The sequence below is a fragment of the Notechis scutatus genome, chromosome 5 (genome assembly GCF_049901735.1).
Source record: "Notechis scutatus isolate UNSWTSFEM ecotype Mainland chromosome 5, rNotScu1.2, whole genome shotgun sequence".
Taxonomy (NCBI): domain Eukaryota; kingdom Metazoa; phylum Chordata; class Lepidosauria; order Squamata; family Elapidae; genus Notechis; species Notechis scutatus.
Window position 1 is genome coordinate 34,401,389 of NC_142013.1, and position 144,179 is coordinate 34,545,567.

A 144,179-nucleotide genomic window follows, 5' to 3' on the forward strand; every position below is an offset into this window, starting at 1 on the left:
ATAAAGTGTCTTGCTGTAATGAAATGTCGTCTGAATAACCATCACTGTTTTTTTCCAGCAGTGATTTAAAGGTTAGATTTGGCACCTCAAGTATATTTTAAATCTGAACCGTGGAGCTTTTCATCACTTTGCTGTTCTAATACTGAACGAGAAGCTTTTGACAGTAAAGTATTACTTCAGTTTTTTCTTCTTTCATTCCTGAGGAGGGGTGCTACTTCTAAGTAGGAAAGTATCCGTCTGCCCGGCAGCGCCTCCAAAAGAGGCATTTTGGGCGTTATGAACTTCTCTTTTCGGGATTCTTGGCCTCTGTGGGAGCAGTACAGCTTGGAGTAATTTCTGCAACCGCCACTAAAATTCAGTCCCGCGGCAATTGTTTACCAGCTCCCCTTGAAAGTCATCACACAAAGCCCTGCTTTTCCGTGGGTCATCGCATGCCGGTGACCAAGAAACACACTTCTAGGTCCAAGGGACTTGGGGAGTTTATGACCCCAAGACACCCTCCCACGTCAGTTAATGGACATTTGTATGCGCGTGTACGAGCGCTCGTTTCTTCTCAAGAGCCGAGTTCCCCCTTTCTCTTTTCTACCTGCGTCCCCGGCACCAAACTGCCCACAGGTCTAGAAAAGACCGATTTCTAGGTACGTGACCGCATTTGCGTGTATCTGCTCATGCACGCGCCGCGCGCGGGAGACCGTGTACGGGGCCGTATGTGTGCGCCTCCGTGCGAGTATAGTTGCGTGCGTTTTTCTCTTTGGGTGTAACAGGCGAGCTGTATGGCTGGCTAATCTGTCCTTCAGTCCGCGAGCCAATGGCAGGCTCTCTTCTATAAAAATGAATGTTTTCGGTCTCTGGCTTACATGTACTGTATGTGAAACCAGTGTGCGGTGGGCTCTGCTCAGAGCTTCTCTCTTCACTTTCACATAAAGAAACACTGAGTGATCGCTGCTGTTTAGCGCTCTCCCTCTCTTTCAGTCTTTTTTTTTCTCTCTCTCTCTTTCTCATACACTCACAAGTGGGAGGTAAGTGCCCCAGTCTCCCCCTTTTTTTCCCTGAGCGACTCTGGAGAAAAGGCTCCTCTTCCCAACACTTCCCTTTCTATTATTACTCACTTAAAAGCTTTGGGGCAACCCCCCAAGACTCCGTCAAGCAGCTCCGCCGCCGCCGCCAGCAGCGATAGCCGCCACAACCGGCGGGCTGGACTCTTGCGAGGAAGGCGCAGACCTTTTGACGTCCTTTACCTCTTGCTTCAATTCCCGTTCACTTTCCGCCTCAACGCTCGCCTGTCCCCTGAAACTTTGGATGGGGGAACCCGAGAGAAGGTCAGCGGATGGTGGGTTGGGGTTCCGTGGTGTGTGTCTGTGTGTCTGTGCGCGCGCGCCCGCCGGGATTGTGTGTTGGGGGGTGGGGGAGGTGGGAGAGGCGGAGGAAAGAGGTGAGTTGTAATGCAATGCATTAGGAGGAAAGGCGGCGCGGGAGGGGGGACAAGGGTAGGCCAGCCAGTGCCAGGCGGCGTTGGAAAAGCAGCACCTCTTTCACCGCGCAGAGACAGGAGCAGCCGCGGAGGGAGCGGAGGAAAATAAAATAAAAGCTGGCGCCCCACCGGAGGAATGAAAACAACCTTCCCTTTCTCCGGGTGTGTGTGTGTGTGTCTTGTCAGGGGCAGCAAGAAATGAAACTTAATTGTAAGAGTGGAGGCACGGAGCTGGTGGGGGCATGTTGGTGCGTTGATTTATTTGCGTTGCGTGGCTCGTGTTTTGTGTCAGAGTGGGCGGCCAGGGGGAAAGAGAGAAGCTGGGTGCAGGGCGGAAAGCCATCTAGCGGGGCTCAGTTTAGATTTATGAGTTAGAAATCGGCATTTTCCGGTACAGAATCATATCTTGCCATTACTTTCACTCCCTCTGTTCTGCCATACAAACAACAAAATGTGCAATTATTAGGCGATTCTTTTTTTAAAAAAGGGAGATAGTGCGACCCGAGAGGAAGAATAAAAGAGATTGTTGGGGGGTGGGGGAGGAAAGGACGTAGGAGGAGAGAGGCTGTGTCAGGATTTTGCATGAATGTGGGATTATGTTGTGTCAATAAGTTTAAGGTGGAGAGCGAGCGAGGCGGGGGGAGAGGAAGGCCTTGGCAGTTTAAAGTCCTATTTCTAAAGGTAAGTTGTAACGCCGAATGGTCGCGATGACAGAAAACTTGCAGATTATTTGCCCAGGAAGAAGAATATGTGTCTTGGAGGCGTTATTGAGGTTTCAACCAGCAGACGGGGTGGTAAACTGTTATTTGCTGCTGCGAGATCGGGTCGATGGTAAATTACAGAAATCAGACTTGCATCCTGCTCTCTTCTTCCTCCCTCTTCTCTCCTTCCTCCCGGGTGTTTTATGTGAAACTTGCATAGCTGGATCCAGCATCGGGGCTTTTTTCGGGAGGGGTGGGGAAACAAAACAAAACAGTTGAGCAAAAGGAGATGGAGACGGTCTCCTTAATCCCGGGATCTAGAAAGCGGTAGGTTTGTGTTAGGAATATCTCTGTAACAATCCGCTGCCGTTGAATGAGGAAGGTGAAATGAAACGGTGCAAAAAGAAGCTGAGGCAACATGTACGACCGAGGGGAGTGTGTATGTGTGTGTGTGTGTGTAGAAGGGGCTGGAGACAGAAAGGACAGAAACGCTGCCGTCCGTTTTCTTTTTTCTGCCGCGGGGGGGGGAATTGAGGGGGGGCGGGGAGAGCAATTACCCGGGTTGCGGTCATTCATGTCACGATCAGCGTTTGGTTCTTAATTGGTTCATTTATTTTTCATTTTCTGTTTTCCTTAAAAAAAGTGTAAGGGGAAAATTAGCGACTACTTGCCGGTAGATGTCGGAAAGTTTGTCAGAGACATGCGGGGCGGGTGAGTGTGGAAAGGAAAGATGCAGGCTTAGGACGATCACTTGGCCTGGGTTTTTGAAACCATTGCCTGCCCTACTCTTGACATGTTTAGATCCCTGCTCTCATCCCATGCACGGATGAGATAGGGACAGTTTATCACCCATCCAGACGCTTACTTATGTTTGGGGGATGTCTATGTGCGCGCACGTTTATATATCCCCTCCCCCTTTCCAATCCATCGGTCCCCAAACGTGTTAGAAGATGGAGCTAACACGGGATTCTGAGTTTCCATGTGGCTTCAGCAGCGGCACCTTTCTCCTCCTCCCCGGTGGCAGCAGCCGCGGGATCATAGCTTGGGCCTGCGCGGGGGGGGGAGGAGGAGCAGCAGGGAAGTAAGAGCAGCGGCAGAAGGGAGGTGTTTTCTGCCAGTGTGATTCACCAAATATCGCTGGGGAGGCAAAGGGTGTGGAGGAGGAAGATCGGGGCAGATCCTGTCTCTCTGCCTTCTCTCTTCTGCTTCACGCTCTCCTGCAAGGTGTTGTGTAGACTTCCCCAAGAAAGGTTGAGATTTATATATTGCATGACTGCCTTTCATTAAGCACCCCCCACCCCAGCAAGATGGACTCTTTTTCCTCACTCTCTTTCTCTGTGTCTTGTCAGCCTTTAAGATCGACATTTTGTAACTAAGATGCAAACTTGATGGTGACCAGAAGGGGAAAAAAAAAGAGAAAAGCCCTAGGTTTCTTCTTAGCTTCTCTCCATATTTAATAACCTTCTTGGTCACCCTCAGACCCCTCTGGCCCTGCCTACACTTTGCATGGTGGGGTAGGTGGCTAGTTGGGTGGGGGTGGTTTGCAAGCAAAAACTCTTTTCCTTTTCTGTGGGCTGGTGGGAGTCAAATCTTTGTTATTTTTTTCCTCTTTGGATTTTCTTGGTGAGAAAAAGGGAACAGGGATTTTAATCAGGAAGTATGCTACAATGTTTCTGCTTCTCCTCTGTAGATCTCTAATCTACAGTTTGGATTCCAGACTAGATTTTATTTGGTCTATGATGGTGATGTAGTTTAAATATATATACATCCCTGATTGAACAATTACATGTGCACATCAAGGGGATTTCCTTCCTGTTTGGATTCTTATTTCAATGTGAGTTCAACTTTCTTGGTATTTGCCATCTTGGATATATTAAATATAGTGGCCCAAGAGAGAGTGAAGGAAAAACAAAAATAAGTCATCCTTCTGATTGCTTAGTCCCAGTGTCCTTTTATAAGCATGATGCTTTTTTTGTTAGTTGTTTAGCTTTCCACTTTTTATTTTCTCAAGGCACACAGTGATTCACTTTTTAATATCAACTTCATGTTTGTGGGGGGAGTTAAAAGATGAAGCAAAATAAGTTGTAAGTTTGGGGTTCCATCATTTTTGCTACAGTATTGATATTTCTCTTATTTAATATTTTCTAGGTCATTATCACATGTCAAAGGTTTGGCGGCAGTTTAATTTTCCTGCCCTTGTAATTTTCATTTACCATCCCAGGTAAGTATGTAAACTGAATATACAAATTACTGATAATAATAAGATAAAATCTGTCATTTGGGGTCAGAGCTGCCTTATCACATTGTAGTTCTTCATAAAACATGTCTCCTGTTAGCACTGGCAGCAAATGTAAGAATATGCACTTTATGTACAATATGTGTGAGGTGAATTTCCTTGTTACTATGGAGTGTTAATACAGAAATTAGATTTTGTTGAAAACTTGTTTCCAATAAATATTTTAAACATAGAAATTTAGAAAATAATAATCACAGAAAATTCTAAACACTTAAAATTTTTAAGAGATAAAGCTCTCTTCCCAAAGAATTTTTGTTTGTTTATGTGATTAATATTTTGTAACAAATGCCATAGATTATTAAAATAAGCAAAAGAGTTATACAATAAAGTGTTTCACAAGTATAACTAGTTGAAATGGTAATAATAATTTAAAAGTTATGGATTAAAAAAAATGTGTTTTAGAACTGGGGAATAAGTTCATCTGATTTTAAAATTCAGATATTCTATACAACACTGATGCTTACTGAAATTTAATTTGTCTTTTTAATATTAATTTTAATTAGTTATTTTTGTTGTACACATAAAAGCTGAGTATTTCTCCCATAGTACTAATACCTAAGTATCCCTACGATGATATATATAATAGATGCCATTCTTATAAATAGGTTAGTGTAATAACTTAGTTGTGACTTCATTCACTCAATATTAGGATGTATGTCTTTTTGGAACTTGGGAAAATTTCATCTCTAAGTCCAATTTACTTTTTTCCCCTATAGTTTAATTTTCCAGATTTTAAATATCTTTATATCTCTAAAGCTCTGTCTCATTGGTAGTGACACTGGGCAGCATACAACAAAAATGGGAATAAAATGTAAAAAACCCTCATTCATTATTAAAAAGTTTTAAAAGTATAAGGCATACATTAGATTAGCTGGATTAGCTAGTCAACTCAAAATCCCACTGGTCCCCTAAGATGACAGAGCCAGGTTTTGAGGAACTTACTGGAAAGTAAGTAGCTATGGAACTGAGCAATGTTCCATAAGGAGGACATGGCAAAGAAGGCATGCCTCCTCGGGCCCACCAAGTGTAATTCCTTAACAAATGGGATCCATAGCACATTTTTTTTCTGCTGGATTTGAAGGGCAGATGTAATTGAGGTGAGCAGTAACTCAGATAACCTGGCCCCATGTCATGTAGGGTTTAAAAGTCAAAAATAAAACTTTGAATTGAACCTTGAAGCAGACTAGCAACCAATGCAGTTCATAGACCAGAAGTGTATGAATTGGTATCCTAGGAGCACATATAACTGATCCAATGCATTTTGCACCAACTAAAGTTTCTGGATACTCTTTAAGGGCAACTCCATATAGAATACATTACAGTAATCCATATGGGAGGTGACTATGGGATGAGTGACTGAGCAGAGCCCTCTAATTCATTAATGTGCACCGTTGGTAAATAAAACAAAATTGTGCAAAAGCCATCCTACCCATGACTGCCACTAGCTTTAGCAGGAGTTGTAAGTCCAGAAGGGCTGCCAGGTTGCACACTGGGTCTGTCTAGGGTGTCCAACCCCAGCACTAAAGATGTTATAGTCCTAGAATTTGCAAGGCCCCAACCCTAAAGATTCTCTGTCTTGTTGGGTTAAGCTGAAGCCTATTTTTCCTCATGCAGACCTCCATATCCACCAGAATATTCACCACATTGCTTAATTTTCCACTATTAGAAATAGTAATAATAATTATTAATAATTATTAGAACATGGCATCTATAGGAATACTAGTTGTATTTTAGGTCCTACAGTTTTTTTAATGTTTATTTATGTACCTGTATTTATAGCCTGTCCCAATCTTGAGAGACTCAGGATATATAAAAAAAGGTCTGAACAACAAAAGTGAAAAGAAGTTCACAAAATTAAGGCATCATCAAAAGATCATCAATAAACATGGGTGTTTCTGAGATTAGATATTCTAAACTAAGGCCAAACCCACATTGAATAAAATTGATTTGATCTGCTTACAAAATATCAACCAAGTTGGGCCTTTTAAACTTCTCTAGTAGGTACTTCATAAAGTGGACAGCCCTGGGAAATCCTATTACTTGGTCCATGCCCCACGAACTTTGTACAGAGGTGAGAATTGTGGCAGACCCTCTCTTTTTATTGTTAGATCAGACTTGCAGTCTTTATTCTGCATCACGTTGCTTGATATATTATTGATATGCCTTATTAGGGACTATGTGAATTTGGCTCCATACCTAAATGTTTTTAAAAGGTCTTAGTAGTTCACTCTTACATGAATGGATGCTCATATTTATTTTGCCATTTTAAATAGGTTATGCAGTTGTTTTGGGTAATGAATAGTTCCACTTTTTCTTTTTTCTTTTTCTTAATTTTTTTATTTTATTCAGAACAAAGTTAAACTACATAATCCAAGAAGACCTAAAAGAAAAAAAAACACAAAGCAATCCGAACATTAAAAAAGATGCATCAGAACTTATACATATTATCCCCTATAGTTGCATACTGATTAATATATTATTACAACATCAGTTCCCACCCCTTGCGAAACGGGCCACCCTAAATTTTTAAATTATTAAATCTATTAACAACTTGATGACTTATCTTCTATATGTTATAGTAGTGACAAAGTAGTTAAGGAAAAACAATAATAGTAAAAAAGAACAAAATTAAAGTTTCAAAACTCTCTGTTAACAAACTATTATTTTAATCTACTTGTAGAAAATTTACCATGGCACCTTAACAATCCTGAATCATCCCAAAAGTCATAAATAGATTGTCCTGGGTCAAAAATCTATATTTGTTTCTTAATATCTTGTCAATTGTAGTATTATTAAATTTAATAAATTCAGTCTCCAGAATAGGTCTATCTTCAAGAGCAAGCAGAAGTAGTTACTAGTTAACTAATAAATCCATCCAGTCTCCCTTTATCTGCATCCCTCTTCCAAAAACTTATGATACACAATATGATGTGGTTTAATGATTATGTATTAGAAATATCTCATCTCTGTTATAGAAATTTGTTCAGATTCCCTACTACAATATTCTGGCATAAAAAAATCCTTCTACCTCATAGCAGTAGTAAGATAATGGATGTTCAAATCCCTTAATATACAATTACATTAAAATTCTATGCCTCATATGAAGTATGATGATGTAGGAAGGCAAATTGCTTTGTCTTCTTTTACATTGTTGTATTACTGCAGTTTTAAGAAAGTGATGAATACAGAAAACTATACTGTAAGTAATATTTATTGTCCTGACTACCATGGTATACACACACACACACACACACACACACACACACGTATATCTTCATTTATTATGCATTATAAATATGCAATTGTATCAAAGCCTTATAGGTTTAAAACTTCTTTGAACAAACTATCATAGGTTAGTTTTTAGAGGCAACTTAGGGTTTAGTAAAAATAAATGTAATTTTTAAAGACAGTGCTGAAGTAATTTATTGTAAATTTGCATTCTAAGTTGTAAATGTCCAGAATCTCAAATATATACAACTAGTCCTCAACTTATAACCATTCATTTAGTGATTGTTTGAAGTTACAACGGCACTGAAAAAAGTGGCATAACCATTTTTCACACTACTATTGCAGCACCCCATGGTCACATGATTAAAATTCAGACTCTTACCAACCGCTGAATATTTATAACAGTTGCAGTGTCCCAAGTTCATGTGATCACATTTTGCAACCTTCTGACAAGCAAAGTCAGTGGGGAAACTTGATTCACTTAACAACTGTTTTACTAACTTAATAACTGCAATGTTTCACTTAACAACTTGTCAAGAAAGGTTAGAAAATGGGTTAAAATTAACTTAATAACTGTCCTACTTAGCAACAGAAATTTGGGGCTCAATTATGGTTGTAAGTCGAGGACTTCCTGTATATCATCACATCTTTGAGTACACGTTTTCAAGTCAAGATACTGAATTGTTATTAGTAGTTTTAATAAGTTTGGATTTAGGTAAACATTATTTATTTATTTATATCCCATCTTTATAACTTTTACAAATAACTCAAGGTAGCATACATATCCAATATGCCTTCCTCCTCCTATTTTCTCCACAGCAACCCTGTGAGGTGAATTAATAGCAGAACTATCAACTAAATTCCAGTATTGACTTGATCTTTACATCTTTTATACTATGTTTGACTTGAATACATAAGGTTCATCTTTCAATTAAACTTAACCATGTGGAAAGCATGGTTAAGTTTGACTCAAATTCAAAGCTATTTGAGACTACAATTAATGAATGCAGATTGACTTTATTCTACATATGTTCATTTGGCAGAATATACTAAATTAGTATCCTTAGGGTATTTAAATAAAATCCAGATAAATGCAGGTGTTTGTAAATAGGTAACTAGAATTGATAATTGTTTAGCTACTTTACAGCAGAGCTGCTTTTTAAAAGAGCTTTTTGATCTTGACTGTTGATGAATTCAAACATAGTGACTGGTGGAGATTGTTTTTGCACACTTGCAGCTAGTGTACAGTACCTCCTACTATTTTTCGTTAGCCAATAAGATGGTAAAGTTATCCAGGGCTTAATTAAATCCTGTCTTAATTACTGCAGGAAACAATCCTTGAAAAGGTTCTACAAGTAGTAATTAGTTGAAAAAGTGACAGCTAGGCTGCTGTCCCATACAAGGTACAAGAAACTTATTTTCATCTTTAATACCCTAAAGGTTCAACAATAGCCTAAATTAAAGGTGAAGCTTAAAGTACAACTAAACTATGTTTTTATTTATAAACTTGCCAGTAATCATAATCTGCAGGAGAGGTCTTACTGACAATTTTCCTAGTATCGGATGCTTGTTCTGTTTTTATTTATTAAATTCATATGTTTATTTTTGTTAGAAGCTCAAGGTGGCACGCAATGTTTCCTCATCTCATTTCCAATAACAATGATCCTGTGAGGTGTGTTGTGCTATCAGGCTGGGCGAAAGGGCTTTCTTCTATACTGCTTCTGGGTTCTCAGTTGGTCCGTTCTATCTTCCAGTTAAAAAAAATATCTAGAAAGATAATTCCAAAGGTCAAAATGTTAGTTATCAGTTAGTTTAGGAACTCTTTGTTTTGTTTGCTACTTTGTGGGTTCATTGGAGCCAAAATAGATTATTAATGGAATAAATTAATAATGTCAATAAAGTTACAGTTTTGAAGCACTTCAGATGTTATGTTCACATTGCACAAATGATGCTCCTTAGTTCAGTGCAACTTTCATCAGGTATAACTGACAAAGACCGGCATTCTTAGTAATGTATTAAGAATTATATTTTATCATATCTGGGGATGTTGAATTAGAAAGGCTGTGAATGCATAAGTTGTATTTGTCTGAATATTATAATCCATCATAGTTCATAGAGAAGACGTCTATACTAATCAGAGATCTGTCATCCATATTTAAAAGCAGGGACCATTATGTAATACTACTTTGATGCTCAGTAACAAATTAATGCAAAAACTCTGGAAGCTTCTTTCTTTTACAGCATGTGATTCATGTTATTTTACTTAACCGGGAGAATTGTTTTCTAAGTCTGAATGTTTGTGCCTGGAAGATTCATTCAGCCTCTTAAAAAACTATACAAGACTTCTGGGAGACATCATCTGTTGATCTGGTGTGAAGTACTATCAGTATGTTGATGATACTCAGTTATACATTGACACCCAGTCAAGCTGAAAATGCTATTAAAATCCTGAACCAATGACTGGAGATTAGTAGTGATTAAATTCTCCCAGGTCAGAGTTGCTGTTTATCAACAAATATCTGGTGGCTTTGGTACAAGTAATTATTCCTGGCAGAGTTGCAGTTCTCCCCTGAAAAGGTAATTTGTGACATGGGAGTTCTATACAGAATTCCTCTCCTTGTATTGTGCACTAGAGTAGTGGTGGCCCCAACCTATGGAATAGTGTGCCACATAAACAGTTGCAGCCCGATCCTACCTAACATTTTGCAAGATTGTGAAGACCTATTCCATGGTCCCTTTGGCCTTGATGGATGACATATTTAGGAATTATGTTTTTGTTGATACTCATTTGGTTGCTTTTATTGCACATCATCAAACTTGATTTACATAGTGATTCATGGATTGTGTGGAAAAAATACATTATCAGGTGAATTAATTCCATTCAAAATCATGAATCAGATGTCAAGAATACAATAATGTACAAACATTTATAAGTTGGGATTCTGTTTCCTATTTTTGGTTTTGCTGTCTACCACATCTAAGTTAAATGCCAGATACTTCAATCAGAGACTTTGAAAACACGATGAAGATTCTCTAAGTACAGTTACAATTTCTGGGTCATACATGAATACAACCAGTATCAGTGATCAGAATGGAACATGTTAGAAACTAATTCAGCACCTGTCAGGTAAGATGGGAAATTTCCCCTGCTTTAGAATATCCCAGACTTGATCCTGACTCTTTAGGTAGAGCAATTGGTTAATTGATTCAACACTAGCCTGCTTTCAGACTGTCCCCAGAAGCCTATTTCTTTTTCTAGTGTGCTCATCTCCCTGCACAGAGCTGGCTTTGCCTGCAAACAGTTAACCCTGACAATAGCTCTGTGTCTACTGCAGATAGAAAAGAGCAGCAGGAGTCATAGTAATTTAATGCAATAGATCCATAGAAAATAATTGATGGATATTGTTCTGTTGGTCGTGGGGAGAAAAACAATACTGTTTATTTTCAAGTTTAATTGAATATTCAAAAATACAGCATGCTTTGCTATGTGCAAGGTGGACCAGAAAGATTTTTATGGGCCTCAGCAGTGTAATTACTTTGTATTTACTGATGAAGTGAAATATACAGGCTTGCACTGTTATGTAATAATTATGGAGAAATCATTTGGGCATGTGCAGACAGTAAAGATAAAACATGGGAAGCATAAGAGCGAGTGTAATCAATCCCTGTGGAGATGACAAGGTCATCATCTGGTACAATATTCCAAGTTCTGTACATGACTCTTAGCAGAAAATGTAAGCATTCATTTTGAAACATCCCTTGGAGGAGAGCAAGGGTGGACTTAAATGGGCGGTTAGCTGCAAAATACGTACCAATTGTACTACTGGACAATACAATTAAGCATGAGTGTCAGTGGCAACAATATTCTATGAGGCTATAAATGAGGGATAGTAACTGAAAAAAATAGCATGTTGGGGACCTTATCCAGATTATCCACAAAGGATGGCTACAATTAATGATACAATTTATCCTAAATTTTAATCGTTTTTCTACTAGATTTGAAGCTGGTATTATGTCCATATAGGTTGCACACAATAAATGCAATTCAGGCACTTTGTTACATTCTAGGCTAGAATATATATTGAGCTTCAACTGGGAACAGTACCTGTCTGATCGTGTCTGTATTGGAAGCTATAGCCAATAGCAAAAGTTTGGCTATCCCCACAGTCACATGATCACAATTCAAATAATTGGCAACTGGCTCACAATTACAAAAATCACAGCATACTATGGTCATATGGTCACTGTAACCCTCATTGCTATTTTCCATTTTTTATTGATTTAGATTTTCACCCCATACGATAAAAGACACATTTAAAGAAAAAAAAGGAAAAAGAGAAAAAATACAGAACCCCCCCCCCTAAAGTTAGGGAAATATGAATTACTTCCAATCTTCTTTTCAACAGATAATTACAATCTTATTGTTCTTCCTCCCTCTTAGATGTTATACAATCTCCTTCAGCCTCTCATTTAATCTTTTTTTAAATCTTCAACTTCATAAATCCATTTCACTCCTTTCTGCTTTCAGCAAAAAGCCTATATAAGGAATCTTTCAGAAAAGTTTTTGCTGTTTTCTTTTGTCTGATCAAACAGGTCAGTTTTGCCATTTCTGCAAATTCTGAAATTGTCCTTTTTTCTAATTAATTTCTTATTTTTATTTTTTAAAAAACATCTCTTTTGGTGAACAATGTGGTTCTAGGTTTTTACATTTCAGTACAAACATGACCATAGTTACATATTCATTTTTTGTATTCAATTTCATCTCGTATTATTATTTATTCCATGTTCCTTTAAATATTCTCAAATATTTTTAAATTCATTACACTTATTTTATCCAATTCCAATTCATATCATAACATTTCATTTTTCTTTAAATATTTTCATATCTTGTTTTACAATATTATTTAAGATTCTTATTTCATTTCTTTATTCATTAAACATATTTACTCTTATCTGTCACATTTGCAATTTTATTACATACTATTATTCCATTCATTGTTCACTATGTTCCATCCTAATTCTAATAATCCAAAAGTTGTCCCCTTTAATTATCAATTCGAGTTTGCCACCCCTTTACCTTATACATTCCCCCAATTTATTATCTTTAAATCCTTATAAAGATTAACCATAATATAGTCATTTTTTAATTATCACATTCTACATTAATAACAATAATCTCCTAACTGCTAAATATCACATATGCATATATATATTTGAATCAGATTCCGCATGGTATTCTTTTACTTAATTACATTCTAAATCATCTATTTGTTTCAAAAATATTGCTCTATTCAGTTAATTTTAGAAACTGATAATCGTCTTTCCATTACAGTTCTCATAGCTCATTTTAACTTTATTCATCGCTTTATTAAATATCAATTAATATACTTAGAATAAATTCCCATTTCCATATCTATTTCAATTAAATCTATATATAACAATAATCCTTAGAAAAAAAATACCAGTTCCACTCTTTTCTATTTTTAAATCTATATTCTTGTTATATCACCACACATTACCTTGCAGAATCCCCTTTCCTGTTTTCTACCCATTGTCTCTCATCCTCCTGATTATATAATTTCTTTTCATTTTTGTTTTCTTTCTGCTTCCCATCATTTTCTGGTCCTTTCTCTTAATTCCCCTTTTATCCTTTATTATTTCCCTCCATTTCTTATTCCAATTATTTGTTTTATTCCCCTCCCTCTCTTGATTTTTTCTCTGTAATTCCCTTTTCTGTTGCTTCCTTTTCCTTTGTTTAATTTTCCAAACAATTCCCCTTTTCATTATCACATCAAACCAAGTTTTTAGCTTTAATTCTCTCCCCCCCCCCCCTTTTAATGTTAATTGTTCCACTTGTTCTTTAAGTCTGGTTTCCTCTTTTCTAACTCCTCCCCCTCTGGTTCTCTTTGTTCTTCAATCTGCGTCGCCGTTTCTAATTTTTGTAGTGTAATACTGCACATTTCCAAGCTTTCATCATCCTTCATATTTTGTGGTTCCAATTTTATTTCCACACATAATTCTCCCATTTCGTACACTTCTTCTTCTTCCCTCCCTTTCTTTAATATTTATGTCCAATCCACTTGTCCAGTAGTTTATTACAACCAGCGTCTCTTATATTTAATTTCAACAGTCAGTGTCCATAAGTCTTTGTTTACAGGTGTTTTATGTGGTCATGTTTTCTATGTGGACTGACTTTTCTAATTCATGGTCCGTATGTCCTAATGAAAAGAATTCTGGTTTCTTTGCAATATGAATCCTTAAAATCCTTTGCACCATTGTTTAAATTCATACCCATAATTTCTTAGCTTTCTCACAATTCCACCTTGATAAAATGTCCCTCATGCTTTTCACATTTCCAACACTACTTTGAAACACCTTTATATATTTTTTTATAATTTCTCTGGTTTCGTATACCAATGATGCATTATTTTATTAAAAATTATCTTAAATAATACAGTGTAAATTTAATCCCAGTTACACACATTCTCCCAAGAATAATCTTTATTATATCCAAAACCAATAGCTCATTTTGTTTTTTCAAATCTTAACAAGAGTTTATACATTTTTGCTATTATGTGTTCATCATCATGGATGTATAATTTAATTTCAAATTCCATTTTGTTTTTTTAAATTCCAATTGTCTTTTTGTCCATATTAAATCTTTTTTTTTTAATTGTACATATGAAAAATACTGAAAACTGATTTCTGCAGTCAGTTATTCTCTTGAGATCATCTTAATTTCTTCATCCCTTATGTATTAATAAGTCTTGATATGTTAGCCATTTCTCTCTATCTGCTGTTTCTCTTCAATATAATACTTCCTTTGCTGAGGTCTGTAAAGATACTTCAGGCACAATCTGGGCTTGTAATTTATTCTATATCCTCAATATGTCACTTCTCACATAGTAATTTCTAAAATCCACATTTTAACTTTATTGTACCATAAAAACCTATGCTAACCAAACCTCTTGTTATGACCCTCCAATTTCTCCACTCTGGCTTCCAACAATCAAAGTCAGCAAGCAAAGTCATTGACAGTTTATCTGTCTATCTATCTATCTATCTATCTATCTATCTATCTATCTATCTATTATCTATCTATTTATTTATTTATTTGATTTGTCAATCACTTACAAGATAACAGGTGAAAGTATAAACATAGTTATGAATACATGAGATGGATACGTATAAGAAAAATAAAAAGAAACAATAGGACAGGGATGGTAGACACGATTGGTGCGCTTATGCATTCCCCCTACAGGCCTCTTAGGAAAGGGGTGAGGTCAATAGTAGATAGTATAAGGTTAAAGATTTTGGGGAAGAAACCACAGAGTCAGGTAGAGTATTCCAGACATTGACCACTCTGTTGCTGAAGTTGTATTTTCTGCAATCAAGTTTGGTGCAGTTAACCTTGAGTTTGTATCTATTGTGTGCTCTTGTATTGTTATGGTGGAAGCTGAAATATTCATTTACTGGTAGGACATTGCAATGTATGATTTTATATATTATATTTAGATCGGACCGAAGGTGGCGTAGTTCTAGATTTTCTAGGTCTAGAGTTTCAAATCTGGTGGCATAAGGTATTCTGCAATGAGTAGAAGAGCAGAGAACTCTTGTGAAATATTTCTGGACTTTCTCAACTGTGTTAACAATCCAATGATCATCATTTGCATCCTTCTGCTAGCTGACAAGCAAAGCCGATGACTTGCGATGTGCTGACTTACAATGGCAGTTCTAGTTGCAGTTATTAGGTGAATCCTGCATGGCCATTAGGTCAATGTCACATGATCAGATGACCTTGCTTGCCAGAAACTAGCAGAAGGATGTAAATGACATTGCATCTAATGGCCATGCAGGACATGTGACATTGCATCTAATGGCCATGCAGGATTCACCTAATAACTGCAACTGGAACTGCCATCGCAAGTGCAGTCACATGTCATTGCACTTTATAACCATTCTGCTTAATGACAAGAGTTTCTGGTCCAAATTGTTGTTAAGTGAGGACTACCTGTAAGTTTCACTTACTGATTGTACAAAGAAACAAAAATGATTTATTTTTAACTTCTTCTATAGCAGAGTAAATATGGCTACTTTAGAACAGGTTTAGATTATGTAGATACAGTATTTTTTATTCCATATTTTTTATATGGAATATAAAATTTATATCTTTATAAATAACCCAAGGCAGTGAACACACCTAATACCACTTCTTCCTCTTATTTTCCCAACAACAACAATTATGTGAGCCAAGTTGTGTTGAGAGAGCATAACTGGTCTAAATCCCTCAAATGGCTTGTATCCCTAAGGCAGAACTGGAATTCATGGTCTCATGGTTTCTAGCCTAGACCGAACTGGCTTAGGTGAGAAAATAATTTTTTGATGAAGCATTGCCACTGTACAATGTATAGACAATGCTTCTATGTTGTTGTTTTTAAGGGAAAAACCTGTTTAAACCTACTTAGATTACATGGCAGGAAACCAAAATAAATGTGATGGAGTTTAAAACAATTAAAATATCTAGAATCCTATACATGCTTTCCTTAAAATCTTACAAAAGACAATTATATCTTGATTCTGCGATGGATGTATATGCAGTACAATAAGTTGCAATTAACTGGCCTTTTGTGTGGAGAAGAGATATTCCATATTTGGAAAGTTAGCCGGTTCTCTAGAGCAAAATTTTTGAGTTGGGGATTGTGCATATTTTAAAGTGGTCAAAAGGAAAAGAAACTCTGATTGCATGAGTGAAAGTATGTCTGTGCATTACTATTTATTCAGCTGTATAAAAAATATGCCTCCAATTCAAATTTTCTGAATTTTTATATGCCCTAATAGTATCAGAGCTTCAGGAATTTGATTGAAGTAGTGGCATAATTGCAGAAAAAAATGAATAATTTCTTAGTTTATTTATTAATGGGGCCAGTTGAGTAATATTAATCTAAATTATCTAAAAGCCTAATCCTGCTGTATATAAATGCCATAAACCTTGGCTCATTTTCTCATACTTTGGTTTTCATCATGCATTCTTTAGGGGCACAATTTATGAGAATGTCCTTTAAAAAAGTCATTGATACCTATTAGTTTGGAAAAAAGTTTCAAAACTATTTTTTTTTTTAAATTTTATTGGTTTTTAAAAACAAACATAAACAAACAAAACATAAAAACATCAAGCTATCTTCCATAGGTGTACATACAGTGTGCCGGTTGGTTTACAGATTGTTTTGTGCTTCCATTTCGTAGTCTTCAATTACAATTACATTACATATAATCTCATATTGTCAATCAAAAATTAAATACCTTAGTATCATTATTAATCATTTGGCTATACTTTTATTCATTCATGTTTTACAAGATAACCATAATTTACTTAGTTTATTTTATAACAGTTCATATTATCATCCCAAATCTATCCTAAAATCATTTTGTAGATATAATAAGAAAGAAGGACATCTTTATATATTTATTATTTTCTAAAAGTCTACATATTTCATTACTGTACTTTATTGTCTAACCATTGATAGAAAAGATCCCAAATTTTATAAAATTGTTTATCCTCTTGTTCTCTTAATTTCAAATGTCAATCTACTCATTTCAGCACATTCCAATATTTTCTTAATGATTTCCTCCTGCGATGGTATTTTCTCATTTTTCCAGTTTTTAGCAAATAGAATCCTAGCCACTGTTAATACATTTACAATCAGGTATTTCAAGTCTTTACTATATATTTCAGGTAAAATTCCCAATAAAAATATCTCTGGTTTCAAGTCAATATGATTTTTTGTCATTTTTTCCAACCACATGTGGATTTTAGTCCAGTATTTTTTAGCATCTGCACAAGTCCACCACATATGGTAATATGAGCCAGGTGTCTGATGACATTTCCAACATTTTTCAGATTTGTTCTTGAACATTCTTGCTATTCTTGTTGGGGGGAAATGCCACCTGTAAAACATCTTATACACATTTTCTTTATATGCTGTTGACATTGTCATTTTATAATTTTGAGACCACAATTTTTGCCATTTCTCTAAATCAATCCCATATCCAAAATTCTTCCCCCAAGCAATCATAGTTTCTTTAACTTGTTCTTCTTCTAGTTTAATTTCTAATAAATATCCATGCAATTTTTTAATCACCTTTTCATCAGTACCTGTCAAAATCTTATCTAAGTCAGTCAGTTTATCATAGAAACCTTCTGTTTTAGAATCTTTATCATACCTTGAATGTATTTGCGCATATGAGAACCAATTCATCTTTATACCTTGTTCCTCTAGTTTTTGCATAGATTTAAGTTCACCCTTTTCATTCAATATTTCACCATATCTAACTGTTCCTTTTTGTATATTATAGGATACGAAAATGCTTCAATAGTCGATAACCAGACTGGAATTTTCAAATAACATTGTCTTTTAATCTTCTCCCAGTTTAACCACAGAGACTCCCGTATATAATGTCTTCTAAAATACCCCTGTGTTTTAGTTCCTTTATACCATAAAAAAGCATGCCACCCCAACAACAAATCATGTTCTTCTAATGTCAACAATCTAGTATTTCTTAGTGTTATCCATTCCTTAACCCACATCAGATTTGTAGCTTGGCAGTACAACTCCCAATTAGGCAAACCAAATCCTCCTCTAATTCTAGCATCTTGCAAAAGTTTTAACTTTATTCTTGCTTTCTTACCTTGCCATATATATTTCAACACAATTTTATTTAAATCTTCAAAGTAGTCTTTTCCAAGCATAATTGGAATTGTTTGAAACAAATATAAAATTCTGGGTAATATATTCATCTTGATTGTTGAAATTCTCCCTATTAGTGACAGTTGTAAATTTTCCCATTTCGCCAAATCTAGCGCTATCTGCTGTTTAATATAATTATTCTCTTTTAATGAACTACATCTTGCTGTCAAATATATCCCCAAGTACTTGATCTTATTCGTGACCTGAATTTTCAATAGATCTGCCAGTTCTTCCTTTTGTCTTAATAGCTTATTCTTTGTCAAAATCTTTGTCTTAACTTTATTTACTTTCATACCAGCCACCTTTCCATATGTCTCTATCTTTTCTATCAATTTTGATGCTGTTTCTAAAGGGTCTTCTAAGATGAAAACCAGATCATCCACAAATGCTTGCAGCTTAAATTTTTCCTTTTTGATTTTCATTCCTTTTATATTCTTTTCATCTCTAATATTTCTGTTCAACACTTCCAAAGTTAACACAAACAACAGAGGTGATAGTGGGTACCCTTGTCTTGTTCCTTTTCTTATATTAATAGAGTCTGTCAGTTTTCCCTCTATCATTACCTTTGCCGTTTGCTTATAGTATATAGCTTCTATTGCTTGAATAAATTTTCTAGCAAAACCCATCTGTTCCAACAGTAAAAACATGAATTGCCAATTCACATTATCAAATGCCTTCTGTGCATCTAAAAATATCAGAGCCATTTGTTTTTCAGGATGTGCCTCGTAGTATTCCAAAGTATCCAAGATTACTCTCATATTGTCTTTAATTTGTCTCTTTGGCAGAAATCCATTTTGATCAGGATGGATAAAATTATTTAAATATTTTTTAAGTCTTTCTGCCAATATTGAAGCAAAGATTTTATAATCTGCATTTAGTAGAGAAATGGGTCTATAGTTCTTAATTTGTAATGGGTCGGCCTCCTCTTTTGGAATAAGTGTAATATAGGCTTCTGACCATGATTTGGGTATCTTCTTCTTTAACATAACTTCATTCATAACTTCTAGCAATGGAAGATTCAACTATTCTTGTAATGTTTTATAAAATTCTGCCGGAAGTCCATCTGGACCTGGTGCCTTTCCATTATTTTGCTTCTTGAGTGCTTCAGTTAGCTCCATCATTGTTATATTGCTTTATAACATTTTTTTAGTCTCTTTAGGTATCTGAGGTAAATTAGCATTCTGTAAGTACTGCTTAACTCTTTCCTCATCAATATTCTCTTGCATATATAATTTCCCATAGAAGTCTCGAATGATTTCCTTTTTCTCTTTGCTACCATGGCAAACTTGGCCTTGGTCATCTGTTAATTGCAATATTTTCCTTGATTCTTTCTCCTTTCTCAATTTGTATGCTAACCATCTACTTGGTTTGTTTGCGTCTTCAAAGTAGTTCTGTTTAGCACCTCTAATTTTCTGTGCTAATTCTTCTTTTTCTATTTGACCCATTTTGTGTTTAATTATATCCATTTTTAGCTTGATGTTCTTTTTCTGTGGCATTTTCTGTAGCTCTTTTTCAAGTCTTTTATGCTCATCCTCTAGGGCCTTAGAGGCTAGCCTTTTCATAGTATTCCTTTTCCTTGTATAATCTATTATCAAGCCTCTAACATATACCTTCATTGTATCCCAAACATTCTGAATTGATGTATCTTCTTTTTTATTTTCTCTAAAGAAAAAAGCCAATTCTTTCTCCATCCACTGTGTGAAGTCTTTTTCCTTTAAAATAGTATTATTTAACATCCATCTAGATCTTCTTTTTTGTCCTTTCCATTTAATTGTCATTGGATTGTGATCTGCCCAAGTACTTGTTTCAATATTTATTTCTTGAATGTTAGATATTAATTCTGTTGACATCCATATCATATCTATTCTGGACCATGATAAGTGTCTATTTGAATAGAAGGTGTATTGTTTAGTTTTAGCATTTCTTTCACTCCATGTATCTTTTAAGTTTATTTCATCTACCATTTTAAAAAAAGATTTAGGGAGAGTCTTTCTGTTTTGCTTTATTGTTTTCTGTGCTGTATAGTCCAATTTATTGTCTACAATTCCATTAAAATCTCCCATCATAACTATATTAGCATAGTCCAGTTCAATTATTTTCATATGTAATTTTTTGTAGAATTCTTCTTGTTTGTCATTCGGAGCATAAATTGCAATCAGGAGTGTTTTCATATTATTGTCCACTATTTCCACCATTAGTATTCTTCCATCATCATCGGTATAGATCAATTTTGCTGAGGTGGTCTCTTTAATATATAAAACCACTCCTCTTTTCTTACATTGGGTCATGGAAGTAAGTATTTTCCCTAATTGTGACTACCAACAATTGTTCATATTGTTTTTTAATATGTACTTCTTGTAGACAAATTATATCAAATTTTAATTTCTCTAATTTATGAAAGGTTTTCCTTCTTTTAACGGCTGAGTTAAGTCCATTTATATTAAGTGTAATCAATTTTTTCTCTTCCATGGTTATATTTTATAGTTAAGTTTAGCAGCTCTCGTAGCTCTTAGTTCACGTTGTTCTTTGGCTTCCACCTTTCCACCTACTGCACCTTCTTCTTTTTCAGTCGCCATTTGGCAGTCCTCTTGGAATTCAATTAGTGAGATCTCTTTTTCTGCCTCTTCCTCTTTCCTTCCAAAAAATTCTGTATAAAATAATTCCGCTTTCTCAATTGAGTCAATTCTATGTCTCTGTTCTTGCCATGTGAACATTAAGCCTTCTGGAATCAGCCATCTATAATTCACCTCTTTTTTAAGTAGCATTTTAGTCAGGAATTAGTATTCTCTTCTCATCTCTCTCACTCTTCTGGGTATTTGTTTCAAGACCACAATCTCCTTGTCTTTGTATTTCAATGTCTTCTCTTTTGCCACTTGCAATATTTGCGTTTTAATGGCTTTCTTTGTAAATCTAATGTGAACTTCTCTTGGTAAGCTATTTCTCATCACATATCTTGTGAAAACTCAATAAACCTCACCTATTCCATCCATCATCTTCTCTTGAGTTATTTCCAAAGCTTCAGCCAGTATTTCTATCATTATCTCAGCTAGGTTTTGTCCTTTTTCTTCCTCTACGTTTTGGAATCTAAGATAGAATTCTGATCTATCCATCTCCCATCTCAACACACCACTTTTATCTTGTTCAACCACCATTAATCCATTAATCTATTATCAATATCTCCAGTCATCTTGTCTCTTTGTTTATCTTCTTCAATTTTTTGGAATCTCTCATCATACTTCAACATCATTTGTTGGATGTTCTCCACTTTTTCATCGGTTTTCCCTGTTCTTTGTTCAATGTTCTCTGTTCTTTGTTCAATGTTCTCTGTTCTTTGTTCGATGTTCTCTATTCTCTTTTCAATATTCTCTGATCTTGCTTGAATATTTTGAATTCCTTGCATAATCATCTGCAGAGTCACTTTTTCTTGTTCTTTTTCTTGCTTTAACATTGTCTGTATTGAACGTTGTCCTCCAGATGGTGGAGAGGAAGAAGTAAAAGTTGAAGAACCAGGAGCTATAAATTTCCTACTCATTTTAAGCAATTCAAAATCTTCAGGTTCTTCTAAACCTGAATCCAATTGTGAAGTAACCAATTATAGTTCAAAATAAAAATAGTAGAAAAAAGAAGCCCAATAATAATAATTAAAAGAAAAAAAAGAGGAGGACAAAATTTATTCAGGTTCTTGTATACCTTAATCCAATTAATAGTTAGATAAAGAAAAAGACTTAAAAAAAAAAAAGGAAAAGGAAAAATTCTTCAGGTTCTTCAACACCTTAATCCAATTGAAAGATCTCAAATAGAAAAAAGTGCATAAAAGTAAACCAGAAAGGTAGATGAAAAAAGAAAAATACCAGGAAAGGAAAAAAAAAGGCTTTTAAAGCTTTCCCTTTAAAATAAAAAGCAAACGTAGAGATTGGACTTCCAAAAAGAAAAAAGAAAGAAAAACAAAGACAAGCTCCAACAAAGCCAAAAAACCCAAATAGTTATTACAAAAAAAAGGTAAAAAAAATACAATAAAGCTGGTGAGGAGGGATAGCACAACTTAGGAAAAGTAAAAAGGGCACACTGCACTTTGTTTGATTATCCAAGGCTCTTATTATAACTCTCTTCTCCAAAAACTTATCACCTTTTTTCCCCTACGTTTCAACACCAGACTCCAGCTGTTGATAGAAACCCAGAAGAGCACCTGCAATAATACTTTCCCATTCTCTTCCCTCTCTCTTATCAAATAGCAATGTCCTTGAAAAAGAGTCTCAGTTCTTTCTTTCTCAGCTTTGTCTGGTCACAGGGGAATAGAATATTTTCAAGCCTCTAGTTGGCAGTGTTACAAAGTTTCTTTGCTCTCACTTTCCTCCTTCTTTTCCGAGCAGGATAAGAATTAATAAAAAAAGAAAATATATTTTTTTTAAATGAAATAACTAAAGGGAGCGTCTATCCTAAAATATTACAAAATCAAAAAGGAGAAGAAAAAAATAGATATAAATGAAAAAACCAGTTTCAAAATACAAGATCATATATAGAAAATCTAGCAATGAGAAAAACAAAACAAAACATTACTTTGACATTCCTGTTTAAAATCGCTGCTTAATCACTTCTGTCAAAACTTTTACAGATTCTTTCTTTTCCTTAGGGTGTCCTTTCAGATCTTAAAATAAAATAAAAAAGTTCTCACCAAACCGGCACACTCTCTGCTCTCTTCCGTTTCGGAGCTGTCCCAACTTCAGCAGCTTTAATGGCTGCCTCTTTGCCGCTGGCAAGAAGAGCTTCTCCTGGATCTACCAGGGACTTTGCGGTATCCCTGGGATCGACAGGATGCGCTCTTCACTTTCACCGTCTCTTTGGGACAGTTTAGATCCGATAGGACTGTCCAGGAGCAAAGATATAGGCAGCGATCTCAGACCTCAAAGATCGCATGCCGTATCGTGATGCCAGCTCCGCCCTCCAAAAACTATTTCTGAAGCAATGGAATTCTATTGATGAATCATCTCCAAAATGCTGTTCAATCTGAATCATGTGTAATTTATAACTAAAAAGTAGCTGCAAAAAAAAATTTAAAATAACATTTAAGGACTTTAAAACTTATCTAGTTTATAGACATTGTTTATTAAAGTGCTGGATAAAAATGGAGTTCATAGAAGAGTAAGTTACACAGAAGAACACCAATGCTTGTTTAGTTATAAATTACCAATGCTTGTTTCAAGTTTTCCAAAAAGAAAACTGCAAACAGCTTACTCTCTTGAAATCTCCTCTTTTCCAAACTTCACCCTGCAAAGGGGATGGGAGTGATCCAGTTTTGAGGAATTCTGTCCTATGTCTGAGCCTTTTATGATTGTATTGTTCTTTATGTGTAAAAGAGTAAACAGTTTTCTCTCTTGAAATCTCTCTCTCTCTCCAATCTGTCCACTTTGTGGTGTGATAGGATGGGTCAAACAAAGAAGAGTTTGCCTACAGATACAACTTGCTTCCCCCAATCACTTGCAGAGCAGAGAGATTGGAAAGCCAGTCAACTGTTTGCAATTCTGCACATTGAAAACAATGGTTTCGTGCCATCAGTGGGAATGGGACACACAAAGGAGTAATTGCCTAAAAAAAATTATTTACTTTTGTGCTTGCTTACTGTTTTTTATACATTTAAAGCTGTGCAATTGTATTAACCCAGGGCTCAGATCCACAGGTGTGCTATGTAACAGCTTATAGTACTGTTTTGAAAAATTTTTCTTTTCATTCTCTGCTCTGTGGAGAAGACAGGAAGTAAGCGCATTCTATAGGTAATCTTCCCTTTGCACCTCTCCCTCCCCTATTCACCACAAAACAGGGAAATTGGAAAGGGAGTATAAGAGAGTATATTTTGCTCTTTTTTGCACATAAAAAGCAGTACAATAACATTGGTGGTGGGAAATAGTCAGGCAAAGGAGAGATTGCCTACAGAAATCATTTGTTTCCCTCCATCCACTTTGTTTCCCCAGAGTGGAGAATTAGAGAGAAAGAGGTTTCAAGAGAGGCTCCTATCTTGGGCTGCCAGCACAGTTGTATTGCTTTTAAAGTGTACAAGACAGTAAGCAGGTACTGGACCATTCCAAAGGTTGGGGAAGGTTTAGAAGACAAACAAAAGCAAAAGGTGTGAAACTGAGTGGTCCTTTTTCTTTTCAGCAGAAAATCACATTTCCCATTTAATAACCACTTTATTTAGTGGTGCAATTGCCAATCCCAATTAGTGTTGTTAAATGACAATTTATATAGAACTGGGCCGTTGTAGACAGGAATAAGACTTTATTCCTGACACATCTAGAATTTTGAGGAAATAAATTTTGCAATTGTTTACATAAACATGGTTAAAGTATAGTTTGGATATATATAATATGACAGTGTTGCCAATGACAAACACCCATATAATGAGAAGGCAAAGAAGTGTTGAGGAATATTAACTTCGGCTTCCCAAAATGTCTCAGTCTTTGTTTTGCTTTGTCGGTTGAGATACAAAACTATTCTTTTTTTAAAAAAAATACAAACTCTTTAATAAAAAGATTTGCATACTCCTCTCCTTTTTTTTTTTCATTTAATAAAATAAAATTAGTTTGATCAGAAAACATGACAGGTCACAACAAATACTCTTCAGGTATACTGATACTCATATTAGCATATTGTATATTGCCAATTCCTGTGGAATTCAGAAAATTCAAGCTCATGTGTTAACTATCAAGATTAATGTAGATCATACAGTTCTGAAAGTTGTCGTTTTATTCCCGGTTTAACTTTTCATTGTCATCCTGGTTGTCATCACTGTTATTCCTGGTTTAACTTTTCATTAAGCCGTGGTGGAGCAGTGGTTAGAATACAGTACTGCAGGCTACTTCTACTGACTGCCCGCTGCCAGCAATTTGGCAGTTCAATTTTCATCAGCTCAAGGTTGACTCAGCCTTCCATCCTTCTGAGGTCGATAAAATGAGGACCCAGGTTGTTGGGGGAAATAGGCTGACTCTGTAAACAGCTTAGGGAGGACTGTTAAGCACTGTGAAGCAATATATAAGTCTATATTACTATTGCTATTTTCTTAGTCATTTCAAATCAATTTTCAAGAAAATTTACCTTCCCCTTAAAGGTCTTAACATTTTAGATTAGGTTTAAACTCTGGTAGTTTCTGTGTAAATCAGTGGATTGATTTCACATTGATTTTCATGGGCAATAGTTATTCTAAATCACATATCTAGATATAATGGAGTCTGTGTATTTTCTGCATACAGCCTTCATTGGGGGGGGGGGTTATATTGCCATCAAAATATTTTAAATATGTAATTTAAATAGCAATTGGCATATTTGGGGTAGTATAAATAGTTGCAATAATTTTGGTGGATTAAAAGGCAGAAGAACACAAAATAATGGAAAAATTACAAATGGAAGATTTTTGTTATCTGAATGGTCTGTTAGATTTTATAATGGGAGTACACCAATATAAATAAAAGCCTTATTTTGAAACAACCTAATAACTTCTATTTTGTTTTAGAATGATGGCTAAAGATTAGGAAATAAACTTTCAGGCAAAAGACAATTGCTGTTAGATAGAAGATGTTCCCTTGAAGTAAATATATATTGAGGTTAATTTAAGATAATTTTCTATATGTCAAATATAGCTATTTTGTAATAAATTTCTATTGGAAAACAAAATTCTTTCTTTTTCTACCATTTAGTAAAGAAAAATAAAAAAAAAATAAGTTATAAAATATTCAGTAGTATTTTCATTTAAATAAAATTTAAAAATGTGTGAAAAGGATAGCAAAGTTGGGGCTTATGTCTCAATATAGATAAAACTTCAGTTTTCAGTTTTGATAAAATTATAAAAATAAAGATCTGAAAAAAGTTTAAATTTCTGATAGTGATTAAATGTCAGATTCAGAAAATGAATAAGTGTAACATTAAATTGCAAATCCTAGCTTGCTCTTATCCTAACTAATAATGTAGTATAGAAATAGGCAACAATTATTCATTCAGACATTTTCCCCAATGCCTACAGATTTGCTTAAACTTTTTAAAAGTAACTTTTAAAAATGTGGAAGCTTTGTAGCATACTACAAGGGAAATCAGTGTCATCAAGCATAATATCTATCTGAAGAAATGTCTTGGGGCCCACAACATTGCATTTGTAACCTGTGAGACTGTTACATCCTGGTAGATGGGTGTTTTGTTACTGGAAGTTCCCACTTTGGTAACCATTTTAGAGATTGACACATCTGCCATCGTGGTCATTTTATGAATCTATATTCAGCTTCAAAAGTTTAATACCTAATACACATATATGTTTTATTTGTCTATTTAGTCAAATTTATATGGCTACCCATCTCATACAGAGTAACTGGGCAGTACAGAATAAAACTAGGAATTGAACCACTTTACAAACCCATTTAAACATTAAAAATAAGTGAAATAAATCCCTAGAGGAAACGTTACATAAAGTACAACCAGCACACAGGGTCCAGGGGATCCCAGTCTTACTAAAAGAAACCACACATTTTATAAAGGTTAATCAATCAGACTAGAGCTGGAAGGGATGGGGGGGTCTTCTAGTCTAGCCCCCTGCTTAAGCAGCAGACCCTATACCATTTCAGAAATGTGACTATCCAGCCTCTTTTTTTAAAAAAACCTCCCGTGATGAAACACTCATAACTTCTGAAGGCAAGCTGTTCCACTGGTTAAACGTCCTCACTGTTAGGAAGTTTTTCCTTCATTCCCGTTTTTTTCTTTCCTTGATTAATTTCCATCCATTGTCTCTTGACCTGCCCTTAGATGCTTTGGAAAATCAATTGACCCCCTCCTCTTTGCAACAACCTCTCAAATACTGGCATGCTGCTATCTTATCCCCCGTAGTCAATCTGTTCTCTAGACTAGCCAAACCCAAATTCTGCAACTGTTCTTCATATGTTTTAGTCTGCAGGCCTTTAATCGTCTTATTTTCTTTGTACTTTTTCCAACATCTTTTTTGTAATATGGTGAACAAAACTGGATGCAATATTCCAGGTATAGTCTTACTAAGGATTTATAAAGTAGTACTAATATTCCATGTGATTTTGATCCTATGCCTCTGTTTATACAACCAAGCTAGTATTAGCTTTTTTGGCTGCTGCCACAAACTGCTGACTCATGTTTAAGTGATTGTCTACTAGGACTCCAAGGTCCCTTTCTCAATTACTGTTTTTGAACCAGGTTTTGCCTAATTTGTATTTGTACCTTTAACTTTTCCTGCCCAGGTGTAAAACTTTGCTTTGCTCCACATTAAATTTCATTTTGTTGGATAGGACCCATTGTTCAAATCTGTCAAGATATTTTTGGATCCTGAGCTTGTCTTCTAGAATGTTGGCTATTCCTGCCAGCTTAGTGTCATCAGCAAATTTGATGAGTTTCCCTTCTATTCTCTCATTTAAGTCATTTATGAAGATATTAAAGATACTGGGCCTAAGACGGAATCTTGTGCTACCCCAGTGCTTATTTCCCTCCTTGTAGATGTAGTCCCATTAATGACTGCTTGTTGAATACAGTTTGTCAGCCAGTAAAAAATTCATCTGATGGTGATGCTGTCTATCTCACATTTTACTAGCTTACCAAGAAGTAAGTTGTGGTCTACTTTGTCAAGTGCCTTGCTGAACTCTAATATACTGTGTCCACAGCATTGCATTGGTCTGCTAATTTAGTCACTTTGTCAAACTTTACCTCTGGAAAAACTATGTTCTAGAGGGCAGATATTAACATTAGTTCTACAGTAAGTGTGTTATTTTTCTGAATTATATTTTCTGAATATAAATTGTAATTAAATCTTGATGAATTTTTTTGTAGGAAAGGACATATTTTTGTTTTACTATGAATACACTTAGTTATTTATTCATGGCCTGTTTTTGTCAATAAATACTTCTAATATGTAGTAGGGGATGGACAGAATTATTTATTTCAAATTAATCTGACTGGCTAGAAATAAAAGCATTATCTTCAATTTAACATAAAATGTAAGTGATTCTGATGAATATTAGGATTCCTGTTCATTAATGCAGCTCAATTTCAATAACAACAATCTGTTTGGGAAAATGAAATACACATCTGAATTAATTTTAACTTTTGGTTTATATTTATGCAGACCAATGTTTTCATACTATTTTGCACATGTTCAAAAATAATTATAAAGTCCTTTTGGTTAGGATTTTCCAGTATAGCTCTGAAATATGTTCTGATTTTTATTTTATTCTAACCCAAAGAAACAAGTAAACAAACTTGTAGGTAATTTGAGCTTTTAATTCAGTGACCATGCTCCCAGAGTTATTATTTATGCTTATGCTATACACTATAGATTATGAAGCACAGAAAGCATAAGATCTTCTATTATTATTTTCTCAAAATCATGAGGTCTAGTGTTTATTTTTTTTTAATCCTACCAAAATACCCTGGTATAGGTAGTCCTCACTTAACATCCATTCCCTCAGCAACTATTCAAAGTTACGATACCACTGAAAAATGAATGTGTGACCAGTCCTCAAACTTACAATCGTTGCAGTGTCCATACAGGCATGTGATAACAATTCAAGCATACCTGTATTTGTGACTGGTCCTCCCTCCAGCTAACTTTCATTGTCATTTTTGTCTGCTTTCCCTCCACTGGGCTCGCTATCCTGGCTACATTTGGGGGAGGCACCATGGAAACATCCTGCTGGCTGGTGATATCAAGCCCAGGGCATGAGTGCCATTCTAGGAGGTGTGGGTTTTGCAAAAATGGTTTGTAGTGGCGGAGTAATGGACAAGATCAACCTAGGCGAGCAATGCAAGACACTTCTCATTCAGTAAGCAATTGATGGTGCCTGGGAAGAGATGGGCTCCTAAGCAGGCACTTCTTGCCACACTGCAGCTCATGCACTGCTTGCTATCCATGCTTCGTGCTTGCTTGGCATGCCATAGTTCAGAGCTTCCTGGCCCACTTTGGCTCAGGATCTTGTTGATGCAGTGGGGCTGCTTGACATGTTGCAGGGTTTCAGGCATAATTTCATGTTGATGGTAAATCCAATGAAGGGGAAAAGGACACAGCAATCATGTTGAAGAGGACAGGGAGAAAGGCGATGATACCAGGGGAACAGCCATCCCTTCAGGTTTTGCAGAGCAGCCAAAAGGGGAGGACGAGAGATAGGTGAGTGGGGAGATTTGAATGGGAGGCAGTCTCTTGCTTTAGAAGAACCAAGACTTCAAGCTGGTAGGGATCAAGTTACAAATGGTTTGGATCAACATGGGTCCCTGCCTAATGGCCCACAGGATTTGTTTAACAACCGCAACAGGAACTGCTAGAACTACCGTTGCTAAATGGGATGGTCATGTCACATTTCTGTTAAACAAAACCCACTTCACTTAGTGACCAAGCTAAATTAGGTTCATTAAGTGAGGATGACCTATATTTGCAAAATCCTAGTTGCATTTCCGTTTATATTTGAAAGACTACTATAATGTTTACATATCATGTTTCATCCCAATGCTTTCAAACAAATACTTGATTCTATGTTCTTGACTTTAGAAGTATTGTTTATAGCAATAATTGTTCATATTAATAGAGAAAAGGGTATTTCTTGCTTATTTTCATCACAAATCTTTTAATATTAACACTAAGATTTAGAAAGTTGAATGATTACATCCAGTTCTCTAGTTGTTTTTTTCTACAATGGAACCTTAATTTACTGACTCCTCACTTAGCAGTTTTGGATGTCATAGTCTACATTTTTGTCTGAATCTTCTCCCATAAATGATAGATATGTTGCACTAAAACTGTGATAATTAATTATCTTAAAGTCACAGCTTCAGCAGTGACTTATGAAGTGATACCATTATGTAAATACCATAAATTGCCATGATCATGTGATTTTGTATTTAATGTATGTTCAGGAATAACATGATAGGAAAGTTTTGTTCCATGCATGTCAAACAAAAAGGAACATTCAGTTGTATATTTTGCCATATTTGGATATTGTTGAATTTAGCTCCTCCCAAAATTATTTAATAGAGCCAAGAGTCAGAAACTAAGTGAAATAGACTTTTGTGGGCTACTATAATTATTAGTAGATTTCTAATTCAAACATTCATAATTCGAATAACAGAATTGGAAGGGACCTTGGAGGTCTTCTCTGCTTAGGAAGGAAACTCTATACCATTTCAGAGAAATGGTTGTCCAATCTCTTCTTAAAAACTTCCAGCATTGGATAATTCACAACTTCTGGAGGCAAGTTGTTCCACTGATTACTTGTTCTAACTGTTGGGAATTTTTTCTTATTTCTAGGTTGCTTCTCTCCTTGATTAGTTTTCATCCATTGTTTCTTGTCCTGCCCTCAGGTGCTTTGGAGAATAGCTTGACTCCCTCTTCTTTGGGGAAGCCCCTGAGATATTGGAAGACTGCTATCATGTCTCCCCTATTCCTTCTTTTCATTAAACTAAACATACTCAATTCCAGCAACAGTTCTTTGTGTGTTTTAGCCTCCAGGCTCCTAATCATCTTTGTTGCTTTTCTCTGCGCTCTTTCTAGTCTCAACATCTTTTTTTTTACATCGTGGTAACCTAAACTGGATGCAGCATTCCAAGTGTGGTCTTACCAAGGCATTATAAAATGATATTAACACTTCACACAATCTTGATTCTATTCCTCTGTTAATGAAACCTAGAACTGTGTTGGCTTTTTTTGGCAGCTGCAGCACATTGCTGACTCATATTTAAATGATTATGCACTAGGACTCCAAGATCCCTGTCACAGTTAATACTATTGAGCGAGGTACCACCTATACTATACCTGTACATTTGGTTTTTCTTGCCTAAATGTAGAACCTTACTTTTTTCACATTGAATTCCATTGAATTTGTGGAAGGTAATATCCTAAGAACAGAGGGCAAGTTCCAGAGGTGTTGTAAAATGGTACTGCAAATTTAATACTCTGCTAAATTGTCTGGATTATGTAATTAACCTTATTAATTATGTTTACTAGTAAATTGTAATGTGTTAATAATTACATCATTTCTCTGACAGTCATACCATTGTAGGAGCACAGGGACAACATTGTTAATCAAAATTTTTGTAATTGTATTTCATTATATTATACATTGTATTTTGGCCATATTCATGTAAGTATAATCATGCTATTTTAAATACTATTTGAAGGAAGTCCAAAGATTCACTATGGAGAAATCAAAATGGATCCTGCTTTTAAATGTGCAGTCTGTGAAACTAAGAAAAAAGGTCTTTAAGTTAAACAAGAGTACCATTGTTCCAACAAAACAGTTAAGAGAACATAGAACTATTTCATTTATTCATTTAATTTTGTTTATTTTATTAATTTGTTTAATTAATTTATATCTTGTCCTGCTTCCCATATGTGATTCTGGACAGTTTACAAGGATAATAGATAAAGGCTAAATAAAATACTTACTGCATAAACAAAAACCCCATAGATCTGAAATTATAAGACAGTCATTAATAGCCGGGAGATGGATTCTTATATATACCTGAAGTTTGAGAACAAAACTAAAGCTATAGCCTAAACTTCTTAATTATAGCATCCATTCATGCCAGTTTGAAAAATAAATTGTTTGGGAACTAAACTATAGGCAGAAGACACAGTGTCAAATAATAAAACTGATATTTGAGTTAGAGAGTATTGTGTCAAATATATTACCTTGGTTCATTTATATGTTGTGCAAATGAACTTTGAATCTCAAACTATTATTGAATTGTATAGCTCAAGGGAAGATAAGATGCTCCTTGTGGGCAGCCAAAGTGCATATAGATCTGTGAAACTTCCTACTAGAATTTTCTCATTATTTCTTTCGATGTACTTTTTAAAAAATTAATAAAATACACAGAAACTTGTCATGTTAAAAGATTGCCTTGTAACAAGTTACCATTGCAACTTCGAAAAGTTACTAAACAAACTGTTGCAAGTCAAGGACTATCTCTACACGAAGAAGCATTTTATTTTAGATATCTTCTCTCAACTATTAATCAGTTGCATGCATTTATTGTATGTCTTAATTATATAAGTAATACAATATTTAAATTCTTTTTCATATGCACTGTTATCAAATATTCATACGCCTTTTTTTGTTTTCCTCAATTGATCAAGAAGTTAAGTTTCTAAGTACAATAAAGGTTGCTGATTTATATTGTTTGATTGACTCTACTAATTAACTTACCCTAATTTGTGGTAAATATTCTAGAAATATTTGAGTGGGGTGGTGGCCTAGTGGTGAATATGTTCACCTCCCATTCAGAAGGTTGACAATTTAATCCTAGGTAGTGGCAGGTGTAGTTCTCTACTAGAGCGCAAAGAAAAAATATCTGCTGTGAACTGGCATCAGGAAGGGCATCCAGACAGTAAACACTCAGCTCTATCCAGTCACCTGGACTCTACCCTGAATTAAGGGATTGCAGGATCATAAAAAAGTAAATAAAATAATACCGTTACAAAAAATAAGAAATGTTAAAGCTTTAACATTTAATACATGCGTTTAAACAAAAGCAAATTTAAAATCTAATAAAGGCTAGTAAATATTAAAGAAAGAATTCCAAATGTAAATTAAACTATAACCCAAAATATAAACTAAAAAGTGACTTTATATGTACATGTTCATATGGGTGAAATTAGTGAAGTGAGTCTCTTGATTAAAACCTTTTAACTTTTACCTTTTTCAGGTAGCAAAAGCATACACTGAATGGCACAATTAAATACCTGGCATTGTATACAGGAATATCTGCACTATATATGGGTTAGACCCTCCCAAATCCAGATGAGTAATCTCAGAGTGGGTCAAGGAGAATAGGAAAGGAAAGATCTTATGGCTCTTCCAGCTCCAGAAGACATGCAGGTACTAGCCAGTCAATTAGACATCATGATATTATAAGGCAGTTAACTAATCAAGTTAATATTGTTTATTAAATTTATAAAAATCAATAAAAATGCAAATAACAATCATTCCTTTTCACTACCTTTTTGTCTGTACACTAATTATACAAGATAACAATATTTAAAGATTACCATACTGGTAATAAGTTTTATTTTTATATATATATCAAATTATTTTTCACAAATGACACAGCAAGTATACAGCAAAGAATATTATCTGCAATTGAAAAAGATAAAATAACTATCAGTACCTATCCTCATTATTTCATTGGACAAACCCTTCCACCTCAACCAAAAAAAAAATATTAACAGAAAAAGAATACAGTACAATCTGTAATGGTCTTTTTGCTTTCTCAGTAAAGTACTGCAGCATTGTTTTTCTAATATCATTTAGAATCCCAAACTCCTGCATTGTTTTAACATGATTCAACAGTTAGGATTGGCTATTCTGCTAGATGGAATGACCCAACTGCCTTGTGGCTTAAATGAATAGATAACGGATTTCTTATTTCAAAACACACCACAAAAGCTGTCTTACTATAATTCATTTTGTATCTATTTGAAATTTTGATGGTACTGAATAAAGTAACTTATGCAAAGTTCTCACACAGGGTGGGAGAAGTTCTCACAAATACATTTATAGTGACTACCACAAGTTCATTATTTTCAGTCTACCCAATCAGCTTCCAACAAGCAAAGCCAATAGGAGAAACCTGAAATTTTTAATATTCATGGGATTCACTTAACAGTCTCAATTATTTACTTAACAACCATGGGAAAAAGGCAGGGATGGGTTTCTACCGGTTCTGCCCACCTCTGTAGAACTGGTAGCTCTGAAGAGCAGCAGTCTGCTGATGTTTTTGCCCACCCACCCACCTGGGCTTTTACCTGATTTTTATTTCCTGATTTTTCAACTTCAGCTGCCAAACGAGGCACAGCTGCAGTTAGAAAAGCAAGAAAAGAGGGCTGTTTCAAAGGCTGCTTCTCTGCAGGCAACTGCTGATGATGATTTACAAGCGCGCGGCTCGCAGCCTGCAGGGAAGCTAGTAAATCCTGAACCGGTAGTTAACCCTGTCGTATCCCACCCCTGGAAAAAGGTAATGAAATTGGGCTCAAATCATTTAAAAGCACCTTATTTATTAATTAAATGTCTATGTCACCCATCTGCATTAGCTTTTTTGGCAGCTGCAGCATACTGCTCAGTGATACTTAAATGATGTTCAACTAGACCCCTCTCACAGTTAGTACTGTTGAGCTATGAACCATCTATACCTGCGCATTTGACCTTGCTTTTCTCGTTACTATCCTGTATCTTATTTGCTATGATCTAATGCGCAAGATCCTTCTGAATCTTGAATCTATCCTCCAAAGTGTTAGCAGTTCCCCCAACTTAATATTGTCTGCAAATTTAATAAGTTTCCCTTTCATTCCCTCAGCTAAATCTATATCATTTAGGAAGATATTGAAGATCACTGGCCCTAAAACAGAATTTCATAACACCCCATTGCATGCTTTCCTCCATGTAGTTGTGGTTCCATTAAAGACTACATGCTTATGCAATTGGACAGCCAATTGTGAATCCATCTGGTGATGTTATGTATATTCTCATTGGTCTTTCTTACTAAGAAGTAGGCTGTGGTCTACTGTGTCAAATGCTTTACTGAAACCTGAATATATATAACAGTGTTTCCCTTATCTGCTTATTTAGTCACTTTATCGTCTGGCATGATCTATTTTAACAAACCCATATTGGCTTCTTGGCAATCACTTCCTTCATTTTTAAATGTTTATAAATCCAATACTTGGTTATCTTTTCCAAGATTTTCCCAGATACAAATGTCAAGCTGATTGGTCTGTAGTGTCCTAGATCCACTTTTTCCCTTTTTTGTAGATTGGAACCACATCAACTATTTTCCAGTCCTTTGGCAGTTTCCCCATGTTCAGGAGCTGCGAAAGATTTGTTCAGTGGTTCTGAGGACACGTCTGCAAGCTGCTTCAGAACTCTGGGATATAAACCTCCTTGTCCTGGTAATTTGAAATTATCTAGAGTGGATGAATGTTTTCTTAGCAGTTTCTTTCCTACTTTCATCTGCATTCCTGTTCTGTTTTATACAGTGCTGCTTTTGGTAGCAAAAGTTTCATCAGTTACCTTTGCTTGATTGGGTGGCCCATATTATGTATGTATAGTAATGTTGTTTTTTCCCCTCTCGTTTTCACTCAAATGCATTTGAGAAAGCTTTCATCCATGATGTTATGTATTTCTATAAAGGTTTAGTTTACTCATAATACAGCTCCCCCTCTTCTTTTGTTGGGTCTGGTAGTTGTTTTTTTAATTTATATATTTCTAGCAGTATATTCCAGTTGTGAATTCTATCCCACCAAGTTTCAATAATGGCAATAATATTATACCTGTTCTCATGTATTAGGACTATTTCTTCCCTATACTTTGAGTATTAATGTATAGGCATCGAAGCCCTTTGATGGGCGGCCTTGCATTTGTGTTCTACTCTTGTTTTTTACCTGAGTTTCTCTTTCTTCTGATCAAGTCTCCCTAAGTTTTAAACTTGCCACTATTTCTGTTACATTAACACTCATGGAACTAGAGATTCCTTTAGATCAAGCTAATAAATTCCTATCATTCATTTTAAGTGAACAAACCATTGTATTCTTCGAAAGTGAAGACTTTTCATTTTTGCTATGAAGTCCAATATGTTAGGTGTAAAGTAGCCTTGACTGGAAATAACATTGACAATTTGGTTTTGCTGCACTGCAAAATATATTAATGGAACATGTTAAATAAAATAAGATTACACTCATATAGAAAAATAATATTCATAATTAATGGACAACATTTCATTGTTTGATTTCTGTTAGCAATCAAAGGGCTTAGCTTGTTAACACTTTACAAAATATCAAAGTGGAATTTGGGAAATAAGAATTCCAAAAGCTGTCATCTGCTTTATATATAAAATTGAAGCAAGCACCACATGTTCCAGTTCCATTCCAGTTAAGTTCTTAGAACAAATAGGCATGTTATTTTTATTATACTATTAATTATAATGTTGCAATCAGCAACATGATGGCTATATTCAAAGAATGGATATTTCTATTTTTTATCTGTAAAGCTGAATGATCAACACTGGTTTAAAGTTATCAGTAGGCAACTTTACATTTATTTTTCAAGCAATAGCTGCAGAAATGGTCAACAAATATAAATTCTACATACTTGTACCTATAGCAAACCTCATTTTATTGGGCAAATTGAGACTAAAGATAGACAATTATTCATTCATCTTTATTAATGATAATAAAAGAATTATATCCCCTTATGGTATTTTTTAAATATATTTTTATTATTTTTTAAGATATACATCCATATTGTATGTGAACAGGTAACATTCATATTAATCCAATTCACAATAACAATATTAGTGAGCTCTATCACATTATCAAATTTAAGTAATCCTCATTATACTATTCAGATATAAGCAAACAAAAATGCCTAACTCCCCATCTTAGTCTCTATCTTCATCTATATCTTTCTTGTTAGATTTAAACATTTCTCTATTATATATGAACAAATTTAACTGGGTATCATTCATATTGATCCAATTCACGCTAACATTGTTAATAATAAACTTTTCTCTATTGTGTATAGACAAAGTTAGTTCTGAGTATCATTCATATTTATCCATTTCACACTAATGATGTTAATAACTCTATCACATTTATCCACTTTAAGTGATCCTCATTGTATTATTTAAATATACACTAAAAAAAGGTGCCTGACCACTATGAACTTCTAATCTTTCTATCTATTTTTATTCATTTTATAAAAAATTATGTTCTAATATTTTCCCTGTCTAATTTTGTTTCTGCCTCCTTCAGCTTACATCAGGCTACTTTAATGTTTTAAGGCAGTTCTATCTATCAATCATCTCTTCTCTCTAGTGCTTCAATTCTTATCTATTTTTTAATTTGCCTCCCACACTCCTCATCTTTATCTCGATCTTCCTCTCTATCTTTCTTGTTCAGTCTAAACATTTCTCCCAGTACAAACTTGTGCTGCCAATTCTCCCAGATATCTGCCCATCTTTATTCCTTGTTCTTTGCAAAGTGTTTTCTATTTTCTGATCCATACCTTCAAATAAGTTCATAAAATTTTGGAACACCAAGGTTATCTCATTAAGAAATCTTCTCGTTTCCACAGATATTCCTTCAACTCCTGTCACAGTAGCGATAAAAGTGGGATGGTTAATTTTTAAGTAAAAGGGGAAACATCTCACCCAGCAACAATCTCTGTTCACTGCTCTCTTCACTCCTGCACTTTCTTAGATGTTCTGGCTGTCTCTGGTTTCGTGGCAGCCATGTTGACTGTTGCTGTTCCTTCGGATGGGGGAGATTTTCCAAGTCAGGGAGGAGCCCCTCTTTACTTCACCACCCCTACAGGGTGGCTATGGCTTCTTTTGGATATAGTCTGCAAAAACCCTTTTACAATATTGAGCCAATTTTTTATCCTTCAGCATGTTTAATAATTTTTAATTATTTTTTTCTGGAACAATTCCTACTAGAAAAAAATAGAAGTTTCTTTTTTTATATATACACACGCTTATCATAAAAAACAAACACAAATTATGAAGAGCAAAGGAAGCAAATAAAGACCTGTTGGGTTATTGTTTCAAAGATATTTCCTTATCAGATTCCACAATGCCTTAAAAAATGACAGAGCTTCTAATGTATTGCCCTTGTAATACAGGTTGTCCTCAACTTATGACCACAATTAAGCCCAAAATTTATGTTGCTAAGTGAGAACTTTGTTAAGTGCGTTTGCCCCATTTTATGACTTTTCTTGCCACATTTGATAAGTAAATCACTGCAGTTGTTAAATTAGTAACATGGTTGAGTGAATCTGGTTTCTCCATTTGTTTTGCTTGTTGTAAAAGATGATCATATGACTCAGGGACAGGGCAACCATCATAATCGTGAGTCAATGGTCAAGCATCTAAATCAGTGGTGGGATTCAACTAATTTAACAACTGGTTCTTAATGTGGCTGGGGGTGGTCATGTGACTGGGGGTGGCCAATTCGATGGCACTCATGGCAAGGTAGGGCGGCGCAGGTGGGCCAAAGCGGCAGTGGCAATGACCAGAGCCTTTGTGCAACAACAGCAATGGTGATTCTCCGACACCCAATTCTTGCTGGCCCTTGCTGCCCAACAGGGTTTTTAAAAAGAATTTTACAGCAGGAAACAGCGGGCAGCTATTTCTGGCCTTTGTTGATGCAACTGGGAACAACTTCGCCCCAAGAAACTGGCCTGCTGCCACTTCTTTGCCAGTGTGAACAGCCTACTGCCGCTGCTGCTTTACTAGTGCGAACAATCTGCAGTCGCTGCCTCTTTGCCAGCGCGAACGGCCTGCCACCTCAGTTCAGGCCGGCAAAGAGGTGACGGTTTGGGTTGGCAAAGAGGTGGAGGTGGCAGTGGTTTGCACAGAGATGGTTGTGGCAGGCTATTCATGCTGGCAAAGAGATGGCAATGGCAGTGAAAGGCCATTCGTGCTGGCAGAGGTGGCAGTTTGGGCCAGCAAAGAGGCGGCAGCAGGCCATTCACACCGGTAAACAGGCAGGCAGGGTGACGTATCTGGATCATGTAGGAGGCAGCAGAGAATGGTGCACGGCAGGGAGCTGGGCCACATGGGAGGCTGGGGCAAAGGCAGGCATGTGGGCTGGGCTGCAGGGGCAGGTGGTTGAGGCAAGTGAGGTAGCGAGCAAGGGAGCCAAAGGGCAGCAGCTGCTATGCCACGGCCAAGGCAGGCGAGGCAAGATAAGGAGTGACTGGGCAGGGTGGGGTGGGTGGGGCCAACCAGTGCCGTGCAAAAATTTAAGAACTGGTTCGCCTGAACCGGTCTAAACCAGCTGAATCCTTCCTCTGATCCAAATGTGAATCAGGTGATTATGGGCATGCTGCAACGTTCCTAAGCATTAAAAATGGTCATAAGTCACTTTTTTCAGTGTGGTTGTATCTTTGAATGGACATTAAGTAAACTGTTGTAAGTTGAGAACTAACTTTACATTCAGAAATGTATCTGCCTTAAAAATAGCCCATGTTGAACTGTGTAGCACAGTCAAATTTCAACACAAGAAATATTTATGACATTTTGTGTTATGATAAAGTTTATGTCATAAATTGTGTTATAAACATTTCCAAATTTCAATTCCATGGAAGTTCCAGATTTTTGTTTCATTTTGTAGGTTAGCCCATTTTTAAACTTGGTTCAAAAAATTTTGCCCTTCACTTAGTTAAAGATGACAGGAATCGCAATTTTAAATAGTATATAGATGAAATATATTTAATAAATGGGAAGTCAGTTTAATGCATATTTAATTGTGACATCTACCAGAGCATCATGCAAAAAAAAGATAAACAGACATCAGACAGCTTATTTTATTTATTTATTTATTTATTTATTTTTATTTATTTGATTTGCCAATTGTTTACAAGATAATAAGTATAAGTGTATACATAGTTGTGAATACATGAAATGGGTACATATAAGAAAAATAAAAGAATAAGAGAAACAATAGGACAGGGACGGTAGGCACGTTGGTGCGCTTATGCATGCCCCCTACAGACCTCTTAGGAAAGGGGTGAGGTCAATAGACAGTCTAAGGTTAAAGTTTTTGGGGTTTGGGGAAGAAACTACAGAGTCGGGTAGAGTATTCCAGACATTGACCACTCTATTGCTGAAGTCGTATTTCCTGCAATCAAGTTTGGTGCGGTTTACTTTGAGTTTGTATCTATTGTGTGCTCTTGTGTTGTTATGGTTGAAGCTGAAGTATTCATTGACAGGTAGGACATTGCAATGTATGATTTTATATACCATGCTTAAGTCAGACCGAAGATGGCGTAATTCAAGGTTTTCTAGTTCTAGAATTTCAAGTCTGGTGGCATAAGGTATTCTACAACGAGTAGAAGAGTGGAGAACTCTTCTTGTGAAATATTTCTGGACTTTCTCAATTGTGCTAATATCAGATACATAATGAGGGTTCCAGACTGATGAACTGTATTCGAGTATTGGTCTAGCAAATGTTTTGTATGCTCTGGTTAGTAGTGTGATATTACCAGAGAAAAAGCTACGTAGGATTAGGTTAACAACTCTTAATGCCTTTTTGGCTATGTAGTTGCAGTGGGCTCTAGCACTTAGATCATTAGAGGTGAGTATTCCAAGGTCCTTTACAGAGCTTGGGTCATCAACAAGATCTTGACTATTCAGCTTGTATTTTATTTTCTGATTTTTTTTGCCAATATGTAAGACAGAGCATTTATTTGTTGAGATTTGAAGTTGCCATTTGTTTGACCATTCAGATACATAGTCAAGATCTTTTTGTAGGGTAGCAGTATTGTCTGTGGTATTATTTGAAAATTCCCATGAAGTTCACAGGCTTAATACATCCAAATTATTGTAAGGTTAAATACTGATTAAATAAATTATTATTAATCATTATTGCACAGTATTGTCCAATCAGATAAAAATGTCATACTTATGAAAACATATCTGGGTAATATCTAAAGGAAGAAAGAAAGAAAGAAATGGTTTTGACAGGGAGTAGATAAGTGCAATAATATGTACGCAGATACATAATTTGATAAATTGTTGTATCCATTCTTACAGTTTTGCATAATTATATGGCATAAACAAAAGGATATGTTTTAAATTACAAACGTTAATTGATATTTCCTTCTCACATGCATGTCTGTTAATTAGTGTTTTTTCTGCTCATATGTACATATGAAATTGTCACATTGAATTCTTTCCCTTTAAGAATGCTTTGCTGGACTCACACATACAATTTATATATGAATGGTTCTTGTTACAAAACTAGTATTCAAAATTAAATATATTGCAAACTGAAGAATTTTTTAATACGTAGCATCAGCTATTTGCTAGAGACAAGTAATAAATGGTGTGAGGTGTTAAGTAGAACTTAGGAATCCAACAGAAATTAAGAAAGTAATATAATAAAGAATTAGTATACAGAGTTACACTAGTAGTTTATCCAGTTTGATATCCTGTCCAAAACAGCTGCAAGATATTGAGTGTCCTAGAGAGAGAAAAAAGGGGGTGGGGGACAAAGAGGAAATGACTCACTACCTGTTGTTCACTTTCAACTTGTAGAAATCAAATGCTTTAATATACTTTGCAAATGAACTTATGTGATGACTGGTAGCAAATTGTGTCCTCCAAGCATCTGTCAAATACACAGTTGGGTATCAGTTGTGTTCTTCCCTATCATAGTATTCAACATCAGTAATTTTACAATTTAATGTGTTCATTTAGTACAGATTAATTATTTCATAACTATGACTTTAAGAACTTTATCATGAGATCTGTCACAAGTGAAATTACAATTCTATTGTGATGTTTTTCCATGTAAAGTCCTAATTATATTAAATGCATATTATACTTTTACTACAAAGTACTAATAACAACTTACCATGCTTTGGATTTTAAGGCAGAAGGTACCCAAGAGTGTTGGCAGGGGAGGACACACAAGTAGCACCTATCTGCAGCTCCTTAAACCTACTGTGGAATTACACTGTAGGTGTAGAAGAAAGAAGAATATTATAATCAAAATTCTTGATCATTTTATCATACATTCTTAACATGCTCTTCCTGTTTCATATCTTATTCATTCATATCTATTTTATCATATTATATTTCTGGAATACTTTTATTTATATTAAATCTTTCTTTTAATTCTGCATGTGAGAACCATTGAAATCTAAATCCTTCTGTAACTATCCTCTTGATTTCATCCTAAAATCCCCATTGTTGTTTATTGATTTATTTGATTTATTTCATTTCTATCTCAACATTATTACTTTATTACTTTATAATACTCCCTCCTCTTTTTCCTCACAACCACCCTGTGAGGTGGGGTTGGACTGAGAGAGAGTGGCTGGGCCAAAGTCACCCATCTGACTTTCATGCCTAAGGTGGGACTGAGCTCATGGTCTCGTGGTTTCTAGGCCACACTTTAACCAACACCAAACAGGCTCTCTACTAGTAAATATTTATATGTTAATCATTTGTCATTGCCTGCTTCTTTTCTATAAAACACTTCTTGGACTGATGCCAGTAAAAATATTTTGGTACATAGGCTGGGGTTTTTTCTCTACTATATATGTGTACTATTTCATTCCTAATATTATTTTTCAAAATCTGCTTTAAACTTGTCATATCGTAAGTAACCATGCCAAACCTCATAGCATTACTTTCTAAAAGTTTCTTATTTCTTAACAAGCATTGTTTCATTTAAACCAAAAAGAAAACAGCAAAATACAGTTGTTATTATTACTATAATACTTTTATTCATTAAACATGAAACTCAGTCAACTGAACATTTAAAAATGTATCACAAATATTATTGACTGCACTGATGGTTGATACAGGTTGCTGCCAGCATCCTAGGTATTGACCAAGTATCTTCTTAAAATGTATGCTGTTCCAAATAGTGCAGTTTTTTTGCAATTCTGCTTGGTGTTATTGCAGGAAGCTGTAATTTCTTAATGTATTTTGTAAAATTCTTGGACATGTTGCTAAGTGCCCTGATAAAAATGGGTACCTCTGTCACCTGTTTCATCCATAATGGCGTAGTTTCGATGGCCAGGTTACAATATTTCATGATTTCTTTCTAGTTCTTTTTTTTCCGAGTCTGGTGTCTCCTGGTACAGCAATATCAATAAATTGTACGCTTCGGTTTTCGACAACTGTGATATCTGGTGTGTTGTGTTCTAAATGACTATCCATCTGTATTCAAAAGTCCCACAAGATGATTATTGTTGTTGTTTTGTTGTTGTTATTGGTGTTGTATGGCATTGTTACATTAGCCAGAAGACTACAATGCAATTACAGAGTAATAGTTTGGTTGCCAAGGTGTCAATTCTGCTTTAGAAAAAAAATCCTTCCCATAGTGCGCCACATTAGGGTGAGCCGGCTTCACACCAGAAAGAAAAAAAGCAGGTCTTCCTGCAATGTCATCCAAGGCATCCTCCCACCCCGGAGCCACCTCGCAAACAGCCATTGCAAATGAGAAAGTACAGAGGACAGGAATCTGACTGCTTGCGCAGAGCATCAGTTTGTCTGCCCCACTGAAGTGGTATCTATTTTATCTACTCACAAAGAACATGCTTTTAAACTTTCAAAGATGAGTGAGTGATGGGCGCTCCCCGTGACATGCAGTGCTAGGACTCGAACTGCCGGAACAGAAACCATTCCAGTGTCATTAAGCCACTAAGCTACCACACCTCTAAAATACAGTTTAAAATCATGGTCTCATTTGATGTCACAGCCCTGTTCACATCTATAGATCCAGAATTAGCCAAAGAATCCATGACTGCATTGTTTCACAGTACACTTGACTTAATGGAATACACAAAGATCAAAACACCAGGAACTGTGGATCTCATAAACCTCTGCTTAACTACATACTTCCAATTTGATGGCCAAATTTACCAACAAATTAAAGGGACACCTATGAGATCACTGCTTTCAGGACTTAGAGCGGAGTTGTCATGCAACATCTAGAAGCGATAGAACTTCCACAGATACAACCAAAACTATGGATCAGGTATATAGATGACACCTTCACCATAACAAAAAAGGATCAGTTAGAGAACAACCACAGAACCATTAATAACATTTTTTAAAGGAATCCAGTTTATTATAGAAGAAAACAATTTGCTACCCTTCCTGGACATCCTGATCATCAGAGACACAATGGCAAACTAGAAATACAAGTCTACCAAAAAAACCACCCATACTAACCAGCTGCTCCACTACTAAAGCAACAACCCAACCTCTCAAAAGAGAAGCTGTGCAAGGACTTTATTTAAACGAGCCCAAACACACTGCAAAAATGCACACCTGGAACAGCAGACAAAGGAAATGGAGCATCTATGCAACACATTCCAACAAAATAGATAGCCACGCAACGTCATCAAAAAGTCAATGACTGCTCAGCCCAATACAGCATAACCAACACTAACCCTAAAAAGAGTTGCACACAGTGATTCCAGTTGTAGTCTGTTGGTCATTTCCGAGATATACTTGATGAATCAGTGTAGCACACAACCAACTAAAATATTTCAAAACATCCTAAACAAACCAAAAGAACTAGCAACCCCAGAAGAAAATATAGGAGTCATCTACAACATACAGTGTAAGAACTGCAACAATCACTATGTAGGACAAGCAGGCAGAAAACTGACAGAACACATCCATGAACACCAACTGGCAGTCAAAACATAGGATGAAATTCTTTAATTTCACAACATATAGACATATTTAATCATAGTTTCAATTGAGAAAATGTGATAATCCTAGACCAGGCCAAGTCCAAAAATGCTAGGGAATTTCTAGAAGCCTGACACTCTGACAAATCAGTCATCAATAGATATTAACATCTATAAACTATGGAAAAAAGATAACCAACCCAAAAGAGAACAAAAAGACTCCAGAACCTCTCCACCAGTAATTGGCACCAGATCAGCATAGATTAACTCCAAGATAACTTCAGACCAACAATCAAGTACACAATACCCCAATCAAAAACTGCCAAAGCGCCATCAGTAAACATCTCAATCAAAGAATCTCTAAGACTGCCCCCATCTACACAGACGGGCAAGTCACCAGATGATACACTGACAGCAAACAAGCATTCCTTGCTAGCACTGATGTGTTACCGAATTAGGATAATGAAACTGCAAGACAATAAGCAAGCTCAGATATCACCAAGGACTCCTTAATTTAAAATCTAGTAGCCCACGTCTTCCTCTTTCCTTTGCATCTTGTACAATGTGTCTTCTGATCATTTTATTTATTTTCATTTACTTATTCATGTCATGCCTTTATTATTTTTACAAATAACTTAAGGCAATAATTCACATGAGTCTAGAAGAAGAAATTAAGTTGTATTACAGGTAACATTTAGTGACCACAATTAGTCCCTAAGCAAAACAGTTACTAGATAGAAAATCACATGACTGCAACTGTATTTTTGGTTGCCTCCTAACATCTCTTTGGAATGCTCATCCCATTGCTGGATAATTAACAAAACTGGTATTTACATTTATTTGAAGGGAAAGGAATAAGAAGAGAGTAATCATATTGAAAGCACAGCTCTAGCGCCAGCAGTTGCTGTTCTGATCACTTCATCTTTAATTACTCTATTAGGACTGCTGTTGGCAAATGGGAGGAGGATAGGGCAGGGAGGTGCCAAAGACAAGTATTGATTGGGGCAGAGACATAGGGTGTTTTGGTTGGAAGACTTGGATAGTGGTGGTTTGTTTGGGAGGAAAGGGGTTGGTGTGGGGAAAAAGCGGGTCTCCAGGTAAGCATATTGCAAGGAGTGCATCCCTGGTCCAATATGAGCATTGGAAATGGAAGAAGCAATGAAGGATAGGGCTTCCTCAAGGACACTCTTGCATGTAGCCCCAACTCAAGCAGAACATTTATTCCTACTTGGCAACGGGGTGATTAGATGGCCAACAGCTTCAGCATGTTTCCTCCTGGATAAGGACCCACAGTCAAGTGGCAATGGGCAGAGTAAAAGGTGGCTCTGCAGCCACTGACCAAGCGCCCTTTGTAGTGCCCTATTTTTAATCAAACTTCCTCACAGTGAAACACTAATCAATACAAGAGCTCCATCTTTTTGTTAAGGCCAATTAACTTGTTGGTCTGCTGGGTCTCTCCATATAAATGGGGCATAGTCTCATCCATTCAGCGTGACTGCTGTGTCCCACATCAAACTATATCACATCTTGACCGGCTGTATCTGAAGGGATACATTGTTGCAGTATCTGATTTTTTAAAATATAAACAATAATGTGCTTCAGTGGTTAGATGGGCTAGACATTTGTATTTGAACATAGATCTTTTTTAACATGTACATTTTATTGTGTTTTACTAATCTAGGTGAAATGTTAATATATAATGTTAGTCTACATATGATAGGCAGTACACTAAATAAATAAATAAACTTTCTCATGCAGTTCCTGCACCACCAAAATGGAAAAAGCTGGCTAGGGTCCTAAGCTGGCACAGCCTAAACTGGCTGGTCAAATGCCTATGGGTGCCTTCTCTTTGCAAGCATATAGGGACAGAGACTCAAAATGCATACAACCTGTAATATAAAACAGGCTTACCTTTGGATCCTTATACATTTGTAATAACGTTTTAAACAGTAATACAGAACCCTAACCCTATCAGTTCATACTTACTTACTGCATAATTTGAGTTTGGGTTTTTATAACATTGACATTTATCATAAATTATCCATTAGTTTCATTGTTTTTTGTCTGCATTGTCTATGGTTTTAAATCAATTTCCTTTATACTATAAATCCCCAAAATAGTGTTGTACCTGCAAATTTTAACATAATATACATTAATATTTAGTATTTTTGAAGGATTGTTAAAGTGTATTAGAAATTGCTAATTTATAATTGGATTTTAATGAAACCGCAGAAGATATTGACATAATATATTTTTGCAAATTCTAGGAGACGAAATTAAGGATGGGTAGAAAGGCTCTGCTAATCTGGTGAGGTGATGGTAAGTGTAAAGGCTGTTTGAATAGCAAGGAATTTATGTGACTTAGTTCTGTAGCAGTTGATTAGATATGTCATTAACATATTGTTGATTTAGGTATGTTATTAGCATGTCTAAATTTTGTCTATATTCATACTATTTTTTCAACCTCTCTTAGCTGTCAGGTTTTTTTTACATTATATTCTCTCCATTTGAATGAATGTAGTAAAAAAATTATCACCCCTAGCAGAACACAGTCCTGTTAAAAGTCAAACCATTTATCCTACTTTAGATCACCCCATAGATGAAAAATGAAATGTAAAATCTACCACTACAGGTAGTCTGATCCACAGTTGTTCTGTGAAGAAATGGTGTTTGGTCATGGATATGAAGAAGAAATGAATAAAACATCAATGGAGAGTTTCAGAAAAGATTATTCCATGTTGAGATTATTCCATGAGAAAAAACCGAAAATAATCCCACCTTCATTCTGTTAGGTATATGAAGGGACATGGAGAAATAATTTCAGCTGTTCCTAAAGCATATGTGCTCAGATTCCTATATCATCTTTGTTGGCATGTTCTGAAATTTCTCAAAATTGTAAATATTCATCTGGAAATATGGTGGCCCAGTACTTCAGGTATGCATGCACCAATTCTAAATGGAAAGGAATAATGACTTAATGTCATTATTCCTTTGATATAATGTTACTTCTAATGCAGCCCCAAACTGGATTAGCTCTTCTGACAGCTTTTCTCACTGCTGGCTTGTGTTCATCTTACTGTCAGTTCCTTTAATAATTTAATACTTACATATCATGATTCCCTTTGTACGTGTCTCCTACATGTTTCTCCCTAAATGTAATACCTCACATCTTTGATCCTTATTAAATGACATCTTGATCCTGTCCGTCCAGTCTGCCAATTTGTCCAGATTAAACTAGTTTAGTTTTGTCATTCTGGAAGTTGGCCAGGTCTCCCAATTTTTATCATCCTCAAATCTGATAATGAGCCCATCAGTGTAATTATCCATATCATTAATTAAATCTTAAATAATATTTACCTCAAGATATATTGATGTAAAGCAGTAACTAACTCTCAGAGCAGTTAACTAGCCAGTTGTGCTACAACTCATCAGTGAGAATGTTGCATGAATTATTTTTGTCAGAAGATTTGCTGAAATTAAGGTGAATTATATTCACGGTATTCCCTTTGCCTATTAGAACAGTTACCCTGCCAAAGTTCATTAACAATTGTTTTCAGGATATATATACTAGCCTGATTTATTACCTGCTCTAACATATATTTAGAGATCGGTACTTGATAATTAGTGGGCTTCTCTTTTCCACCTTTTTTAAAAATGGCACCTCCCCTGACAGCTCTTCAGTTAGTTCCTATATCATTTCCAGTTGTGCAATAATGATAACTCTTTGGGAAGATAAAGATATGTGGTCCACTACTCATAGATTGCACATAATTATTATAAAGTCTAAGCATAACATTCATGATCTCATAACTCAGATTAATGGGGAAAAATAGTAGCTACCAAAGCTATTCAGCCATAGGCAGAGGTTTTATCTGAAATCTTACAACAGTACTCTAAGTCTTCATGCCTAGAATAAAAAACACATAGTTTTAATAATTAACAAAACTTTCCAGAAAACAACTGTTTGTTTGTTGGCTTGTTTTGTGTTTGTTTACTATCCTGCCTTTATTGTTTTTATAAATAATTCAAGATGGAGAACATATCTAATACTACTTCCTTCTCCTACCAGGATGATTAGGGGACTGGAGGCTAAAACATACAACGAACGGTTGCAGGAACTGGGCTTGGCTAGTCTAGTAAAGAGAAGGACCAGGGGAGACATGATAGCGGTCTTCCAATATTTGAGGGGCTACCACAGGGAGGAAGGGGTCAAACTATTTTCTAAAGTGCTTGTAGGCCAGACAAGGAATAATGGATGGAAACTGAACAAGGAGAGATTTAACCTGGAAATAAGGAGAAACTTTCTGACATGAGAACAATCAACCAATGGAACAGCTTGCCCTCGGAAGTTGTGGGAGCGCCATCACTTGAGACTTTCAAGAAGAGATCGGACTACCATTTGTCAGAAATGGTGTAGGGTCTCTCGCTTGGGTGGGAGGTTGGACTAGATGACCTACAAGATCCCTTCCAACTCTGATTATCTATTATCTATCTGTTATCCTATTTTCTCCATAAAACAACTAGATGAGATGAATTGGACTTGAGAGAGAGTGATTGACCCAAAGGTCACCAAAGGAGACTTTCATGCCTAAAACTCATAATCTCTGATTTCTAGTCTGGTGCCTTAATTACTAAAGCAAACTTAATTTTTGGCTCTTTAACTTTTAAAACACATAGAATAAGGTTTTTCTATATCGCCTTAGTTTATCCTTTTTAGATATTGTGAAAACTACAAGTCATGAAATCTCATGCCTTTTAATAAAATATGTTAGTTGAAAAAGATATTAAGAGATTTTTCTTCTTCTTTTTTTTTTGCTGCTTTCTAACATGTCTTCTCTAGCTATAAGCCTAACTGTAGGGTGGGATGAAGGTTATTACAAGGGTATCTTTGGAATAAATAAGGATTTGTTCCAAGGATAAGATTGAAATTGTGAGCATTTGTCCATATAGATGCCAGAATTGGACTTACCTTGATTACACTTAACAAGTAGGTATATTATTTAATCCAGGATCAGAATTATTAGAAGGATGCATATTTTCTGTTAGTGATTTGGACAATCATTCATATCTACTAAATGGAGCGCATAGGTTGTATAAATAATAAAACCAGCTACATTACAGAGTTTTATAGATTTTCACAAATTTGCCTTGAAGTTATAAAGGCTTTCAGAGCAATGATCTGTTTTTCCACTAAGTAATCTCAGTGATATGCACTTTTCTGGATGGCATTAGCTAAACCATAAACAGATAACTGACAAAGGTAAATTTGAAAGCATGGATTCTGAAACCAAAATAAATGTGTTTTTAAAAAGAACTTGAATGATAGAAATGCGTAGAGTTTCAGTTTTATTATTGATTGCTGTTGGATTAAAACTTAACATTCCTGGAATTATCTGCAGAAAATATAAGGCAAAATTATGATATAATGAACATTTATTTTCTTAATTTGTACCAGTTAGATTTGTCAGAAAAAAGCATGCCGTCTTCAACATGGGTTCATTTTCCAGAAATTGATTTATTTTATGATTGCCAACTTTAGATTACTTGACCACACTGTGGCCTAGTAGAATAACCTCAGTTCCATACAAACTTTAGAATTATATGTCTCACTCATATTCATGTTGCTACAGTAAAAGATGTATTCTGACTTATTTAGTTCTAGGCATTCTTAATTAAGATACAATTATCTGCATAAAGGGAAAACAAGGGGAAAACAAACAGGATAAAATTGATGTATTAGTATATCAATTCTAAATTTGCTTATTTTTACTCAGCTAAAAATTGAGTTTACTAGAGTCCAATTACTCATAAATTGTATATAATTGTATAATCATTATATATATATTTAAAAATCTTTTTGAGGGAAAATTGTAAAACTCAGAAAAATGCTCTTCCCATTGTTTTATGTGGACAGTAAAGAATCTTTTTAAATGTTGATATCCATGTACATGGCAGCTAACCTTTATATTGTCATTACTCTTAACACAGCTATGGATTTATATACATACTTGTGCTTATATAATTTACTGTAATTTAACAATACCAAAAGTAGGAAATACAAAAGTAATGCAAGGATGCTCCATTGGCCTGAAGTTAAGGTACGAAATTAGAACTGTACGCATATTCACACAGAATTCTGATAAGGACTAGGTTGATTTTGTATTGCTCTGTATTTTTATGGTATTCTCATTTGCTACATGAATTAGATAAATATGTGCCTTTAGGCCCTCATTGGAAACAACTTATAAAGCAGCTGGATGAGGCTGAAAAATAAACAATCCAGGGTTGCTTTAACGATTTGAAGATGGGAACCCTGGCATAGGACTTTTCATTTCCAGGTTCTTTTTCTTTGTATCTATTTATCCGGCACTTGCTATAATAAAAATCTCTCTGCCACAGACAATGATGCAGTTTTAGTATCTTCAATTTTGTAATGATTGTTCTTCTAAGACTTCAGTTAACAAATGTACTGGAAACCTATATATCTGTAGTTCAACTTGCTTTCAGTGTAATATGAATGTCTTCAGGGATTCAGTTTGGGGGATGGGCCAATTGTCTAATAATGTATACTTTAATGGCCACTAAACATTCAGTGCTACATGAAAGAGTGACTGGGTTATTATTGTTTATGTTAGCAATGCTATTGGTATGTCAGTAATGCAGTATTCTTCAATTTAGCTGTTAAGTATAGTCTATAAGAGTCTTGTCTGTGCTTCATTCTTCCTCTGCTCATTTTTTGCTTGCTCCACCCCATTCTTCTGTGTAGTGCTGAAATCACTTTCCTGTATTTATGAAAGCTGGTCAGAAACTAATGGTCCATGTTTGAAATAATTACTTTCATAGCACTAGCAACAATTTTAAAGCCTGATTTCGCTTGTTACTGATAAACTGACACTACTCCCTGGTAAAGCTTTTATGATTAAAAATAACAAAATAAGCAATATCCTAATTATCTTGTTTGCCATAAGGCTACAATTAGAATTATAGAATTTTGCACCATTTTTAAGAAGTTGAATCTAAGACAGGCTAGATAAGTTACTGGCGGGAATCAAAGTGTACTGTGCCTAACTCTGTAACCCCATCCAGTGTTGGTGGTACTAACTTTTGCAGAGTGGAGGGTTACATACAGTGGATGGGATTGCAGACTTAATCTCGATCGGGCATGATTTGACTACAAGAAAAGGGTGGTATTTCAGGAGCAACATTCCCAATCATAGAAAGACTGTCTCTACTGATCAGCACATGCCTCAACTATAGCATCAAGAAACTGATGGACATTGTCATTTCATTTCATGAATTTGAAAGTAGGAAAATTTGTGTATATTCTTTTGTGTACTTTATTATACTGACATGAGTATTCATTTTGTCAGAATAAAAAAGATGATTACAGTTGAAATTGGTTGATTAAAAAGCATATGTGTTAAAATAAAAAATAGGATCAAGAATGAATGGCTGATGAATATATGTTGATTGTATTCAAAATGAATAACTGGTATGAAAGAAGTCAGTTGAAGTGGTTTGGTCAGATAGAGGAAATGAACAACATTAAAACTGGAAAACAAATTTGTAAAGAAAAAGAGTGCATCTATTGAAAGGGGGAGACTGAAAAAGGTTTGGATAGGTGAGGTTGATGAAATCCCAAGGAGTGAGTATAATCAGTGTTACAGAGTATAAATTTGTGTATAGACATGGTAAAATCAGGTTGGTAAAAAGATATTGAATAGTATTGGCAAATTATATTTAGTTTTTCTTTTCTATTTCCTACCTTTAATACCTTTTATTTACTACTTATTTGGGGAGCGGACTTTGTATTTATATATCGTGCCATAGTTTTAAAAACAGAAAATATTTCAAAAGAGTCGCTTTGTTAGTTTGCAGATTATAGAAAAACTATCAGCACACTAAAGTTTTGATAAGCTATGCTACATAGTTGTTTACTTAATAGATTTTTAGTCTTCCCAAATCAGGGAATATGACAAGATATCAGGGAATGTGCTTCCCAATATGAAGCACAAAATTATTTGTGCGAAATATACATCAATAGAAATGCATAAAATATCCACAGTATGCTATTTACCCATTTTTATAAAATAAGGAAATATTTGTAGACACCAATATTATGTTAGGCCACCAGAGGTCTCTTGTTCTCTTTTGCTGAAAACTTCATACAGATAAAATAACTTCACTGTACACAAAAAGAGATTATCTGCAAACTACAGTATATGTCACTGTTGGGAGAGAGAATTCTGTTATGGCAGGCAACTGATTAAATGGTTTGTTCTGTTGCCTGGAGAAATGCCTGTTTGAGGACCTCTTAGCCAGAATCCAAAATTTCCTCACATATAAAGAAACCACCTATACAACTGTCCCCAAACAATAGTTCCCTTGCGTGCTCAAATTATCCCACTATGAACATAATACAAAAACTTAGGTAGGTGGAGAAGGATCTAATGCTGGAAAAGATGGAATGAAAGAGAAAGACAACCAACAGCAAGGGTGTGTGTGTGTGTGAAATCAATTACAGTGGCAATGAATGTATTTTAGAACATCTGAAGAGTATATTGTCTCCTTGATTGATCACTCTGGAAAATCCTATGTGGTCACTGACAGTCAGCACCAACTTGATGGCACATAATCACCAGCAACTATATTGTTATTTCTGTTGTTCATTCAGTCAGTTATCCTTTTCATAAGGAAACTGTTCCTTCTTTCTAGAGTAATCCTGGAATGTATTTTATAAAATCTTCAGCCTGTATTATGTAACATTTTAAATACACATACAAGGAAATTCAGTTTAACCTAACAATTGAACTACCAAAACAGTTACCTCAGTAGACTGGAAATCTGAAAATAATAGAAAATTATGTGACTGTTTTTATTTATACATTTTAAAGTAAGATTTCTTGTTGAATTGTAAAATGCTGTTTAGTAATGTAAGAAAATCCGTTAGTAGCAAGCTAACTTCTCCTTGTTACAGGGTCAGTGGAGGCACCATTGAAAGACTAAATTAGGGACAGATTATCATGGAGAAAATTTAGTAGTCGCTAAGAGTCAACAGGTTTTCGTGGCTGGGGCTCATTTGTTGATAAGGGCTAGTTTCCAGATGTCTGACTTGATGCACATAATCAATAATTCTTTTCAAAAGGTCTTTGTAATTCAGTGATTCAGAAAACAATTTTATGGAATGGTTTTTAAATTGGAAAATGTGGTGTTTTCAAATATTCATTGTGATATTTATTGGTAATCCATCCAAATATTTGTTAACAATGTTACTAATTGAGAAAGAAAAACAACCTGTGGCAATCCAAGAGGGAATTAATTACTAAGGATTTGCAAAGCATTCAAAAGAAGCTCTTCACAATTTTTGTTCATATGAACTATGCACTACATCTTGAAGCAGTAAAGTTGTCATCAACTTCAGAAGGGTGGTAAAGCCGCTTCAGAGGCTGCTGCTGGCTACGTATTTATGTTTGTGCATGCATAACTGTTTCATTGGTAATCCCACCAGAAATATTGTCTTTGCATAATAGAAATAATCTTCAAAGCAGCCATGTAAGTGTCCCAAAGAACTTTACTGTTTTAATGCGATTGAGCCATTGTTCTACTCATAGATTGTAAAGCGCTTCTTTCAATTACATTGTATAGCCAATTGAGTTTTAAATAGTGTTATTAATTTCTCCCATATATGAGGTGACTTTATTATTCTTTTGTTCAAATTCATCATGCAAATCAACGCATTTGATTTAATGTTAATTAATATAAATCTAAATAGGTAGTGATACTAAATTTTCTCTTTTAAAAATGACTAAAGGTTAGAGACCTGGATAATTCCAGTAGCTGAAAATGTCCAAGTAGCTGAAAGTCATGTATCCGTTTCAGCATGGAATGATGTTGCTCTAATGACTGGTGTCATTCTTGATTAAAATGAAAACTAGCAGGAGGTAGAGAATGACACCCATGCAAGTCACTATTAACAGTATTAAGAGATTAACTCATTCTCTGAAACCACAGAAAGGTTTAAATTTTAGTGAAGCGCCAGCTTTGTAATCCAATCCAATTCTGTAGATACCTACTCAAGAAAACTACCCTAATTTATTTATAATAAATTATTAATAATAATGATCTGAATGTCTAGCATGGTTGAGATATCATATATATTAAAAAAGTCCCATTTTTTTCCATCTGCTTACCCATTAAACCTAAAAGAAAAAGCTCTAGTTCAGTGATACATTTACTCTAAGAATTCTCTGAATTAAAGAACCCAATAACTATTAGCCTTCTTATATAGCCACCAAAGGTGATGAAAAAGTGCCTTCAGAGAATTTACATTTCCAACATATGTTTAACATACCAATTATACTTCATGATGATATATCAGGTGTCACATATCAACATACATCATCTTGTAAAAATTATCTTTAAATTATAACTCAAAGTGAATTTCCGTTTCATCCATATAATCTCCCACTGACAGCATTATATTTTATCAAAAAAAAATACCTATTTAGTCATAAAATCTTTAACATTGATCTTATATATTCAATAACTCTTTATACATCTTGGCAACAAGATGCTCATCAATAGTATACTAATCCAGTTCAAATTAAGTTTTCTCATTTGTAAAACCAAAATTCTTATCAGAATTGTATCTTTCTAACTGTTGAACATAAACAATTAAAAATTAATATCCTCCTGTTCCAATTGTTCCCTGGTTTTTTATTTAAAGTCTCCTTCAAAAAGTCAATAAATCTGCTTAAGTTAACCAAATTTGTGTAAATTTCATTTTTCCTCTGAAAAGTTTATTGGGTGACAGTCAGCGAAATTTTGGAAGTCAATCTGTTTATTCCAAACATTCAGTACAGCATGAAAATCTTTATTAACCTTAGGTTTGTCATATCATAGATAGGCGTGCCACTCAAATCTCGAACTATATCCTTTCACATTCAGTAACCTATTTTTTCGGAGTGATCAATCTTTCATCAGTACCAAACAGCAAGCAACAAAATACAATATATGTATGTATGTATGTATGTATGTATGTATGTATGTATGTATGCATGTATGTATGTATGTATGTATGTATGTATGTATGTATGTATGTATATGTGCAGGTCTTGGCCTGTTCAGGTCTTTTCCCATATAAGATTGAGGGTATCTTGGTGGGGAGGTTGGCTGTGTTGTCATTTCTTGATTGGTTGATGGAGTTGATGTTTGCAGATTGGCTGGCTTTTTCATAAGAACATGTGTGGCTGAGGTATTGGCTGTTTGTCTATCAGCCTCCTATGTTGTAACAACCTGGGTAATGGGCTGTGTGATGACCTTCTGAGTTCTATTGTTGTGACATCCTGGGTCTTGTGCTGTAATCTCCTGGGTCGTTGGCTGTGTTGTAACATCCTGAGGTTTTGTGGTGTAGCCTCCTGAGTTCCGTGATGAGGAGTGGCTGTGATGTGACGTTCCGGGTTTTGGTTTGGCTCCGAGTTTGAGGCCTGGATATGTGTTCATGGCATGTGTCCGTTTTCTTGGTTTGGGGGTTGGGGTGTGTGGCAGCTGGTGATGCAGCCATGGTCTGGTTTCTGGACGGTGGTTGTCTTTCGTCTGTGGGGTGGGTTTGGGTTTGAGTCTGAGTCTGGTGAGAGAGATAGCTGGTGGCGTCATGTGTTGTTTTGGGTCTGGTGTTGGTTTTCGTGGCTGGGATTGGTTTGTTGATAAGGGCTAGTTTCCAGATGTCTGGTAGGTGAGAGGTATTATCCCGTTTATTCATGTTATGGGGGTGTTTCTCTATTTCGATGGCTTCCCTGATTATTCTCTTGTTGAAGTGTTCAGTATTGGAGATTAATTTGGTTCCCTCAAAATTAATTTCATGTCCTGTGGCTTTAAGGTGCTGGAAAAGGGAGGAAGTATTTTCTTCTTTTCTGACTGCGTTCTTGTGTTCCGCGATGCGTGCATTTATTCTCCTGTTGGTTTGTCCAATGTATGTGGCTGGACAATTGTTGCATGGTATTTCATAAACTCCTTGGTTTTCTAGCTGGATCTTGTCTTTGGGGTTTCTTAGGATGTTGGCTATTTTTTGGTCAATGCCGAAGGCTGTCCTGATATTGAAAGCATGAATAGAAGAGATGACTCCATCAGACTGTCAATTATCTGGAAGCCTGCACTCATAAACAAAAAAATCTCCACACCACAAGCCAAGCAAACACCTGGGCACAAACAGAACCCCCCTGATATCTCCAGCTCAAACACACCCCAAGCAGGCACACAGATGAAACCTAGCTTCCTAATAAATGATAGCCATACGTTTACCTGAAGCCGCACTAAAAGCCTCCAATACAGGAAACACAATGTTGCCAGCAAATCAAGACAAAAAAAAATGCTACAAAACAGACGGAAGATATTAGAAACACCAATCAAGCAGAACACAGCAAACTCCAAGACCAATAAACACAGACCTAGACTCCCAACCAATCAGGATGAAGAAAAAATCATTCTGGCACAGCAGTAGGCTAGCACCAAATTTAAAACAGAACCGGCTGTGAAAGCCTGATACACAGATGAACCCAATACAGAAGCCTGATGATGGCAGATGAGATTCTGCCTAAATGTTGCTACAACTTTAGAAGCACAACTATAATGACGTGGGAAAATACTCGAACAAAGCTGAATACCATACATACATACATACATACATACATACATACATACATATCAAAAATTTATGTTTAATTATGTTTATATATATATATATATATATATATATATATATATATATATATATATATATATATATATATATATAACACACACACACACACACACACACACACACACACATACATACATACATATTTGTTTTCTTAAGTTTTCGCGGGTACTTACATGTATGGTATTCAGCTTTGTTCGGATATTTTCCCACGTCATTATAGTTGTGCTTTTAAAGTTGTAGCAACGTTTCGGCAGAATCTCATCTGCCATCATCAGGCTTCTGTACTGGGTTCATCTGTGTGTCAGCACCAATAATGACATGGGAAAATACCCGAACAAAGCTGAATACCATCCATTATATATATATATATATGCATGTATGTATGTATGTATATGTATATGTATGTATATATGTATATATGTATATATGCATATATGCATGTATGTGTATGTATATGTATGTATATATGTGTATATATATGTATATATATATATGTATATGTATGTATATATGTATATGTATGTATATATGTATATATATATATTTGTTTTTTTAAGTTTTGCGGGTACTTACATGTATGGCATTCAGCTTTGTTGGGTATTTTCCCACGTCATTGTAGTTGTGCTTTTAAAGTTGTAGCAGCGTTTGGCAGAATCTCATCTGCCATCATCAGGCTTCTGTATAGTGTACAGTACACTATACAGAAGCCTGATGATGGCAGATGAGATTCTGCAAAGCTTACAACTAAAAGCACAACTACAATGACGTGGGAAAATACCCGAACAAAGCTGAATGCCATACATACATACATACATACATACAAACAAACAAACAAACAATTTATGTTTAATTTTTCCCCCTTGCTATAAAAATGTTTACGTTGTTACTGATATTGTTGACAGCAAAAAGACTTGAACCTATTGAGTAATGTCTGTTTTGAAACTTAGTAGGTGCAAGTTATGTATATGTGATATTTGATTATGTGATATTTGATTTTCTTCCCTTTGACTGTATCCAACTTTCAGAGACTGCCTGGAAAAGTCCATGCAATTTCCTTAGCAAGATTTCAGAAGTGTTTTGCCATTGCCTGATTTCTAGGGCTGAGAGAGAATGACCAGCCCACAGTCACTTGGCTTTGTGCTTAAGGTTGGATTAGAACTCCAGGTTACCCGGTTTCTAGCCTGATACTTTAATCACAATACAAAAGGTGAATTGTGAAATATAGTAGTAGTTCAAAGGGGGAGAAACTATCAAAGTTTTGATATGCATTTAAACAGGAAGCATTAATTTCCCCTTTAAACAAGCAAGGCAGTGTTCTAGAACCTTGAACTTGAAATATTCTAGATCATAATGTGCAAAGTGGTGAGGATTCCTGTATGTTTAGCTGAATAGATTTCTTTAGACAGCAATAGATAAAAGACTCATTGTGATACCTTCTTCAGTATAATATTGCTATGGTGAACTTGAGGCAGATTATGTAAGTTTCTAAATCAAGCCAAATATATATTTTTTAGAATATTAGTATAGCTTTTTGCAAATTGGTACCAACCAAGTAAATTGGATTTCTCAGAATTATCAGCCAACAGCATATCAGCCATGTTCAGCAGGAATTCTGAAATAAGTTGTCCCAGTATATCAGGCTGCAATAAACAAGCAAATTTTTTATATTCTACTTTCTGTGAGAAAAAGCAAAATTTAAAAACTATATAGTTGAATATTTATTCAAGATGTAATTTCTTATTTTTTTATCTGTTAATGTTTCAAGATAAACAGCTGTTTCTACCTATATCATTATATGAGCATTGTTATAAGATACATATACTATAATTTACCATTTTTTCAACAGTAATAAATAAAATTTCAGATGAAAGGTTATTGTTTTCTAATATATATTTACAAGCATGCATAATTACAAAGCAGACGTGTTCAACTGTTGAATGTAAGTGGCCTACATATTAGATGAAGAATTCAAGAGATTGAAGTAATATCCTATTACTTCTTACATGGGAATCAACCCATTGAATCACTAGGATTTACTTGCAAATAGATATTTATAGGAGGTTATTTTATGTAAGAGATATGCATGGTGGACCTAGAAGAAATAGTGATCTAATAATGTACATTTGCTTACTGGAGATCTCTCTTCAGTCCCTTTAGCACATGGAATCCTTCACAGATACTACTGTACATTGCTGTTCTGGATGAGTGGAAGGTAAATGTATTTGTTTTTTTATGAAGTTCTGTTACAGAAGTCAATATATTTACTTGTTACAAAGTAAGTGTATATCACCTCATATGTTTTTGCCACTTTCTAACTTCATCTATTTGTCTGTACATTGCTTACAAACTTAAGCTTTTGAAGAAAAAATGAAATAGGGTATTAGGCAGGGGGCCAACTCAGTACTAGAAAACTAAACTTCATGACAGGCAGCAATACCTTTAAGATGGTGCTTCTCAAACCTTTTCCTTCAGTACCCAAAACTGCATATCAGATTATTTTTTTTACCCAATATAGATAAAACTTTTAAAGTCAATTTAAATGTCCCTGTTGTGATTGGGTAATATGTGTGTTTTTATCCAAAGAATTTTTTTTTACCTAATTTGGGGTAATTTACCTGGGTTTAGGGAAAACTTTTTTAAGCTAACAAAGATAAAGTTAAATTTGCTTTCTACTAAGTCAAACATAACTGATAAACTCCATTTATACTAAAGAATTTTGTGAAAACATCTGTAAGATGCTCTCCAATACAAAGGAAATGCTGTAATTTTTTTCAAAACTTTTAAGTTACATAGTATTATAAAATACAAAATATAAAAGTAAAGAGAAGAACAGGGGGAGGGGGGAGGGGAAAGGTGGAAGTGAAGTGAGGAAAGATGGCGGAAAAAGAAAAAGAAGCATTGACTTCCAACCTCTGTTACAATAAAATAAGGCATTAATATCAAATCACAGCTTCTTGCTTTTCCCTAATAGTATAAATAAGTCATTTCAATAAAGATCTATCAATCTAATCTGTAAAACCCGAAGTCAGAGTTACATTCTTTTCCACATCAAGCATGAAATTCAGAAGCTATTTCCATGTGAAAACAAAAGTACTTATGTTCTTTTCTTTAATCAAAGTAGTCATTTCCGCCAACTCCATCAACTTCTGCAACCATTCTTCCATGCTAGGAATCGAAGTGTCCTTCCATTTTTCCACATATAACAGTCTTTCTGCTGTCAACATGTATAATAAGAAAGTTCCAAATTTGTTCTCCAATTCTTTTTCCATGAGACCCATGCCCAGTTTAGCAAAGAGGAAAGAAGTTGTAATATGTCATGTGATGATGTGAGTTTGACAGCCCTGCTCTCTAAGGGAACAATCATTTATTAAGTTACTAATTTTCTATGTGTTACATTTATTTAATGTATGGAGATGTTGCATTATCCAGGAAACTACAGTATTGGTACAAAGTACTTGTTTGATTGCCAACATTCAATTCACGTTTGTGTACTATCCAGAGTGCACCACAGGGAGCAGACTAGTTCCACACTCAGAAAGGTTTAATGGTGTTCTATAGCAGTCATCTGGGTCTTCTCTTTCCACTGGTATTGCCTCATACTTGGTGTTACATTGACAAAGGTCTGGCACCAGCTGGATTCATACTACCACACCATATGCTGTTATTTTCTCACGAAAGTGATACTGATTTATCTACTTGCATGTGGCATGCTTTCGAACTGCTAAGTTAGCTAGAGGCAAGTGAACGGGGCTCATTCCACAATGCAGTGCTAGGACTTGAACCTCCTAAGCAAAGACCATCTCCAGCACCTCTAAGCCATTGAGTACCTTTCATGGATTACATTGTACATAGACACAATATGTAAAAATGTGAAGTGGATAGGCTCATACATTGTGCTAAGCAATTATATACTGTAATCATAAGTTTATTAAACTAAAGACAGATGTTCACATATACTAAATCATGAACTGGGCAGACTTAGGGAAAGCTATGTTGTTTTTGACTCCAGATTCTATTAGATATGTTGTTACTCCTGCCAGTTATCTTAACTAATTGGAGACGGCAAACTACAAGAAACTATTTTTGTTCGCACAGTGCCATGCGCTTCCATCTGCTGTCTTATATGGCAAATATAAAAAATGATTGAAAAGACTCTCTGTTCCTATGGCTCAGGAGAGGTGGAGACTAATGGACACATACTCCTTCGACGCTCTTTCTATAGAGATATTTGAAAAAAACATATCCCCAATAATCAATAGGTATCCTGGTCATTCTGATTCTTTATCTCCAGTGTCTGCTTAAGGATGAATAGACTGATTATAACACAGGTGGCTGCAGAGCAGCACTGGGGTTTCATCAGAAACCTGATTAATCCACCATAGCTGTTTTACACAACTAATGAAGCAAAACCTTTTGTATTACTACTTTTTTGCATTTTAGTATTTAATGACTATGGGCCTCACAGTTTAAGGATTGATATTATAATTTAGTTGGGTCATGTGCAACTGACAGATTGGATGCCAAATTGTGATTTTAATATAGATTCTATCTGTCATTATTTTATTCTATAATTTTTTTACTGGATATTTTTTGAGTGTTTTTATTTGTTCTGCTCTTTGGTTTTTGACTGTAATGAACATGATTTGATTTTGATTTGATACTAAATCATGAACCATGGTTTATAAATCAGTCTGGATTTATGCAGACCATACTGCATTGTAGTGTACTCAGGCATTATCACTTAATTTACTGTCCATGCTTTTTAGAATACATGAAATATTTAACCTAAAGCATTAGGGTTTTTTGTTTAGATTTATTTTGATCCCTCTAAAATGTTATTATCAGACATGATATTTTTCCGATTAAAATCGGAATTCTGATTTTTTTGGGAATCGGGTGGGCGGGCGGTGCGAGCGGTGGGCGGGCGGGCGGTGTGAGCGGCGGGCGTGAGCGGCGGGCGGGCGGTGCGAGCGGCGGGCGGTGCGGGGCGGGCGGGTGGGCGATTTCTGGCACGCGGTGGGGGTCTCTTTTGGCCGGCCCGATTTTTTTTCAGAGGGGAATATCATGCCTGTATTATTTATTCTTGGTTTTGCTCCAAAATAGAATTCAAGTATTTGCCCATAAAAATGCTTTTGGGGACAATCATGTGATGTGGGTGGATATCAACTGTTACTGTCTTTCGCAGTACTCAGTCTTTCTGACCCTATTGTTACTATTATTAGGTTGTCATTTCTAGTTAACAGGGGAATTCACTTGGAGAATTTAATAGCATATTATCCCAGACTTATTATTAATATCAAACATCTGCTGTTGCAGTTGAATTGTCTGCTGTATATGCACTTTTTGCATGGATTTTTTTAAAAAAATACTGATATCATTTTAGTTCTCTTTTTGTTAAGATTTAGAGTCTCTGAAAGTAAATTGGTTGATACTATTCTCTTATATCCTGTTCTTCAACTAAATACAAGTAATTAAAATAGAAGTAATTAAAATTAGAGAACAAAGTAGAGCTACCACAAACCCTATATATTATGTTATAAAATATAGTACATGTCATGTGAGATAATACAAAAATCTTTTTGCAAGCTCACCTATTTAACAATTGGCAACTACACACACTACACACATTTGTTCATTTATTTGTGTGTGTATATGTGCGAGTGTGTGGTTTTGGGTGTGTGGTTTTACTAATCTTGTAAAATTTCTAGCATGATGAGATGTTAACATTTATATAGAACAAGTCTGGGAGATCTTTATAACCTTGCATATATTAACATTTCTGGAGAGCAAGGGCCTTTGTAAGTGGAAAATGATGTATTGCAGGGTAAGTGATGATAGTATTTAAATGTTCCCTTTATAGGTATTGGAGGAGGTAGGATTTGAAACATTCGTTCTTTTTATTTTCAAACTAAGTACATTACAATTTTTAGTGTTTTCTACTAAAAAAAGGTCAAACTCTGGCCACCAGGTTTAACAAATCTGTTAGTATCAGGAACCATAAAAAGGGACTTTACAGCTTCATGCAACTTGGCATCTCAAGTTTTCAATCTCTGTTTAAGAAATTAATTAATTAAGATTAGTAAACTTTCATAATACATTTTAGCATATAGAATTTTTTCCTTCCAATTTGTATGAGATTTCTGTTATTTACGGTCATACACAAATACAAATATACCCAGATGTTAAGATGTTGACCTAAAAATCTGGAGACTGAGTTGTAACTCTGCATTAGGTGTGAAAGCTGGCTGGGTGACTTTGGCCAGTTACTCTCTCTCAGCTCAACCCATCTCATAGGGCTGTTTTGAGGAAAATAGGAAGAGGATGGAGTAGTATGTATGTTCATCATCTACAATTGTTATAAAGTAATAACAGCAGGATAAAATAATGTAGCCTTCCTTGATTCCATGACATTCAGTCATCCTTGATTCTTCCAAATATGTCAAGATGTAATTATCACCCTAACCAATTAGGCTATTGCTGGTTTTCTGAATGCTAGAAATTGTACAATAATTTATGGCAGGGGTGCTTAAATCCGGCCCACGGGGCCAGCCTGGAAATATCAAAGGATCGGCCCGCAGTGTCTCTGGCGGCTAAAACAGGCCACATGTAATCTCCTATGCCTCATTTTCACTCTCCATGGCCTCCTGCCAGCCCAAAATGGGCTGAAAAACAGGCCAAAAACAGGCCAAAAAACAAAGCCAAAAATAGGCCATACGGCCTGTTTTCGACTGGCAGAGTGCTGCAGGATGCCATGGAGGCGAAAAGGTGCAGGGGGCTGTGCGCAGACCCCCCCCCCCGGTGCCCTGTTTTAGCTGGCAGGGTGCTTCAGGAGGCATCTGTCCCACCTACCCTCTGCCCCTGGCTCACAGAGGAGAACTAAAATGCTGATCCGACCCTTGAAGAAATCCAGTTTGAACCCCTGATTTCTGGTATCTGGAAATCAACAGGCTGCTTTAATTGAAGTGTCAAGTTAAATGTTTTTATTTGGGTAAAATCAATTTAGAAATACATTTATAAGTGCATACTTTGGAAAAGACTAGGGATACACATTTCAAACATTACATGAGCTTACTTCTGCTATTAATCAAATCTTTTTTCAGGGTTTCATGCAACATAGAAAAATGTTACAATGCTTTAATGAGTCAGTTCGTTAATTTTAATGCAGCTCTTGAAACAACTACAGATTACTTTGATAAATAGCAAAGAATCATATGCTTCCTGATCATTTTATATTTTGTTTATTTGTTTTCAATATTAAGGCATAGGCTTTTTATATATGTATTGAAACCATCATCCAGACACAAGAGTTAGGGAAATTTTTAATAATTTAAACAATAGTCCATAAGGATACTATCGGATGGGGAAATGCTGACATTGCTGGGCACAAGAGAAAGAACAAAGCTGAAAATGATTAGAATTGGAAACGTACATATTGTCCTATAAGTAAGTTTTGAACATGAATGTTACATTTTGGGATGCATTTTTATTTTAAAACAAAATTAGGTAATTATGCTAATTAAATATTTACAGATATGTCTGTTTTTTAAGAATATAAATATAAAATCACCACTAGGTGGCACCTAATTCTCACACAATATAATTGACACTGTTTTACTGTAGTTGTTACTAGCTGTTAAGACAACAAATTTAAATAACTGAAAAGATAAATGTCTGCTTTTAAAATACTGCATTAGTATTTTTCAGCACTTCTTTTCTGTAACTAATTTGCAATTATCTAAAATGTTTTGTTATCCTGAAACAAAAAGGTAAAAAGTTGGTATAGTAATGTCAAATAACAGAAGTAGCGTTGAAAAAAATTTTTTTGTCCATAGTTACTTTTTGATATATGCATCACCTGAGCTCTTTCATCAAAAATACTTATTAGGTCCATATACAAAAATGTAAATATTAGAAACCCTACATTAGAGGACATTAGGGTCAAGCACCTAATTATGTAGAAGATTAGAGCTCTATACATTTTAGAATAAGACAAAAAAGCAACAGTCTGTGTTTGCATTGAGGAAATACAGCAGCATAGATGGCAAGGCTCTAATTATGCATTTATCTTAATTTGCATTCAGTCTGAAGGAAAAAGAGTTTGCCAAAGAGGAACAACAGGAAAAATGAAGGTTTTTGTAACAATATATCTGCCCTTAAGTTATGAAGAAATTAAGAGATGTGTTAGAGATGCTAAAAAATGGAAGCATCAGGAAAGGTGGTGAGTACCAAAAGATGATAGTATGTCACAGTGGTAGGTTTTTTTACATGACCAATAAATTTATAATGTAAAATTAGATTATAAATTCACATCATTGAACAAAAAAAAAAACACCAAATAGGTGGAACAACAATATGTTCCTCTGTTTAGTGCAGATGCCCATTAACCTATTTAAAACTTAAACCTTTTCCACATACAACATAAATCTACTAGAGCAGGGGTAGGGAAACTTGGCTCTTTTATCACTTATGGACTTCAACTCCCAGAATTCCTGAGTGAGCCATAAAAGGTTCCCCATCCCTGGCCTACTGGTTGTGGGGGAAATCAATGTTTGACTTGAATGGGACTGTTTAATATACAAATGTAGGACAGAATATGTCTTACATTTGTATGTTGAGTCTAAGTCAATCAATCCCCACAACCAGAGGCCAGGATGGGAACCTTTATAGCACCTCAGGAATTCTGGTAGTGTATAAATTCAATCCTGTGCCTTCAAAAGACAATAAACTATATTATATTTAAAGCAAGTTATAAATCATTTACAAATATGATTTCCATTGTTTGATTATTTTTAGTTATTCTTTATTTGGGCCTTGATCAGTATTCTTTCAATATAACTGTTCTGTTAATTACTTGGGTTTTGGATTTATTATTTGTCTGCCTTGATTAAGGCATACAGTTAGTTCTTAATGGCATCAATTATGGACATCTCTCCGCAATTCATTATCATTCTAAAATAACTTTAAAGTTTCTTGAAATTTAGATGTTTAGTTCCTTTATGACAGTTCTGTATGAACCTAACAATTATTTGAACTAGAAATGAACTGCAAGTTTCATTACAACATCCTTACTTATTTAGTGTGGTGAAAATTAAATACACATTCCCGAATTATTAATTAGCTATTTCCTTCTCACTTTGCCAAAACAGCTCTTTTATTTAGTAATAGGCTACGATGAAGGGAATTGTTGGAATATCTCTTTAAAATATTTGTTCCTTTTAAAAATATCCATTACAAAACTAAATAAACACATTACCCTTCTGATTTTAAACTGTGGAAAGAATGAAATAACAGTCTTAAAATGGAAAGAAGGCATGATATTCAGGGGGAAAAAGAACGTTACCTGAAATGCATCTTCTAGTTGTACGGGAGGAGAATCCAAAGCGTGGGCTGTCTCCTGCTTCCTCACTTAAAGACGGAGTCAATCAAAGTTTAGTCCAGCCCCCTTTCCACTGTGCATGTCAGTTTTTGATGAAGGCTGATGATTGACTTGGAGAGTTCTTTGGTGCTCGTTCTTGACCGTTCTGAACTCAGGACTAACTATCTAAGGGTGGGATTTGGATTCTCCTCCGTACAACTAGAAGATGCGTTTCAGGTAAGCCCAATGCTCTTTCTCAGTTGTACGGGTTGGAGAATCCAAAGCGTGGGACGTACCCAAGCTAATTGTCCTGAGGGTGGGCCAACTCCTTGTTCCGAGCCTCCATCTCCATGTGAAATCTTTGTAGCACTCTTCTTCCAAGGATGCTTCCGCTGATGCAAATGTGTCCAGTTTATAATTTCTGATGAATGGAGATGGTGATGATCACATTGCTGCCCTACAGATCTCTTCAATCGAGGCCTATGTGTTCCATGCCACTGATGTGGCTGCACTCCTGGTTGAATGTGCCATTATGTTACCCGGCAATTGCAGTGATTGGCTTTCATAAGCTTTTGTGGTACATGTCTTGATCCATCTGCCTATGGTAGACGGTGAAACGCTTTGTCCCAACAAACTTGGTCTAAATGAAACGAACAATGCTTCCGTTTTTCTAATGGGCCTTGTTCTCTTAATATAAATGCATATAGCTCTCCTAACATCTAAGGAGTGCCACTTCCTTTCTAGGCTATGGACTGGTTCCGGGCAGAAGTCTGGTAGTACTAATTCTTGTGCTCTATGGAGCGTAGGATTGATCTTTGGGATAAAGGTGGGGTCTAATCTTAATACTACCCTATTCAGGTGAACTATACAGAGGTCCTCCCTCACGGATAATGCTGCCAACTCTGAAATTCTTCTGGCTGATGTAATGGCTATTAGGAAGGCCACCTTAAGGGTGAGTGAAGGTAGTCCTACTGACCTCAGCAGTTCAAAGGGCTCAGTCATGAGCGCCCTTGCACCCTTGTCAAGTCCCAAGTAGGGTACCTGTGTATCACTGGTGGCTTTAGATTGGTTGTTTCCCTGATGAACGGGCGGATTAGGGGTGTCGTGAGAGGGACTCTGAGGTCCTGCAACCCAACACTGAAGCTATCGTTGCTACCTGTCTCCTTAAGGTGTTAAACCCTTAAGGGTTAAACCCTTCTCCAGGCCTTCCTGAGAAAATCCAACACTTGAGTAACTAACACTGGTTGGATCTATTTGTTTCTTGGAACACTAGGTTCCAAATGTTCTCCAAGTAGCATCATAATTCTGTTGGTTGATGGTCTCCTGGATGCCTGGAGTGTCTGTATTACTTTGTCTGAGCACTGTAAACGCAGCGTGCAGCCATTGTGGCTCTAGGTGTTGTATGGCTCCCTGACTCAGTTCTACCTTGTCTGGGGAATTCTCCATGGTCTGGATACTGACAGATCTACGAGATCCACGTACCAAGACCTCCTGGGCCAGTGAGGTGCTACCATTAAGACCTCCGCCCCTCTTCTATCACTTTCTTGATTACCTTTAGTATCAAGGGGAGTGGGGGAAATGCATAAAGCAGCCCCTTTGGCAATGCTCCTTGGAGTGCATTGGTTCCTTCCGCTCCTGTGTTGGGAATCTCGAGTAGAATCTTGGGAGTTGTGCATTTGCTGGCATCACAAACAGATCCAGGGCTGCTCTCCCAAATCTGTGTGACAGTTCCCTGAACAGGTCCGGGTGTAGAGTGCCACTCTTGAGTGGTCAACCATTGTTCTGCTGAGCCAATCTGCCTGAACTTTTTCACTCCCGATATGTGTTCCGCCCTTCGTTTCATTTAGACCAAGTTTGTTGGGACAAAGCGTTTCACCGTCTACCATAGGCAGATGGATCAAGACATGTACCACAAAAGCTTATGAAAGCCAATCACTGCAATTGCCGGGTAACATAATGGCACATTCAACCAGGAGTATTGCCCTTGCCTGCTCTCTGGTAAGGTAATAGGAACCACTGCAATGTCCTTGCATGCAGCCTGGCCCAAGGTACTATCGAGATGCACAATATTGTTTTCCCTAGTATTTGTGACAGCAAGTCCAGGGACACCCCCGGAGCTGTGCTCACTTTATTTATTGATGACCTTATGCTGTCCTGCCTTTCCTGTGACAGGTAAACCTTGCAGGAGTTGGTGTCTATTATAGCTCCTAAGTGTTGTAATCGCCTGGTCGGTTCTAAGTGACTCTTTTCAAAATTCACCGAAAAGCCATGCTCTTGTAATGTCTGTATCATGGTTTCTAGATCGCTCTGTGCTCTTAGAGTCGACCTTGACTGTATTAATATGTCATCTAAGTAGCATTGGACCCGTATGGGCTTTGTCCTGAGGAAGGCTGCTACTGCTGCCAGGACCTTGGTGAAAGTCCTCGGTGCTGAGGGCAGGCCAAATGGTAGAGTCCTGTACTGGTAGTATCTCCCTGTGTAACAAAACCACAGGAACTTCTGATGCCTCCTGGTAATCGGTATGTGTAGATAAGCCTCTGTGAGGTCTACTGATGTCAGGACATCCCCCTCCCGTATGCTCCCTAGTATAGCCTGCAGAGACCGCATCTTGAATCTCCTGTATACTGTGTGCTTGTTTAGTAATTTGAGATCCAAAATTGGTCTCCACCCCACCCCACCCGACGCCTTCTGCACAACAAACAAGTTTGAATAGAACCCTTGTCCCTGTTCGTTCTCTGGTATCACTTGTACCACCCAAATGTCCAGCAGATGTTGAACTGCTGTTTCCATAATTACCCTTTTGGTTCTGTCCCTTGGCGTTGGGTATCTTCTGAATGAGCTCGGGCGTATGGAGATGAATTCCAGAACTAGGCCTTTTCTTAATGTGTCTAGGACCCACTTGTCCGTTGTAGTCGACACCCATCGGTCGGTGAATAGGCCCGGCTTCCCGCCGATGGGCGCATTGTTCCGGCTGTCACTTTGTATGCCGGAATGCCCTGCCGGTCGAACTTCAGAAGGGGTGCCTTCCCTGGGACCGTTGTCCACCCCATCTCTAAATCCTGACCTATCTGGATGAATAGTAGGGGTCTGTGTGTACTGTCTCTGTGTGTATGAGGAGTGGCTGAAGCCACCCCCTGAGATAGGAAAGGGCTCTTGCCGTGTATATGGAGACGGTCGCTTATCTGCCTGACCAAGTTTCCTGGGTAAGACCTTCCTCTTGTCCTTGGTTTCAATCAGTAATGGCTCAATGATCTCCCAGAAAAGTTTGTCCCCTTTAACTGGAGCTGATGCCAGTTTCCATTTATGTTTCAGATCTGCCTGCCAGTGGTGGAGCCAAACAAGTCGCCTTGCAGCTACTGAAGCCGCAATGGCCTTAGTTGCCTACTTGACCCCATTAAGTGTGGCATCTGCTATGAACTCTGTTGCAGCAGTTATTTTGTTCAAATCCTGTTGCAATCGAAGATCACCAGGTGGCATCCTTTCCTGCATCTGTTCAATCCATATCAGGACTGCTCTGCTGAAAAATGATGCCGTGGATGTTGCCTTTGCCACCTATGTCGCGGCCTGGTGAACTTTTTGTAGGGTCTGTTCTGTTTTCTTATCCTCCCCTTTTAGACCATCCTCAGCTTCGTTAGCCAAGACTGTAGCAGACGTGGAGGCTGCCAAAGGGCTATCTATCATGGGAATTGGGAATAGGTCCGCTAGTTCCACATTATAAAATTTCCTCTCATTCCCCCCTGGCATTGGGAAAATAACTGGTTTGTCCAACTGACCTTTCACCACTTCCTTGAACAATTCAGGTGAAGGTATGGATTCACTTTCAACCTTGGTTCTGGCAAAAAATCTATCTTTGAGATCAGATGGTTCTAACTCAAGACCCTTCTGTCCCTGTGATTCTCCCCAGGCCTGTTGCTATCCCTTCCCCAGCAGCATCTTAAACAGCTGGTGACGAAATAGACCTGTGAACATTGAAATTTCTGGTTCATTCGTTTCTTCATCTGAGAATGCTGACTCCCTATATTCTTCCTCTCTTGAAACAGAGGCCTCACTGTGAGTGTCTGATCTACTGGAACTGTCTCCCTGGAAGCCCAGTTCCTCCTGATGAGCCTCCCGTCTCCTCTCATTATATCTCAGGCTGGGTCTGTTACCCTGACTGTCCCTGAATTCTGCCATCATCTCTTTCATCATAGCCCTCATTTCCTCTTTAAAGGACTGTTCCCTGACTTCCGATGCTGTGGAGGAAGAACTAGACTCAGTTGAAAATCTCTTTCTCTTGGGGGAAGGCTTTTCATTGCATGCCTGAGAGCATTGTCTTTCTGATTCACTCAATCCTTCATTCACACAAAGAGCAGGCTGAAAGGGCTGATCTTCAGTGCCCTCTAGTGTTGCGCTCATTTCATGATACTTATTGGTTTGCCTGTTGGAGCACGGGAATTTCCATTCTTCTCCGCCTCCTTTTCCGCCCTTGGGAAGCATTTCTTAATGACCCTTTGTCTCCTTAATGTCTCCCTCTCATCTGCCTTGGACACCCTGCTGAGAGGCCTTTCTGAAGCTCTCCCAGCCTCTCTGGGTTCCTTTGTGCTTTGCTCTCTGTTCAAACTGGGGGCAGGGGATTCCTGCTCCTCCAGGCTTGCCTCTGTTTCAGAAAATTCGGCCATGGTCTTTCCCTTTGGCTTTTGCCAATAGAGTATACTCAGACCGGCCTGAGCATGGACTCTAGCCTCCCTTTCTCCTGGGTAGGCTGGTGTGGCTGTGATGGAAGCTTGCTCAGCCTAAGACTGAGTTTGCCTCCAATTAAAGAGAGCGCTGGAGGCTTGTGCGGCTTCTGGTTTGTTTAACGAAGGCTCTGGGAAAGCTGAGTTAATTTGCCCTCCTTCTTTGCTAGCCAATTGAGAGTCCGCCCGCTCTTACTGAGGCTGCTGCTGCTTATTCTCTTAACACCAAACAGCTATGTAGCCTTTCCCGTCTTGGGATGAGGTCCTGGCTCTTTCGCTAACTCACAGTTTGCTAACTTTCACTCTTTCTCTTTTCTCTCTTTTTTTCTCGAAGAATCCAAAGCGTTGATCCTATATTTTCTGTCTTTCTTTCTGAGCACTCTCTCCTCGTGTCCTCTTTGCATGAAGATGGAGTCAAAAACTGGGCATGCACAGTGGAAAGGGGGCTGGACTAAACTTTGATTGACTCTGTCTTTAAGCAAGGAAGTAGGAGACAGCCCACGCTTTGGATTCTCCAACCCGTACAACTGAGAAAGGGGACAGTTTTGCTTTTCTGTTAGTTACTTACTGTATGGTAACTCAATTTATTGTTCTTCTCTGCTGGCAAACTGAAACCATTTGCTCACAGCATGTACCCCATTAGGCCATTAATTCTGTAAAAGTTAGAAATGCTCATTACTAGCTGTCTGCTGTGAAACAGTACAGAATTGATTCACTGTCTGGTCAATAATTGGTACCAAGTAAATGAGCATTTTCCTTTTTTTACATTTCATAAGCTGACTTGAATAACCTAGTTATCCTAGAGCTAAGATCCCAATTAAAATTAACTGTTCTCTTAATATTAAATAATTGTTATTAAGTCAAACAATATATAAAATCATATATAAGGACATAAACATAGTTTTTGCATTTTATCAGTACAGCATTATTGTTCCTGCAGTTACTGCCTTCCATAAAAACAATTGAATAGTACAAATTCCATCCTTGACTCTTCCAGAACTAATGTTTGGTTAGCATGACTAGAAGCTTCTAATGATCCATATTGAATTTTTTCATAAACTTAATTTTATGTGGCATCATGATTCACCACAAATTGATGAAGTGGTTTGTTTTAGATTTTATTTTGTGCTGTGCTTCTGCCATTATAATGGAAATTACTACTGAATGGATTTCTACAACCTTCCATGTGCTTTTCAGATACGATCTTGACAATATTCTTGAGAATAGTGGATTATCCCTGAAGTATATTGGGGAGTACTTGAGTCCAGAGAGTAGAACAACTAGGGAAAGCTTCTCTTAACTATCAAATGATGTTGATAGAGTCCATTGTTACTATTATAATCCATCTTGTGAAGAAACTAATAGAAACTCCAATATTGTAGCTTATCAGCTTATAACTCTAGTTAGGCAGTCTCATAAGGTGCCCTAAAAGATTAGCTTCTGTTTCTAAATTACCTTTCGCATATAGTATGCTAACCTAAAATGTAGCTTTTATTTAGCACAGTGTATGAATTATTCTTTCTCAATTAAAGACTTCATTACATGGAAACTGCAGTAAATGACTTTATTTATTTTTTGTTTGTTTATTATTAAATTTATTTGCCACCCGACTCGTTTTGAAGCAACTTTGGGTGGTGTACAGCATTAAAAGCATTAAAATAATAAAATATAAATATTTCTAAAACAATAAAAATGGAAATTACAATCAAAAATAGAATTATAACGGGGAAGTGGGATTGCCTCTTAGTTAATCAACCATCTCCTTGTGACCCCCATCACAAGGCGTCCCAAGCCATCTGGCAGAGCCAGGTCTCTAGGCCCTTATGAAAGATCAGAAGGGTGGGAGCCAATGTCACATCAGGAGGTAAGATGTTCCAAAGAGCAGGGCCATGGCAGGGAAGGCTCTTGTCCTGGACCCCACCAGCCAGAATTCCTTGACTGACATGTGCCCGCAGCATGTCTTCTCTACCGGCATGGATGAAGCGAGCCAGTCCCTGTGGGGTAAGAGGATTCCTTAAGTTTACATATCACATTAAGCTAGTTTTATATTTTACCATGGTGTGCATTTATCAAATTTAGAAACTGCCCCTCTTATTCACAGAGGATAGGGTACAAATAAACAAAATAACTAATAAAAATCTATATCTTTAGACCAATCACCAAGTATATATATAAAGATGGTTAATAAAAATATCTAAAAATGAAAATGTATGTGAATGATGAATAAATTGTCTATATATAATTAAAAATAACTCCCACACAGAGTACATTTTTTATTATAACAGATATTTCAAAATGCTAAGAAAAAGAGCAAAAGAAACAAGAAGGAAATTAACTTAAGCTATGTAAAATTGGACAAGATGTGCCCAAATAGATTATATTAAATTAATAGTAGATATAAAATAATAAACTTTATATTTTTATTAAAATCAATAATTAGTAGGGGCAACCAATGTCAAAGTAATTCATCAGAATAAACAATATGAGTTTCTGTATAATGTAAGAAAACTATCATCATATAATGAGTCACATAAAATTCTAATATTTGAAAAACAACGTTGAGAGAAACCAAAACATTGCAGCTGGAAAAGTTCATTTGCAGAATTATAGCCCATAAATAGTTTGTAGCAAAAATTGAATTCTATTGCAATCTTGTTTTTATTTTGACATTGAATGAATGAATTCTTTATTGGTCAGATGTGATTAGACACACAAGAAATTTGTCTTGGTGCATATGCTCTCAGTGTACATAAAAAGAAAAGATACATTCATCAAGAATCATAAGGTGCAGCACTTAATATAGTCATAGGGTACAAATAGGCAATCAAATCATACTAGGAAACAATATAAAACGTAAGGATACAAGCAGGGAATTATTTGTTTAGCCGAGTGATGGCGTTCGGAAGAAAACTGTTCATGTGTCTAGTTGTTCTGGTGTGCAGTGCTCTATAGCGTTTTGAGGGTAGGAATTGAAACAGTTTATGTCCAGGATGTGAGGGGTCTATAAATATTTTTACAGCCCACTTTTTGGCTCATGCAGTATACAGGTCCTCAGTGGAAGGCAGGTAGTAGTAATAGTTTTTTCTGCAGTCCTAATTATCCTCTGAAGTCTGTGTCTGTCTTGTTGGGTTGCAGAACCAAACCAGACAGTTATAGAGTTGCAGATGACAAACTCAATAATTCCTCTGTAGAACTGTTTATTTCAAATTTATTTCAGGAAATATAATCTGTATGTTGTACCTATTCAATAAATTGTATTTCACATCATTAATGAATGAACATCTGAAAAACATGGAAAATTTTGTAAACAATCGTTCATAAGACAGGATAACAAATAATATCTATTGTAAAGTTTTCATTACAATTTGGAAGGATTATTTAAAATGTTGGTTCTGCTTAGTTTTAGACACTATTTTATTCTGAAAGATTCTCAAGTACTATACAGTAGAGCACTTAGTATCATGCTGAGAGATTATTTATACTCTGATAAGATTTCTTAATCCAGTTAAAGATGCAGGGAACAGAATAATTCTACTTCTAATGGTTTGCAAAATGGTAGCAATTCATCAGTGCCTTTTTGTGCAAAATTGTTTGCGATTTCACAGACCTTTTTAAAAAAATCTTTTGGTACTCCTTCATATAATTAGGTATCTTACCAACTGTTTAATTAACTGAACAGAGATGGATGGGACTAGTTTATGGAAATGAACTAACTAATCTAAACTGCTGGCATAGTAAATATCAACTCACAGTATAGTAAATATTAGAATACTTAAATTTAAAGAGGGATATACAGTGGTTCTTTTTGATAGTCCTCTTCCAAAACGTATAATTCCACTGTTTTTTTTTAAAGGTCACCAGCAATGATTTGGATGTATCATTAGCGAATCTCAAGCAGTTACCTATAATCCATATCTTTGCCTAAAGTTAATAGAATATGGAAAAAAGAGATCAAGGAATTTCAGTGTAAATTTTTGGATATTGTTTAAGGTAAAGTTAAATTTAAAAAATGTGCTTTATGAAACATAATTCCAAGAATGGACTTGCTAATTCTGAGCTTTAATAGCCTTTTAAAAAATACTGTAAACTTAAATTCTTAATGGTAGATTTTAAGAATTGATTACAGAGTCATAAAAGGTGAGTTCATTTAATTTGTATGCCACCCAGAGACAATGTTGAGTTTGATGGCCTTATAAGTCTGAATTATAAACATAAATAAATAAATATAGGTAGTCTTTGGTTAACAAAGTAATCTGAATTTAGCTCGCGTAAGCGATGTAGTTGTAAATCACAATATCATGTGACCACATTGCTTAGTGATGACGATCCCAGAAGACCCTGTAGTGATCATTATGCAAGGATTGTTGTTCATCAAGCGAGTGCCAGAGAGCTCACAAGCAGGCCAATAGACAGGTAAGTAGCTATTGCCAGGCAGGGAAGATTGTGCAGGTGGCAGGTATGGCACAAATGTAGCATGGCTGGGGGTGACTTCAAGCAATTTTTGGAGTGACTTGTAACCTTCTACTTTCCCATTTATTTTGTTCATGGGAAGTCATCAGATAAACACTTCAGCCATCATATGTGCAAGCCAATTGCCAAGTGCCCAGATCACAATCACATGACTGCAGGAGTGTGAGACAACTTGCATGCATGACTTTAAGGACTAGTCATTATTGCTCGTTCAGTGCCATTGTAACTTCAAACAGTTGTTGAATGAGAAGTCATTGAACAAGGATAACTACCAGTTTTATTTCGCTATAATTTATAATCTCTTTGTTACTGTGAAGCTTGTCATACAGAAGTATAAAAAAAATTTCACAGGATTAGCATGATCACAAGGTAAGATGACACTCAAAAGTCAGGAATCACTTGTGTTTTTATCAATTTTCAATGGTGGTTATAACCCAAGAATAAATAGATCCTTTAAAACTTAGAATTTAGGGCCATATTGGACTAATACAACATATTTATTTACTTAACTAGAGAATTCTAGAGCAATTTTGGTATGGCACATGGGGTTAAGATAGAGAAAAAAAGTCCTGTTATAATATTTGATTTACCATACAGTATATACCAGGGGTCCCCAACCACCAGTCCGCGAACCGGTACCGGTCCGCAGAACAAGTCCTACCGGGCCGCTGGTTGCTGGGCGCCGCCATCTTTTTTTGATGAAAAAGTGCTTCCGGTGAGCTTTTCCGGGTAGAAAGCTCACCGGAAGCATTTTTCATCAAAAAAAGACCCGAAAGCGCGCTAGCCATCTTTTATGAAAAAGTGCTTCTGGTGAGGTCACCGGAAGCACTTTTTCATCAAAAAAAGATGGCGGCGCCCAGCTGATGCCGGTACCGGGCCGCGGCACCCAGCTGATGCCGGTACTGGGCCGCGGCATAAAAAAGGTTGGGGATCACTGGTATATACCACTGTGAAAATAATAAAAACTGAGTGGAAGTTTAATGTTGCCTTACTTTTCAAGGATCATAGATTTCCTAAACTTGCTATCCTTTTTGTATTCAACTATATATTCTATTTTTAAAAAAAAAAAAAAAATTATTTTTAAAAACAAACATACACACACAAAACATAAAAACAAAACCATCTTCCATTTTATATACATACAGTGTGTCGGTTACAAATCTTTTGTGCTATCCTTTTGTAGTCATTTACTCACAATTTATATCAGTTTTCACATTGTCAAACTAACATATGCTTATATATTTATCAATTATTAATCATCCATGACTAAACTATTTATTCCATCATTTTATACAAGATATTCCAAGTTTTATTTTAAAAACTTGCTCCAAGGAAACAAGAATTAGTCTGATATGTGTGGCATATTATCGTAAAATGTGATCTTATGAAAATGGTAGATTTCCACTGTAATACTGGTAGTATTTAATAACTTACTTCCTCTAAACTGGGGGGGGGGTATTTTCATTGAATCACCTTCAGGAATACTTCCTTAGGCATTCTTGTGTTAATCATATATTTATAGCTAATATTAAAGGTTCTTAACCCTGGGACATCATGAATTAGAATTTCTATATGCCATTAACACGAACAGTGGACAGCTGAGATTTCTGGTACCACAGAGATGAATTATAGCTTAGTAAAGTAACTAATGAGCAATTGGAATTAACAGTCAGAAGTACTTACATATCTCCTGAGTAATTGCATTTTAGTGTAAATAAGTTTAGGATACTAAATATTATTTTAAAAAATCTGAGAACGTGCAGTTTAAATAACGATAATTTTTGGTGTTATGGTTAAAGGCAGGTGACTAGAAACCAGGAAACCTTGAGCTTTACTTCTGCCTTAGACTTGAAGCCAGGGTCCCTACAAAATCTTTGAAATTTGGTAATTTATTCTGCATCTCAGAAAATCACCTTCAAATTTTAGCAGCAGGTCCTATCATGTTGTGATACTAAAAACATGATAGGGCTTGCTGCTAAAATTCGAAGGTGATTTTTTGAGATGCAGAGTAAATTACTTAGTTCCAAAGATTTTGTAGGGATCCTGGCTTGATGTCTAAGGCAGAACTAAAGCTCAAGGCTTCCTGGTTTCCAGTCATCTGCCTTTAACCATAACACCAAAATGGCTGTTAAAAACAACAGTTTATCCATTTAGGAGACCAGCACAATTTGACCTTACATTGAGGTGTCATCTGATGGAAAATTAATCAAACAAATATGAATGTCATTAGTAATAGTTTAATAAAATATATGTGCAGCCTCTGATTGAAATTAACAGTTGAAATGATTATTTTCTTTGTTTGTTGTTCTAATTGTTTAATTGTTCTCCAAGGTTCAACTTGAATGTATCTTTCCCTGTCCTTGAAATAAAAGAAAATAGATCGTAACCTTCTGTGTAACATTCTTGAAAAGTGCTATTGTACATTGGCTTCTTTGCTATTTTCCTCTTCCATCCCATTAAAATTAACTATTTGTATAGTAGCATTGTGAAAGGCTGAAAAATTTACAGTGAATTACACTTACTAATGAATTATTTTTGCAAACATTGCAATATTGTTTTCAGTGCACATGTTTTAATATACAAAATATACATGTTTATTTTCCTGTAGGTCACAGTAATGAAAGGCAGCAATAGGAATAAAGATCACTCAACAGACGGAGAAGGAACTGGAAAACGACCAAAGAGGAAGTGTCTTCAGTGGCATCCACTACTTGCAAAAAAAATTCTTGACTTTTCTGAAGAGGAGGAGGAGGAAGAAGACGAGGAAGATATTGAAAAGGTAAAATTACCCTTTTGAAAAGTAGAATTAAGAGTGACACCCCTAAGTTTATGTGGATCTTCTCAAAACACAGGTTGTCCTCAACTTATGACCACAATTGAGCCCAAAATTTATGTTGCTAAATGAGACAGTGTTAAGTGACTTTTGCCCCATGCTACAACATTTCTTGCCACAGTTGTTAAGTGAATGACTGCAGTTGTTAAATTAGTAACATGGTTGTTAAGTGAATCTTGTTTTCCCATTGACTTTGCTTGTCAGAAGGTTGCAAAAGATGATCACATGGCCCTGGGACAGGGCAACCATCATAAACGTGAGTCAGTTGTCAATCATCCAAATGTAAATCAGGTGACCATTGGCATGCTGCAATGTTCATAAGTGTGAAAAATCATCATAGGTCACTTTTTTCAGTGCTGTTGTAACTTTGAACTGTCACAGAATGAATGGTTGTAAGTCGAGGACTACCTGTTTTAAGAAATTAAGCTAATTTATAAATAGCTTTTTTCATATCAGCCTGAAAATGGACTGTATACTCAATGAACCATATCTTTAATGGTGTTTTGACGAGCATTTTTATAAGGAATATACTGTGTTTGAAAACTGAAGATATTTCCTGAATCATATTGTGGGATCCTGACTACAACAGATGACCACATTATTCCTCAAATTATATTTGATTAACATATGAAAACACCAGACCTTAAAGCCCTCAAAGTCTTTTCCTTAAAGTTGTGCCACCTTCATCCAAATACTGCTATTAATATCTGATGCTAAAGAGAATGTACAGAGTGAATTTAATTTAATTTAAATAATTCAATTTAGGCACTATCTGATTTTGAATTGATCTTAGCAATAGCACTCAGACTTATATACTGCATAGTGCTTTTCAGCCTAAGCGGTTCACAGAGTCATCATATTGCCCCAACAATTTGGGTCCTCATTTTACTGACCTTGGAAGGATGAAAGGCTGAGTCAACCTTAAGCCGGTCAGGATAGAGCTGCTGGAAGTTGACAGAATTAGCCAGCAATACTGCAATTCTAACCACTGTGCGACCACAGCTCTTGGAGTATAGCCATGTAAATACACAATAAATCCAAACAGAGAAAACTACAAAATAATTATTTAAAAAAAAAAAAAAAAACCAACGGTGGATTTGACTATCACATCCTCACTATATGAAACTGGGAACCACCTATGCATTTTTGGAATGATTTTTTTATTCATTTAGTCAATCAACTTGGACATGCATGGTGTGATCAATTAAAAGAAAAACACATTAAAATATAATATATAGTTGCTGGAGATGACTTCAAACAAAAACAGAAACAGACACAAAACTTCTGATTTACTGCTTAGGGATAAAACATAGTCTTCAAAAAGGCAGGCAGGGGTCATCTGAACTTCAGGGAAATCTTGTTCAAACAGAAACAGCAGCAGGCAAATCATGTCTTGTGTCAGATAAACAAAGCTTGAGAAATGGAACCTGGAGTAAGCCCACCCATATCTTACTGGCTAGGCAAATCAAATATTGCAACTATTGTATATGGAGCTGTTTCTAGAGACCATCTGAAAGCTTCATTTGATACAAAAAGCAATGACCCAGAGATGCGTGGGTACCAATGGGTACATACTGCACTTTAAAGTGTTGGTTAGAAAGCCCATTATAGCTTGGCACCAGGTTACCGTCAAAACTATCTCTTCATTGGCATAAGTCAAACCACTTTGATCATGCTGGAAAAGCATCTGATTATCCCCCATTTTGGGGAGATTGGTGGACTGAGATTTAGAGACTTTGTTTTTCTGGCATTGGGCTGACCTTCTGCAATGGCCTCTTGCCATTGTGTGTTTGACACAAATTCTAGTTCCCTCCCAGTTATATTTAAAAATAGACCTTTTCTAAAGGGAATTGGGGAGCTGATGAAAGATGGTATCTGAAATGTATGTTTGTGCATTTTTTCTGTTGGTTTTTGTATTTTTATTTTTATTTTATTACTGTTTTTTTCACTTTCTGAACTAGGAATGTGCATGTGAGGATATAAATGATAAACTAGAACATTATAGAAGAATGTAGGCGTCTTTAATGTAATTACCTATTGCACCTCAGTATGAAACATCAAAAAGAAGATTGAATGATAAAAGTTTGTGGCCTTCATAGTCTATATTTTGATGTTCTGGATATGGAAAATAAAATGAGCATCAACTAGTACAGAGAAGCATATAAAATGTATTAATATAACAGACATCTGGTGAAATTCCTGTCATGGATTACAGTGTAGTAGTAGAAGAAAAAAGTTTGTTTAAGAGGATTGGAAGCAATAAACAGAGAATTCAAAGTAATGAAATTGACAATATTATAAAGAGTCAAAGTACATGGACAAACACTAAAAGTTATATTTGTTGGTGTCAGTTATCATCCACTTAGTCAAAGCAAATGTGGAAGATTTGTCCAAAATCAAAACTGCAGATCTTTCAAAGAAACATGAAATAATAGAGATAGGAAACTTAACTCTGACAATCTGTTGGAAGACAAACTTTGTCACTCATGGTCCTACAACACTGACAGCAGGAAATGAATTTCATTGGTGTGCAAGTAGTTAATGACCACCCATTCAGCAACCATTCAAAGTTACAACTGCATTGAATGGATTGTATTTCTGATTGGTCCTCACAAGTTCCATCTGTCCCAATAACTCCATGGGCATGTGATCACTTGACAATCAGCTGCACTGAGAATTGTTACAGTATCCCATGGTCATGTGATTGCCATTTGTGATGTTCCCTGCTGGCTTCCCACAAGCAAAATCAATGGGGAAAGCCTACACTTGTCAGAAGTTGCTCTGGTAAGTCTCTTCCACCCAGCGGCAGCCACCTCTGCCATGTCTCACTGGCCATCTGTTCATGCCATGTCTCACTGGGCACCTGCACTTCTTCCTTTACCAAGAGCAGCAATCTTTGGCCTGACCTCACTCATTCCTCACCAGCCATCTGCCAACCATCCAACATCTGGCAGTAGCCTTCCCTAGCCCTGCTGCACTTATGCCATACTGCCAAGCCTCTCCCACCTGGCAGCAGTCACTTCCTGCCCTCCAGATTGCTTGCAATCCACCTGGGGCTTGCAACTTCCTGCCTGCTTTGCTTGTTGGAAGCCATCAGGAAGTTGTGAATTTAATTGCCAGGATAGCTTCATGCTTTATAATACATCACTTATTGGTAGTTCCTTCCAACATTGTTCTATGTTCCTCTTACATAGGTAAGTAGTTAATGTTAATTCAACCTGGCCAGATCCTATTATTCTTGTTAATATATTGTTCTTTATATTTTTTTCAATTTCACATAAAATATTAAGGAAACTAATTTTAACAGTTATTTGTTGATGAAATTAGAATAAATTATCTTACTTTTTAATTCCTACATTTCATTATTTAAATACGTTCCACTCAAACCAGGTTAGTAATATAAAAATGGATTGCCTTTGACCAACCTATGTACATACACACCTGCGTAATATGAAAAACATACATATACATATACATATACATATACATCATATACATATACATCATATACATATACATATACATATACATATACATACATACATACATACATACATACATACATATATATATATATATATATATATATATATATATATATATATATATATATATTTGCCATTTGTCTCTCTCTGTGTGTGTGTATATATATATATATATATATATATAGATTTTCATAGATTTTCACAGGTACAGGTATGTAGGTCTAGGTGTGTTCGGGTCTTTTCTCGTGTAAGATTAAGAGTATCTTGGCAACATTTCAGCAAGGTCCCACTCACCATCCTCAGGCTAGTGCTTTCGGCTTTGTGCCAGTGCAAGCTGTGATCGGAGCTGCCGTCTCTCTATAAATACTGGTGGTGGGGGCTGGTGTGCTGGGCTGGTTGGCTGCGCTGCTGCCTCTTGATTGGTTGATGGAGTTGATGTTGGTATAATGGGCTGTGTGATGGCCTTGTGAGTTTTGTTGTACAGCACAAGATCCAGAATATCTCCACAACAAAACTCACAAGGCCATCACACAGCCCATTGGGTAATGGGTTGTGTGATGGGCTTGCGAGTTCTTTTGTTGTGGCATCCTGGGTCCTGCGTTGTAATCTCCTGGGTCGTTTGTGTTTTGATCTCTTTTCCATTAGCCTCCTGTGCAGTAACAACTTGGGTAATGGGTTGTGTGATGACCTTGTGAGATTTATTGCTGTGGTATCCTTGGTCTTGTGCTGTGATATCCTGGGTCATTTGCTGTGTTGCAACTTCTTGAGTTCTTGTGGTGTAATTTCCTGAGTTTTCTGATGTGTCCTGAGCGGGTGGCTGTGATGTAGCATTCTGGGTTTTAGTCTGGCTTCGAGTTTGGGGTCTGGGTCTGTTCTTGGCGTGTGTCAGCTTGTTTGGTTTTGGGGTCGGGGAGTGCGACAGCTGGCAAAGCAGCCGTGGTCTGTTTTCTGGATGGTGGTTGTCCTTTGTTTATAGGATGGGCTTGGGCCTGGGTCTGATGAGGGGGATTGGTGGTGGTGTCCCATGTTGTTTTGGGTCTGGTGTTGGTTTTCATGGCTGGGACTCGTTTGTTGGTGAGGGCTAGCTTCCAGATGTCTGGTAGGCGGGAGGTATCATCCCGTCTATTCATGTTATGGGGGTGTTTCTCTATCTCAATGGCTTCCCTTATTATTCTCTTGCTGGAGAATAAACGACCCAGGAGATTACAACGCAGGACCCAGGATACCACAACAAAAGAACTTGCAAGCCCATCACACAACCCATTACCCAAGCCGTTAAAAGACGAGAGGCTAATGGAAAAAAGATCACTACAAAACAAACAACCCAGGAGATTACAGCACAAGATCCAGGATATCTCCACAACAAAACTCACAAGGCCATCACACAGCCCATTATACCAACATCAACTCCATCAACCAATCAAGAGGCAGCAGCACAGCCAACCAGCCCAGCACACCAGCCCACACCACCAGTATTTATAGAGAGACGGCAGCTCCGATCACACACTGCTTGCACTGGCACGAAGCCGAAAGCACCAGCCTGAGGATGGCGAGTGGGACCTCGCTGAAACATCGCCAAGATACTCTTAATCTTACACGGGAAAAGACCCGAACACACCTAGACCTACATACCGGTACCTGTGAATATCTACGAATATATACACAGAGAGAGAGAGACAGACAGACAGACAGACAGACAGACAGACAGACAAATGACAATTACAATAGTTAAATGAGTTAGAGGGGAAGAAAGGGAAGGAGAGGAGAAGGGGGAAATATTGAAAAAATAAAAGAAATGCAGTTTCATTGGACACTAATCCTTATTGGAGGGGGGGAATGGGAAAGGGAGGAGGAGAAAGAAGAAGAAGAGAAAGAAGAAGAAATTTATTGTAACCAACATAATATTTTATATTATTTACTTAATTAATTTATATATTATGTCTAGTATCAAAGACTTCATACTCTTAAACTGTCTAAAGTGGAAGATTTAAACATCTTAGTGGAGACTCTGTTTAAGGAGAAAAAAATTGTTTTTGTTCTTGGATACAGACATATTTCTTTACTTCGTGCCAGTGCAAGCACAGTATCAGAACAAATAACTTATGGATGTAATAAATCCTTGTCAGTAACATTCTTTACATGTTATATTTTCTTCATTGTAAAATAGATCCAGATTCTGAGTGCTGATGGTCTTGGTCATGATGCTGATGAAACAGAAGATGAGGAATCTTCAGAACAGCGAGCTCGCAGACCAATGAATGCATTCCTTTTGTTCTGCAAACGTCATCGTTCCCTTGTCCGGCAAGAACATCCTCGTCTGGACAATCGTGGTGCTACCAAAATATTGGCAGATTGGTGGTCTCTTCTTGAGCCTAAAGAAAAACAAAAATACACTGACATGGCCAAGGAGGTATACAATAACAGGATCAATAGGTCTTTAAATTATATATTGTTCATTTTCTTGATATGATAATATATTTGTTTGATTTATGCTTCACTTTTCTATTCAGGAAAATCCTAACAATTACAAATCAAAGAATAGTATATAAAATTAAAAACTACAACTTAAAGTTAATAGTGAAATAAATGATAAATTTATGTAATAAGTAAAGGTTAAAAGTGGCAAGCAGAGTGAAGACAAACAAAAAATTTTCAGAGCTTCCATTCCACCCTCTTTGGTTTATTGCTCTACCCACTTTGGCCCTTGCTTGACCCGTATAGCTTTGGTGGAGGCTCCCTCCACTTTTATTTGGAGGACATCTTTCAGTGAAATATTTTAATAAATATCAAAATAGGGAATTGGCAATGACAAGAATTGTGTAAGTAATGATCCATTACTCAACCAAATAAAGTATGTTAATAAGCTGTGTTTATTATTTGTTTAAAATTTTGCAAGAATATGATATGCTTGAAAATGTAACTATATTTTATGAGCTATTTAATTCCTCCCATAGAGGTTCTCCTACCTTTGCATAGAGTTAATTTTCAAAGACGAATGTCAACAAAGGTGTTTTTGAGTTAAGTATAAAATATAAGATTATACTTAGATAAGATGATTCTCCAGTTATTCAGGAATTAAATAATTAATATCACTAAGTTCTCTTCCTTAGCAGTGCATTTACAGGATAATTTAGCATTATTTCAAATAGTTTTACTATGCAGTCCTATTCTTTCCTGTTCAGAAATACATCTTAAAGATATTTTGAATATAGAGCTACAATAGAAAATGATAAATACCTATTTGTTTTTGAGCCATATATAAGTAGTCCTTGAGTTAAACTATCATAGATCCTTCCCATTAGAGTTACAAGTGGTGATGACCATTAAGTAAGGTGATTTTGCTTAAGGATCCCCACCTGATGCAGCTATTCAGTAAACTTGTAGGTCGTTAAGCAGAGCACACGATCTGTCAGGGTAGGCCCTTGGAGGTCTAGTGCAGTCCCAAGCCTGCCTTCTCTGGAACTCCAAGGTCTCCATCACCACTTCTGACACGCTCTGCTTGTCATCCCTTGGGACCCCATGGATATTGCCCGATCCCCACCCCACTGTACCAGGCCCCACATTCTCTTCCTCACTTCTATTTTGAAGATTTCTGAGCCTCATGTTGGGGAAAGAGGACAGACCACATGTCTCTGTGCCATGTTTTTCCAGAAGAGACTATCATTTTCATTGCACCTGCAATTGCTTAACACAGTCTGCCCAGGACTGCAGAAAGCTTCTGCAAAATATCTTAAGGATTTGCAGGTGCACTGAAAATGTTTGCTGCTTGAGGGAGGAAGCCATATATGGCACTGGGATGCGTGGTCTTCCCTTCTTCTCCAACATGAGGTCCAGAGATCTTCAAAAAGTAGCTGTGCAATGGCTAATGGGCATGTGAAGAAAAAGCCGAAGCCTCGGTCCCAATGGGGAAGGATGGGAGCAAAAGAGGTGGAGTGATGCAGCAGTGTCCCTGCGGTCAATTGTAAAGGCAAATGTTCCTGGGGGCACTGCAATGGCCATAACTTCAAAACTGGATTATATATGGCTTTTAGGAAGTCTGTCGTAATTTTGAATGACAGTTAAGTGACTGGTCGTATCTCAATCTGTAATGAGATATCTGTAATGAAATTAGGAGACTGATGATTAAAATATGGACAATGAATTAATTGAAGAAATGAAGTAGATACATGAAACACTGAGCAGTAAATTACATATTAGGGATAATGTAATGTAATAGGAAATTTATCTTTGATGAACAAAGCCTTAATTCATGGGGCAGGAAATTATTGTATAATATTTCTATAAAAACATATGGTTTAAAAGCTGTTAAGAAGGCCGAAGCCTACAGTACAGTACTATGCCTCTTGTGATATGAGTCTAAAAGTAAGTTCCACATTTTCTATTGAAAAGAAACAATATGACTAAGTGTTCAACCCAGTAATGTTCATTCCAAGAATGTGTAAGAAACATTCAATTAAACATATAATTTTTATTCTTTATGTGGTTTAAGAGTATAACAGCAGTAATTAGCAACAAAAACTTGCCATTGAGCCTCCTTAACATTTCTTTGTTCTACAGCAAGAAATATACATAGAAAATAAAGGTTTGTATTTTCAGTGGCATTCCTTATTTTAGGGAAAGTTTGTCTTTGTTATGATGTGTACAGGAAGGCATGACACATTTATTTCAGGGAGCAGCTCTCACTTCAGTATGGCAATTTTCAAATGGCCATGGGTGGACTGCTTGTTTGATGGCATAAATGATCTGTTAACCTAAAACTAATCCATTTTTCTCAAATAAATGTGCTGTGCCTTAAAGTAAATTATCTGTTCTTCTCATAGTATAAAGATGCATTTATGAAAGCAAATCCTGGCTACAAATGGTGTCCACCTACAAACAAACCTGTGAAAACTCAGTCACCCACAATAACAAATCGAAAAAAGCTTTGGGCTTTCCCATCAGAAGTTACAAAAGATTTGCCTAGTCCAAAAAAGCTGATGAAGACAGAAGAAACCCCTCAGCTGAATTTTGCAATGGCAGGTAAGTTTGTCAACCCCGGTCTTACAAGCTTACCAGAAGGATGCTTTGAGTTGTGGCTTTTACTTGTAGAAAACAAAAACAAAACAAAAAATGACTAAGTCCCCTTCATATATTCATTTCCCAACATTAAAACCTTCCTACATTAGAATAAAGGCATATTTAGTTTTGCATTTCATTCACATAGTGTCTAACTGTGGTATCTTCCTGAGCCATCAGTATAATAGTAAAAATTTTATTTCCCTTGTTTTTCAGAAGCTGTCCTCAAATATTATGCTGATTGCAAGTAGTTGCTTAATCAGTTATTACTGAATCCTGTCATTCTTGTTCCTGGAGGGGGAGGGGGGTAATTATGTTCTTCTGCCCTACTCCCATTGGAGAAGACTTAGAATGCCAAATTATAGCAGCTTCTAAACAGTAAATAACTTGGAATGGTACTCCATATGAAGTCTAAACAGTACCAACCTTTTGGCTTTCAAGATCTGGCTGTTTAAAAAGCCATTAGGAGAATGGTTGTATGGTGAGTCCGCCACCACATGGGCAATAGTTAGTGTTCGGATTGTTTCCTGTGGTGTATCAATGGCTTCTAATCTAAGTTGACTGTTGTTAGGCTTAGATTTAAAAAAAACTTTATAATTTATTTTGAATGTTTGCACATTTTGTAAGCTGCTCAGAACTATTCTGGAATTAAATTTCAGTAATAAAATATAAATAAATATCTAAACAATTTGCAGGTCATATCGGTAACTTTTTGGTAATTTATTTGTCATAATAAATATGTTATTGTATATAGAGTGATTGTTTTTAAGTTATTCTGATTCATTTTTCTTAACATGATGTTCTATTTTTTAAAAGTAAATATCTTGTATTACAAGATATCAAATATCTTGATTCTTTTTTCTGTTAAAGGAGTCAAAATAGCTGTATGGTTGTTTATGTAGGCATATAAACACACACACACACACACACACACACACACACACAACCCCTAACAGTTTTCTTCAAGAAAAGACAAAATCCATTTTTCCCAACATATTTTGAGACACCTTTCTTCTAGGTTAAGATATGCAGTTATTACAGGTTCCTTCACTATTAAAGCTCCAGATGTTTAAGGCAAGATGTTTGCCTAAACTATTTCTAAATAAATATTTTGACTAAAATGTTTCCATATATAATTTCTTTTCTGTCAGATCCTACGCAAATGGGAGGCCTCAGCATGCTACTGTTAGCAGGAGAACATGCCTTGACTGCACAAGAAGTAAGTAATTATCTTTACTGTTTAATTATTTCTTTAAAAAAAGAAAATGTTTAATAGGTTACATTACTACATAATGTAGTTTCACAGCTATTTGGTACATCTTTTGCTTGGATTATTGACATCATTTTAACATTTAAGAGTTTTTTTTTTAACTGAAAGAGCTGATTATAAAATATCTACTACTTCGACACTGCCTTCCCCCCCTATATTTAGAGGATTAGGAGTATGCACAAAGAGAGTATGAGGGAAAGAAGGCAGAAGACAACCTGTCGCATAGCTTTATTTCCCTCAAAAATTGATACAGTTCTTTGTATTGTACAGCATGAGAATTAAATGATTAAGGAAATACAACCAAACCTTTTTATATATGTAGTTACAAGAGATCTGAAATCAAGAGAAAATTCTCCATTTTAGTTGTTAAGACATAAGAATTTATTTGTCATTACACTCGCAAGTGGGTGCAACGAAATGAGGTGCTCTTCCACAAAGTAAAACTGGACAAACACCACTAAAAAGAAAAAAAATTTAAACTAAACACAACCAACCATACAATAATCTCTATGCAATTTAAAAATGTAAATACCCCATTACTCTCAGCCATTAAATTCCACAAAAATTCTTATGACCCTGCATTCAAACTCAAAACTGCACTTGGATAAAAACTATTCTTAAATCTGGTCGTCCTTGTTCTTAATACCCTAAATCTCCTTCTCGATGGTAATAGTTCAAAGAGCTGATGTCCCGGATGAGAGGAGTCATTCAATATATTAAGTATCTTCCTCTTAGATCTATTCCTATACAGTTCTTCCAAAGAGGGGAGTGAGCAGCCAATGATGTTTTGGGCCATCTTGATCACCCTCTGAATTGCCTTTTTCTCTGCCACTGTGCAGCTCGAGAACCATACACAGAGACAGTAGGATAATATACTCTCAATTGAACTCCGATAGAAGGTAGTCAATAGACTCTCAGCCAGTTGTTGTTTCCTAAGAATCCTTAGTAAATACAACCGTTGTTGTGCCTTCTTAATTAAAGCAGCGGTGTTTGCACTCCAAGTCAGGTCATTTGTAATGATGGTCCCGAGAAACTTACATTCAACCACCTGTTCCACACGAACTCCCTCTATATTAAAAAGGATATCTGAATGACAATGGAAAAAATAGCTTCAAAGAAAAATCCTCCTTCTTTGATGTGCAAAAGTTTCAGAATGTTTCACATTCAAAATGTCTGCATCGTTTGCAGTTAGCAGGAGTTGATCAGTGGTCAAAAAGTATATTTCTATCCAGAATGATGGTTTAGAACTCAAAATGGGGCTTTCCAGATTTCAAAGGATTTAATTAAGAATCATTTTCAGATTCCTTACATTTAATAACAAGTGAGATTCTGAAACAAAATGTGAATGTGAAGAATTTTTGTTTCAAGCACCACTAGCTGCATTCCATTTCTATTCCTCAAACCATTGAGGAACCCAACTATTTTTTTCTTTTTATCTGTTCCATACAATTGCCCCATTTGTTTTGAGGTATTTTCTTCCCCAGTCGGTAGTTCATAGGCAAACTGCCATATCCACTTGTTGTGGCTCGGAGGTTTGAGCCTGCTCTGTTAGAGGACGAAGACTTAGACAATGAGGAAGAGGAGGATTTGGCTTTGAGGTTTGAGCCTGCTTTGTTAGAGGACGAAGACTTGGACAATGAGGAAGAGGAGGATTTGGCTCTGAGGTTTGAGCCTGCTTTGTTAGAGGATTTGGAGTTGCCTTCCTCCCCAGGACTTTCCTCTTCGGCAAGACCTTCCTCCCTGATTGTGCCTCAGGTGTCGGCAGATAACCAGGAGAGCGTATCAGAGCCTCTGACTGAAGATCAAGCTGAGGAATGCTGGCTTGATGCGAGGCAACGGCGCAGGCAAAAGTGTGAGCTGCAACGCAGAAAGAAAGGACGAATCAGAGACTGAGATGAGGGACTGACACGCCCCACAGGGAATAAAAGTGGGTGTGTTCACTCTGGGAACTTGTTCGGGACAATGTGTTACTTAGTGAGAGAAGCTTCGGAAGTATCCTGTGTGTGATTTATATTCCTGCTTTCTTGTCGGACTTGGCAGACAGTTTGTGTGAGACTGCCAAGAACTTTATCAGCTCAAGGAAATTAACCCTGTAATTACTGGACTTTCTTGTTTGTATTCGGTTGGAAATTTGGACTTCTCACCTTGTTGGTACAGGTGAGACATAACATCCACTTGCTGGATTAGCTCTGTATTCGGATAGACTGAAGGAGTAGATCAGAATGTGAAGATTCCCCTAAACTCAAGCAGCAGATGGGGCCTGGGGAGCCATGGTCAGGGGAGCCTTCAGCTGTTGGACATGGAAACTAGCAAGGTCTTACAAATCAGGCACTTATCGCTATGCAGATAAAATATTCCACACTTCCTAGCTGGAACTGCCTTTAAAGATAATTTGGAAACTACTGTTGTTCAGTGTATGGTGGCTTGATGGTTGGTGACAATAATCCATTGAATAGTACAATGCACGTGCTAAAGTTCCTGCACGTGTTTGAAATAGTTTTCCAGATCAAGTTCAAAGTGCTGGCATTAGCTTACAAGTCCCACGTGGCTTGAAACTAATTAAACCTGGCTTGCTGGCTTATTGTAAAACAGTTAAATCATTTGTGATTTAAGATTCATTTTTTCCTTTGAATTTTGATTGATTATATTCTAGTTACAATTTTTATTTTAGATGTTTAGGGTTTATAGAAGATGGAGAAATTGAGTTTTTTGAATGACTGCTGTGCATTTTAGTCTATTTTGAGTCTTTGTGGATGGCCATTATATGAGCAAGTATTGTAGTGTTTTCTTTACAAGACAGTTTTTCTCCTTCTGTTTCTAAAGAGTTTGTTATTTAAGAGAGCTGTTAGCTGCTTGAATTCCGCATTGAAACATGCAAATTGCCATTTACACTAATCTTGGAAACACTTAGAACATTGCTCAATATAAAGTAAAAATTGAATCTTTTTCCAACCAAAGCAATTAATATAGGGCAGTGGTGGCTAATAATTTTGGGTTTCTATGCCAAAAAATGTGTGCACTCGTGTGCCAGCACCCAGAAGGCAGTGCATGCCCTCTATGCATGCACACGTAATCCCCACCCACCCCCCACCCACTCCTTACCTGCACTGCGCCTCACAGCTGATTTTCGGCTGGTTTAAGGCCTTTTCCAGCCTCCCAAAGGCTTGAAGAAGGCTTCTGCAGGCTTTGCAGGCCAAAAACTAGCCCCGTTTTGTCACTTCCGATATTTTCAGTTAAACAGGAAGTGATGAAATGGGGTTAGTTTTCGGCCTGCAGAAGCCTTCCTCAAGCCTTTGGGAGGCCGAAAAAAGGCTTCAAACTGGCCAAAAATCAGCTGTGAGGTATGCGCATGCCCAGTGAGGTAAGTTTGCCTGCAGCTCGCTTGCCAGCACAAATGTCTGTGTGCCACATGTGGCACGTGTGCCATAAGGTTTGCCTTCACGGATATAGGGAGTCCTTGTTTAACAACAATAATCTAGATTGGTAACTTTGTTGCTAAGTGCTTTGGTAGTAAAGTGTGACATCATATGCTTGTGCCAACTTATGCCGGCAATTGTAGTTGCTCTGTTTGCCATTATTTAGCAAATCCTGTCCAGTCATTAACTGCTATGTCACATGATCACAATTCACAACCTCTTCCTGGCACAAATGGCAATCATAAGATGCTGTGACTATTGTAACTGCGAGTCAACTGCTAAGCACCAGGGATGGGATTCTCCAGGTTTAACAACTGGTTTGGTGATCATGCAATTTGCGTGCGATCATTTAAGTAACACAGCTGAGAAGTGGCCGATTGTACAGTGGCAGATAGGACAGGACTCCAAAGGTTTAATGTCATTGCCCAGAGGATCATTGGTTGCCCTCTCCCCTCTTTAGAAGAGCTTTATAACACAGCTGAGAAGTGGCTCGGGAATCTTCCATGATAAACACTAGGTTGTCAGCAAATTCTTGCAATTTAAAATTTTCTTTTTTAATTTCTAACCCTTTTATCTGAGGCTCTTGCTGAATTATCCTTGCTTAATACTTCAAGTGTAAATATGAATAATAACGATGAGAGTGGGCACCCTTGCCTTGTGTCTTTCTGTATATTAAAGTTATTTGTCGCTTCTCCATTTATTATTATTTTGGCTTCTTGTTTTGAGTATATTGCCATGATTATGTTTAAGAAATTTTCGCCAATGTTCATATATTTTAATTGCTGTAATAAGAACATCCAATTAACATTATCAAAGGCTTTCTGAGCATCGAGAAATAGTAGTGCTACTTGACATTTGCTATGTGATTCATAGAATTGAAGGATATCCAAGTCTGTCTTTATATTGTGTTTCGTTTGTTTTTTCAGCAGAAAGCCATTTTGGTCACTATGGATAAATTCGTTTAGGTAATTTTTGAGTCTTTCAGCTATAATCATGGTGAAAATCTTGTAGTCTGTGTTCAGGAATGATATTGGTCTATAATTTTGGATCCGTTTCTGGTCTGCATCATCTTTTTGTATCAGTACAATGTTGGCTTCTGTCCAGGATTTTGGTATTTTTGCCTCTTGTAGGACTGCATTAAAAACTTCCAATAGGGATTGGCTCAGAATATTTTGTTGTTCTTTATACAACTCTGCCAGTAGTCCATCTGGACCAGGCGCCTTATTGTTTTTTTGTTTGTCAATTGCCTTGGTAATTTCTGACATTCAAATTCTTATCATGTGATGCAGAAATGCTGCAGTGGCTACCACTGCAGGGACCAGTTAGAAGTGTTCTTCAGCACCAGCATAACTGTCTGTATGGCTGGTCATTAAACAAGGACAACCTGTAGATGCATTGTTAATTCAGTTTTTTCATGAATGGAAGCCTTCATCCACGAATTTATAGAAGATTAAGAGAATTTGTCAGCATAAATATTTTCTCTAAGCATTTATGCCAGCTTAAGTACAGGCAGTCCTAGGATTATGACCAGTAGTTCAGCAAATATTCAGAGTTACAACAATGCTGAATAAATGGTACTTATGACCAGTACTCAAAGTTCCATTCATCACAGTACCCAACAGTCATATGATTGCAATTAGGGCACTTAGCAATCAGTACATACTTACAGTATTTGTAATGTACTGCAGTCATATGATCCACCTTTGCAACCTTCGCTACCAGTTTCCTACTAGCAAGGTTAGTGGAAAAGACAGCAGGGAAGATCACAAGTTGTTTCTGGAAGCTGATCTTGCAGCTTTTTCTTTAGGAGCCCCACTGTGAAATAAGAACAAGATCCCAGGGATCTCATAAGCTATAGCACTGCCCTGCCAGCCTCCAGCTCTGGCTCACCCACAACCATTACCAAGCTACCATACCTCTGCTGACCTATCCATACTCTGTCACACTGGTCCACAATCCCCTCAACCCACCCATGCTCTGTAGCACCCCCTTAGCTGTTGCATCCACAGCCCCTTCACATCCCTGCACTCATTGTGTGGAATTCTTACCTCCTCCTGCTTAATGACCCATATGATCCTGGAGTGACAATGGCAACCGGTATTGCTGTTGCTAAGCAATGCAGTCATGCAACATCATGCTTTATGATCACATCACTGAATGACAGAAATTCCAATTCCAATTGCCTGAGGACTTCTCAGGAAACAACAACTGAATGAAAAACTGCTGGTGACCTTCTACCGCTGCACCACAGAGCATATTTTAACCTATTGCACCTGTGTATGGTTTGTTGATTGCACAGTGGCAGATAGGACAGCACTCCAAAGGGTTAATGTCATTGCCCAGTGGATCATTGGTTGCCCTCTCCCCTCTTTGGAAGAGCTTTATAGTTCCTGCTGCCTTAAGAAAGTTCAAAACATTCTTAAAGATCCATCTCATTCTGGGCACCCTTTTTTTGAACTATTATCATCTGGCAGATGGTACAGGATAATAAAAACAAGGACAAATAGGCTGAAAAACAGCTTCTCTCCCAGGGCAGTAACTATATTGAATTCTACTGTATAGTGCAATATTAATGCAATATTGGGTTTTCAATTCAGTTGTATAGAATGTGAAGGATGTGTGTTTGTGTTTATTTTTATAGTTATAATGTACACTGAAGATGGCATTTAATTTCATTGTGCAAGGTGAAATGACAAAATAAAGTAAACTACCGTAAACTATAGTAGAGTAGCAGTACTGTAATGCTATCACAGTTCCATTTAGAAAATCATATTTCTACAAAGTTCTAAGAATTTAATTGTAGATTGAAGGCACTTCCTAAAAACCTCATAAATATATTGCAGAACAATGCCTATGATTGTCATCTTTTCTAATCTTTCCTAAACTTTAGTCTTTTTAATTAGAATAAATTAGGAGAAATATTAATAGTGTTAGAGCAGAAAAAAACACTTTTCCATTCGTAATTTTCATGTGTATTTCATTGGTAGAGATTAAATAGTATTGTGTTCCATTAAGAATATATTTTATGACAATTAAGCTAATTGTAGTAATGATTATCTGCTAAACAGTTTCATGGATATTGACAATTACTAATTTTGCTTAGCTTCTTATAAAAAACTTAATTATAGGGAAGCTGTCTCTTGTAGCAAAAAGCTGTGAATGATTTAGATGCTTTTTAATGTTTGTACCTGATAATGAAAATGAACAATCAATGCAGTTATGTGACAAAAAAATTTAAGTACAAATTGCACCCTTTAGATTATAAAATGAAATTTAAATGAAATGAAAATGAAAGTTCTGATTGCTGTTTTACTTTTATTCCTAAACCACCTTTCAGTTTTATGGTAGAATGGAAGATAATCGTTGTTTGCTCTTTAGTGTATTTGTATATGAAAATCAGAAAGATCTTTGCATTTAGTCTTCCTGAATGCGATTGCAACCCTTATATTAACTCTACTCATTTTTGTTGGGAATTCCTATTTCTGATCTCATGTTTGTTTGTTTGTTTGTTTGTTTGTTTATAAAATTCTTTTAGTATATGAGGAACCTTGTCTTTTATCTGTTCCTTTTTCTTCTTCAAATTAGGTTAAATCAACATTTCTACTGCAAGTCTTTTTGCTTATAATTTTTATGACTGTTGTCTTTTATTCAGTTTCTCTTCAGATAGGTATTATTCTCTTCTCTCTCTTCCTCCCTCCCTCCCTCTCTCTCACACACACATTTTCCTTTTTTCCAGTATATTGTAAATCTCCAAGAAAAAAGTTATTGGTCTTATATATTGTTGAATTTTTTTTTGATTATTTGTTCAAACCTTAAATTTTCCTTCTTATATTGTTTACTTTAGGTTTCTTCAAATACATGTCATTCTGATTCCCCTAATTCTACTGAAGGATGTCTAAACTCAACAATGTTACAATTTGCTGAGGTAAACTCCTTATAATGACCATTTTTTGTTAAGTGGTACAGCAACAGTTTATAATTACTGAAAAATATTTCCTTAAAGGAATACAATTTAATTCCATGACAGCCTTAGTTATCATGCAATTATTACTTCTTGTAAATAAAGTAGTATTGGATTCAGATTGGAAAAACTATTTTTTTCAAAAGTTTTTTTAATCCCACCTTTATATTACTTGAGTTATTATTAATAACTCAAGGCAGCGATCATATCCAATACTCCTTCGTCCTTCTATTTTTTTTTCTACAAAAATAATCTTGTGAAGTGAGTAGAGATGAGAAAGAATGACAGGCCTTAAGTTACCCAGCCAGCTTTCATGCCTAAGGTGAAACTAGAACTCAGCTGGTTTCTAGTCTGGTACCTTAACTGCTAACCATTATTCTAGTGCTTCTAAACATTTAACATGCAATATGAGATGCATAATTTCATTCAGCTAATAGAAATATTCAGTTAAAATCTTTGATTTAATAAAAGCTGTTGAAGACTATTTTTGCTATTCCCTATTTGCCTATTTATGAGGTTGGGGTTTTTTGTAAGATTTTCATTGTTAAATTATATCATTTTTTTTAAAGCTACTTGCTTTGGAAAATGGTTTATTCATATTCCTTATATGCTCATACATGCTACACAGTCACTTTCATTCAGTTGGGCAGCTTCATATATTTGATAAATAAATAATGCTCAATTATAATGTGGCCACAAATATCATTTGTGTTATATGTCATTTGACATATAACTGTTAATAACCTCGTGGTTGTTTTGAAAAAATACTTTTCCATTAGATTTCTTCAAATCTGTCAAAGGGAACTGTTCCTGAAAATCCAAAAGAAAGTGATGAATCAACTCTACTTCAGTTCTCAGAGGTAAAACTATACTAAACTCTTAATTTTGTAAAAAATATAATGTAGCTGTAGCTGTATATGTTATATTTTGTTATATATGATTTTAATCCCAATTACACATTGGATAGTTATATACTGCTCAAATGGAGGATTGGATTGGCAATATAAGAAAAGAATGCAATATAATGTGCAGAATAATCTTCACAGCAAGGGCATGTCACATATTGATTCTAGCACTGATCTGAATGCAGGTAGTCTTTATTTAGCAATCACAGTTGGGACCAGCAACTCAGTTGTTAACCACGACTTTTCTTATCATCCTACATCATTTTTCCTTGTTTTATAGACCCACAAATGTTGTAAATGCTAGAATTAGTCGTTAGTTACTTTTTCAGATATCCTTGTAGTTGCAAATGGTCAGTTACAAACGAGGCTGTCACTAAACATGAACTATAGTATTATCTTTTGAGTTGAGTATTTGTAAATTACTTACCTGATGTAATAAATCCAAATAATATGTTGAATTGTAGTTCCCTCTCCTTGAAGTTACTGAGAAGTATTGTACCAGTAGTACTGTACTTCTAGTATATACATATACAATATCCATTAGTTATGTATATGTTTAATAATTCAGAGACAACCAAAACAGTAGTCAGGATTCTGAATATCAGTGAGAAATATGCTTTAATTCTGCATATGTAAAACTTTGTTCCATCTTCACATATTTTTTCACATTTTTATCAGTCTTTTCCCTATTTTACTATTTCTTGCACATTTTTCTTATTTCCATACTTATCTAATTTTAAGATCAGTGGTGGGATTCTACCAGTTTGGGCGAACCGGTAGTAAAAAATATTACTGTTTGGGCGAACAAGTAGTAAAACAACAGCTACCAGTTCAGCTGAACCAGTATTTTTTTTCCTCCTGATGATCAGCTGTGCAGAGATTCCCCCTCGCTGTCTTACTGCTTCACCCATGAGGCTTCCCTGAGGCCCAGGAGCAAAAAGGGGCACACGGGGGGTGTCCATGCTCCATTTTTTGCCTTCCCAGGCCTCAGGGAAGCCTTCTGGGAGCAAAAACGCCCCCCAGGAGGCTTGCCTGGGGCCCAGGAGGAAAAAAAAATGGAGCAGGAAGGGTGCTGCACAAAAAGAGTGAGAAGAAGAAGCCATGCCACCCAGTGACATGGCCATGCCCACCTAGCCACTTCCACCTAGCCATGCCCACAGGACCGATAGTTAAAATATTTGCATCCCACCCCTATTTAAGATGGCAAATTTCTAATAGCATCAGTTCATTATTTCTCATTTAATAGTATGCAAATAGTATGCATTTACAAAAATTGTAAAATTCTTACAATTTTATTAAATGTATTATAGCATCTCGGAACCAATTTTGAAATGAAAAGATCAAAGGCTGACTACTAATTTTTGCATAAGAAAAAAAAATTACTTTTCCACAATCATCTGTTTCTTTTTAGAATATCAAAGGTGAAAAAAAGGAAAGCATGGTTGATTGACTGATGAAACCAGGGATTGATTGTAGAATAAACCATAAATTTCTCATTTGTAAATTTCCAATTAAGCTAAAGCAGCAGTCAGCTAGTTTCCACAATATGATCTTGTGTGTCTACCTATCATTTTTAAAGAGAGAACCAAAATTACTTTGAAATCCTGAAACTTTTTGATAGGGGTTCAGAAGAATTGTGAAAAAAATGAGACATTGAATCTTGGAATCTACAGTAAAATTGTAACTTTTAGGATAACACTGGTAGGAACAACACAGATTATGCTAGTACTGCCAGAATAAAATATCCTAAAAGGAATAAGTTTTCCATGTATGTGTTAGTTTTCACTTAAAGGACTTAATTCCTTTCTGCTTATTTTAAAATCTGTATATCTTTGCTTCCAGTTGAAGGGCCCTGAGTCAATCAAGCATTGTAGAAAATCAGCACTCTTCCAGTTGGCTGAGGTAATTTTGTTTTATTAATTTTATGATCTTTGGAAAAAGAGGCACCAGAAGTATATTCCAAAGGGTACAGTTGAGAATTGTCTATGTTAGCGCAGATCACCCCAATTATTAATGTGATGTAACTTATTTTTAGAACACAAATTGATTTTTTATCAGATCATGAATCTTAAATCTGCCTGTAAAATGCTTTTACAGGTAGTAAGAGAAGACAGATATTAATAGTTTCAGCAAAAGTTTTACTGATCTGTCTTTTCCATAATATATGAAAGGTAGATATATATATAGAAACTGCAAAACATTGATCATCACTTTAAAGCATACACCACTTCTTAAATGGTATTTAAAAAAAATTGGATTCCAGTGATGTTACATTGTTTTGCAACCCCAACCTCTAAACAGAATCCCAATCCCATAAATTCCTATAAAACTTTCATGTTTCTAGAAATCTGGAACTGAAAATAATACTCTAGTTCTGAAAAGATGCTTTAATTTATATACAATTTTGTAGCAAAAAGTGCAAGTATAATTCTTCAAATATTACTTCATTGTATACCAAGCAACATATTCTGTGAGGGAAATGTGAATTTTCATGTACAACTAACTAAAATAAATATCAATATTATTCCCACATAAATTTCTAAAATATTCTTTTCAACATTTTCTAACTTCAAGTTCGTTTTAGATCATTTCCTCAGTTTTACATCTATTTCCATTCACTTCATTTCAAATTATTTTATCAGTGTTATTTTTGTCCTCATTTACTCTGTTTACAGGTTCTTGGTTTAGTCCCCTTCATTTTTTCCAAAAACGTTTTATTTGCATCAAAATTCTTTGTTCAGTGCCTTTTGCAATGTTTTTTGCAACTATATTTTCATCTATATCTAAGCATCCTTGCCTTACTTCTGTGGCACTTTGTAACATAATTCCTTTCATTCTGTCCCAAGTACTGTATTTTTCAGAGTATAAGACACACTTTTTCCACCCCCAAAAGTGGGTGGAAATGTCTTGTGTGTTATACAACAAATGTTGCTGAAGCCCTGCCCACCAGCCCCCACTCTTTGACATTTGCCTCCTTGCAGCAAACAGCAAAAAGACTGTTTCAGCTTCAGGACAGCCTGATTATCACAAGCAGCTGATTGTCAGTTGGATCGACTTCCTGACAATTGCCATTGCTATTGCTGCCTCCGCACGCCCCATTTTTGGCCTCTGCATGCCCCATTTTCTGCCTCCACACACCCCATTTTCCGCCTGTTCTGATCCCCGCTGCCCAGAACAGGCCAAAAATGGGGTGTACGGAGGCTGAAAATGGGATGCAGAGGCCAAAAATGGGGCATGCAGAGGCGGCAATAGGCTATGCACCCTGAAACAGCTGATGGTCAGGAGGCTGATCCAACCAACAATCAGCTGCTTGTGCTAATCAGGCTGTGCTGAAACTGAAACTGAAACAGGCTGTTTGCTGCAAGGAGGCAAATTGCTGGGAGGTGAAGGCAGAGGCAGATTTTTTTTCTTGTTTTGTTCCACAAAAGCTAGGAGCATCTTATACTTCGAAGTGTCTTATATTCTGAAAAATATAGTAGTCCCCTTATTATCTTCTTTCACATTCCTTCTTTTACAAGATTACCCTGTCTTTAATACTTTTTCATAGGCCAGCATTTTCTATCCTTGCAATTCTGTTTTCACTCTAATTTTCTTTTCTTTTTTTTCATCATATTCATTTTTTCTCAAAAGCCAGCCAGAGTTCAGAACCTTCCATCAGCCTTGTATCCCTCCCTAATTCTCTCAGCTTTCAACAGTCAACATGTTTTCAGATAAATTCATTTGCCATGTTTACACATTAATAGACCGTGGCTTAAGTCATGTATTTTAAATAAACATAACTTTTCCTTAGCAAATAAATTCTATTCATTATTCTTTTTCATTTGAGCTTCCAAATCATTTCCCCTATACTTTTGTTTCATTCTCACTCATCAGTTTATAGAACCTTACAGAATACTTTCCCTCACAACATATTAATTCAGAATGTTGCATAATAGTCAGATAAAATAAATATAATATAAATGATTTAAAAGACAATATAGACAATACTACCTCAAACACAGATAGAGTAGTTATAATAATGACACTAAATACAGCATGAAATCTCAATAATACAGAGTCAATTAGCCAACTACACCTCCCCTGTCATTTCAAACCTAATTATTTTTCACTGTTAGAAGTAAGTGTTGCATTCCAATGGCTGTAAGAGCATGGTTTTAGCACAGTTCAGTTCACAGAAGAGTCCTTTTTTCTTTTAAATGGAAGGAGGAAAGAAGAAGAGAAATTCAAATAGCTGATGCTCTTGGAATTCTAGTGCATGGCTTCATTGCATCTATTTTATATGTACATAAAATTTAAATGAACTACCATGAAAATAAAAAACGTTTGCAATTTCCAGTTGTGTAGTTATGTAACATTTAAATTTTATTTGTATTGGTATAATTCATTCTTGCTATAAAAACTGAATTGAAATTGAACCTAGTTGATGGAATATTTTTTATTTTTATGGAACTCCGGTATTCCAAATATTGCTGTCAAATGTGAAGCTTCCATAAATATTCAGTGTTCACCTTGAAGATGCAACTTTATCAGTGACTTTGTAATATTATTTGCTTCAACCCCTCACTTTCTTTATTTCTACTTTAGATCTCATCAAGTACATCCCATTCAGGTCCTTCTGAATTAACGAAACAGTGTGGGACATCAGCATTGTTTCAGTTGGCAGAGGTAGTATTAAAATCCTGTGGCTTAATTACTACTGGTACATTTGGGAAATAGGAGCTGAATGATGCTGGTTGCCAAAGTCTAGGAAATAGAGCTCTAGTACAGACATAATTAGCATCGTTGTTTATAGAAGCTTAAATTATTGTTCATGTCAAGAATCTAGATTTATCTTGTCTAACCATTAGGCATGTAGTCTCCGTAGTACCAAGGTTACAAACAGCTAGCTCAGGAAACAGTGGCCTACTGAGGTAGAGCATAATTGTAAAGTCCATACAGAATTTCTCTTAATTTTAAACATTTCATATTGATGTATGAATAAATTGTATCACTCATCACTTTTATGGGCCTTGACCAGTTGCAGACTATAAAAGAGAAATCATGGAAACTATTTCTCATTCAGAGAGTGAGATTCTTAAATCCACCCAAACACTAAACTATAAGACATCCTTTTCCCACTATGTTCAACCAAAGCAGTATGCCAAGGACACAATAGCTCTCTTGCTTCCACAGATGAGTGTCCTAAAGCTGTATCCAGCTACATGGTCTCTACCTCACCTTACATTCTCAAGCCTGTCAGTGTCTCAGAGGTAGTAGTTAATCAAGAATAAATTACTTTCTAAAGATACCTTCTTATTGTTTAAGCTATATACCTTGCCCTCTATCATTGTCTTTCTTCCACAGTTGGTGATTTATAATTCTCGATAAAGATAGCAAACAAATGGGGATAAATTCTTGTTTTTTATGTTGAATTAATTCCCTCAAATTTGATCAGAAAGGGGAAAGAAAATAATTGTAAAGAACCTTCTTTGAGTGTTGCAATGTAAGATTTCAGGCACAGTCAAACGTGAACATCAATCTAGAATTCATTGAAATTGCATATAAATCTGTTTAGTACATGGCACATATTTATATATTTGCACCGAGAATCAACCGAGTGCCAATAAATTATATATATTTTTCAGACAATGTATAATATACTTTTATTGTTATTTTCATGTGTGCAACTTTTAAAAACAAAAAGTGAAGTAAAAGCAGCTTCAGGAATGATATACTAAGTTTCCAAGGGAAGGCAAACAAATAGCAGATGAATTTTAACATATTTTGAGTAATACATTGTAAAAACATTTGAGAGTATATAAAGCATTTAAACTATTTTTCTTTTCTTTTTTAAACATTTTAGGGGTAAGACCTTAATTGGCTTGCTGTCCAAGAGGGTTCAGTTCTTTGTTAATGTTAATGAAATAAACACTGTTAATTAGGTACATGTCTGCAGTATCACATTCCATGCAAATTTTACAACAGCGATTTCCTCTATGGGTAAATTCAATGCATTCAATTTGCAATAAAATACTGCATTTTGTAATAAAATATTGACAAGCAGGCTAGATCTTATGCAAAAAATTTATTACACACATATATATAGCATACACATATACATTGTGTTCTTCTTAAGAAAAAGCAGTATTATGCAAAACACAAACATAATAAAATAATAATAATAAAGTCAAATAATTTAAAGACATGAGATCAAAATAAAAAGGAAACATAACTAAAACAAATACCATACACTTTATTTCTCCATACAAGTAATCTTTGATTTACAACAGTTTATTTAGTGACCATTCAAAGTTACAATGGCACTGAAAAAAGTGACCTATGACCATTTTCCATACTTATGACCATTGCAGCATTCCTCAAGTCACACGATCAAATTTCGGAAGCTTGGCAACTGACTCAATAGTTATGAGGGTTGCAGTGTCCAGGGTCATGTGATCACCTTTTGTGACTTTTTAACAAGCAAAGTCCACGGGGAAGCCAGATTCACTTAACAACTATTTTATTAATTTAACAACTGCTGTGATACACTTAACAACTGTGGCAGCCGAGGTTGTAAAATGTGACAAAAGTCACTTAACAAATGTCTTGCTTAGCAACAAAAATGTTGGGCTCAATTGTGGTTGTACACTGAGGACTACCTATACTTTCTAGCCTTATAAATTGCATGAACTGACTTTTGCTATTTAAATTTCTTTACCTCTCCCTTTTTCTGAATATCATCAATTCCATATTTCTTAGTCCTTCCCATCCTGTGGAACTACTCATTCTTTATACATTTGATTCTCATTCATTCTGTCCACATGATCAAACAAAGATTATTTATTTATGTTGTCAATTATGCTTTGTATTCGCTCCCCTATATATTATGTCCCTAAAATAAATATTGACACACTGTAGTTTTTTGTTATCATTCACTTCCATTATTTTTAATTTATTTATTGAATTTATATTGCTGCCTATTTGCCCATGGTGACTCGAGGTGGCTTACAGAATGTAAAACCATATTTAAAATAAAAAACAATAAAAGCTAATAAAAAGAATCAAATAAATTAATAAAGTACAATAGAACAAAATCTGGGAAAAAGTAAATAAAAAATCACCTCCAACTCCCACCCCCGCCCCAACTACAGCAGATCACATGAGCCATTTGATGGACTCCATCCCGCTCTGGGTTCCCCAGGCCCACTGGCAGAATTTTCCTTATTAAATACTGGAAACTTTTAGCTCAGTATTCATCATTATGTCAGATATGCAGCAATGTAAGCTTCTATGCCAGAAATGAAACCAGAGCCTAGTTTTAAACCAAGCATACTCAGTTGACTTAGCCTTCCATCCTTCCAAGGTCGGTAAAATGAGGATCCAGATGGTTGGGGGCAATATGCTGTAAACCACTTAGAGGGGGTGGTAAAGCACTGTGAAATAGTATATAAGTCTAAATGCTACTGCTACTGCTATTGCTCACGTTATTCTATGGAGGACAGAATCTGTACAAACACAGAATCTCCTAAATCCTTTTTACATCCCACCAACTTTGAGGCAAATGCAGCATGCTGACAAATTCAAACTGCAAGAAATGTATTAAATTAAGAATTTTGTGCTTTTATAAAAGCATTTTTAATATGAAACTCTAAAAGAATGTCAGCAAAGCTATCACTGCCATTTTATTAGCTTTATACCAATAAATTATTATTATACCCTTGATATTATTTTCTTTGGAATTGTTTAAAAAGCAACAACTTTGTAGATGAAACTGAGTCTAAAACTGACACGTTGGATCAGTTCCTGAAGTATAGCTGTTATTTAAAATCTCTTAAGTAGGGTTCCATGTGTATACAGTACAGAAATTAAAAGGTACTATGCAAGTACTCTAGATTTGATTTTTTTTTGAGAACTCGTACAGCTTAATTGAAATTGAAATAAGCTGTGTTTTCACCATGCCTTTCAATGATTTTACTACCAGGTTGCTTGGAGTACATAATTGAATGTGATGTGTTTACCATTGTAGACAGTTAATTTATTAGTCTAATATATACTTGTTCCAAAGTATTTGTATATAATTTGTATATTCCCAGCTTTCAAAGAGTTCAGTGCAGTCACCACGAAGACACAAAATTGTTTTTGTTAGATGTATCTTCCATGGTATATAGTATAAGAAATATAGAATGCACTGCTACTAAAATGAGTATACCAATGCTATAGTAATTTGTAGAACTGTTATGCAATCTTTAAAATTCCATAATAAAGGAGAATTAATATTGGACTTCGTTTCAGATGTGCCTTGCATCAGAGGAAGTAAAAGGGAGAGAACCTGAGAAGGCAAAAAATGAAACAGCCAGGATTGTCAAAACACTGGAAGCATCTGAACAGATGAAAGTTGAAGATTCAGAGAAAGCAAAAGTAAAAACAGAAAAATCTCAGAAATTGAAGGGACAAGAACATGAAAAGGCAAAGACTGGAGTTTTCGAAGAGGTAACAAGGTGTAAACATATTTCAGATCCAGCTTTGAACAGCATTACATTAGTTGGACATGACAGTGCAACAGCAAAAGATGCTGCGTGCTGTTCCCATGAGCTGACATCAGTAGCTGACATCAGCACTTTAGGATTAAACAAGCCAGAAAAACTGAAGAAGAAAAAGAAGAAAAATAAACTGGACCGGCAAGGACTTGAAAAATGTACTCCTAAAAAGACTTGCAAAAAAAGGCAGTCTTCCGAATCAGATATTGAGAGTGTCATTTATACTATTGAAGCAGTTGCAAAAGGGGACTGGGGGACAGAGAGACTTACAGAAATGTCCCATAAGAAAATTCGCCTTTCTTCTGCAGTGAAAGGCAATATTTTGGACACAAAGTCACCAAAGAAGAAAGTAAAATCAAAAGAAAAAAGAGCACTGAAAGAAAAATGTTTAGAGACCACCAAAGAAGCAAAGCCGCCTGATTTTTTTAGTGTTAAAGATAACAAGGATGTACCATGTGAAGTATCTGAAAACACAATAGCAGATATTCTAACCCCAGCAGAGGATATAATAACACAGAGTTTACCAGATCAAGTAAAAATTGAGGACAGTGACTGTAATAAAAAGGCAGAAATTTGTGGGTCGAGAAAATCTGAAAGAGCTTGCAAAGGTGCACTGTACAAAACACTGGTGTCAGAAGGCATGCTTACATCTCTGCGTTCCAATGTTGACAGAGGTATTTAGCTTTTAATATGTCCATCTCAAAATTTTAAAACCCACAAAATTATAATGAATTGTGTTTTTATGTTTCATTATTCATATAATTCCTTCTAGTCTTTGACAATAAGTCTGCTTTCAGTGAGCTTATTTCTAGAATATGTGTCAGTAATAATAGCAAATGGCTGCATATCTTCTCTCCATGTTTTAAATTACTTATTTATAAAACTTTTAACGTGCCATGTGGTTCAAATGCAATGCAAAGGCTTTTTCCAGATGGAACAAAAAGAAGAGGCTAGCAAGTTCAAACTAAGATCTATCAAACAAATGATAAGCCATATTTTCCAAAATATTCAATCACCTTGGTGATACTTAAAGCCTAACTTCAAGAATTGGTATTTTAGGTGCATTGTTGTACATCATAGGTTTTACAGCAACCTCTAAAGCCATTTTATGTCATTGATAATATTGGGGAGTCTATCCTAATCTTCCCCACATACTTTGAAATTTTGTTAGAATGTAGCTAACCTTCATACCATAATGAATAATTGGTACTTCGGAGGGCTGTTCTTAATTCATATCCCAAATCCTCCTTCCACATTTTTAGATCTTAATTAGAAAAAAATCTTTCATACCATGGCTGTACCCCTCAAAACATTTGCTCTTATACATTTGCTGTTACATAAACGATTGCTCATTGAGGCTGAACATTGTACTAATAAAAAACAAAAACCAGCACCTACAACCATTGTGCAAGATATATAGATCATATGCAAAAATCTTCCAAGAATGCATTTATTTCTTCATTGCTTATAGTTGTAGCTCACTTTTTTCCTGTGGATTCATAGGATTCCAAGGTAGTTTTTCACCCAGAGATTAATCAGCCCTCAGCTTCAAGCAAACTGGGATCTGAATAAATGCTATGGCATGAAAAGATTTTTACATCCAATTATAAACAGTACTAGTTTATCATTTTCAATACATAGAGAGGAGAGTGTCTAAGCTAATACTCAATTTCCCTTTGTATATTTGTTTATGTGAGTCTCTTTGGAGCTCTTAGGAATATGTGCGGGGGGTGGGGGTGGTTTAAACATACATTTCCATTTTTAGCCTTAAGGATAGTAGCTATCTGGTTGCTTAGTAAAACTTTATATGAAGGCTGTAAAATGCTAACTATGAATTATTAAACAATGATTGCTATGGATGTATTTGTTATTTAAGTAGATTATTTTCCTCTTTCATTCCTTAGTTCTAGGTTCATACTTACTAATTAGCATTAAATTATACTACTTATATCAATTCATGGGGACTTGCTCAGAAATTGCCATATTAAATGATGATGTAACGCTTTTGTGAGTCCTAGGATAGTCTCTGATGAATACCTAGTGAGATGAATCAGTCATCCTACTTAGCAAAAAAGCAATAATTTATGTTTCTAGTGTGTCTCTGTTACAAAGTTTCCCAGTAATTTCCATGCAATTTTTCTTTTTTCTACTCACTTTCTTAGGAAAACGAAGCTCAGGAAAAGGTGGCAACTCTGATCAGGAAGGATGCTGGAATGAAGAGACTTGGGCATTTTCCTTAAGTGGGGCAAGTGGGAACAAAAAGTTAAAAAGAAGTAAGCCAAAGGAAGACGTTGTTTTGGGGTAAGTGATATAATAAGTATGTAAGGTTACAAGTTACTTTCAAAATAGTTTGGTAATCATTATAAATGAAATATCTTGTTAAACAGATATCTTGCTCATTTTTTGTCACTTTTGTCAGTTTCAAAAGGAGAGATACAAATAGTAACAAACAAGGGTATAAACACACACAAACACATGCATGAATGCATACATACATACACCAATTGGTTCTTTAGCTTAGATTACATGTTGAATTTTGAATATTATACAATTATCACAACAGTTACTGAGAAATGTAATTATATTGTCAAAGTTACATGTGAAAGACCTTTAGGAAAATCAGCCTATACTATCTGGATCATGATTTCTTTGATTTGCAAATTTTAGATTTGCAAAAATGATGTACAAAATTTAGATTTGAAGTTAAGTCAAACTATAGTGAACTGTTTTCAGTTACGTACATGTATACCCTATATACTCATGGATAAGTCAAGAATGTTACATCCCCAAAACTGTTTCACTTATCCCAATGGGCTTATCTGCAAATAGTACTTTTTAAAAATACCCGTATTGACTCACAGATAAGCTGATCCTTTATTTTTTAAACTAAAATACATGAAATAATTATAATAATTATTTGACTTATCACAAATTAAAATAAAAAAATTGAGGCTAATCCAAGGTACCTTTTCCATGGCATTTTGATTAAAAATTCAAGGATCAGGTTATCTGCACATGGGTTTATCTGCAAGTTTATATGGTACTTTAAAAGTGCAAGACATGAAAAATCATTTGTGTGCAGCCTATACATGCAAAACTGCCCTGCACAGGAGCAAATCATAATATTGTTTGATGAATAGGTCACCTCATTGATTACCTATACATGGCTAAGGGAATACAGCCATACTGACCCTGCTAGATCTTTTGGTCACCTTTTATACTATTAAAATTGTATGCTTCAATGAGAGCTGGGAATTGCTCTTCTTTAATGGTTCTGCTTTTTCATGAGTGGATAGTGCCAGACTGTAGGAAAGAGAATTCAGGTTCTAGAAGATTCTAGCACTTGGGTCCTAAGGCTAGACCATTTCCCCTATTTTATTCAATATCTTAATAGTATATTAAAAACTACATTATTTTAATCTGTTTGGTTTTCTGTTTTCACATCTTTAGCTTAGCAAAACTTGAAGAAGAATTTGAGAAAAAGTTCAACAGCCTTCCTCAATACAGTCCCATTACATTTGATCGTAAAAATGCCTCGCTACCAAGAAAAAAGAAGAAAGTTGGCAGTTATGCTGTAGACCAAACAAAATCTAACAAAGGTAAGCACTTACAGCAATGCAAACTCACTTGAAGCCACATTTTTAGATCAGAAGTGCTACTCTTCATTTATGCATGAAGATAAATGAAGGAATGTCAGAATTTTTGCATTCTTTTCCTATTTTTCCACTGACATTTCAGAGGGCTAGAAAAGACAAATCTAGAATCCAGGGCTGTTTTGTGTAATATATTTCTGTTTTATAATTCATTACTGATACTTTTCAGAATGACAGTTTGGTGGAGTGGTTAAAGTATCAGGCTAGAAACCAGGAGACTCTTAAATTCTAGTCCTGTCTTGGGCATGAAGCAATGGGGTAACCTTGGGCCAGTCACTTTCTCTCAACCCTAGGAAAAAGGCAATGGCCAATGAAAAAAAAACATGCCAAGAAAACTGCAGCCTCCAAGAATGGGACATAATTTAACATCAGGGGAAAAAAGTTCCTGCTCTTTAGGTCCTAAAGTTGGGACCTTAAAAAAGCCTATTAGGAGTCCTTGAATCTTCATCTCTCTTCTGTGTTTTTATTTGTGTGTGTGAAGCATTAGCCAATTAGGACATATGAGGATTCATGAAATAACACTATAAAGTGTTAGCCCTGTGAAATATAATCTAGCAAAAGTTAATCAAGATTGCACATGATACCTGTAGAACTAGAGATTCATCCACCCCAGAGATCAGTAATGCTGCTGAGTCAAAGCTTTCCTACCAATCAGTTAGAAATTATATTTGTTCACTCCTTTTCTCATACAGATTGTGAACAAATTGGTTAACTAAGCTATTTTTAATGTTGCTTCAGTATTAAATACATTGCTTCATATGATATTTAATATGTTACAATACTTTACTGTTGCCAAGCGATGTCACTGCAGCTAAGTTACTTTTATTGCTCATAAATGAGCTTTTTTCTCTACAAGTATAATTGAAAGCATTTTCCTCAGGGAGGAAACTAGTTATTTCATGTTACTTAAGTAGAGATACCCATAAGAAAAATACTGAAAATAAAACAAATTAGTAAATAATTCAACTTGAAGAATTCTAATACAGTGGCTTGTGTGAAAACAATCCAATTTAGTTAAGGTTAAGTTACTTTATTTGCTTTTTATGGGATGAAATAGTGAATCAACATTTGAAATATTGTTCCTATGAGTCTTTGTCTTACAACCACAATTGGAATCAGAATTTCCATTGCTAAGCAATATGATCGTTCACTGAGTCATGCCCGATTTTATGACTTTTTGTTGCTAAGCAAATCACCGCAGTTATTACACTAATCACATGGTAAGTGAATCTGACTTTCTCCATTGAATTTCCCTGTCAGATGCCTTCTCACACATTACCAGTGAGAGGACCAGTTATAAGTCACTTTTTTAGTGTCATCAAAACTTTGGATGTCATTAAACAAACGGTCATAAATAGAGGATTACCTATAATTTAAAAAATATATCAAAAGTGTTATAGAACAATAGCACTGCTAATAATGTGTTCATTGCTGTCCAGTTCCAGTGTGCAGATAAAAACTTTGAATGAAATAACTAAATACTGTAGTGACTCTTTTAAGTCTTATTGAAACTACAGTAGATAGATTTTTCCTTAGCTTCTTACATTTATTTAGAATTTCTTACAAGATCTGTATAGAATATTTTGCTAACAGTCAAGTAGCTTCTCCATTGCAACCTAATTCTAGCACCAATGAGGTGTTAGGGAAAAATAACAGCTCTAACTTTCTTCTAAATATTCCAGAGTCTGTGGTAATACAAGAACCTTTGGTTGGAAGTCAGAAGAGAAAAGCAAGGAAAACCAAGATCACGCATCTTGTCCGGACAGCAGATGGTCGAGTTTCACCAGCAGGGCAAGGTCTGGGTAAGTACTAGTATATGACTGATTTTCTTTGGCTACTACTACAAATTCATTCATTACTCAAATTTCTCTGTGAGTTCCAGGAATCATAGAAACACAAAAGAAAACGCAAAAATGTAGATTTGTAAGCTATTAGTTGTTTTAAAAGCCTGGTACAAATGAATATATCTTGTGTTATTAGTGTTACACAGTTTCAGAATGAAGTGTTGTGTAAAGAATTTTAAAAATCACATATACTTAAGAAATAACTTGAAAACAATGCCCATGACCATTCCAAAAATATGCCCTAATTTTTTTTATCAAAATGTCCAGATTTCTGGTACAAAGATTTCTTGAATTATAATTTTTGGGATTGTGTCACTATTTTAAAAGTCTTAAAAAGAAATGAACCTATCCTGAATTAATCTAAGTTCATTGAATTTATACCTAATTACTCGATCAATGTACATCAAGAAAACTATACATAATGAATCATGTAATATTTTATGTCTTGTGACTAGATAGTATAACTACTTAGCATAGAGCAGGTTCATCTTGTAGCAACTATATGAACTATGGTTCCTTTCCTTCAGTAATAAAATTAATCCAAGGACATTTTGGTAATCTCTTTGATCTCCTTCATCCAACATATCTATTGTTTCCCTCTTATATTTACCTCAATCTTACCAGGCATAATCATTCTTTTCTAACCCATCATATACTTGTGTTGCATGCACAACACTTAGTAAGCCTTTATCTGGTCAGATGTAATTCATTGGTTCTATTTGTAGCTCATAATGCTTTTATTAACATATCAAAATCTATAATTTAAAAGTAACTGTTTTCTTTTCACTTTTTTTCAGGTTCCAGCTTTCACAGCTGGGCATTATTATTAAAAAGACAACTCCTTTAATTATTTAGATATTTGTTGTCACCAAAATGTTCTTATCCTTTTTTACCATTTATCATTATATCCTTTCCTAGGATAATCTAGGATTGCAAGTTTCAAAAGATACAAAGCTTTGAATAAAGCTTCAAATAAAGGAACTTCCCATACTTATTTTAGGAAGCTACATTAACCCCTTGCTTCTAAGGGGAAATTGCAACAACACCTATTTAGGAGCCTCTCCAAGCCTTTCAATGTACGGAGAAAGCTATGAAGAGCTTTCTTTGACCAGCCCTTAGAGGAGCCACACATACACACCTGGCTAAAGGTCACCCAGCTCACCCAGCATTTTCTGCATGGCATGGTGACAATAGAATGACAGCCAGCTTGCTGCCCCCTCAGATTGCACCAAAGAACATCCAGATCATTGGTTTCAGTAAGTGCTGCCAGTTATCCCAGAGTGATACTGGGAGGGGCCTGCCTTCGTGGGTAGTAAGGAAGAGAGGCAACTGTTATGTTTTCACACTTGTCAAATGTTCTGGCAATGCCAGAAGGGAAGCATTCCTGACTTCCTCACAACCACATTAAGAATTTACAACCACAGTTTACCTGTATAGGATACTGTCCAATGCTGGGGAAGAGTCAAATGGCATGTCCTCCATCAGCCTTATTGGCAAGCATCCCTGACCAAAACTTCTCCCAGACCGAGTATCTCCATTGGAAACAATGCTAAATCCACCCAGCTTCAGAAGTATTTCAGCCAGCATTAGCAAAGAAAGATGAGAGCAACTTTCTCTTCCTCAGCACTGACCTGAAGCAGTTGAAAGAAAATTGATAAAGCGATTCACACTGCCTTCATGGCCCAAATTCCTTTTTTAAAATAAATTTAGCTCATTTCAAACATCAATACTTTATTTCCTAGCACTCTGCCCATACTTATCTATCACTGAATCCCAGAAATAAAACTTGTCTACTAACTTGATTTCTTCATTGTCACTTCTACATTAAATAAACATACTTTGCCTTCATATTATGTTGGATTATTTTTTACTTTTCATTTATATCTTCATATTAAGCTTTGACTTTTAGGGTAGGATGGCAGACTAAGCATGACTTTGCTTTTTGTGGAACTAATGAATGTGGTCAAATAGGACCCCGTGAAGGGATTAGCTCCTCAGAACTCTTCTCTGGACTAAGAAAACAAGGATCACCCATGTTGACCCCTTCTGAAGAGATTGCAAAACAGCATTTTCTAGCGGATTTGAGAGGTCTGGGGGACTCAGCATCTTTTAAAGAGGCACTATGTTTGCCTACTTCCTGTCTTAATTACTTTAGGACTCTTATTGTTGATTTCTATGGAGCTAAGATCCTTCCAAAAGACAAGTTGTATTACAAGAAAATGTCCTGAAATATACAAATTGTATAACGAAGGAATGGTTAGAACAGAGGAAAGTTAATATTTTGGAATGGTCAAAATCCTGATCATAATCCTATAGAAAACTTGTAGAAGGGTCTGAAGTAAGCTGTTCAAGCAAGGAAGCCTACCAACAACAACATCCCTGAATTGAAGCTGTTTTATAAAGAGGAATGGACTAAAATTCTTCCAAGCCAATGTGCAAGACTGAAGAAACAGTTATTGGAAATGTTTAGTGCAGTTGTTGATGCCCAGGCAGGGTGAAAGCGAAGACTCACAAACTTTTACCACTTTCTTTGGGATATCTTGATCATTTTTTTCTAGTAGCTAGTTGGATCATTTCCTTCTTGAATGTTTTTCTACTTAAGTTTGCAGTGTCTCTTTAGTTCTGCAGGTTCTATTTTTCATAAGATAGGCATACTAAATTAGTTCCTTGCATTATTTTATACACGTATTATATTAACTACTTGCTTTAATACTTTCAATTTGACAGGTATGATGCACCCGTTACAATTGGCCATAGAATTCCTCAGTATTTTCCACCATTGTATCTATACTTATCCATTATCTTGTACAAGATTAATATTTTTGTACTTCCCTTGATTCTAATGCTGTATTTATGATTCTGTCTTTTATTGGATGCATTGTTCTTTTCAGTATTTTTGTTGCTTCATACTTCATTTTGGTTTATGGTATATCTAGTAGTCATCTGAACTAATGTGGCCAGTTCTAGTCCATTTAAATTTATATTTCAAAAGTATATGTTTCACTTTTCTTATAATAATGCTGAAATGGCTTAGCAAAAGAATAAAGTACCACATTAAGACTTGTTTAAAATGTGGTACAATGCACACAATTTAAAACATTTTGTAATATACTAAAGATTATAGAAAGTAGCACAATCTCAAGGTAAGCATTAGAAGGACAGAAGTTCTCCTATATTTTCTTCAATGGACAGTGAATGGGGAATTGATTGGCTGGATTTGTTTTTATGTTGTATGTCTCCATATTGGTTTGATTATAAAGAAGAAAAACCCCTGAATAAGGCTTTATTTTTTTCATCTCAGTGTAAGGAAGATTGGATTCTGTTAAAACATTTGCTATTTTGCTTCTTTTTAGAAGAGAAACCAAAAGGGCAACTGCAGAATACTCTTCAGAGAACATTAAATACAGGGATGGAATGCAGTAAGGAATCCTTGCTAAACAATGATCTGGCAGAAAATCATAGTATGACATCAGACATGCCATCTGTATCTGCATTCTTCAGTCTAGCTGCCTTAGCAGAGGTAGCGGCAATGGAAAATGTGCACAGGTAAGTACTAGTTAAAAGGAACTTTAACCTTTTTATATCTGTAGTTGTGCCTAAAATTAAGCACTCAGATCAAGAGATATTTACTTGACTCTCATGAAGCATTTTAGCTAGACATTCCATATATACAGACATCATTTGGTAACTATGATATCATTAATTTCTTTACCATCTTGTTCCCATAAGGGGAAAATATCTCTCTCTTTTCCGTGTTACAGCACTTGCAATTCTTAAAAGCCAGTCTAGGAACGACCTGGAATGTAGAATGCAGTGGGAAGGTGACATTTTCTTGCACCAATTGCCTTGTCCAATAGTTTGATTGCATATATTATTTTCTATGAACATTGATATAATAGAATGATGTGGGTGTGCATTGTTAAGTCATATTAGTTTAAACTCACACCCACCCTTTTTCAAAAAAAATTTAGAATTTGCAAAGTTTTACCTGTTTTCAGCACCGAAATATTGAAATGAAAGTTTATGTCTATGCCTACTTAAATGTTATGGTGATACATATGTTTGCATACATAAATGTACATTTTCAGAAACTGATTTTGTACCTTTTTTTGTTTACCACAAAAGGGGTTTTTTAAAAACAGTACAATATTGTATATCCTTTAATCACAAAGATAGCATTTTGAAATGTGATTTGTGTGTCAGTAATACAATTATTGAACTTAGAGCATCAATTTAATTTCAGTTAGTGTTTTCTCATATACCGAGAAGGAGAGACAGAGGTGATAAAAAAGTGTTCTACTGGCTGTGCTAATAGGTCAGCCAAAGCAACACCTTTGTGTCAACAAAATCATTCAGCACTTTTGTTTTATTCTTATTTTTGCTAGTTTTTAACCTTTTTGCATTAAACATTGAAGCATTATTTCATTGCATTTTAATTTTCACCAGAATGGAATTTTGAACAAATGTTTGGGAAATGATTATAATGATATTCAAAATGCAAACCTTATTATCCATGCCAATGGAAATAAGAATGACTGTAAAGTATTTGACCACTATATTTGTGTTAAGAATTGTGTTAATGGGGTTTCTGAAACCCATTGTGTATATATTCAAGATTTTCTGTTTTAAATTTAGAATTTGGCTTAAATTCAATTCCCATGTTAAAGGGGGAATCAAAAGATGAAAAAATAAGATCAAAGTTATGAAAATGGCTTCTTAAAAGTATGCCAGCTTTCACAAAGATTTGGTGCCTTCCCAAAGTATAGGATTAGCATACTCTTTCTACTTACTTACAACTATATATGGATGTGTATATATAAATTCCCAAATCTATTCCAAAAGAAATGCAAATCTTTCTCTGTTTACCACAGTAAGCAAATTGAGAATACAAAATATTCTTCCAAAAGATTTTATCTGCCAAGCATATGTATTTGCCAATTTCTGACAGTTTTGTCCTGGAGACATTACATGTCTGATTAGAACAATGGAAGACATCTTCTGGAATGAACTAAATACCAGGGACTCCCAGAGCATGTTAGCACCCAAGGCCAGACAGAAATTAAGACTCTGTCAGGAAACAGGTACCAATACACAAGAACACAAGATACTTTAATGTAGAAAGCAAGTTCTGAATTTATGTTTTAGAGCATTTATTCAGTAGAGATGACATAGAGCTTCTGTGTTACATTTTAGTATCCTAATACTTGCAACTTAATGTAGAAGATGAGGATTTCCCTGAAAATACTTCACAAAAACTTAATTGCCTATGTAGGACCAGTTCATGTGAAATATGAGGAAAGAAATAGAAGTGTTGAGCATTGTTAGAACAATAAACAAAATTGTGCACAGTGATTTCTCAATTTATCTTTCTCTAGAATACATGAGTGTGGGTGACACAAATAAGTTACAGTTTTTAATTGGACAGATATTTTTGATTCTCTGGAAAATTATTATTAAAAACCCCTAAGGCTCAAGAGTTTCATATGCATGGGCCTTGTGATATATGGGAGAGACACTATGTTAGAAATTTGAACCAGGCCACCCCCCCAATGGTTAGGTTTCATTGAAACTATTGCTAAGGAAACTTAATTGTAATAAAGCTTACTCTCTTGGCTACTATTATGACATTATTCCTGTATTATTCTTTACAATATTATTTGCACATATCAGACATTTTCAAATTGCAGTAGCAGCTTTCCAACAAAAGGAGAAGGAAAACAGAAAGAGTATTGTGAAAAGTATTCTGTATAACTATATTGGAAAAAAAGATTTAAATAAGCATGCAAGGAAAGTAATCTAACACCCTCCTTGTGTGATTGGAATATATTTATGAATAGTGGAGGGAAGATTGTAGTAGGATTCTGTACAATATTTAGCAGCCAGCATACCTCTTTCCTTTTCTCAAGATTGGAAATGCCCAGGAAGAGAATTCAGCAATTGTTCAAGGGATTCTATGATCTGTAGGAGAGCTTCAACTTTTAGAAAATAAAACACTTTATATAAAACCCATTCAACCTTTGAAATTTTTTTTTAAAAAAACTTGTTGTTTTTATAAAGGCAATTATGTAAGAATTAAGAACAGGAAATTTCTAACTACAGTGGAGTAAATTGGCCTTGATTTTCATATAGCAAAAACTGTTCCTGATAACTTGCCCAAGCAGTTCAGCTTCCTGATTTTAAAAAAGCAGCACTCTGAGAGTTCTGTTGTTACCGAACTTTTAGGGAAACCGTCTGAAAGAGGAAATAAAAGCTAAGGAGCTGTTTTCCAAATACTGCTTCTAGTTGTCTGTATTCTATGTAAGCTGTACATTGTAAGAAAAATCTTAGATGTATTGTCTAATACATTCACTATTGAAGTTCCTTTTCTGTTCTTTCCCTTCTACTAGTGTAATCACTTCCTTGATGCATTATTATCACTAAACTGAGAAGTGGGTTTATTAATATGATTAGTGGGAGCTAGTGTGGATGTAATATAAATGTGAAGGCAGATCTCCAGTAGTAGAAGCCCTCTTTCTTACTTCCCAGTATGTTAACAGTATTTCATCTGAACATTGTAGTTATTATTTTTTACTAAGAGATTGTCTTCTTTTCTTCAACAAAGCATCTATAACTCAAAAGTTGTAACGTTTTAACAGGTTTACTTTACTCTTACTAGATGATTTAATTGGCACTTTGAATATAATTGATTATACAGTGACATCCTACTATAACATATTAATTGGAAGAAAAATTGTTGAATCTAAGAGTAGGGCATTGTATATATTTAATCATTTGTGTGATGACCTAATTACAGAAATGGCACAAATTACATCATTTGTGTAATTTACAATTTACATAATATGCAAATATTTTTCATCATCACAAAAAATGGCATAAATCACTGTGAAAATTTAGTCTGCTGCATATAAAAATTCATTGTATCAAACTCCAGTAAAACAAGCTTTTGCTATATTTTATGTTCAGGGTTTTAAAAAATGGTATGTTCTCTGAGTTAACATTACATCTATTCTTCCTTTGTAGGAATCAGAGAACAGCCCCTCTTCCCTGTGATGGACAGCCAAAAGAAATGTCTCAGGCTCCAGTGCTTATTTCCTGTGCTGACCAGTGAAGCTCTACACTTTTGTAAAACATTGTGCTTTACCTAATATTCTAGCCTTGTCTTTACCAATGGATGGTAGTCAGTCCATGTGATGGAGGAACTCATAGACTGAAAATGAGTGGTTCATGTTCAGTGTGGCACAGATTTCACTTGTAGCTTGATCCAGGTCCCTTTAGCTTGAGCCTAAAATGTACTATGAGAGTGATATTATTTTTCTCTGATGGAACAGAAATGAAATATCCTGGAGATTTGCTTTCTAGTGAAGGTTTTTAAAGTGGTAAATTCAGTTACATGAAGAAGGCAAATTTTACTGTAGCTCACACAGCACCTGTTCTGTCAAAAGTAGTTCATATGAAGTCTAGCTACTTTAAACAAAAGTACAGCGAAAGAAAAGAGAAAAGAAAGAAAAAGAAAGAAAGAAAGAAAGAAAGAAAGAAAAGAAAGAAAAGAAAAAGAACTGATACACTGCACTAGTTACTAGATAATCTTAGTCCTTTTTACATGAACATTTTAAGTTCTCGGATGGTTTATATAATAGGTTATGCCTACATTTATATTTAAAAGTGAATTTAACCTGTTTGTAGACTCCAAGAACGCATGGGAGGTGTACCGTTGTTTGAGGTCTATGTGCGGCCATGCGGCCAAGAAGTTCTGCACTTTTCTGAATTTGCCACCAGGGTGATAGAATTTTTGGCAAAAAAATATTGACAGGCTTTATTGTGCTTTTTTTAAATTAAGCATAGAATAATGAAGATTTACATTTAAAGCAAAGATCTGGCATACAGATAAGAGCAGTGATTACAGATTACTGGTTTGAATTTCAAGCCTTGAAAATTTCATTTATTTTTGGACAGAAATTCAGAATGACAAAGTTTAAAGCAGTGAAATGGGGAAATACTATTAATATATTGTTCAGAAGTGACCTTAGTACTACTTCAACTCTTTTGGGGAAAAATCTTTTCAGTTGACATATACACTGATGAATATATTTTACATTTTATGAACACTGGAATTGTCATAAATACTATGCACAGTCTGAATTGGCTTCATCAGTTTATGAAGTGCCAGTGGTAGTTTGGGATGGTAAAGTGCTGAGTATAGTATAAGTATATGATGACTGAAGAATAATGTTACAGAATTTAGGCCATCAAACAGTCCATTTTTCAATTTGTGTTATCTTTATTCTGTGTTGCATCCCCTTTCCCCATCTCTACATCTCTTGCCAGAGTAGGTTCCAGAGTTTATTTAATTATTATTATTTTATGGTATTTCTTAATTACTTTATATATGCCAGTTTGCTGTCATTCAACACAACATACAGCAGCATCTATACAGATTCCTTTTTAAAAAAGACACCCTAAATTGGCTGCATGATATGAAATAATTGATAGATAGTACTTTAATTTTTGTCCAAGGCCCCAAGTACAGTAATTCTGCTGTAACATCAAGTAGGAGAATTTGGCATCTGTGTACACAGTTTTCCATCTCTCTAGGGATGCACAAATGGAAGTCTCCTTCCACATGTATACAGACCCTGACTGGATCAGGGCAACAATACTCCTAGCAGCAACATTTTATTTTTCATACAAATTTGACAGGAAATTTACACATTAATACAGGGTACTTCTTCCACAGCACAAGAAATTTCCCTATTTTGATTTGCATCATAGCACAAAGATTTAACCAAATGCTATTGATCAGACCCCAGCAATAATTTTCTATGAGTCTTGTCTCTGGTGGAATTTTGTGGTATTGTTTAGTTCAGTGAGACCCTTTTATATTAATTAGGTCTCTCTATGGGCGTTTTCACAGTGTTATCAGGCCTTCTTCATTTGTATGTGACAAAATTTAGAGAATATGGGGTTTTTTTCCCCCTTTTTTTTGTAATTGGATTTAACAGCCATACAAAAAGTGACTCTTAAAATTTGCTTGGCTTAGCCTTTTATTATTCTAATCAGTGCATGTCTTTTCAGGGTCTGAACCAGGAACAACAAGCAGATCATATGCTTTGTAATAATTGATAACAAAAATTGTCACTTATGTAAAAAGAAGGAAAACTCAAAGTTACAAATATTGAAGAAAAAGGAGAATAAAAAACAGTTTCAACAGGCATGAGAAAACAAAAACTTTTAGAAAATTCAGGTAGAAGAAACTTCCACATGCTGCTGTAACATGTGGAGCTATTTTAATAGTTCAATTTTGTTAATGTTTTCTAAATTATTTTAACAAAATAGAATGCTGCCATTATGCCATACCGTTGAGCATATATTGTGGTAGCTAAAGGAATATATGACCATGTACTAGCTATGGCTCAAATATGTTAGTAGCTGAAATCCAAATATCTTACAGTGCAGCCTCTTCATCTTTACAGTGGGTACTAACATACACATTCTATTGAATCCATTAGAATAACTACATTTTGCAAAAGTACATCATCTATATTTCATTTTAAATTTCTATTTGGTTCCTAAAATATTTCTTTGTATGAATGGTACCTTTATAAAAATGTGGAAAATTAGCTTTTTCTAAGTAAATTAATACCTTGATTACCTTTCTTTCCAAAACTTCGTTGACTATCCCTTAGATAAGGGACTGAATATGGGTCAATTTACTGAACATGAGTGTTTTCTGATGCTAATAAACTTTTCTGTAGATATGCTTAATTTTTAAGCGATTAGGCACCAAGAGTAGCAGAAATCCTGCAAAGCTTTATAGTTCGTTAGGAGCACAAGACCACTTGGAAGATTCTCTGCAGCATCCACATTGGAATGTAGGTATTGCACAGCTTCCATTCATTCCAGCGGGGGTTCTGCAAAAGAATAGCCAGATAAATTGTGCCCTATGATTCCTTTCTTTTGTTGTTGAATGACGTCTTAATTTTAGAGACTTGCTGAATTTATTAGAATGGGGATCCCTGATTTCAGAAAGAAAGAGCATTTGTTAGCACAAAAAAATGCAAAACCAACAATGTATTGTTAAATTGCTTTTTTATTTTTTATTGATTTGTGTGTTTTTTAAAGAAATTTCATTTCTGTGATACGTATTTTCATATATCAGCAATGTCACTATCAAACTTATGTCCATGAATTTATTTTGAGCAAGAAATGTTGCACCTTAACTATTTCAAAAAACCAAAATATTATGTTCTCTACTGTTTATTCCAGAATGTTGTATTATAGTTTATCAAACCCATTCTAATTTAGCAAAGTTATCAGTATTTATGCATTTAATAATATCCTCTAGGTCTGAACCTGTATATGTGTTTTTTTCTTTTACAAACAAAATTTAAATAAGATAAACAACATATTCTACCCTCCTCTGTGTTCTCTTTCTGAAGATGAGATATTTTCTAAATATAAAATTTAGCACTGCCCGGTTTTCTTTATGGTAGTTTATTTATTTAGTGATTTTTGATTTCACCTACTTCTGAGATATACACATAGTAGCTGATATTGCAAGCATAGATTCAGCTGGGAGGATACTGTAATGTCATTTTCATGTAATTGTGTTAGTACTGTATTAGAAGGTGGGATGGGAAATGAATTCTGCAAAGTATTTAATATGTGCATTAGATTTTGATTCTCCTGTTAGGGTGTTTTCCAGATTCAAGACCAAAACTAATGTAAAATCTTGTGGAGCTTATATCATGCTGTTGTACTTATGACAGTATTTTTCTCTGGATTGTACTGTGATACCAGAAATAGGATATATTTATTTACAAAGATATAGTGTGCTTTTTACTAATACAATATCTAAAAGTTACAAGCAAAGCAGTTCTTTTTTTTTCTCACCTGCAATTCAATCTGTGTCATACAAAGCAAACTAAAATATTGTGAATTTCACTATTTTTTCCTAGATAGCCTCTATTGCATAAATGTAGCTGCTAATCACTTATCATTTGTTGACTCTACATATTCACTTGCAAACTCAGAAGAGTTGGATAGTGGGACATCACAAGGATAACATAAATGGGATGAGTGAAGTCTAATATATAAAAAAGAGATATACCCCTGAGGAACAGTTCAGTCAGCTTTTAAAACGCATATACAGTCATTACAACTTTATCTCCATATACAGACATACAAGAGTAGTAGTCCTCATAGTGCTTAGTACTTCCCAATAGGGGAAGGAACAGCATTTATTGAATTTGTACATAAGGAAGGATGGGAATATCTGCATACCTTCTACATTATCTGGTTTCAAGATGAGGCCAGAAGTGCACCGAACATTCACATTGATAGGCTTGGAATATCCCATGTGCATGGTAACTATTACTGAAGATCTGGCAGAATGAGAATAAAAATATAGCATGATGTCTGGAGTGAGGAACTGTGCAATAACTTACTTTTACAGATTATACCCGAAAAACCTAATAGTTCCCTGAATAATGACTACAAAACTCAAAAATTGAGTTCTTGTAGACAATTATCATTTGATTCTCAGTGATACATGTTTTTCAGTCATCAATGAGACTGGAAAAGCTCTGAACCTTAGTAAAAAGCTTGGAATGCTTTGCAAGATCGATTCATGTTCAATGATTTTATAAAATGTATGCTGAAAGAAACAGTTATGTGATGAGAGTTAATCAAAGCATAAGAATGGGGCATTAACATCACATGATTTCACTTGGGGGGGGGGTTGGCTTTTGTTTTTGAAGGAAAATTGTAGTAAAGTCTATAATGATAATTGAGTTTGCCTTGTACCAATGTATATTTATGCCTCTCAGCTGCACTGTATTCTACAACTAATTCTGATGCTACCTCTATTAAAACTATTTCAGTTGATTTCATTTATTTTCACAATTCCTCATGAAGTCTTTTTAAGTTAATAGATGACTACTTGGGACCACACACAAATACAACAGTTTTCAGCAATGTAAATCTTTATGACCCACAATAATTCTATCATTGTAATATCCTTATGGCAGGTATTATAATTTTATATTATCATTAACTTTTGGTTTACATTTTAAGTCCAAATTGTAAACATATATACATACAAATATATTGCACAAAACATTTGTACTAAGTGTTTTTCATAGAAAGTTCTGAACAGTTTTGCTTTTTACATAATATACCTAAAATGTAAACACACAAAAAAAACACATGCATTTCTTATACAAAAATATTTGTCATTGTACTATATAGTTTTCTTCTCATAGAAAACTGGGTCAGGCCATTAATATACAGAATTTCATAGGCATGAAGGTTTTCTGTTGGGTTTGCTGTTGTCCTTTGCTGTGTTAGGTTTTCTGTGTTAGGTTTTCTGTTGTCCTTTGCTGTGTCTCCAATATATAAAATACATTCCATGAGAACTATTATCCCATTCCCTTACAAGTGATAGTAGTACAAAATGTATTACAGTAGATACTTTTTTATGTTACTAAATTCTAACTTTCAATAATCCATTTTTTGAAAACCAAAAATAGTTCATACAAGTACAATAAGTTCCCAATGCTGAAATCTTCTATTGTTTTATCTCCCCATTTTTTCCTTAAGTACTTCTGCTCCTGGTCTTGAGGCAATAACTGAAATGCTTTGATTTAGTAATATAGATGGTTAATTGCAACAAAATATTCAGGTTGTTTATCTTTTGAATAAAAATATAAAACTGCCATAGTTCACAATGGACTGTCAACTATAGTAGTTAAATATTTGTCAAACGTAAATTAATAGCTTTTCATCCTATAATTCCAAGGAATTGCTCCCCTATGAATATCTAAATTGTGTTTTAGTATCGGGTACCTATTGCCAGTTTACCTATCTTGGAAGATCAGATCTTTCAATTCATTTCAAATATCGGTTGCAGATCATATTTTCCAAATAAATATTTTATCAACCCTTTAAATGTTCCATATGTGGAGCTATTTTTTATATTATAATTTGCATCTGCTTTTCTTTGTAAACTAAAACCGGGCATTATCAAAAATGTTTTGCTAAAGAATTGTACTACATGGTCTGTTTAAACTGACTATAGGTAACCACTGAAGTCTAAAACATTTAAATCTTTTACTCTGAGACTTTATTTACAGATGTGTACATTTCCTATTTAAAATGTGAACAGTTGTATTTTTACAAAATATCAGTGGTGTATAGGGGTTTGTGAAAGGAACTATCTGCAATTATGTGGGAAAGTCTAATATTCTATAATGAATGGCTGTAATCTTTGCTTAATAGGATTATCAGTCTGCTGGATATATATCACATTTGCCATACCTTTCTGTTGTTTGTTGTCTCTTAATCTGTGTGCCTGAAAAGAATTCCAATAGATCCTTTTCCATACTTGGATTATTTGTATGTATTTACTTTAAAAAAAAACGTTGATGCAAAATGAAAAACTTAATGTCTCAAGTGTTCAGTTGTATTATATCTTTGTAGTTTTGTGTCATGCAGACAAACTATAAATCTAACTCATTTGATACATAGATATATTAGAGGTAAATATTCTAGAGATTATAATTCATAAAATGTAACATTTTTACAGCAAATTCAAATATATTAGCATATATCTACAGCCATTCGGGGTATAAGAAATATGTTCAATTTATGACTTGAAGACAGCAATTAAAAGATTTTTTCTTTTTCTTAATTCAAAGCATTTTAATTAAAAACACCTTTTTCTGAAATATTCTCATTGATAAACCGCGATTAACAGAAATTTTCAAACTTCCACACCATAGAAAAAAAGTTTTATAAAAGTTGTATTTAGAAAAAAAATAGTAAAACCTTTGATCAATAAGCAATGTAATGAGTTGTTATTATAAATATACACACCATAGTCTTTTTTAAATGTCAACTGTGACAAGATCTGCTTTTTCCAATGTATCTTAGAAAAATAGCTATGGATACCACTGGCCTTATTCAAATGAACTTCCTACCCCTTTATGGGCTACCAAATCCCATGGAGTTATGGGATTCTAGGTTTTTTCAGAACAGAGTTTCAAAACTCTGGTATACAATTTATGGTTATACTGCTGCTTACATATGGCACCCATTCATTCCTAAAAACTTTTTTTCTAACTTCAGATACCTCAGAAAATATGCATGATTATTTATTTTTATTTCATATTTCTAAACTATCCATCACCCTCAAGAAGGGACCTGGATGGTATATAATAAATCATTGAAATATACAACAGTGTATAAAAAATTAAAATAGTAAAATTCAAATTGAAGTTCAAATGTTTTAAAAATTATAATTTTTAAAGTTATAAACAATTTTTAAGGAGGCAAGAAAAGTTAACCCTGTAAAAAGTTGGTTAATCAGAGCAAAGGAATCCTTTCATGGCACCAATGCCATGACTGCCCACTCCTTTGGGTTCCCAACACAAGAGTCCAGAACTATGTTTTAACCCCTTCTTATAAGGCTAAGAGAACAGGTGCCTGTCTCATCTCTGAGGGAAGAATATTCCATATGGCGGAGGCAACCGCAAAGAAAGTTCTCTTAGACCCTGTCAGTCAAAATTATTTAACTGATAGAGTCTGCAACATATCTCTTGCCTGGTCAGGTGTGTTGGACTGATGTAATGGAACAAAGCCCATTCTATAAGTAGCCTGGCCATATGCTGTGTAGGGCCAACCTCTACAATTAGACCCAGAAGTCAAAGAAGTTTGCTCTTTGTGTTGCCCTTCTTTGGGCAGCCAGTGTAGGCTGCAGTGTAGGGTTGCACTTTGGGCGAGCTGAAGTTTCCTGATAGTTTTTAAGTAGACCCATGTAGAGTTTATTGCAGTAATCCGAACAGGAGATGGAGAGCCTCTCTTCTCCAGGAAAGGTGCAACTGGCGCACAACAATATTACAATTCAACAATTTACCATTTTTTCCCACCTCATCAGCATTCAGCCAAAAACAATAGTATAAATCAGAAGAAAAAGTCCTACTACTGCATTTCTAGAATTCACATATACTGCATTCTCTCAGGGAATGACAGTGATACAATAAGTATGCTGCTAATGAAACATGTCAGAACACCCTTTCCAGCCTGGCAGCCCCCAGATGGATACTTTGGAATTGGCACTCAAAATTCCCAGCCATCATCATCATCAAATTCCAACTTAGCTTTAGGACACAATGTTAAATAAAGTACCTTGGAGCATTGTTACTCTGTAAGAATTCCTGCAACAAATTGGGTCATCTGCTGCCAAAGTTTTAGTTACCTCTATGACTGAATGTTGTTTTTTAATTACTAAATTTATCAGTCTTTTTTAAAAAACAACACTTATTTTTGTACCAAGTAAAGACATTAAGGTCAATAATAGATTTAATAGTAACTTGAAAAATAATTGGTTGCTTGGAAATAAATGAGACAGACTTGTTATGCAAGACATACTGTGCTAAATGTGGCTAGTGGCACCCTTTCCTAGCATCAAGGAGAAACTTAGTTTGGGTAGCAGAGTGGAGAGTACAAAGTCTTTAATCTTTTGCTGTCTTCCAGTATCCCAGTCAAGTTAGGGAACATGCATGCAGATTATTTGGATTTTGATACAGATCAGTTCTGTGCTTATATTTTAGTAAAAGGCTGCTAGCTACATCTTTAAAATAACATATAATTTGGCTCTTTGTTTAGATGTGTGGGTGGGAAAGTGCAATGTACATTCACTCATCCACGTAACTTGAAAAAGAAAAATACAGCTGGATAAAGGAATATACAGAACTTTGGACCCAAGTTAATCATTAAAATCCTTGCACCTGAAAATGGGACCATATTTAGGATCAAAAGAGTTTTATAATTAGTCATATAGCCACACTATATGACTAAATTCTGTTCTGTTATGTTTTGGGTGTTTTCTGTTGCAGGGATATGGAAAGGAAGAAAAAGACACTTTCCTTAACATTTACTAATATGTAATTATACTTATTTTAAAATTATCCTGATGCAAGGAAAAGTTGCCCGTCAAAACTATGAACATGTTGGCATTTATAAGCAAGTGTTTCATTTTGACCTGAGTGTGTATTTATTTTTATAGCTAGTGAACTGACTTAGGGTATGAGAACTGACATCAACAATTCTGTACAATCTATTGTGTGAAGGCAACAACTACTCTGTAAATCAATAGTGTGAAACCTGCAAAACATTAGTATCAATGCTCCTAAAAAATGAACTTGCATTAATGCTGAATCTGATTTCCTGCTCTTTAACACACATATTTATAAACAAATGCTACTAAAATTAACTAGCAATGTTAGAATATGCTACAAAGTGAAAAACAAAAATATATCCATGCAGATGAGTAGATGCATTTCAGAAAAATCAGTCCAATGCCTGCTTTAAACAAAGTAAGCATGTGGCTCCTTCTATACTTGGTGCCAACCATGAGTAAAAGAAGGAAATATATACTAAATCAGTAATGGCAAACCTTTTGGGTTTGGCATGTTAAACATTGGGGAAATGCCTAGCTTGATTCTGCTTGTCACTACTTTTGTCAAACAAAAGAGACAATTCTTTACATGTTCATTTACTTTCAAATATATAGCACTTAGACTTATATACCACTCTATAGTGTTTTATGACACTCTCTGAATGACAATTTACAAATGTCAGCATATTGTCCCCAACTATCTGGGTCCTCACTTTACTGACCTTGGAAAGATAGAAGACTGAGTCAAACTGGAGCCAGTCAGGATCAAACTCCAGACTGTGGGCAGAGTTAGTTGCAATACTGCATTTTAATCACTCCCACCAATGACCCTAACTTCTGAATGGTGGTCAAAAGAGTATGCAGTAATTATCTCTTCTTCATATATTTAGGAACTGAGTGCTAGGCATTATTTGGAGAATGATCCTGCTTGTTTGAGAATGTAGAAAAGTACGAAGAATGATTAAGAAAATCTGATAAGATTAATTTTCTTGTTTCTATATTGTGTATAGAAACTATGCCTTGAATTTGCAACCTGTGTTACATGACTATAGGGCTGTCACTCAAGGGAAATTTAATATGTTGCATGAGTTGAAATCTTATAAATAAAGGTTAAAGCAGAATTCTTCAGGAAAAAAGCTAAGTTTCTTTTTTAAGACAACTCATGGGTCTTACAGTGAGCATAATTTAGAATTGGAGTACATTTCTAAGATAGCGCTTATTGCAGCATAGGAATGAATTATCTTTAAACAAAGGCAGAGAACTTTAAATTTATCTTGAAAAACATTGTACTCTGCATAATAAAATCCACTAGCTAAGGTGCTAGGCGTCTCCCCCGCCTCAAAAAAAATATCAGCCGAGTTTTTTGATGTTAAAAGAATTGATGTGTTTTGTTGTAGCCAAAGAACTAAAATGAACCAAGTAGTTAGTGCAGAAATAGCTGTCATGATTTTGATTCTGGGCTCACAGCAATAATATTCCAACAGCAAGAATATATAGTGCAGAAGGGCAATGCATATTCTAGGAGAACACTGTAGCTTCACCATTAAAAATGTATTTAGCTCATTGCATGAATGTAGTTAACAAATACATTTGTTTGCATATCCCATAAACAAATCAAGTTCTTACTGTGGTTTTAATTACAGCTTAAGCAAGTTTTCTGTAACAAGCTTCAGAACTATACTGTGCTGTTCTGGCAGATGGTATCTGACTAGAATGCACCAAGCGCATATGAAGTGCCTTTTCTTATTGGTATTCAGTTAAAAATTGACTAATGCAATAGAACTCAATGATCAGGATGCATTTGTTTCTCCAAGAGAGGGAAAATGATGCTGGCAGATTTCAAATATACTTAGTATGAGCAAAGCAAAATATTTTGCATGTACTGCTGGGCAGATTTTTTAGATGCAAATATTAGGATTTCAGTAGCCATAGTGAAACATGTAACATTTTTTTAGGGAAATCCGCCATTGGGATTGATAAAAGATGTCTAGCAATAAATAAAATGCAATAGGTTTTGAGCTCAAGGCATATTGTTTTTACTATTAATAAGTATTTTGAATTTGAGGACAGTGTTTCCCATAAAACACACATTATTGGATAGATCCAAAATGTTAACATACTTAATTGAGGAGGTGTTAGAAGCCAATTTAGATATTGGTTGTCCTTGAATTATGACCACAATTGAGCTCAAAATGTCCATTACTAAGCAAGACAGTTGTTAAGTGAGTTTTGCCCTATTTTACAATATTTCTTGCCACAGTTATTAAGTAATCACTGCAGTTATTACGTGGTTGTTCAGTGAAATGGGCTTCCTCATTGACTTTGCTTGTCAGAAAGTAGCAAAAGGTAATCACATGATCTCGGGACACTGTAGCCTTCATAAATACATGCCAGTTGCCAAACGTCTGAATTTTGATCGCATTACTAGAAGGATGCTGCAATGGTTGTAAATACAGAAAAGTCAGATAAGTCACTTTTTTCAGTGCCATTGTAACTTTGAACTGTCACTAAATCAGGGTTGTCAAACTCAAGGCCCCTGGGCTGGATGCAGCCTATGGAGCCAGCCTGGAAATAGCAAAGGACCAGCCCATGGTGCCTCAGCCAGCAAAAACAGGGTGTGGTGGGGCCCACATGCAGCCTCCTACACTCCATTTTCAGCCTGGGTGGCCTCCTGCAGGACTCTGCCAGCCAAAATGGGGCACGGGGGCCACGTGCAGCCCCCTATGCCCCATTTTGGGCAGCAGGGTCCTGCAGGAGTCCATCCCATCTCCCCCCACCGGCCGGCCCACAGAGGAGAACCAGTGTTGATCCGGCCCTCGAAGAAATCCAGTTTGACACCCCTGCACTAAATGAATGTTTGTAACCCGCAGTGAGTTAAGATGCTGATGCAAAAAGTTACAAGATGAAAGTGGGTGACAGGAGAAGAGGAGGAGCGGAAAGAAAGAAAAAGGCTGTGCAATAAAAGAGGAGATGAATGAATTGGATAAAGGCTATAGTTCTCAAGGAAGAAACCAAGATCCTGTCTTGTTGAGAATTGACCATTTTCCTTTTGTTACTAGGAAGATCCTTATTTACCACTGTTAAGAATTATCCATTCAATCTGAAGCCAATATTCTCTTCAGCAATACAGTATTTTCAGATGATATGTAGACACCAGAAGAGCATTGTACTATTATGCTGGAAGTCAGAGCCAATACCAATATATTTATTCTAATAAAACTCAGCTGCTCTCTTGTTAGTATTGTGCTCCTTTTCATTTTCACCATTCAGGTTTCATTTGTGAGGAAGTGAATAAATGAGTACAGTTAGCCCTCGAATTACAACTATATTGGGAACAGAACTTCTGCCATAAAGCAATGTGATCATTAAGTGAGTCACACCTGTTTTTATGAGCTTTTTACTGCAGTCATTAAACAAATCACCATGGTTTTAAGTGAAACACGCAGTCATTAAGCAAATTCAGCTGAAAAGAAATTTGAATCTTGGATTTTTATCCCAAACCATGCCATTGTAACTTCAGCAGTAGCCTTTATCTTTAAAATGTTAAGTGTTATTTTTTTACATCTACCTTTTTACCTATCAGATTGCATTTTGATTCTTGAAGGCACACTTCAAAAAGCTAAACTTTTAAAATCAACTGCTAGTAATATAGCAGCTAAAAATTCATGTTCCTCTTTTGCTGGAAATTCTGCATTAAAAAATATGGAAGATGAATATTGCAAGTTGCCTATGCATTATACATATGCTAGATTCAATTACAAAGGTTAATCTTTCCATTTCAACTGGAAAAAAGACAGTGCTGTTGCACAATGTGTACTTGACTTAACAAAGTTAAGGTGACATTGCATGCTAGAAGATGTTAAGTCATAGTCTAAATTAAGAATAGCCAATGTGTAGCTTTTCATTCAATTTCAAAAGCCTTTTCTATCTTTGTTAGGAGTCTTCTATGCCTTTTTATAAGCTATTGCTTAGAGAAGTGTGATAAGTTTTCAAAACAGAAAAATACTTTTAAAAAACTCTTATACTTACTTTTATCTCTAATCCAACTCATTGCTGCTTTTATCCCAATTTACTAGGTAAGTTTCAGCTTAGACTAGTGATGACAATTTTTTTGGGTTTGTCATGTCAACAATTAGAAAAGTGCCTCAGTTGATTTTGCTGGTGTGTTACACACAGATACAGACACACACACACACACACCTTAAAAAAAGAAACAAGATGTTACATATTCATTTTTTTAAAATGTGGTCCAATCCTGTGTGTGATTCCCAGGATTTTCTGTGTGCCAGTTAACTTCACGGGGTTGTTTTCTTTCTATTCACAGAGTCCTGCATCCTATCCTGATGCTTTTCCACTACCACTCTAGCCTCAGAAAACTGTTACAACATGATTTGTGGTGGTTGTGGTGGCTGCACAAGAGTACACCCCATTTTTGTGTAGTCTTCGAAAATCATGCAAGAACAGGGTATGCTTTTGAGAATATTGTTGGGTGTGGGTGAATGCTGGCCTGTCACCCAAAATATCATGGTGTGTCACCACAGATCATAGATTTGCCATCACTGGTCTAGACCATATGTCTTACAATTGTTGCTGGAGTCTGCTACTTCAAATTAATAATGCTCATTAATTAAAGGGAAAAAAGGTGTTGAAAAATGTTGGATGAGGAAGAAAGCTTTTACAGAGAAAGATATTTACTGGGATACCTAAACTTATATAATTATGCAGCTGTAGTCTGAAATGGAAAATTATGCCCTTATAACACATAACATTTATATTTTAAACCCAACATTATACGTTTCAACCAAAATGAAATAACTTTAAGACTTCATGCCTGCAGTCATGCCAATAAAGATACGATTATTAAATTCAGTAGGGATTATATCTGAATAGACAACTAGAGGGTTTCATTGTAATTCAGCTAAATCTGCCTTTACTTAATTTTATGAAATTCCACACTGTAATTATAAATGAAAATTCCAATTATGTCTTAGACTCAGACTCTTAGAATTCTTATGTTTATTAATCCAGTTCTATTGTACATAATACTTGAGTACAAGGGAACTCTAGTTTCATTTAAGAATCCCTCAGATGGAAAGAAGACATTAATGTGTAATTTTTTTCCATTTCTATTTATTGTATTATTATGCCATTATTTTTATAATGTATCAAGTCTCCCAAAGTACCCGATAAAGCAGTGTGAACAATTGTAAACAAAATAAAAAAAAGATTGAACATACTTCTAGGATCCTTCCTCCAGAGCAATTGATAGAGCAAGCTCAAGTCCAGCTACAGTTTGGATGATTAAATCTTCGGCCTAGAATTTCCTTTGCTTGTATTTTTATTGTAATTATTTTGAAATATTGCTAGAATTTCTGAAGTAGAGGGGGTAATAAGTGAAAACAGGTGGAAATATTTGGCTTTAATTTTATTATATTTGTACAGCCTCAAAGAGACCCATTCCAGTCTTTGTTTTGTCTTTTAAAAAGTCATTTCCAACTACAGCCACTTTTGGTAAGGTTAAAAATTTTCAGGGTTGGGATACTTTGATTGCAAAACATACTAAGAATTTATTCCTTTTCAATAAGTATATACCAATATTTCAAATACATACCATATTTCATCCTTTGAATTTTAATCTTTGCTTTAAAACTTTGACTGCCATTGTTTTACTTATTGAATCTCATGAGCAAGTGGTTAAGATTTAAGTTTCTCAAATTACAGGTAGTCCTTGACTTATGATCACAATTGAGCCCAAAATTTATGTTGCTAAGTGAGACATTTGTTAAATGAGTTTTGCCCCATTTTACAACTTTTCTTGCCACAGGTGTTAAGTGAATCACTACAGGTGTTAAATTAGTAACATGATTGCTAAGTGAATCTGGCTTCCCCACTGACTTTGCTTCTCAGAAATTTGCGAAAAGGATCACACGACCCCCTGGGACACTGCAATGGTCATAAGTATGAAACATTTGCCAAGCATCTGAATTTGGATCACGAGATCATGGGGATGCTGCAAAGATTGTAACTGTGAAAAACAGTCACTAGTCACTTTTTTCCCGTGCTGTTGTCACTTCAAACCAGTGGTGGAATTCAAATTTTTTTACTACTGATTCTTTGGGCGTGGCTTGGTGGGCGTGGCAGGGGAAGGATACTGTAACATCTCCAGTCAGAGGTGGGATTTGCCGGTTCTCTGAACTACTCAAAATTTCCGCTACCGGTTCTCCAGAACTGGTCAGAACCTGCTGAATACCACCTCTGCTTCAAACAATCACCAAATGAGCTGTTATATGTCCAGGATTACCTGTATATTTTTCAATCATTAGTTTATAGCATTTAAACAAAAGCTAGGCCCTTGCCTTAGTAGAGAATGGTTCAGCAAATGTTCAGCATTTGGCAGTATTCCAAGACATATTTTGCTTTTGATACATTAATGATAGATAAGTCAATGCATCAAATTACTTACAGAAAGAATTACATACAATTTCTTCTGTTTCTTCTTTTGCTGCTTATTATCATACCTCCACAGATTTAATACATGCACATCTATGTTTTACTGTACAACATGTATTGCAACATAGACTGTAGCTGGACAGCCCGCTAGATTTATGGAAGATGGATAAACATGTTATATTAAAATGACCATTTGATCTCCAAAAAAAAATGCAGAGATCTGTGGTCCGTGAGGCTATAAATACCATTCCACTAATATGTTGAAGCACTGGCTGTAATTTTGAATCATTCAAATTTATACATTCATTGAAATCAAACCATAAACTCAACAACTGATCATTGTGGCCACTTTATATGTGTTTTCTGCTTTTGCCCCATTCCCACCTCATACAAATGTTTCTGCATTTTACCTACCATGATTTGGCTTATTAAGGGAGATCTCCTTACTATGGACAAAATTTAGAAATACCGTGGTTGAAAATATGATGCACTATGGACAAAATTATTTATAAACGGCAGCTCTTATGTACTATAGATTGTGCCTCATATCTATTTGATATTTCAAATGAAGCTTGTTCTGAGAAGTTGATCCTAACACCAAAAAAGTCAAAACTAACTACAGATAAAAGTTATGCCACCAAACTATCTAAAAGAAAGTCACCTTTTTTCCCAAAACCCAAGTATAATCCTGAAAAATGCCACTACTCCATATACCTTAAATTTCTTCTAACCTATGTATTCAACATGTCACATGATCAGGTTTCTTGAAAAAAGAATTTTAAAAAGTCTGTTACCTTCCACCTGGGAGCAGTTGGTGTCATTACTAGCAGCTTATAATTATTCATTGGGTTATAGAGGCATGAAAATAATTTATTTCTTTGTATTAGGGCAGGGGTGGGCAAACTACGGCCCGAGGGCCACATCCGGCCCGTTGGTCTTTTTAATCCGGCCTGCCGAAGAATTAAGGTTTGATGTGAATGATTGAATGATTGCATTCATTTGATTTTGACTTGTAATGACAGGCATTTCGACACCAGGTAGTGGCCCGTCTGTCAAATTTTAAAAGTCAATGAGGCCCCCGAGCCAAAAAGTTTGCCCACCCCTGTATTAGGGAGTACAGGATAACAACAACAAAAACTTTCATATTTTCAAAATATGGATTAAGTTATTCAGAGTTCACTGCGTGGAAATGTTATTAGGAATGATTCACAGAATATTTAAATATTGTCATGTGAATAATTCTTTAGTAACTTAAAGCCTTTTGTAGAATGCCATGGGAGAGATACTTTTCACAGTACAGTGTTTTGAATTAATTTGCATGGCAACTTAAATAAAAAGGTATGTTTGAGCTACATCCCCTCCATAATACTTCCAAACCGTAGAAATACATTGTGATTCTATTACAATATTCCAAGGCTTGTAATGAGTGCTTGTAATTATGACACTATAAATACAAACCGGAATGCCTGAAACACTGATTAAAATAAGAGTTATAGAAATATACTCAAAGGATCAGAGATTGATATAATTGTAAGGGTTCACAATAAATGTGTATGTTTTTTTTAATATTCTGCAAGCAAAGTCAGAAAGACTGTTTAAAAACCAATATAAGAACTACAGGAAGTCTGCGCCATTTAAAAAAGTGTTTATAAGACTGCTTAAAATAGTGATCAGCCAACATTATGGAAAGGCTGTTGATAATATTCAAGTAAATATTTATACAACAGCCTATTTGGGGTTTTGTAGTTCTCATCTTAGATTGTTTCTGTTTTGCTCTACAAAAGGTGCCTGTTTATATAATGCTTTTGTATCGCTTTCTGCAGAATCCCTTATATATTTGTTATAAGATTAAATCCTGTGTATATTATGGAATATAGAGATTTTACAACTGATAGTGAATACTATAATGCCACTAGCTGCATAAAGGGATAATTTTCATCTCTTCTTTATATTGTGTATAGTTGGTTGCCTGAAGAATTGTAATGTACATATATTTACTCTTTGCAATGATTAATTACAAGGTAATAAAATTAACTTTATGTCTGGAAACTAAATTGTCCTTAGTTTTGCATTAACTGGGGTTAAAGGCACATCACCCCCCACACTTTTATTTACAGCCCATTATACAAATACCACTTGCTGCCATCATTCACTTGAGTAAAGGAGACAGGGCCAAGAACTAAAGGAGAAGAAACTCCATGGATTCTCTTGAACTTTCAGTGTACAGCAATTGAATTGGATGGATCTAAATTCCAACGCTTTTGGCAATAGATCAGAGATTTGTCTCCTGTGCAAGAAGTAAGAAAACCCTATTGCTGAAACCAAGTGTTGAATGACAGGCAGAAGCTTCACTGTAGGGTGGAAGTAGGTTGAGGACAATGCCAGGAGTTCATATTTTCAACTAATGACTACTGTTCAGCGTTGGAACAAAAGAGAGGGGAAAAGGCACTGCTGTGTTCTGAAATTCGCCTCCCCATTTTCCACTTTGAGTATTCATTCATTTATTTATTATTTATTTTGCATTAGTGAGAAGACAGGACACTCATGTCACCTTTGACCCCAGACCACTCACCTAACCAGACCAGCCCTGACCTAATTAGAACAAAGACTATTTTAAGTCTTTCCACCCATATAGACAATTGGGAGAAATGCATCTTCCACCAGGAAATTAGCTAATATCAGCAACTCAATCAAAATCATTAGAAGTCTCCTTAAGATATGGAAATCCCTTAGATACACAGTAGGATTTCCCAGACACATCATCCAAGGTCTTCACCTGGGCACACAAAGATGGCCAAAGATGACAGCCCATTTGGGTAAACATTCCTTTCAGAATACCAGAGATTCCACCCATTAATAAACATAAAATCCCTTTCTCTGCAGTGGTTGGACTAGAAGACCTCCAAGTTCCGTTTGAGCCCTGTGATTCTATAATTCTCCATGTGCCTACTACTTGTATCTGTGATGTTAGTTCAGCAGAAAACCAGTTGAAATGGATAAATAGGTGGGGAAAGTAACCATCAGGGTGCCTGATCACCGAGCATCCCTTTTTGGCCATCAAGCCAATTGGTGTTTTCATTAATTCCTAGAGGGTGGGATCTGTTCCTGTGAGAAACTTATGTAGTGGTTACTTTTCTATAAAAGTAACCACTACAAAACACTAATTTTGTGGTCATCTTTGATTGGCATATTATATGTTATGTTGTTGAATAAAATTCACCTCTGCTTCAAGCAGTTTTCCTCTGCTCTATCCAGGGGTGGGATTCAAGTTTCTTAACAACCAGTTCTGTGGGCGTGCCCTAATTTGCAGGTGTGGCTTGGTGGTCATGTGACTGGATGGGCATGGCTTGTATGTATATTGTATATTGTAAATATTTATGGAAATATTGAATTTTTTATTAAAAAAAGAGCAAATTTTACCCAAAACAAGGCAAAGTAGGCAGGCAGATTGAGTTGCTTGCAGAATCACAGTCACTCACAGATATACCTTTTTGCAATCTGCTGACTGAGTCTGCACCGAAAAATAGAAGCTTCAGTCCTAAGGAAGGTTCAGTTCTGTTCTTAGGCCAGTGGTGTGATTTGCCAGTTTTCCGAACTTTGCAGAATCATAACAACTGGTTCTATAGAATTGGTCCAAACCAGTAGAATCCCACCCCTGGCTCTATCCTGTGGTCTTTGGAAGGCCCATTGTCAACCATCCCATTATGTCATGCCCCTGGTGGAGACTGACTCTGAGAAAGAGGAGGAACAGCCAACAGGAAGTGGGAGTGTGGCTCCAGAGGTGGTGGAGGAGGCTGGGGAAGGGCAGAGGCTGACTGAGCAATCAGAGGAGGATCCAGGCCCATCCCCTATCCATCCTAGGTCACACAGGGAGGAGAGGATCAGGAAAAAGCGAGGTCTACTCAGGAGGAGATTACCATGATCCTCCTCGTGGCTTGTAGCTGGGAGCTATGTATATAAGTTTATAACTGCGTAGTCAGAATTGCTGGAGTCAAAGTTTAATGTTTTCTTTGAAAGAGGTTTATCTTTTCTGGCGTTCTTCCCATGGACTCTCTTCCCTTATCTTCCTGGAATGTATGATTAATTATCTTGGCTTGCTTCGGAACTCTCGTCAATGTGGTTCGTTTTGGTTTTCTTTTTGCCTCATTATTTACTTTTGTGACTTTAAACTGTGCCTAATAAAACAGTGAAGTTAAGTTGAAGGCATTACTGGATGTTTTGGGTTTTGGATTATTTTGAGAGACTACGGGTCATCACATTTTTACTCCAGCCACCCCTTCAACTTATTTTTGCTTTTTGTGGGGTGACTATGGATCAGCTCAGAGCAGAGATTGCCCAGTTAAGCCAGCAAGTGGCTCTTTTGACTGCACAGGTGGCACAAATGCAAGCTGCCCAGCCACACCGAAAATGCCCAGTGGCAATGCCAGATAAATTTGATGGTTCGCTGGCCCAATTTCCAGCATTTTTTTGGGCAGTGCCAGCTTTACATGAGCCTTCAGCCTGAGGACTTTCCCACTGACCGGGATAAGGTGGAGCTTTTGATTAGTTTGTTGTCAGTCTCTGCAGCACGTTGGGTGACACCTCTGTTGACCCAGCCCAACCAGGTGTTGGACAATTACGCCGAGTTTTGCCGTCAGTTTCAGGCCATGTTTGAGGACCTTGTTTGAAGCCAAACAGCAAACAGACGTTTGAGAGAGTTGAAGCACGGGCATGGCTCACTCATGGATTATATTGCTAGTTTTCGGGTGGTTGCTCAGGATGTACAATGGAATGAGGCACCACTATTAGACCAGTTCCAGGAGGGTTTGTCGTCGGAGCTCCTGGATGAGTTTTCAATGCGCGCATTGAATGCCCTCACACCCTTCAGGAGCTCATGCATCTGTGTCTTCATATCGATGCTAGACTTCAGCAGCGATGGGTGCAATGACGGACAGAGACCGTATCTGTTTCCAGCAAGACAGCACCCTTGGTGGAAGTGCCTTTGGAGGAACCCATGCAGTTGGGGGCTGGCCATCCTCGCCTGACTCAAGTAGAAAAGGATGGACGTCTTCGTGATGGTTTATGCCTCTATTGTGGCAATCGAGGCCATTTTGCAGCCAAGTGTCCTGTTAAGACATCCACAGCAGTGACACCTGCGGTGGCAGGAAACAAGCATCGCTCTGCCTACGGGGGTCTGTAGGTCAGGGTGTAAAGTCCTTAGGCTTGCCATCTTCACCAACCTTGCCATCCTCACCACCTTTGATGTCTCCACCACAATTGTTATTGGTAAACCATATTGTGTTGACAGCAAGTGTGTTCGTGCCTGGTGTGGGAGTGGTGGAGATCCAAGCCTTGGTCAACTCAAGGGCCACAGCCAATTTCATGGATGCTCATTTTGTAGAGCAGTGGTTCATTCCTTAGCAACAGGTGTCCCGCCAGTAATGGTAGAGACGATTGATGGTCGGCCCCTTTGTTCGGGACCTGTGGTTGCTGCAACCAAACCCCTTTGCATGCGTATTGGAGAAAACCATGTTCTATGTTACTGTAGTGCCTCATTTTATGGTGGTGCTGGGTTTGGAGTGGTTACAGGCCCATGATCCACAGATTGTCTGGTCATCTGGAGCTGTGCAGTTCCTTGATAGGAAGTGTGCGAACCATTGCTTGTGCTCCTGTGCAGGGAGTGTGGCTATGCCCATGGACCTGGATCTACCTGCGGAGTTGGTGGACTTTTCTGATGTGTTTGGGGAGAAGGAGGCAGATCAGTTGCCTCCACATCGGGCATATGACTGTCCAATCGACTTGTTGCCTGATGCAAAATTGCCGGTGGGTTGGATATATTCCCTGTCGGAACCGGAGTTGGCCGCATTGTGGGATTTTATTGACAAGAACCTCTGGAAAGGGTTTATCCGGCCTACCTCCCCATTGGCTGCACCGGTGCTTTTTGTAAAAAAGAAATCAGGAGAGCTACGTTTGTGTTGTGATTACCGCAACTTGAATGCAATCACAGTGAGGAATCGGTACCCGCTTCCCCTCATCCCTGAACTGATTGAGCGGTTTCGTCAAGCTAAGATCTTTACAAAGTTGGACTTGCGTGGGGACTACAACCTGGTTCACATTCGTGCAGGGGACGAGTGGAAAACAGCTTTCCGGATAAGGTACGGGCATTTTGAGTATTCTGTGATGCCTTTTGGATTAACCAATGCCCCAGCTGTGTTTATGCATTTCATGTACGATGTTTTCCGTGATTTGTTGGATCAATTCGTGGTCATTTATTTAGATAACATTTTAATTTACTCAGACTCCCTGCAGGAACACTGGCAACATGTGCGGCTGGTGTTACGTTTGTGTGATAACCACCTGTTTGCTAAACGTGAGAAGTGTCAGTTTGCACAAACCACGATTGACTTCTTGGGACATCGTATTTCACCTGCCAGGGTGGAAATGGACCTGGAAAAAGTACAATCGTTGCAGGCATGGGAACCTCCACAGTGAGTTAAGGATGTGCAATGACTGTTGGGGTTTGCAAACTACTACCACACATTTATTCCCCACTTTGCTGCCTTGACTGGTCCCCTTTCTAATCTGCTCAAGAAGGGGGAGAAGTTCCATTGGGGTGCTGAGGAGCAGGCAGCTTTCAAGGCGTTGAAAGTTGCCTTTACTTCCGAGCCTATCCTCAAACACCCTGATCCAGGCCATCCATTTGTGGTGGAAACAGATGCTTCCGATGTGGCTGTTGTTGTGGTGCTCCTCCAGGCCTATGCTCTTGCAGGCATCTTGTTCCCGTGCGCTTATTATTCCCGGAAGTTGTCGGCTTGAGCGCGCAACTACACGATTTGGGACAAGGAGCTGTTGGCGGTTAAGGTCGCTTTTGAGACATGGCGGCACCACCTGGAGGGGGTCATCACACATTTGATTAGACAGCAAAAGAACTCCTGGCACATTTTTTTTACCAAGATTATAACTTTTCAAAGATTTCATGTGGTTACAGAAGTAGAAAAGCCTAATGATTTCATAAGTTAGTTAAAACTTTCCCTTTTCCTCTGGACCTCCCATTGTCCACCAATCATTTGCACTCTCTTCGTTTTGCGAACAATCTGTTTGCCTTGGACTTCCCCAGCTAGTGACCTTGTGGTGTTGGGTCTGTCTCAGGCTTCCAGTCAGCACACTTGCATTCCAAATTTCCCTTCCAAACCTCCTTTATATTCCAATACCTTCCCTCCCCCCCTCCTGTTACAGTTGTCTGGTTGCAAATGAGGCTGTGTAGTGAGTCAACCATGACACCCGTTTTGGATTGCCCCCAAAGAAATTCTTGTAACACATTCATTAGATTTTGTTCTACAAAATTAGTGATGTGTGATTGGCTAACAGTTTTGTATACCAGGACATACCCAATAGCCATTTTGTGCTAATTAGAATGAAGAATTCCATTCTTAATTTCAATCATTATATATATATTTATTTTATTTGGGAAATTTAGGTGGCATCTTTACAACTCCATCTTCCTATTTTCTCCAGAACAACAATCCTGGGAAATACGTTAGCCTGAGAGACTGTGTCAAGTCCAGAGACACTGAATTTTTATGCCTGAAGGTAGATAAGAATCTGAATCCTGTTTCTGAATCACTATAGTGTTCTGGCCTTTAAATTCCAAATGCACTCAATAATTTAAAAAGCTTGGCGATTCCTGCTCTAAATTCTCCGTAAATTCTCTATTTTTCAGAAAACATTAATTGTTTTTAGTCAAAAGTGGGATTTGGGATTCTGCAACTTTGTATTCTCAAAATGCAAAGAGCTCCAGAGAGATCCCCTGGCCTGACAAATGGTTGAATTATTAATGTGTTCACAATAAAATGGGTGTATGTGTGTTTACATGCTCTATACCCAGAAATATAATGAGTGCTCTTGACAAGCAGCCATAGCAAAGCAATGGTTACAACGTGTGGCACATCACAACCACTTATAAATAATACATGCCTATTAAAATGAAAAGTTGAAGCAAGCAGCACTAGATAGATACTACCAATGAGATTACAATAAGACCCAATTTATCCGGACCTCCAATTTACGTCCCCTGATGCCCTTGGAAAAGGGCTTTTCCTGTACCTTACTGATATTAATTGTTGACTTTGATATATTATCTTTTTTTCATTTTGCAGCATTGCTTTCCATTGGACTGTGAGGTTAGTTCTAAAACAAGTTCACAGTATCAAAGAGGGAACATTTGAAAGTTTCTGTTTGTTTTTAAATGCTCCTATTTTTCTGATTCTCATCCTTGCTATAAAATACATAGGTTTTGCCCACCTGAAGTTCAGTGTATTTGAAAAACCCTATAACATAAAAAGGATGAAAATTAAGATGCTCCATGATGCATTTGCAGATCAATGGAGACATCAGAAAAAATGATCTGATGCATCATAGGACTACCATATCCAAGCTACAGAAAATATGGGCAGCCACTAGAAGAAAACTTGTATCTCTGGTACCATTATCTGAATTTTTGCATCCCAAATCTGATAGCTTTAACTCATTGCTAGCAAGTTTATCATTGCATCTTGCATTTACCTCTAAATGTATTATTTAATTCAATCTCCCAGCTTCAATATCTGTGAACATCTACTTTTGGGCTTTCTCAGCTATCATGTTAAGGATTCTGGGAGATATCCATGCAAATGGAAGTTGTCCAGATTGGGAAATACTCCACAGACAGTACATGACATTCTTCTACAGTTCTCCAGAATCCTTCCGTGAGCAAAGAGCTAGAAGCCACAATGGTTTTCCTCTCCCTATCTGTCACTGCCTTTCTTCTATATTCTTAAGAGACAAATCACAGACATTCAGGCACTGATTCATGTAGTTTATTATGAGAATTGGGAACCAAGTTAAAAAGTGACTGATTTGGCATAATGAGGAAACATGACATAAATGCTTTGATGTAGAAAGAGAAAAACTGTCATGTTTCTATGAGGGACTTTGTTTTCAACTCTTATAACAAAAACTCTGTAGCACACTTGTGAATATCTTTCTGGTAAGGTGGTGGTGTTCTTTCTTTCTTTTTTAATTGCTAATCTTTCTTCTATCCTTCTCCAAATTGCTGCACAGTATTTCCTTACCCAGTTTTCTTTACATGTTGTTCCTATCAGTTTAATAAAGTTGTACAGAGTGAATTATTTCCTGAGTTCTCCATGCCACTTTTGTCTAGCCAAGTTATTAAATCAAGAGGCAGAATCACGCTTTATAGGGCTAAGCTGCTAATTTAAAAAATAATAATGATATTAAGCTTCAAATTTAAGCACAATTATTAGGATGTATGTTTTATTGAGCATAGTAAGATTTACTTCTAAATAAGCATGCTTACACTCTAAAAGAAAATAGTTTACAAAAACTGAAGAAATCTGGATACTCTGAAATTTACACAAGAACTTTTTAATGGGTTTTTGAATGGAGGTTGGTGTACTGTACGGATGGAGGTTGATTTTCTTTCTTTTTTTAAAAAACAAATTTTATTCAATTTTTCACATAAAAACAAAAAGCTCTTTTTAGTGGACAACATATTTCCGGGTCATCACTTTTACATACAAATATGACAGTAGTTATACATTCATATATGCATACTTAATTCTATTATTACCTTTTCCATTTCAAACTTTCCAAAAGGAGAGAAACAAGCGAATTAATCCTAGTCTCTTACATTAATCTCAATCAAAACATCTTTTTGTTCCATTTCAATTATTTCAAATATAATCCTTTAATATTTATTTTAAACATAAAATTAACAATGTATGTTTGCCTAATAAAAAAAGTTACCAATGTCTCTCCTTCCTTTTAATAGTCTATATTAGTTTATTAATTTAAGTAGTTCTTTAATCTGTCATATTTTCTTTCCATCACACATTCTTTCTATAGATTCTAGGTTAATACAAGTTTTAACACAAAAGAAAAAGAAACAAGTATAGGTTTCCCCCCTTTTACTGCTTTGAGTGTGACACCTCAGTGGTTAAAATATACCTTTATTCCCTCATCTTAATTCCCAATAAACCATTATTTTTAAGTAGTTACAATAATAATCATTACATCTTTTCATTTGGATTCCGCAACATATTTTCCCCCCTTAATTTTATTTCTAATTTCAAAAGAAGTAAAAGGGAAAAAATTGACTATTCAATTTCTGGTCACTGATATTTACCTCATTTTTAAACATCTTCACATCCATTTCAATTATAACAATGTCTTCAATAAACCTTAACTTTTCTTTTGAGAATAAAAATAAAAATATATATTCATCTAATAAGAGTTATCAGTATCTATCCCTCCTTTAATAATCTATATTACCCTATTTTCTAAGTATTTTTTTAATTGCAAATATATTCTTGTTACCCCTTGTCACCCTGCAGAATCCCCTTTTTAATTCATCAACCATTATCTCTGAAAAAATGATTTTTTTTCATCATTTTACTATTTCCATAGTTCTTTATTTCATGCACCTGTTTCTTACTGCCTCTCCTCCCCCTCTTTTTCCCACATCTTTTCTCATTCTGGTTTATATCCCTCTCTTTCCTGATATCTTCCTTTCCCCTTTTCTGCTGGATCTGTCTACCTCTCCTAATTTCACAGGTATTCCCCTTTTTGATTACCTTCTTAAATCTCAACTTTTTAGCCTGCCTTCTTTCCCCTCATCTTTGTAGTGTTCTTTGTGTTAATTGTCTATTCAAGATGGCTTCTCCTTGAATCGACTCCTCCTCCTCCTCTAAAGTTCTTTCTTCTTGTTCTTCAATTGCCATTTCTATTTCTTCTAACACAGAGCAAAGTGATTTGCCTCTTTCCTGTAGTAGTTCTCTCATATTCTTAAGTTCCATTTTTAATTCCCAAAGAGATATCATCATTACACTCTCTTATATTTTAAAATTGTTGAAGTCCACAAAAAACACTTTTACTTTCCTTCTTTCTTCTTCCAGTTTTCTAAAGTTCTCAGTTGTTCCAGCCCAGG

The 144,179-nt window shown here is 35.9% G+C and overlaps 1 protein-coding gene across 30 annotated transcripts; it reads left to right on the top strand.

The window, feature by feature from the left end:
* Window positions 1-708: 708 nt before the first annotated feature.
* On the top strand, window positions 709-119,994 carry BBX (BBX high mobility group box domain containing). 30 transcript variants are annotated; one of them, XM_087966516.1, is made up of 19 exons: window positions 919-1,319; window positions 4,321-4,393; window positions 9,025-9,099; window positions 46,901-46,952; window positions 59,482-59,545; window positions 78,482-78,652; window positions 84,359-84,601; window positions 87,012-87,210; window positions 88,398-88,465; window positions 95,777-95,857; window positions 96,673-96,753; window positions 98,641-98,700; window positions 101,383-101,463; window positions 105,070-105,988; window positions 107,477-107,615; window positions 108,765-108,913; window positions 110,650-110,769; window positions 114,165-114,357; window positions 117,832-119,994. In XM_087966516.1, the coding sequence occupies exons 6-19, from the start codon at window positions 78,491-78,493 to the stop codon at window positions 117,917-117,919; spliced, it is 2,583 nt and encodes an 860-aa protein (XP_087822642.1). In that variant the 5' UTR covers window positions 919-1,319; window positions 4,321-4,393; window positions 9,025-9,099; window positions 46,901-46,952; window positions 59,482-59,545; window positions 78,482-78,490; the 3' UTR covers window positions 117,920-119,994. The 30 variants fall into 30 exon arrangements, with proteins under 30 accessions (XP_026519744.2, XP_087822641.1, XP_087822634.1 ...); XM_087966514.1 differs by lacking the exons at window positions 919-1,319; window positions 9,025-9,099 and adding exons at window positions 1,455-1,633; window positions 33,130-33,302; XM_087966517.1 differs by lacking the exon at window positions 919-1,319 and adding an exon at window positions 1,499-1,633.
* The last annotated feature ends 24,185 nt before the right edge of the window (window positions 119,995-144,179 follow it).

Excerpts from the sequence above, each read along its gene's own strand:
- BBX (XM_087966499.1), top strand. The coding sequence starts at position 2,850 with ATGTCGGAAAGTTTGTCAGAGACATGCGGGGCGG. Across the intron at positions 88,466-95,776 it reads ATGCCTTGACTGCACAAGAA|GTTTCTTCAAATACATGTCA; the intron begins GTAAGTAATTAT and ends TGTTTACTTTAG. Across the intron at positions 114,358-117,831 it reads GCAATGGAAAATGTGCACAG|GAATCAGAGAACAGCCCCTC; the intron begins GTAAGTACTAGT and ends CTTCCTTTGTAG.